Below are 144179 nucleotides of genomic sequence, written 5' to 3' on the forward strand. Positions count from 1 at the left end.
CTTAGCGCACGCCACTACACGCTGCCCTCGTGGCTGTCAATAAGGGGATCGGTGTCAGCGTGTGAGTAATTTACAGCGTTCTCGTGGCTTTTTGAGTACGCACCTGGAACGAAGCCTGTAAACGGAGCCCCCACTCTACCGCCTGACTCATTCTGCCCTCGTCGACTACGCCAGCCTCATTCCGCAGCACTTATCCGGATTTAAATGCCACGCCGCAGTACGACAGCTTCTTGCTTTCATTTATACTGCGAGTATAAATAAAGGCCGATCATCAGCAGTGTGGTGTGAGGTGTGCTTTTATCAAAACACCATATTGTGTCACCATTGTATTAACGTCTCCACTCTGAATTCACCTGTAATGCCGGCTGTTGATTTTCAAAATCCCATCTATATTACTCTGCATTGTAACTTTTATAAACCGTCCAGTTTCTTGCAGCTTTTATTCACTTTTTTCGCATTGCTTACTGTATGGATCTACTCCAAACTATATTAGATGTCAACATACAAGCAATATTGATACAGGTCTAAAGAAGGCAGGCTCTCAGTGCATGCTCTTTGCTGCACGTCGTCTTCCCTCCCTCACCTCCTGTTGCTTTCCTTTACTTTTAACTGTCAAAAGGCATGACTAAACTGTGTAGTTAACTGTTTTTGTGCTGTTGAAGGTTGTGTGAATGTGACGCATCAGTACGTGCCAAGCTCGGTATGCTTTGAGACCAGTTTTCCCGCCCACCATTTCTTCTGTGGTGGAAAAGTGGTCTTGAGTCACTCCGTCGGGAACTGATTATGCTCTGGCAAAGATCTGCAGCTTTCACAAAACCTGCACAACTTTTTCTTTTTTTTTTCTATTATACCACATACGAGTTACAAAATATGACTTTTTAACAATCTGTGGAAAGATCCCAGCTCCAGTGTGTTAAATTAGCTGTTGGCCTATCATTCAATTACACGGTGACCGGCCGCGCTAAATACACAAGCAAAGCAATCATCCGCCTGACAACATATATGCTACAAGTACAAGTAACAAGAAGCACAAATGGAAATGTTTTAAGGGAACCCCAAAAAGTGAGGAACCTAGCTGGGATGCGCTTGTTATTCAAAGTTTTATGACTTCTGGGTTGATGTTTGCTACTCGTCAGTAGCGTCAGATAGAACTATTTGTTTTTTTACTTTAACATCCTTATTGCGTGATTCCTAATAAGCCTTTTTTTTTTTTTTTTTTTCTTTTTCTTAGCTTGTCAGCTCAAATAATCGGACAAGAGACACAATTTGTTTGCAGATTGCCGCCATTAATAACATGCATTCTCTGCCTTTTCAAATTGGGGAGTATGTTTTCTTACTCCCCAATTTGAAATTTGCTAAGTTGCCGTGCATTGAACTCTCTCAGCCACCATACTATCCATCTTTCTAATGTAAGATACCTTTTAAAATGATCTGAGTGAAACATTTCTTTGTGTTTCACTGAGCGTCTGCCAAGGAGTTTTTTTTTTTTTTTTTTTATTAAAAAAGAAGCTTCTGCTGCAGTATGCAAGTCACGAACTTGGTATTTTGGATTTCCAGCAGCTGGCACACCTTGCCCACCCCCCCTTTCCCCAGGCAGGGAGAAGGTGGATGGGTGAGTGGAGGAAGGAGAGGGATCCTGTCCTGAAAAAAAAAACAAACAAAAAAAACAAAAACACACTCCTCGCTCTGGCTGTTTACATCTCTTTGGCACGTCTGTGGCTGTTTCCATGGCGACCGGAGTAAAGATAGTTGGAATGTCTCAGAGATACAGTGCGCCGAGCGGTGCTGATTGCTGGACGTGAGCTGAAGGATGAACACGGAACGCGGGAAGTGGGAGAGGACGCCGGCGGCTCGCCATTATCTCAGCCTGAACCCGTGGGAGAATTAAAGGCTGGCCGCTAGACGACTCCAGCTACTGTTTTTAGGCACCAGCTGCTTTGTTTGCCTTTTACTCTCACTGGGAAATGACATTTACAGCGTTAATGAGCTTGATGTAGGGTTGCAACACATCTGTGTTATTAGAGTGAATGATAGAGCGCCCTTTCCCATTAACTGACGTGCTGCACACTGCACTGAATGTCACAGTGTCAGTTATTGCAAGTCACGTACAAATCCCTCATGTTTCTCTTGCACCGCCTGAATCATGAAGTATGCGGCACTTATACACTCAGATACACAATTCTTGTTTCAGTTCTTGTCTCTAAATTCTTCCCCTCTGAAGCCTCAACTCCCAGGATCTGGTTTGCATCTGTTGCTATGGGAAACGAGACTCGCTGTAGAACAGATCCAGTCCTGGAATTTGCTCTTCTTTTACCAAATCAAACATTCTGACACGGCTCCTCGTGTCTCGTTTTCCCTTAAGATTTAAAAAAAAAAAAAAAAAAAAAAAAAAGCAAGGCAGTAATCTGAATCACGGGGGGCCAGTAGATTTCACGCAGCGAGGCAATGCAGAACTCAACAAAGAGATTTTAAGAAACTAGAGAAAGAAACTGCAGTCCTATAGCAGGATTGAACCACCCGACAACCATCCCAGATGGTTTGGGATATTTGCTGAACTTTATATGACTTAAAACTCAAAATATTTGTCTATTCATGAAATTTTAAATTCCACTAAACCTCTTGGGAAAGCTGGAAAAAATAAAAAGTGAAATCTGTAAAACAAAATGTTAACCAAGACCACATTGTCCCATTCTAGGGATTTCTGGGAGTTTTGTTTTTAATGCCATTTGAGGCCAACTTTCCTCTGAATTTTTTTCACACTAGAAAACTTTTAGACTAGGAAATAAGTTCACGTTGCATCAAGATATTAACTCCCAGGATCTGTTTTGCATTGGTTGTTACAGGAAATGAGACCACCCTAGCTGCAGAACAGATGCAGCTCTGGAATTTGATGTTCTTTTACTGAATTAAACATTCTGTCACGGCTCTGAGTGTCTTGTTTTCCCTGCAGATTAAAAAAAGAACAAAAGCGAAGACAGTAATTTAATTTCACAGCAGCTGGACTCAAGAAAGATATTTTGAATGCCGCAAACAATAAATGTATTACTAACCACAGCTGCAGACCTACAGTAGGATTGAACCACCCGACACAACTCCGAACAGGTGGTTTGGGATATTTGCTGGGCTGTAGATGACTTAAAGGGGAATTACCATTATTTACTACCTGGACCTTATTTCTGGCATAAAATATGATCGTTTACTCACCCATATAACTTTGGTGTCATTTGGAGTCGTTCGGACGATATTTAGATCTGCGCACACTACCGGTCAAAAGTTTTAGAACACCACACTTGAGGTGTACGAAAGAAAACTGTACTCACTGCCACCTTGACTTTCTTTGCAGTTTCCCTGTAGGAAAGACCTACATTTTTAAGTGTTGTGATGGTCTGTCTCTCTTCCATTGTTAATTGCCTTTTTCTCGCCATTTTTGTAGCAACACACTACTTTCTGCACTACAATACTGTTCACCTGATGCTCATGAGGGTCTGGTACCATAGTGTGTTCCAACACTGCTTTTATGCAGACAGAGGGGGTTGTAAGTAACCAAGAAAAGTTGGAACACCTATAGGAACTAGTAGCAGCAGCTTTCAAGCCTGATTCAACCTTCATTGCTGCAGAACAGCTTTAAATTGTTAACCCACCTCGTGTTCCCTGAAAGAGGCCTTTTTGTTTAATTCTGAAATGTACATTATTTTTCAGTTTTGGGTAACCAAATGTTTTTTTTAACCTCTGGCTGTTCAGTACTTACCTTTGTACCATTTCAAGCTATTCATTGGACTTGCACGACTTGAATTGCAATAAATAACTGGAAAACTTAGGGTGTACACTTGAACCGGTAGTGTATATCCATATAGTGGGAGGGAGTGACTGGGGCACCGAAACGCAGCCTCTAAATAATGCATATCTGCCGTGAAACTCATTCATTTCACCAATATTTTGTTATGATACGCTAGTGCTATTCCCCATTGAGCCCGGAGTTACCTGTTATCTATTTGCGGACGTGCAGCGGTTTGCTGTTCTTTGGCCAGCTGTTCCTCTCTCTGCCTCTGCATCTTCCTTTCAACGAGCTCCGTATACTCTGGCTCAAAACGGTAAGGACGTCCATCATAAACAAAGTCGTCGTCCACAACCTCAGAATGAGAAAAATATTCAGCCATGTCGCAAAAAACTAGCAGTAGCAAATTATGACATCATCCAGGTCAGAGGTTAGTAGGTCAATCTACAGACCCCGGATGATGATAACAGGTAACTCTGGACTCAACGGGAATAGCACTAGCGTATCATAACAAAGTATTGGTGAAATTAACGAGTTTCGCGGCAGATAATGCATTATTTAGAGGCTGCGTTTTGGTGCCCCATTCACTCCCACTACATATGCTAAATATAGTCTGAACGACTCCAAATGACACCAAAGTTATATGGGTGAGTAACTTTTATGTATTTTATGCCAGAAATGAAGTCCAGGTTGTAAAAAGTGGTAATTTCTCTTTAAACTCAAAATCTTTGTCTTTATCTCCCCTATTATTCATGAAAATTGAAATTTCACTAAACCTCTTGGGAAATAAAAAGTGAAATCTGTTAAATAAAATCTCAACCCTCCCAAAAGCAGCATTACCGTGGCAGTGAATCCATATTTGAGTTGTTGTATTTTTTTTCAGTAAACCCAAAATACCCATGAGGTAGGACACAGGTCAAATAAATCAAAAGAGGCCATGAGGTAAAAGATAAATAGTTTATGTGAATCTCTCACATATCATTTACCTTTACTCTATACACATTGTTTTGAACGTGATATACAGTATGTCACCTTATTTTTTTCTTTTACAATTTGACATAATGGTTTTCTCTTTTTTTTTTCAGCATGCACTTTAGAATGCCAACAAAAGGCTCCACGAATACAGACTTCAAACTAGAATCTTTTTTTTTTTTGTTTTCCTCACAGTAAAACATACAAAACATGAACTCGGGTCAAAAGCCGGACAGTTTTGAGGACACGATGGAGAAGCACAGCATCAGACTACCATGACTTTCACAGGTAAGAGCAATGTACTCAACAGTAAGACACAAAAATACATGTTCTGGATTCAAAAAAATAAACACCTGTTTGTTTTTTTTCTTCAAGTTACAACGTCATCCTAGAAATACACAAAGAACGGTACCCCTTTGTTAATTCAAAGAGTAAAGCAGCGTGTGTACTACACGAGGAGGATTGTGGGTACAGGGTGACACTTGAACAGCTAGCCAACGACTGCGCAGGCCGCAACCCGGCGTGGCGCGCAACTTGTGCCGCCTTCCGGTCGGGCCTCTCAGCTTTTGAGAGCTGCTTTTTTTTTTTTTTTTTTTTTTTTTTTTCGCTCGGTTTTCCTTCTTGTTTGAACGGGCTGCTGAAATCACAGTGTGGATCGGCGCTTTTTGTTTTTCGGGTGCTTATTGCAAATCCGATCTGATTGTTTGGGTACATGGGATTGCTACTGTGCAGATGTAGCCATTCTAGAAGTCCCGCTTTATAACTTGGTAAACTTCTGCTACACTTTTGCTCCGCTCCCACGTAGGGGAAAAGTTTGGAAGAATCAAGTTATGCAGTTTTTTTTTTTTTAGCCACCAGGAGTTATGAGGATTAGTCCGGCAAGAATAATTTGGTTTGTGAAAAGACAAACACCACTAACAGCACTTACGCAGGGTAGTTGCGCGTATGATGCACGGAGGGAGGGGGACTTCTACAACGGCGGCTGCGTCACAGGGGGGGAAACTCTGTCTTGTTCGTGTTTGTGCTCAGACTAACTGGAAGTTATCGAGTCCACTCACTGGCCTTCGCTGACCTGGTCTTTCAACCTGCAGATCTTACCCTGGAGTTTTAGGATACACACACACACACACACGTTTACACACACAGCAGAGCAATTAACCTACTGAAATTACCAAGGGAAATAAAAGCAGAGATGACCATAATGTCACATTTATTCAACTTAGCACATTTGTCTCTCTATACTGTATATACTTTATGTTGATTTTCATATATGAATACACTCCATTTTTAGAACACAAAGTGCCTCAAATGATACATCTTAACACTTATTGCGAGGAGGGATACCACAGCAAGGAAAGTGAACGAGTGTCACGGCGCAGCTTAGCAACTAGCCACCGTTACCTGGCGCGCCATCGAAAGACAGATGTGTGGACGGAGCCGCTTGGCCCAGATGTGCCGTCTTGTCATATTTACAGGAGCAGTGTCTTTACAGATAGTATCTTTTTAAGGACGTGTCCGGTTTGCTTTCCCTTTCTCTCCCCCCTTCCTCCACAGCGCGGGGAAACAAAAAGATAAAATCAAGTCCTCCGAGAATTCCGTTTGTTCGTCGAGTTCCCTCCCTGCTCGCTGAGCCATGAGCTGGGTGGCTGTCAGTCACTGGCCTTTGAGTGCGACCTCGTCCATATTGTCCAGTAGGAGTGGCCTTGTGGCTCCAAATAGCGTCTTCCGACAGCAATAGGTCCTCAAACTGATGACAGTCCTATCCCATCGTCATTCAAACAGGAAATGAATTGTCTAAATAAAATATAAACACATCTCTAAATATCAGAAATGCATCATCTGTCTGGATCTTTTCAGAAGTCCTTACTATGCACCCATGGCTATTTGAAAAAGCACAATGAGAACAGAACAAATCTATGGTCTCTATAAGCCAGAATTATAAAAGCTCTATCGTATACTGCAGTAGTTTGAGTGAGGGGTGATTCAATAACTTGGTGTACAGACAAAGGGAATTGTTTGCTCTTTCTTTCTTTCTTTTTTTTTTTAATTGTTTGACTTTTTGCAGAGCTACGTATGTGTAAGATGCATCTAGCTGTGAGCCAGTTGCTAAGCAACCTTCCGCTGCTGGTATAGACATAATGTAGGGATGGGTGAGGCACACTGCTGCATGACTGACTGTGTCTGCTGCCAACACCTGTTGGCGTGCAGAGGAAATTACGCTCGCCTGTCACGGTTAAAAAGAAAAGTTTTTTGTCAATTAGAAACGACGGCGCCTTTTAGCCGAACCAACAGGCTGCTAATCTGAGATTTGATGTGAATGTATCTGACCTGTTTTAGGGAATTCACGTCCAGCCTGCTCTGTTTAGGGACTTGAGAGTTATGAAGTGTTTTTATAAGAATAAGAAAAAGATATAGTGGAATTTTTAACATAATGTTTGGGGTGTGAATAATGCTAATTTCCAACCATGCCTGCAGGTGCAAGCTGCAAAATGCACAATTTCACCTTAATTATGATCTCATATGTGCGTCTTGGCATCAAGAATGCAAGTTTGATTATTGAATTACCCCACTGTGTCAATACTCACACATAAAATAAAAACACAAATTATGATTCATGCCCGAGAAGGTGCGAGGGTTCCACTCCCCAATCTGACCCTCACCCTCCTTCAGACAGTTACCTTTCCGCCATGGCGGTGCCTTCCCCCAAGCCATTAAGATAGAACGCTGCTCTCTGCTTGTGTGAAACCAGTAAAGACAACCTCTTTGCAGTTATCTGTGTGTGAACAACCAGAAACACAACAGCTTTGGTGGCGCTCCGTCGAAGAAAAAAATAAAAACATTAAAGTTGGGGGTGGGGGGGTGGGAAGAAGGTTAATCGGAAATTCAGCAGATGAGCAAAAAACCCACATGCAGAGAGAAACGAACACCCGGCTGGCATTCTGTGTTTTTAGTTTCCTTTGTGAATTGTTGGTGAAGCCAATGGCAAAATGAGACACAATGAGTGTACTCCCCGTCTAAACCCCAGCATAATAACATTAAATTAAAACTCCTATGTTGAATAAATCCTCGTCCCGGACTCTCCTTCCCTTATCGCGCTCCTTGCTTGCAGACGGATGTTACAGGATGATCCATGCACAAAACATGAGCAGGCCCAGACGTGGGTGAAGAGTGACAGACTGTACGTGTGCTTGTGTGAGCTGAAACAAACTAAGTCCTGTCCCCACACCCATCCCTCTCGTCTCCAACCCAAAAATAAAGCAGACAAAGTCACAGTTGTATGAAGTTAAAATGAAGTGACATCTCTCTTTCTTTTTTTTTTTCTCTTTTTTTGGAAGCACGTCTTTTTCAAGGTATCTAAATATAGCAACGTCTAATATCCCTGATTATTAATATGTTCTGTATTAAATGTTATGGCTGCTACTTCTGAAGCCACCAGTCAGAGTTCTTTTATTGCAAGTCTCGAAGTACGTCAATATCGAACTAAAGGGACCTCCAAGTGACACGGGAGAATTGACTAGTTAACTAAGCACACGAACGAAAGGAAAAGGGAGAAAATGAGAACTTGCTCAGGCTGCCCAAGCTATTAACATTAGTCTTAGCTACTATGTGAAGCACTTATCCACTAGTCACGATATCTAGAACAGAGTTCCGATATGATGCCATAACGGGGGAGGATGGGGGTGGTTTGAGCCAAAGTGGCGCGGGGGCCGGACGTCTCACAGGATGGAGGGGATAGGGGAGCGAGAGCGCCGCAGCGGGCAGGGTGATCCGTAGGGCGAGGTGACGGGAGACAACCTCAGGGCGTTACCAGCCATGCCAGTCATGCCCGCTATGTTGTTTAAGCTCCGGGATTTCTCATAGCCTTCAGATGAGGGGGGGCGACAAAAGGTGGTGGTGGTGGTGGAGGTGGTGGAGGTGGTGGTTGTGCAGGAACAGGACATGAACACACACAGGCAGGCAGGCAGGCACGCAGGCAGGCAGGCAGGCAACGATCCGAGTCCGAGCCAGCCGAGTGAACCGGGACAAGACAGGAGACAGGAGTGAGACAGAGCAACAGTAACATACTGTATGGTGAGAGTGCATGCACAGCACATTTTCTGACAGTGACACTAAGGCAGATTAAACTCAGGCAAATGTTTAGAACTGGAGCTGCTTTGGAGGAACCTCATTGGCTGAGTGGGTAGAGGAAAAGAACCACAGTTCTGACTTAAAATGAAACCCTTCAATAGCTGAAACTGGAATCGAAAGATTTAGGAATTAGTAATTTTGGATGCAGCTGACACCATTTCCCCCCAGTCAAATACACACACAAAAGCTTAATTTGAAAACAAGGTGTGCATGTACTTCCCAGAAAGTGAGTGGTAAAAACTGTCCATCAATCTTCTAGTTGTCAGACTGAGCCTAGCTATCTCCTGCTTGGCAAAAAGAATTGTCAACAAATCATTCAAATGTCTGAAAGGCAACCTTTTCTGGAAATTTAATTTAAAGAAAATCCAGTATCAGTGTTGGCTATTATATGTAACCCAATCAAAGTAGCCAGTGCAGACATGACTACAATGCTACCGGTGAGTATAACTAGAAAAATGGTATTTTAATTAATGGGGATGGAAGTTTTTTCATTCCCAGTGTGTATTCATGGATCTTAAAGGTGAAACTTAAGAGCACAGACTATTCCATTCAGGTCTTTGAGTTCCAGCGATAGCTAGATAGATTGAACTTATTGTTAACTTCATGAAATATATTCAAAAAATGTATAGTCTGCTGTACTACTGGTCGGTGAAAGTGAAAGTGAAAGCTTGCTAGCTGTAGCAAGCATCACATTTCACCAGTATGTTAGCATTTTCAACGAGTTTTTTTCATGACAGAAATTTAGAAAAAGAATGTCCCCAAGTCATGACACACACAAAACAAACAGCTGTTTGTGGTTCTGAAACGACAGTATTTAGAGAACCATCAGATACAGCTAGCTAGGCAAGCCAGTAACCAGTGTGCTCATGTCCCAACATAATATAAGCCATGGTTGTGAATGATAGAATGGAATGAAACTGCTTTCCGTCCACTCATTCAACCAATCAGATCGTCACAACCTCCACAGCAGCTCCGCCTCTGAGAAAAGGCCGCATGATTAAATAACAGTCTGTCAAAGTAGGCGTAGAAACCTATTAGTTAAATGGGAGAAGCTGTTTTTCTTAAGCTGTAAGGGTTGAAAAATAGAGTAATACAAAAGCAATCATTCACTTTATGGCATCATCATTAGTATTTTCTCTCACAGGAAACTGTTAGGAGTATAAATCTTGCTAATGTGCAACAAATGGTAATAGATTTTAAACTGTTCCCTCACACTGAGGTACAGCCTTCAAATATGTAAAAGTCATTCATTTCAAAGCTATCAGCATTCACATTAAGCATCAAATATTACAGATTGTTCATGCGTATATAAATCCATTGTGCTCATACTGATGATGATGATGAGGATGATTAAAAATACCTTTATTCAATCATCTGCACAGATTCACACTTTACCGCAGCTCTAGCTTCTAAAAATGCTGCATGTGATGAACACTGGCAAATTTTCATTCCGCTCAAAATAAACAAGCAAGCCAAAGCAGCCAGACTATTAATGGAGTGTGCCAATCGGCTGGCGTAAACACTGATGAGGAACAGCTAATGGAAATGTTGCCTCATTACCGTACTGCATACGCCACCACTTGTTCTGCTAAGCGGAAGGGTGTAAATTAAACCGGGTCTCTTTCTGAACCAGCCGAGTCGGCCCAACAAAGAGAAGCCTGGGTCTGTGCCAACAGGTAGCCAGGACTAGAAAGGATTCAATGTTTTATGCATTCGTTTTAGCGTGGCGGCGGCTGCAACCTCTACTTCCAGCTGAAGCAGAAGATATTGAGGCACAGCTGCTCTGCTGCCTATCAGTGAAAAAACAACACTAGCCAGGTGCCCTGCTGGGAGTGACGCCACCGTGATGTGCCCCTGTAGAAGATCCCGCATGTGGTTTTTAAGCCGTTGCTACACCAATTCAAAAACTAGCTTGTTTAAATCATGCCCGATTTCTTTGATTTATCCAATTTTTAATATTCCAACACTGAACCCTTTCACCCTGCGCTTATAACAGCACAGAAAAATCTTCAGTGGATTTCAGAATAAGTCACCACCAGTAAATTCTTGTGAAATTTGCCTGCTATAGAGTGCGAACAGTAGCACTAGGAGGCTAAGGAGCAATAACACTAAGAGCAGGGCGTTTCAATAGGATCCTAGAGAGGCAGTTAACTTCTGACAGAAGGCAATTAGCCAGGGCTTAAGGCTTTCACGTTACGGTGCAGATTAACACATCATTAATGTCTCGAGATGCCAGAGATAAAATAAAGGAATTAATCCAACAAACATGTTTAAGACCTTACATGGTGTAAGGAGACTGTAAATTAAAGTATTCCGCAGAGATGTGTTTGCACCCTTACCCTAACTCTTACCCAAATCAACAGGTACAAACTCATTTCCACTGCGTGAGGTGCTTCGGTGATACATTATCACGCATGACCTTTCCTGTCTTTGAAAACTCATGAACGGCAGCAACAAGGCTTTCAGGAGCTCTTTTCCAGGTGTGACCTTTCTATCAATGCACAACTGCGAGACTAAAGGCAACAACTGGCAGGCAAATCTGAGCACCAATCTGACACCAAGCAAAGGATAAGCTATTTAATGGCATTACTCATTGGAAACGCTGTATACTAATTCAATATGTGCGGTTAGCAAACTTTTTCAACATTTTCAACACTGTCCACTGAGAAACAAGAATAAGGTCTATGGAAGCTGTGTTCAGCTCATAAAATTTGTCAGATTGACTTCTTCATTATTCTAAAAATTTTAATTCACAGTGACGACTAGATATGAAATTGACTGTTTGCTAAACAGTCCCCCCATGCAACAACTGATTTTTGGGTTTGTCTGCTCTAACTTGCTAATGTTAGCATGACTAAGTAAGAAGTAACCTTCACAGGTTAACCCAGGATTACTTCCGAGGTCAAAAGCTAGCATATTATTAGCTAACAATATTAGTTTAGGTTGTGGGTAACAAAACTCCTACAAATCTATTGTACTAGGCACAATGTAACGAACATTCATGTCTCACGTCACCTAAAGATGATTTGTCATGGGCAATTAAATGCTAAAAGATAAAGGGCTGAACAAGCTTGGTATTTTAACTATGTCTATGTTAACATTACACATTTGAAGCCAGACCAAATACTCTGCTTACAAAACTGTTGTAGTAGAAAGTTGGTCTGAAGCCTGTCCGCTGGGAACTGATTATGCTCCAGCAAAGATCTGCTGAGCCAATCAAATCATTTGGGCGGATTTAATATGCTGATGGACAAAAGAGATGGACAAAAGAGTAACAGCAACGTAGTCATGCTAGTGATCCGAGTGCCGTTGGGCTGAATTTTTTTTTTCAAGAAACTGGCTGCCATCTGTTTTAACTGACAGCAAAATACCTTTAAAGGACGTACAGTTAAGGCATCTGGCAACTGAATGTTGTTAGTGGGGGCCTTTGGGTCCTATGGATTGAGGGGAGGGGCCTCTGTGGATCATCCCACAGATACTTGATCAGTTTGGGATCTAGTGAATTTGGAGGCCAGGTCAACACCTTGTGCTGTTATTATTTTTTTGAGTTGTTCCTAAAGCATTTTTGTGTGTGTGTCTGTGTCTGGCTACATCCTGTTGGGGATGGCTGCTGCCATCAAGGAGTGTCATTGCTATGGGGTGGGGGTGCCTGGTCTGGTCTAGGTGGGTGCTACATGTCTAAGTAACATCCACATGAATGCCAGGTCCAAAAGTTTCCCAGCAGAACACTGAATTGTCACAAGATGGTCAATGTCATTTACTTCTCCTGTCAGTGGTTTTAATGTTGTGACTGATAGGTGTATAATATATATATATATATATATATATATAGCAAACTCTACAACTTAGTCTGTGTCTCTCTATTTTTTGATGATGACAGCTGGAATCTCTAAGCAGTAGCATAGGCAGATCGGAAGCTCCTGTCTTGTGACATGAATGTGGTAGAACACTGGTCCACGATGCTAGTAAGTACTAACAAAGATGAATGAGAGTATCATATCATAGAATAGATCAAGTCTTAAAATCAGTTAATAATTGTTTGACAACTGAATAATAGTGGGGCTAAATACTATCCTAGGGACACAAGGACAATCCAGCTCCACTTTTCCATTTTCTTTCCATTTATTTGTAATGTTTTGTGTGACACAGCCATAGCAACTGTAACCAAAGGGGGGGATGGGGTTTAGCAAACGGTCGAAATAATGGGACTGATTTTTGGTTAGCAATTTAAGTAGCAGCACTTTTTACAGTGTCACAAATGAAGAAGTCAAAATGTTTATGAGTTGACAGGATCAAAACAAATTGACTACCTTAACGCTTTATATTTCATCTGATAGTGAAATATCAGAACTAACTACGGGTGTATCAGCACCTTAGAGGCAGATAATACACTGGTGTTTATCTGGGCACTGAAAATGGGCAATGGACCTGGCAACAGACAAAAAAGTGAGACGCCGGGTCAAAAATTTATTCAAGTGTTTCCAGGCAACAAGAACACATGAATAAATTGCGAAGAAGCAACAGTTCTGAGTCAGCTGCATGGAGACGTTTGCCCCTCAGAATTGCCGGGGACGGTGTGTCACTTCGGAGAGCGGCAACAGCGGCGCCACCAGGTTACGTTACCTGAGCTGACTAGGGCTGAACAAACAGCCTTCCCCCCTCCAGGGATGTTGGAGTCCCAGTCACTAAGCACACGGATCAGCTGATGAGGATTTTGACTGAAGTCTCCTTTTTATAGATGCCTTTTCTATCTTCTAAAATCTGAACAGCTCTGACTGTTTTTATTTAGACACTTAACGAAAGAAAAGAAGAAATCTAAACCACAGTGATGACTTAAACAGTGATCTGTATTAATACACAATATGGATATCTATGATATCTATGAATGATTCTAAAACAAGGATACTGCATGCTTTTTAAATTGCTTTAATGAAATGACTGACTGATGTAATAATTTTCTACTCTACATTCTCAGTTATATGTAATCACACTGAAAGCAGATTAAATTTTCACATGCAGTTACCTGTTTTTCGTATTCCTCCGTCTGCAGGGCAGGTGTAGTCGCTAGCAGCAAGCAAGAAACACGTCCCCCCGCTCCGGCGGTCCTGTTCTCGGGTGCTGGACCTCCGCATGGGGACCCTCTCCTCGGGAGACATAGTGAAGTCACTGCCTCCACTGCAGTCTGCTGACAGAACTGTGAGAAAAGAAGCAAAAATGTTCCTACCAGCCTTTTCACTGGTTCCACTAATACGTACGTGTATATGTCAGATTTCTTTGATTTATACTACTTATAATATTGTGACGATGTACCCTTAAACCCTGGTCGTATAACAGCACAATAAACATATAATACCATTAAAACTTCCGTGGTGGCATCAATAATTTCCAATTCTCAACTGAGATACTAAATAATTAGATAATATGATAGTTATAAATTGTTTTAATCATATGCCTTTCTCATAGCTACAGGTTGCCAGGCAACTAAAACTACTTTCCTGCAGTCTGACTTTTAACCTTGCGCAAATTTAAAAGTCTGTAACATCTCTCTGGTAATAGAGACCTTTCTTAAGTGTAACATTTCCATTATAAATTTGAGAACACATGTTTTTTTTTTCTATTCAGTTCAAGTTGGAGATGGGATTTATGGCTCTTTGAACGGAGTTGGATCTTGTAGATCCATTCCTATCAAAGAGCCATTCAAAAGACTGGCTCATTTTGATATTCACTTATTTATTTTTAAGTTGCCAGTCTGCAGGATGATGGGGTAAGATTTGGATCAGAATCATTCCAACTTGCTTATGGTGATGATAAGCACAGAGTGTGTACTCTGCTGCGCTTTTCAACTTGTACGTGTTCCCCTTCTTGTGTGTGCATCTGTGTGAAACACGGCCAAAAAAAAAAAAAACAGACTCACAACTGCTACTTGGTTCCTATCATTCGTTTTAAAGAGCTGGACAATAGATTCGATTCGTTTGTGAACATCACATGTCTAGTTCAGGCTGTGATCGTGTTTTTGTACATAAATAAAAGTCATCGTTTTGTGGATGCAGTGTTTCTGGGAAAAAAATACTACTTGAAAACTATTTGATTTCTCCTACTTTGTAACATAAATTTTCAAATAAAATAAAAACTACCCCATATTCTACTATGAGCAGGGAATGAATGTTAAACGTATGGGATTTAAATGATTAAAACAGCAGTTGTCTAATAATACTGATTCTGGTTCTGATGATCTTCACGCATTGTATTGTGCACCAGTCACAAGACTTGTGAAGCTGGCCATCTTTGAGTTAAATGTCATAGTTTGTAATGACAGTGTCTCTGAGGAACAAAGAATAGAAACTGACTCTCCAACAACAGTACATTTGTAGTGGAACATGGGCTCAGAAAGGAGACTGTAGACAGGGAATAGGGGCGTTTGATGTGACGGGAGAATTGCAGTCACGACAAACATCAAACACACCTTCCCACATAAAATGCCTGCCCAAATGTCACAAGCACCACTGTGCAGCACGGTGAGTTCAAAGGTCAGATGGTGTGTAGACCTCCAGTGGATGACAAAGATTCATTGTTTTCTTATGAGCCAGTGAAAGGTTTTACAGTAAATAGAGTTACTGCCTCTTGATTTTATGCCTTTGCCCACCTGTCCCGTAAAGATATATGTAGTGACTTTAATAAAACATATAAACTGTACTTATTTGGTATTTACTGATATAAATTCTGTGAAAGACAATCTGTCTTAATGTGGGGACTATTTTTATGGAGGAGTACAGAGGACTGATAGAGAGCTTTGTCACATGGAACGAAAATCATCTGAAGCTTAATATAAGCAAATGTCTCAGCATGAGGTCCCCTGTACTGGGTAACATGCAAGGACAAGAAATGAAAATGGAGGACACCTTTTTGTGAAATTTTGTTTCAATTAGCATATGAAATTGTTGCATATTTAAGTCCAAGAGAACATTTAATCAAATTTGAAGGAATGCCCTCAAGCCGGTCTTAAAACGGACGGACAGATAGTCAGCATTGGGGAATAAATATCTGTCTGTACCACAATTTGATGTCTACAGGACACTGAGAAAAGTAACTGTACACCCTCTATTGTAAATGACCTCTAAGGAAATGACATGACTAAACCAGATTGATTGTGTTTGTGCATTCTGTCAAGGCATGAATTATTCTATGCTTATTACATGTACGGATCTGAGACCTAATAAACACACAGACTACAAGGAACCCAGAGTGTGCACCTACCCTCAGGAACGTGTGCACTTGAATTCAAAGAAAGTCAGTATACAGGGGTCGGCACTAATTTACATCAATATCAGATGTGTCGGAGTAAATTACTGATATGGGCCTGGAGGGGAAAACAGCCACCTACGAGTGTGAGCAACAAATGAACAATCCCCACTGGAAGAAAGACTCTGACTTTTTCACACAGCCATGCTCTGGTCTCTTACATTTTGCATTATCACTGTGGCAACCACAGATGAAGGCTGCAAGGCAAAAGAGCCCAGTCTTTTGCGAGGCGCTGTTATGGTGATTGTGGGTCAAAAGGGGAAACCATTTCTAGTCCCAGGGGGTGATCTGTCAAATGGGCACTTTTCTTTACCTCAGATAAGGCCCCCTATGGATTCTCCTGACTGCCACTACATAAATAACACCCTTCGTGTGTAATCTGAGCAGAACTGCTGAAGTGAAGCTCCCCATAATTTTGTCCTCCATATGGCCTTGGCCTGACCATATGGTCTTACCTGAGCGGTTGCGTTCTAGTACCCTGCTCCCTTTGACGTGGCACAGGTCACCTTGAGTGCTGTTGCAGGTGGTGTTGAGATCAGCTTTGCAGTATGTAGGGGATCCTCCCTGCACCGTCTGGGGTATGTGTTTCTTCCTCTTCTTGGGCAGCTTCTGCTTTGCCATCGCCAGAGAGTAGTACATCCCAAAGTTATTGACAATAACAGGCACTGGCATGGCTATCGTCAGCACACCAGCTAAAGCACATAACGCGCCCACCACCATGCCTGACCAGGTCTCTGGATACATATCCCCATAGCCCAGTGTAGTCATGGTTACCACAGCCCACCAAAAGCCAATGGGGATGTTCTTGAACTTGGTGTGGAGGCTAGCAGTGGGGTCATTCGGTCTGGCGCCGATTCGTTCGGCATAGTATATCATGGTGGCAAAAATTAAAACTCCCAATGCCAGGAAGATGATGAGCAGCAGAAATTCATTGGTGCTGGCCCGTAACGTGTGGCCCAGCACCCTAAGCCCCACAAAATGACGTGTCAGCTTGAAGATACGCAGGATACGTACAAAACGCACCACCCTGAGGAAACCCAACACATCCTTGGCGGCCTTTGAAGAAAGGCCACTCAGCCCTACTTCCAAGTAGAAAGGCAGGATAGCCACGAAGTCGATGATGTTGAGAACGCTCTTAACAAACTCCAGCTTGACCGGGCAGAATGTCACTCGCACCAGGAACTCTATAGTGAACCAGAAGACACAGACGCCCTCCACATACGTGAGCGCAGGGTCAGTTTCAATCTCGTACTGCGGACCCGAGTCGGGCACGCTGCTGTTCCGGATCGACTCAGTCTTGTTGATGATTTTGTTGAATGCCTCATGAGTCTCCAAGCAGAAGGTGGTGATGGAGACCAGGATGAAGAACAAAGATGCAAAGGCAATAAACTAGAAAGGAGGAAAAGAGAAAATATACATTACTGTCAATCCATCGTTTACATTTAAGGTCATGTGAACCATGACGTCCAATACTTTGGTTGAGGATAGACACAACACCAGAATCAATCAATTCATTTGCTCTTGAGAAAGAGATTGAACCCAGACAGGTTTAATTAACTTGCATCAATTTGAATGGACTCCAGAGAGAGGAGCAGTGTATTAGCAAGAGCAACACATAAACACACACTTCCCTGTGTTCCTGGAGAGGTAACATGGAAACACAGATGCAGTCACAATTAATTTACTGTTGCTAATATGGTAGGCAGTTGGCAGTGAAGCAAAGAAGGGAAGCCGTGAACCAAGACTCTGGAATCAGTGGGGAATACGGAGAAAAAATAAAATAAAATTGTGTGTTTAATTCTTTTCCTGAATTCCATATTGGACATTTGTGTAAATATTGGTCTTTAGCATATTGCGTTATATCACACTCTCATGCAGTTGCATTGTGTGTAACACCTTCAAGTAGCAGGGATAGCTACTTAAACATGAAGAACTGCATAAATTAATAAAGAATTGTCTATGACTTTTAAAAAATTAACATAAAAGCAGAAGAAAACTTCTTTGGATAGTGTATGGATGTTATGGTACATTTGGAGGCTCAGATTGTTTTTTTGTTTCTTTTCTTGCTACAGCAGATAAAATGCATAAAACAAGTTTGTCATTTATTTTAAAGAACGTGAATGTTCCACACGGACTCAGTGGTATAATAAACTTAAAGCCCCAGTTGGGGATGAACCCCTATCATCTACCATAAGGTAGATCATGGGACACCTATAATTGTGTCTTTTATAATTGTTAGAATGAGTTCAATTCAATAGATTTCAGTGAAAAGTCTGCGCAGCACTTTCCAAAACATTCTGCATTTAAGATTTTCCAATTTAAAGAACAAATAAAAAGACAATTCAAATTATGGCCTTGGAGCATGAACAATTGACATCTGTCATTACTGATTTATAAAGCTTTATTTACCATTAATTATCGTGACATATAGCTTAGAAAAAAAATACCTGTCCTGGAACAAAGCTGCTAATGCTATATAGATCAGCGCTAGTCATTCCTAAGGATTCTTTTGTCTTCTCCACCACAGTGTTTTGTATTTTTGGGTCTCACGCAAAGAAATAGCACAGGTTTTACAGATGAAAGTGATTTCTGTCTGAACAGGAGTGTCCCAAGGCAAAGTCATAGAGACAGCGATAGCAACACCTCAATGGTTCTTGTGGGCTAATAGTGAAAGTAAAAGCATTTCCACAGGTACAATGCGAAGGGAACTCATGGGATTGGGACTGAGCAGCTGTGTAGCCTTAAGAAAACCACTAATCAGTGAGGCGAACCAGAAAAACTGGCTTCAGTTTTGTAGGGAGCATTAAGATTGGACTCTGGAGCAATGGAAGAAGGTCATGTGGTCTGATGAATCCAGATTTACCCTGTTCCAGAGTGATGGGGGCATCAGGGTAAGAAGAGAGGCAGATGAAGTGATGCACCCATCATGCCTAGTGTCTACTGAACAAGCCTGTGGGGGCAGTGTTATGATCTGGGGTTGCTGCAGTTGCTCAGGTCTAGGTTCAGCAACATTACGTGTCCAAAGAATGAGTTCAGCTGACTACCTGAATATACTGAATGACCAGGTTATTCCATTAATTATTAATGCCAGGATTCATGGGGCTCAAATTGTGAAAGAGTGGTTCAGGGAGTATGAGACATAATTTTCACACATGGATTGGCCACCACAGAGTCCAGACCTTAACCCCTTTTTTGAATCTTTTGGATGTGCTGGAGAAGACTCTCCCATCATTAATACAAGATCTTGGTGAAAAAGTAATGCAACACTGGATGGTGACATTGCAGAAGCTTACTGAAACAATGCCAAAGCGAATGTGTGTATAATCAAAGCTAAAGTCAGTCCAACAAAGTATTAGAGTGTGTGACCTTTTTTTTTTTTTTTTTTGGTGGCGACTTTTTTTGGCCAGGCAGCGTATATAGACACCAGCTTCAGGAGAGGTAATTGGAGAGACGAGGTGATGTCAGTGAATACTCTATTTGTTAAAATGTTCTCATCAACAAGGGAAAAGAAGAGCATGTGACAGCGAGCTCAGAGTCACTACCAAGCAAAATCCACAATCTTAGAGCAGCAACAGTACCATAGTATTAGATCCAAGACACATTTATAAGCAAATTCTATTTAAAAATTCATCATTTTAGACTCATCTTTGAAAAGCCAAACGATAGATGACAGCCAAATGATGAGTCATGACCAATTTTTATTCTGCGCTCAACAAATTTTTGGTCTCCTTTTGCAAGCCACCTGTCAGATACAGAGCTCACATCTTGATATTCCGCTGCCCTGGAAGAAAGCTCTGGGCTGGATTTGCAAACATCCAACGCTTTCTCCGAGAGCTAGACGAAGCAGATTTCCACACACACAGCCTACTATGCTCCTTCTCCACCTTCCTCCCACAGTCCATCCACCGGTGCGTTCTGCCTACTGAGCTCTAAAGAAGTCGTTTCACACTCTGGCTTGTTTTTGGATCGCATGACTCACGCGCTCTGAAAATATCATTGCCACTATTTGGGTCGCCCTCATCCTGAACTGTGTGCGTGCGCCGACTTTACGGCTTCTCTTTGTACATTATGCACGCGTCTTTATTGCACTGTAGGAGTGTGTTCGTCCTCTTTCGCTGAGATTGTTGTAAAGGCTCAGCTCAATGCAAATAAATAAAATAACGCAGCATCTCTCAGCACCAGTGGAACCAGTCAAGGATCTCACTGTTTTCATTTGATAAAATATATAGGCAGTATAAGACCTTCAGTGTACTGTATATGTATATATAATCTTTTGGACCTGGCATTCATGTGGATGTTACTTAGACATTTGGCACCCACCTAGACCAGACCAGGCACCCCCACCCCATAGCAATGACACAGGCACACACACAAAAACGCTTTAGGAACAACTCAAACAAACATGAAGAACAGCACAAGGTGTTGACCTGGCCTCCAAATTCACTAGATCCCAAACTGATCAAGTATCTGTGGGGTGATCCACAGAGGCCCCTCCCCTCAACCCATAGGACCCAGAAGCCCCCCCACTAAAAACATTCTGATGCCAGACACCACAGGACACCCTCAGAAGGCCCATGTCCATTCTCTGATGAGTCACAACTGTTTTGGAGGCACAAGGGAGACCTACACAATATTAGGAAGGCAGTCATAATGTTATGCCTGATTGCTGTATTTCTTTTGACTTGCATAAATGTGGCAAAAGACCAAAACCTCACCGTATCTCCCGGTACGGAATTTAAAAATTTTAAAAAGTTGTAGAGGCCCTCTAGTACTTTAGAACATGCAAACTCCTAATGCGACCACCCAGAGTTTCTCTCTCTATCTCACCTCACTCCTCTCTGTGTCTCTATCGCTGCCTTCCTCTTATCATGACACTGGCTGAACGAACAGCAGGGCTACCTGAGCTGTTTCCTTTCGGCTGCTTGGGTGCTGCGCCAACTAATGACAACTGCTGTCTCGTGCTGGGCTGTAATTTTGTTGCGCGAGGATATATCATTTACCTGGTGCACACCAGCCTACAACAGCGGAATCATGTCACATTATGGAATCTAGACATGAAACGCACATGTATCCACGGCGCACGAACATACTGGTGCACAAACTGATGTTCCTGTTTATACACACAGTCTCACAGGGTAATTTATGATAGGCATTAAAAATGCAGAGGTGCTAACCTACCATGTGATTGCAAATCGCACATGCTTCTCGACATCCTGATTTCCAGCACACACACTCTGCATGCTAAATGAGTCCTGGACTTCCATAAATTGCTCTTTGAAGGCAGCACAGGCAGGATGTGGCACAGACCGCACATCTCTGAACAATGTCAATTTAATTTAGCCCGAGGACAAGCCCTAATGTTTTCGTTACATTTAAGTCTTTAAGTATAAAATGTTCAGCCATCGGCGCAGCTGCCGAGGCTCCCGCTGCAGAGGTCAAACCTGCGACCTTCACGTCTGACTTGCAGCGCACGCTGTGCAGAGCCGCGTGTTTGCCGGTTTCCACCATAATCATTATAGAGGCTGATTTCACTGATTAGCCCAAGCTGATGGTACAGGAGAAGGCACAATCAACTGCATGAGAAGGGGTGAAATAGCTGGAAGATTGTGGTGGATGCTTGGGTAGATTAAGCTATTTATATATGTTTTTTCTCCTATACAGTTCACACTAATTCGGGAAAGTAAGGTGCAGACGGCCGTAACGCCTCCACCCTCAAAAGGAATCCTCCAGGAGCCCTTAAAACGAACAAAGCCCCTCTGCGATCATGCCTGATCTTCCAAGACATGCAAGAATTGATGCCCTGACACATGATGCGCAACGTAGAGCACAACAGCCACAAACCAAATGGACTACTTAGACCACGTTACTACCTTATACAAAGGTTAGCAACAAGCCACAGTCACACACAACTTACAAATTCAATGAAGCCAACATACAACAATCATAACAAATGTGGCATCTCACCATACAAAGTTACTGGCTTCACCCAGCTAGTAGCATCAAAAAGTTAGCCACCAAAATTGGTCCACCTTCCCCACAACACTAAAGGTCACACACACACAAAGCACCTGTAATTGCTGACGTTCACACATAATTCCTCCTGTCAGCTCACCCAAAATATCCCCATCTTAACAAAGAACACTGAAAAAACAAAGGTCAGCGATTGCTACCACATGCCATCACAAAATTAAGAGGTTCACGTTCCCAGTTAAACTGCTCCAGAACTCACATGGTTTCCTCTCTACCTAAGAGACTGAAATTCTAAATAACTACACCTCAGCTAGTCATATTTCCCAGGCACCAGGGGCTCCTCCAGGGTTATCAAAAAACAATAAAGTGGTGATTGTCACACTAACACCCGGAGGCTGTCTACTGTAGACAAGTTCTAAAACACACAAGTTTACCCCATGTGGCAAGACCAGCTTGGCCCTGCTAACTTCTAAGGAAAACCAACATCTACTGCAAGCTAAACTATGGATAATCCCCAATCAAACTTGAAGAAAAATTCTCCATCATTCAGTCTCCACAAAAAGATATCCCAGATGAGCCCCCAATTATCGTTATCTCACACTCTAGGGCCGCAACATAAGGTGGAGACACATGACGGAGTTACAAAAGGACTTATTTCATTAAAAAGGAAAAAAACAAAAATGCGTCAGGTACATCGATACTCAAAACCCTTTACAGTCACGTGACACATCTACACATTCATTCACACAAGCACACACTCACTTGCGTCCAACCCACGCTACCTACTGAGCCCCATCAGCCCCGATGGTGTCTTAGTCCTTGTTGCTGAGGAATGACTATAGGCAGAATGGCAGCGATGGCATATTTCAAAATAACTGTTCTATGCAAAGCACAACGCTCAAAACGATGACAGACTTCTTAAAAGGTTTCATCCATAAGCCCTGAGTATCTCTTTTAGCTGTACTGTACAAACAGAGTGATTTATTAGGACTTAACAGATTCAGTCAGCAATCCCGTCATCACCCCCCCACCCCCACCCCCCAAATGCTGATGGGACACGATTGCTGTCACAGCCCGGAAGCCGGGAGGCCTTCCTCATAATCACATCATTTTTCACAAGACACGTCTGCCACTCCCTGGAACTCAGCCTGTCCACGGCCAGGGGAAGAGATGCGAGCAAAATGCCAGATCACACAGCTTCAAGCGCACGATTTCCCTGTGAATTACATCCGCCGCTTTGGCCCCCGGAGCTGCCAAGACGCCGTTGTGGCGCATTGGAACGCGAATGGAAAACAAATTGCAACACACTGTACCATGATTATTCAGGAACTGTTGCTGACCTATTCCACAAACTCTGAACTCTGAACTTTGTCAACTCTTACTTCAAGAAGACAAGAATCTGTCAGCCTTCTCCTATGAGTGATCCAAAGGTCGCACATTGCATTCGCTGCAGTTCATATGCCTCCGCAGAGATCATGTTCATTTGCTACCATGGTCATGAAAGCACCTATTTTAGATTCAGCTGGCTCATATTGCTGCATTTCAGTAAACGCCTGAGCAGAGTGCACCGGTTTATGTCGACTGGATCGCGTATTTGCAAGGAAGGACGTTTGTGGCCTTATAGTGAGGAACAGCAGTCTGCTGCAGCCTTGTTGGTGAACGTGGTGGCTTCACATTAAAAGCCTTACTGTAATTTTCCTACGGCAAGCATAGCACGAACAGCAGAAACTCATCACAGAACAGACAGCGTGTTCTCAGTTCATGAAACTAAATTACATTTAAACTTAAATGGAACTTTATAGAGATCAACAACAGTGTCATATTTACTATATATAATAAAGTGCTATGAGTTTCATAATGGAAATTCTACTCTGCTCCGTTGGATTGTGGCTGAAGCATGCAGTAAATGTTGATGGTGTGTGCAGACGCCAGAGTGTGACTCTACAGCAGTGAACTGAAGAACTATGCATTGTGTATTGAGGAGTTGTGAACTGTCAAGGAGAGGAGATTACATTCAAATTAACCTGCCAAGCTGGAAAACTGAGTTGTCGTCTTGTTGTGACTAAGCCCTGCCAGAATTAATCTTTAAAATGAACCCCGGTAGTATTTGAAATAGTCTGCGGTAAATCCTCCAGCGCTCACTCGGAAAGCTAAAAACAGAACGAGCAGCACGGGTCACACATTTATTTATTTTTATATAAATCCCTTCATCTGTTGGCACAGCATCACCTAGGATGGGCAAAACCTTGGCATCCTCCCACTGAATTCCACCCCCCTCACACATACAAACACACAACCAACATCACTCTACTCAGGCTCTGTTTCAGAAACCGCCCTGCTGACTAGCCCAATCAGAGCGCTCGCCCCCCTACCCTCACCTCCTTGGGACCGCCGCCATCTGTTTGACAATATGAGTGAAAGCTGCGTGCTCCGATCCTAAAGCCTGAGAACACCATCTTTCTGTTGTGGTGTTTTGGTCCTGTAAAAAGCTTTCTGTGACATCATTGAGCTAGGGAGACCCCAGAGGGGCTAACATAGTCTTAAAGGATCTCAAACACACACACACACAGAGTAGCTACACACTGACATAATTAAACCTTTGAGGTTTGGGAGTTCGCGCTCGTACGAGCTTTGCCGCCTGTTTGTGGTTGATTGCCCGCTTATAATTTCAATTTGGATTTAGGGCTTTTCCTCTGTGTGCACACATGAAGTCTGCAGACGTGTTGAGCATCACGTCCACATGGATGCAGCCATCCCTGCGCAGCGTGGAGAGGCAGTGAACATGAAGCTGTTTGGAGGGTACAACCACCTTGTGCCACTTCACACGCACATTCTTCAGCCCCTTTTGAAGCATTTCGTGTTGATCCTTCTTTTCTTTTTTCTTTTCAAGCAAACAGGTGATTTCCATTTTTATCTACTTTTTAAATTCATCCTCCCTTCAGACCGATCATGGCTATAGGACCAAAATATTTGTTACTAACAAATTTGTAACTGCAACTGTGGACTGATTTAATATGCTTAGAAACGGATTAATAATTTGTTTTTACTATGGCGCATCAGCCAGTCATGTGCGCTTGATTTTCAACCGTTGAACGTGAACGCAACAAGACATTTATACGTGCAAAGCTTCATTAAATGCTATATTAATTATAGCCAGTGGCGTTCCTAACTATGCACAATGTCAAAAAGAATTAATTTATAATAAGCTTATAATAAGGTCAAAGAGTCGTCACCCAACTCCCACATTTTTGTAGCTTTTAGCTCTCTGTTTTGGCTTTTAGAGCTCCAGTTTAACCGTTTGGCTTACCAAGCTCGTCGGGTTTGTTTCCAGCAGAAAGCAGCTTAATGTATCCAGTGAAGATGTCTCTATAAACCCACTATAAACTGTCTGCAGACAAAGTTAACAACCAGAGTATACTGGAGAATTTAGTTGCTAAGAGATCCTTGAGAAAGAGGGATCTTTCTCAAGGAATCATGTATTTGTTGAATTGACAAAAATATGACTCGAGGTGAATTCTGATGTCTGTGTTCTCACTTTACGAGCTGATAATATGTCAGACAATATCAATCTCGACCTAGGCTGATGTAGCCAGTCACAGTTCTTATCAGAATACGTGTCTGGAACGCTCATAGACTGTATATAAATATGGACAATGCGTCCCCACTTCCTTGCATTGGTCAAAGTGACGCTACTTTCCAGGGGATACGGGCGGCGCCATCTTGCGACGTTGTAGCCAGAGGTATGGTCCGAGAGTGGAGCCAAGCGGAGCCGTGCCATCGATGACCTGCCCAGACTTCCGCCAGACTTACTCACGTTTTCATTTAATACTGCTCTACCTCCACCAATTACTAACAAATGCTGGATTATACACTTTACCTATTTATTTTTTTCTACTCTCACGGTCCTACGGGACTAGTTTATGCAGCATTTGGCAACTGGTGGTCATCATGAGGTCAAATCCTGTTTCATAGCATCAAATAACTAACTAAAACTGACACTTAAGCATGCATCAACGTTATATTAACCACCTAAAATGAGAGAAACTATCCAAAAATGATTTGATATGTATTTTAGTGTTTTAGTTTGGCCCAAGTCCACTAACATGGAGGAGGTGGAGCTTATGACCTATACTGCTGCATACTTCACCTTTGAGGAGCAGTTACATCGCTCATCTTTATTGAGTTTATGGTTTTAATTGATATAGAGAAAAAAACACCACTGCACGCAACTGGATAGCCTTGTAAACTAATTCAAATTCAACTCCACAGCAGTCAGATGACGTATATGACTACACCGCTGTTACTCTTCCGTCCATAACTGCATAAAGCCCGTCCTAATTACATGATTGGTCCAGCAGGGGCATAATCATTCCCAGTGGAGTGGTTACAGACGAACTTTCCCCTATAAAGAATTTGCATTATGTATATTTACTATACTTTACCAGAACACTAAATTAACCATAAATAATCCACTACATTATCCTTAACATCACTTTATAAACATGCAGAGCTGTGGATGTACACCTCAAAATCTATCCTCTCTCTCTGTTTTCGTCCCTCTCTCCCGCAGACACCGAGCTCCAGCTGGAAGCAGAGACCCCCGGGCAGAGACATCCCTCCGTCTGTTGCTCTGTGTCTGTCACTCAGTCGTGTTGTGTCTCTTCAAAGCGACTCCCCCTCCTCGCCTTCGCATCCCTACAACCCACGGCACTGACAACACACCAGGGAGAGACACTGATCACCAGCATAATGACAGGAGCATCTCTCTCTGTGTATCCATCCCTTTCTCCCGTACTCACTCTCTTCATGCTGCCTAGTAACCAGTGAACCGGTGCTTGTAAACAAAAATCAAACAGATTCCACGGCTTATTGTTTAGGAGTTTTGGCAACCTGTGATCGCGCCAGGTCAGGGGTTTTGGCAGCGAATGACGACAGGAATAAACAGTTTCCAGCTGCTATGCTAACTTTAGCTAAGTATTTTTCCCCGTCATAATACCATTATGCTCAGTGTCCCAAGCACAAAGAACAGCTGGATCAACACCCTTCTTCAACAGCTACGTCTCACATCATTTTTAGGTATCCATGCAGCATGCAGCCCAGTATGCTCGAATAAAAGGTTCGCTCATGCTAAACAAATCTGCAGCACATGGCTTACATCCAGTGGCAATATACAGAGGCGAAGCAAGATGAGCTGTGTCCTTTATAGGGCAAACAAACTAATTGTGTGGACAAGCAAGCCCATAAAAGAGACAGGAGCTTAACTAACCCTAACCCCTAACCCTAACACCGAATATCAGAGTCTTTGCCAAAATGTAAAATGTAACCAAGTAATTTGATGCCCAGTCTTATACCTACTATTTGCTAACAAGTTTGCCTCATCAGAGATACACCGATCAGGCATAACATTATGACCACTTTCCTAATATTGTGTAGGTCTCCCTTGTGCCTCCAAAACAGTTGTGACTCATCAGAGAATGGACATGGGCCTTCTGAGGGTGTCCTGTGGTGTCTGGCAACAGAATGTTGTTAGTGGGGGACTTTGGGTCCTCTGGGTTGAGGGGAGGGGCCTCTGTGGATCATCCCACAGATACTTGATCAGTTTTGGATCTCGTGAATTTGGAGGCCAGGTCAACACCTTATGCTGTTCTTCATGTTTTTTTTGAGTTGTTCTTAAACCGTTTCTGTGTGTGTCTGAGTCATGCTGCATCCTGCTGGGGATGGCTGTTGCCATCAAGGAGTGTCATTGCTATGGGGTGGGTGCCTGGTCTGGTCTAGGTGGGTGCTACATGTCTGAGTAACATCCACATGAATGCCAGGTCCAAACATTTCCCAGCAGAACACTGTATTGTCACAAGATGGTCAATGTTAAGTTTAAATGTTGTGGACAAATGCTCTCCACACAGGATGACAGTGGAATTTCTCAGACTGCCAAGCAAGTGACAACAATGCTACTACAACAATAACACGAGTGTGCTATTTTACTACTAGTAAACCTTTCCCTTGAAAGGGAACGTGTCCATCAACACGACATATAACAGTGTGCACTTGCACCCAACTACCGTGACCCTATCCTTAACCTAACCTGGCCACTAAACTGATGTCGTAACAACTTGGTGTATTGATTTGATATTTTGACAATAAGTCGTATGGATTGCAAATCATATACCTGTATGCAAACATGATATCATTTAGTACTTTCACACCTCGGGTTGTTGTTCCAAAACCGGGAGCATTTATCCCTCAGGTCGGCTCCTTTGGGCTGGTGTGAACACAGCAATCACACTCCGTTCCAGAGCAAGTGGACCGAGCTGCAATTGCAGTCACTCCCTGGAGCGGTTTGTTTGCAGCGTGAATACGTGTTACCCTTGGACCGACGCGACTGCCTTATAATTATACAACCATGCAGTTGACCTGATGCGTCTTTGGAAGAGTGCGCACTGTGGGCACCGCTGAGCACCTGACAGAGGCGTCTGGCAGCACACTGGTGCTTCTTCGGTGGGGTGTGGCAGCAGCAGAGCACCTTCTTTACACGTAACCCTTGTTTTCTACATGCTTGATCCAACTGAATATGGTGTTCACGTACAGAACACTGGTACATGAGCCACAGAGCAGCAATAAATGCCAGTGGCCACACTCGCTGGTGATCCTTAATTAGATTACTTTCTATTTTCCTGAAATCCAATTTGCCTGGCAAAATTATTACCAATCACAAAACAGTTTGCGAGGAAGTAATGTTGAGGACGTGTCAGAACTTTGCCATGTGAACAAGAACCGAACCAAGGTGTAGCCATATTGTATCAGTCCGTGAGTCAGAACAAAATATAGGTGGGAAAACAAGCTTTGTATTATAAATGACCTTTTTACAAAAACAGAATTAAGATACATTAATGTCCGAGGCCAACATCAAATCTGACCACCTCTTTCCAGATTGATTTAAACTTAATCAGACAAAAATATTTGCACTGGACAGGCAGATATTGTGTTTTCTTGCAAAATGTATATGGCTAAAGGAATCGGTAGCTTCTTGTTGTTATGACAGTATTACTACGTACAGTGTCTATGCATGCACTGTACAAATGCCAGGTCTCTTTCCTTCAGAAAATCAAACAAGAAACTGTCATTTGCATGTTTAGTTGCCCTAGTCCTAGCTCCACGTGTTTTTTTTTTGTTGTTTCAGACAAGAATCATCAGAACAAAGTGAATTATAGCTTTGTTTTTTTGAACATGCGAAACCCAGATGAAGACGTCCACTTGTTTGACCTTTGAATAAAGGGGCTGACAAGACCTTTTGTTTATGCTGTTTTTGACTCATAAAATATATATATATAAGTATTCTTGAAGGGCTTTAAACTTAAGTTCTGCAGGATTGCATAAAGCTTTTCTTCAGAGGGTGTGTTTCAGATAATGGACCTCCAAATAGGTCCCGTGGGGCTGGAGAATCTTTTGATGACTGCCTTCTTAAGAGCCCAGGCCATTAGCCGTACACACAGCCCGTATATCTGCTTAGTTTTTGCCGCGTGGCAAGCGAGCCAGCTTGTAGGAGGGGAACGGTGCATGCCGGGAAACAAGAAATGATTTCTGTATTTGCAAGATCTGTCACTTCAAACTCCCCATTCTAAAATTAAACAGTGGTTAAATCAACATTATGCAGTGTAGTTAGCTGAATGGCTCATTTAAAGACCATCGTAGCGCATACATAATTAAACCGCCGAGTAATTGATTTCCATCTCAGCTTTATTCTATAGAGACAGGGCTGGATGATATTTCTCTGATTAAATAAAGCAGGATAAAAATAAAACGGGTGCCTGGGAGGACAGTGATGTGTCCCAGGGAATATCAGAGACAGGAAGGAATAGGAGGTTACTAATGAATTGTCCTACATTACGATCAAGTCCCTAAACAAAAGCATGTTTTTGTCGTACACAGAGCTACACTTTCTTTTTTCTTAATCAGCTGCCTCCATGGTAACGGCACTTGCTCCTTTTTTTTTTTTTTTTGACGGATCAAGATGATGAATCACAAATATGAAGGGAGAGAGGGAAGAAAAATGGGAGGCGGAGGAGGCAGCAGAAGGGGGAGAATGATCGGTTGTGATCTTTGGCAGGAAAAAGGGTTTCCCCCTCTCTCTCTCTCTCTCTCTGTCTCTCTCTCTTTCACTCGCTCACTCACTCACTCACTCGCTCCCCTGAATATGATAAAAGATTGTTGTTGTTGTCTTTAGCGCAGACAGATGACAAAACAAGAGCAGGATTTGCTGTCAGTCACTGAGCTAAAAAAGACGGGTTTTAACAAATCGTTTTTGCCACTAATTGATAATCAGCAGCTGACAGAGGACGGGTGTGAGACGGGCGTCGCCAAAGACAGAACCTCGACTCCCAAACAAAAACACAGAAGCTTCCTCACATGGCAAGATGATGTGCTCACCACCCCCTCACTCACACACACTTCCTCCCCGTCCTCATTATACAGCTCACTGTGAAATGACAGCCAGCTCACTGGGGGAACCCTTCTAAACCCATAGCTTTTGGCAACCCAACCGCATGCCGAGGCTAAAAATAGCTCATCAAAAAAATTTCCAGGCATTCTAATTTGAATAATTCATTGTCACTTTAAGTCCGTGAAGTCAGCGTTGAAGGAGAGAAGAGGGTAGGGGGGAGTGGAGACAGACAAATCCTTGCCCGCCTTGGTCGGCTTCATTTATGCAGAGACTCTAAGGGTCAAGACGAGGCGGATTACTCCGTTCAGCAAGCTCAGATGCTAGACAGAGGACAAGGTAACGTTTCAGGCGTTAAAGGTTTTGGTTAACCTTTTATGAGTGCTGCTGCGCATAAGTAACCAATCAATTTCTGGAAGTATTTATGTGGTCTGTATGACAACAGCACACTTCAGAAATCTTTCAGCACGCTTCAGCAAGAATCCCAAAACCACATTGTTTAGCGCAACAGACAGCTCCCTCTAATAATTACGACCTTAATGAAAGAAGAAGTCAAGTGATACTGTTATGTTGTATAGAGACCCAAAGTAGGGAGGAGGCTGGGGTGGAAGGACGAGTCAACAAAACATTTGACTTGTTTCATTCATCTTCTATAACTTCTCGACGTGTGAAGGGTCGCAAGGGAGCTGGAGCCTATCCCAGCTGTCATCAGGCAAGAGGCGGGGTACACCCTGGACAGGTCTCCAGTCTATCAGAGGGCTAACACAGAGAGACAGACAACCATTCACACTCACATCCACAATTACGGCCAATCTAGAATCACCAATGAACCTAACCAGCATGTCTTTGGATGGTGGGAGGAAGCCGGAGTACCCGGAGAGAACCCACGCAGACACAGGGAGAACATGCAAACTCCAGTGTCGATCCCATTAGAGTACACCGGTGGAGCCCTCAGCTAAAATTTTTATTTTTTTTTTTTTACCAGCAAGACACTTAACAGCCATTTGACAAAATGACACTGAAACATCTTTCTTTCGGTAGGAAAAGCACGGTCTAATGACGGATCTGTCTTCAGCCGTCCACCTCTCAAAACTGTTCACCTCTGACCTATCTCTCCATTTGTCTCGGTGTGATGGATGGCAAGCCGTCGCCGCAGTGTTCCCAAATTATCCCACAATGTGTTCCAAGAGCACTGGCTTGTCAAAATCGAACATGGCACCTTTTGCAAAGGGCCTTGCAGGAAATGTAGGAAAGGCACTGTAGGATCAAGCGACTTTGGCATTTGAGCCAAATTTGGCCCAGCCTGATCTGTCTTACAGAAAGCCGTATTCATGTTTAGATGTTAAAAATGCAGCAGCAGTGTTAAAATACCTTTACCCATCCCATACACAAACAACATTTTGGACAACAGCGATGAGTACTATAGCAGTCTATTGTCTATCTGCTTCCTGTCCCAATCATTGTCTTGTGTCATTAAATTCAAAATATTCCTCGGTAGTTGTATCCTGTCAAAGCTGCCCCAAATAATGCCTGGTAGAAAACAAAGAATTTAAGACAAAGATAAAAGTGAGCAGCGGGCAGACAGCATGCGAGCGCTTATCGTAACATCACTCAAAAAGCTACAACAAAAGCTGCATTCAACCTCTCCAGTCAGACGAAAATACTCCCGCTTGAAGATCCCAGGGAGACTGTGATACTAAATATAACCAGCACGCCTCTCGCACTGCTTCTCTCTTTCATCTGCTCATCTGCCCATCAATATTTCAGCACTTTGCCTATGGCTCAGACAAACCATCGACTCGTGGAAGCTGATGATACGTGAACATGTCTGCAGTGTAGTGGCATGAATATTAGCGATGGCAGCTCTGATGTGCTTTGTAAGACTCACTGTATGAATAGCATATCACCATCACATAGCAGGTCTGAGTGTGGTGGTTTTTTCTATGGAGGTCCGAGAGTGACCAAAAAAACTAACAAACGCAAAGTCAAAATTAAAATATGTCCTCTCGTTTTTATGACATAAAATAAATTAAAACTTAATCTAACAAAAAACAACTGATATAATTCAAATATACACCGATCAGGCATAACATTATGACCACTTTCCTAATACTGTGTAGGTCTCCCCTGTGCCTCCAAAACAGTTCTGTTCTGTTCTCATTTATTTTATCAGCTGATTGATGATAATCAGAATCAGAATCACTTTATATTTCCTTTCCTTATTTCCTTATATTTCCTTCTTACACTGTTCTTTGAATGTCTGGTTACTTTATTTGATTTTGGGGATCCATGCATAGGAATGGCTGATGATTCTAAAAGTTTCAGACCTAATTTCGAAATTATAATGCAAAGGATCTTATGTAAATGAAACTGTCTGTTAATATTAAAACTTTACAAAATACGTGAAACTTTGACATAAACAGACATATTTCTTTCCCCAAGAAAATTGTCGCCACAGAAATCATCAGTAATCTTAATAGCCACGATAATACCATTACATATACTCATCCGTCCACTGAGGACACAGACTGCCCATGCTCTCAATAAAAGACGCAGTCCTTTGATTCTGCATTCTAATCCCAGCTCCAAACATCCTCGGAGACTAAATGTGACATTAATCACATTTCAAGGCTGGGGCCCAACTGAGACATGATAATCTGAAACAGAGGAGGATCAGAGAGACAAGGCTCGAATGGAAGACGAGTAGCCTCATTTGACTTAACAGCCTTGATGTTTCAGCAGCCCGTGACGCGTTTGATTCGGTGTGGCACAAAACACCCAAGGCCTGGCTGTCTCTTAAGTTGTGAAACCCCAGTTTGACAACAGGACTGTCTGTGGAACGAGGTGAAAGGAAGGCTGACGGGCAAGGTAGCTTTTGCTGAAAAGAGGCGTGAAGAAGTTTGGTTTAGGTGGTTTGTTTTTGTGGGCTGCATCAGTTCAGTTTATTTCTCTCCATAGAAATATTGACAAGTGGAATGTCCTGGTGTCAGGCTGTCACTGTGAAAACCAGATATCCACGGGGGATTGTTTCTGGCATTGAAGCCCTTCTCTCGCTACTTTCACTACCTTGTAACGGCAAAACAAATGAAAACAGTGCTGACGGATCATGGCAAACATGTCAAAAATGATGGGAAACAAGAGATATGTCAAAAACGAAAACAGGATGACACTATCATGGAAATGGATTCATATCTAGGCCCCATATGGTAAACAGTCAAGGTATTGATGGGCCTGTTGGGCTGAAGATGTGAGAAGTGTAGACTTGAGAGGATTTGCCCCAGACATACTTGAGAGAAAACTGAGGTAAAAAAAAAAAAACTATTTCTCAATACACACGAATATTTAAAAATGTCTAAAATCTCTTCTGACTCTCTTTGTTGGGTAAATCATGCTCAAACAGACACAGTGGTCACTGGGGACAGCGTACTATAAGCCATGTTTGGATTCAACTTGGCAAGCTTATGCTCAGTAAAGCTCTAAATACAGTTAAGCAAATTATAAATTCATGGCTCAGGTATGTTTACTACTACAAGTCTGTTTCAATCAAGTCAGTTCTTCAGAACAATACAGAACTTTAATTTACTTTGACACTCCAGAGAACTCGAATAGAAACTTGACTAACTTGAGACCTGGCTTGGGATGGTCTGAGACCTAACAAGGACTTTGTTAAACCGATCTCATACTCTGTTTGAACTTGAACTGTCTCCACTGACTTGAGCCTTGGCATAAGGCTCATAGGGATTTAGGTTGACTAACCTGAGACTTGACTTGGACCTAACTCATGACCAGACTGGGACGGGACTTAAGATAGGCACACGCCAAACCAACACCAAAGAACTCCCGCCAATGAAGGACACACCTTAAAACCTTCGCCAGCTGACACATGTGAAAGGAAATTGCTTTTCTGGAAAACCACAAGAGCTACAGTTTATTCATTCTAGCTGATTATGTCATTGTAAAAACATTTGCATAGTTGAACCAGCTGAAAAGCTGGAGACTGGGGTACAAATAGTGTCAAAGATGAGGGACACACCAGAAAACCTAGACGCTCACCAACACCCCCGCACCAGAAAATGGCCAACCATCTTAACTTAGACTTGTCTAAACTTACTTGATCTTGATCTTACTTGAACTTGTCTGGATTAACATGACACTTGACTCATGATACAATTGACTTGGACTTGTCAATTGATTTCAGACAAGATTTGGACTTGACTGACTTGGGTCTCAACTCGTATTTGATCTGAACTGATTTGAGACTGGACACATTTGTCTCAATTAACCTGATGCTTGACTTGTCCTCGTCTTGACTTTAAACTTGTCTCTTGTGAGACTTGAACTTGTTTCAACTGACTTTGGATTTGATTTAGTCTTGCCCAAAAAAATAATTTGATAACGTCAACAAAAGCTGCTATTCCATTAGAACTACAAGCAAAAATGCACTTATGGTCACAAACCATACAACAGTTTTGTCACATCCTATTTATTCCAAATTTTGACGTCTGTGTTGTTCAACATTATGGTCTTTTGGAAAAGAACACACTGCATGGTAGTGCATTAAAGCTTGGTAAAACACAGATTGGAGTGCTTCTTCCTCCTGTCATCCATTTGTAGATAAGTGGAGAGGAACATATGATTTGTGTGTGTGTGTCTGTAGTGCGCAAGTACGTGTTTGGGTGTGTGTATGTGTGTGTGTGTGTGTGTGTGTGTGTGTGTGTATTTGTCTCCTTGCTAGAGTGTAAAAATTGATGTCAGTATCTGGGCTTTTTTCTGTTGTGATTAAAAGCCTAGTTGGCAGGCATTTGCTCAGCCCTCCCAAGATTTCCTGAATACATGAATACATTATTGTCATTTAAAAGAAACAAACATGCAATTATATGGAGAGTAGGAATAAAGGAGAGCAACAAGGCAAGTAAAACTGCTATGCATACCTCCCCTTTGCGTGTGACCAAGTCCACACACATATACACACTACCTTCCGCCGACTCCCATAGCCCTTCCCTTCAAACCAAACCTGCTAACAACAACATGTACCTTCTGCGATAAACGAGTATATTAAATGTCACTTTGCTATTATTTGTGCTCCGACAAGCTTCCTGCTCCAGATTTCATCAGCTTAATTTAGCCAAAAGCTACACTGAAGTGGGTCACACACACAAATAGTTTGGCTGGCGGTGTCCAAAGCACAGCAGTCTGAGGAGAAAGTTCTCCTCCCTCCTCATGGTACAGGTGGAACCAAACTATTGATAAATCGAAACTGCAGATGGAAATTATCCCAGTTTGCCGTCCATCAAGTCAGCAAGGGAGAAGGTATTGTTCACCTACGGGCTCTAATAAATAAAATATTGGAGCGTGCCGTCTTGCATAGTGGTTCAAGGTCAAAGATGATGGCTCTGCAGTGGGCGTGCAGTTTCATTCAATTTTCAGTCTGGTCTCATGAATTTTAAAGAAATAACAGTTAAATAGCATTTACTGAGGAGGAAACCTGAGAGATATGCATTAGTCTAAAATGTGGATTTACATGCATGGGAGGAGGAAGCAGTGAAGGGCGGGCAGTGGAAGTAAGGAGGGAGGAGGTGAGGTAGGTTGTAGATGGGTATCACCAACTCTGATGACCTTGGTTTAGTTCTTGATTTATTCAAAAAGTGTAGTCAGACTCAATTCATATCAAATGACGCAGTGGAAAAATACCTCTGCCTGCAATTGGACAGTCCTTCAACCAATTAGAGCCATTTTATTGCTGACAAATTCAACTCTATGGCGCTCAGATGACGTATACAACTACATTGCTGTTACTCTTCTATCTATCACCGCATAAAGCCCACCCAAATGATTTGACTGGCCCAGCAAATCTTTGCCGGAGCATAATCTGTTCCCAACGGAGAAACTCTAGATCAATATTCTACCACTTAAGGCTTATGGGCGGGGAAAGTTGGTCTGGCTTCCAGACTACACTATTCAGTCTAATGCTATGTTCTTGTACGCCATTTTCTTTTTGGAATTAGTTGTTTTTCTGCTCTAACCTTTCAAGAGAAAAATCAAGATCACGACAATCTCAACTCAAGGTCCACTTCTGAACATGTCTTGGGGCCATTTCAACCATATCACATAATCCTTATCGCAGACACGGAACTGTGCCTGATAAAAAACTTTCCACGATTCCAAGCGGTTCCTTCCCGGTAATTGCTAAAATCACTGCTGATGAAACGATTTCCTCTCAAGGTCCATTTACACACTTGTCCCGGAGCTTTCAACAGCATATCACACAGTCCTCATCAGATGCTGTTTCCACAGTCATGAGTAAACTGAGCGATGTGTCATGCTGGACGAGACAAAGGTTTGCTCAACATCCGGGAAGTGACTTCATGGTTACGTGCTTATGTACTGCTATTGCTGCCTCTACAATTTCCCCATTGCGGGACTAATAAAGGTTTTTCTTATTCTTATTCTTATTCTATTGTGAAAGAATTGCACATGTATTTTCTTCTACTATCAATGAGATTTAGATTTGTTGAAACTTTAACCTATAAACCCCTAGAGTCAGTTTTGCAACAAAAGGCTTGAGTTGCATGCTTTAAAATCATAAAGGAGATATGATAAATTGAAATGATTTATGCTGAACCCTGGATCTCTCATTCGCTGGAGATAAACTCATTGCACTGTGTCTGCTCCATTCACCGATTCCCACAGCAGATCAGCATTATTCAACATCTTCAGGGCCGTGGCTCTCACCGAGAGACGAGGTAGGGAAAGCCACTGTTGCTATGGCGATGGGGAACGTGTAAGCGGCGGCTGAGGGGCGGCGTGACAAAAGACAAGGCCGGATCCGACGGCGCCCGCACCGATCAGCCCTGAGCTGAATGCTGATGTGTTTTGACAATACGACAATCTCGAACTTACGTTCTACCAGAGACCCGTACCTGGGACTCTTTACTTTCATTATGTCTGGCAGCACTCAGCTCTCATTGTTGGAACTAAACGCAGGAACTGTTTAGACATTTAAACTCTGAATACACCCTGATATGACAGCTTGCGCCAAAATAAAAGTCTGCTAAAATAAAAGTCATGGCATCTGATGTCCGTTGGCAATGCCTGCATGCTGTCTGCTTATTTGAAATTGTATATATGTTGATTTAGGGCTGCAACTGACACTTGTTTTCATTATGAAAGAATCCACTGCTGAGATTTCTGGACTTGCCAAGCCACTGCTGCAAAAAGGATTCAAATGATAAAATTCACATATGACAAGGTGACTAGACTAGACTAGAGGTCGCTTGTCATGAAATATAAACCATTTTCAGCTGTTGAAAAACACCTATATACCGTAATTTCTCTGCTAGTTGCACAAACCTAATGTGATTCCAGTCCCCTTCAGGGGTTTCAGTCCAGCTTATCCCGAATTCATACCTTGTGACAACTGCGGAGAGAGTAATCGAGCCTGGACTGGGCTCGGCAACAAGGTTTGGTCCAGATTATCTGGGAATGTGAGGTGTTTACAGATCCACTCTTAAACCTCCCAAACCACTTGCAGATTCACTCATAGGATTTAAACTGACGTAATCAGTAGTTTCACTATAATCGATGAGAGAAACGAGTTTACAAGGACACGAGGCAGTTGATGGTGTTGACAGGAAACATTCTAGCCTTCCAAGCTACACAAGGTAGCAGGCTTCATTTGGAAAATATTAAAACTGACAGTTTAAATGTCACCTCGAGTTCTTTACAGGGAGCACACTCCCTGTGTTGACTGAGGCTCTCAAAACACTTTCTAATCCAAAAGTATGGAGAGAAAAGAGAAAATTTCTTCTACTACTACTGCTTTGCATTACAGCCACCTACAAGAGTATGGCACAGTAGATTTAAGTCCCCGCACCGCAGACTCATTTTGTTGAGATTATTTTCAAAGTCTCTTATGTGTGCACATTTGAAATTGATGGAGAATATCTGTGAAGTTTCTCCTGTGTGTGTGAGAGGCAACCTGATGTCAGAATTAGGCAGCAGTTCAAAACTCCTGGAGTCTGAACTCAGCTTTAAGCAAGTGGGGGTGTCGAAGTCTGTCTTTATACATGAACATTATATACGCACAGCAAGCCATAATAAAACACTTTACTCTCTGTATATGACAGAAATGTTTTAAATTATCAGTTGCAAGTTGATTTAAAGGGCGGCACAGTGGCGAGGTGGTTAGCACTGAGGCCTCACAGCGAGGGTTCGAATCCATGGGCCGACTGGGCCTTTCTGTGTGGAGTTTGCATGTTCTCCCTGTGTCTGCGTGGGTTCTCTCCGGGTACTCCGGCTTCCTCCCACCGTCCAAAGACATGCTCATTAGGTTAATTGGTGATTCTAAATTGGCCGTAGGTGTGCGTGTGAGTGTGAATGGTTGTCTGTCTCTCTGTGTTAGCCCTGCGATGGACTGGCGACCTGTCCAGGGTAGGGTGACCAGATCCCAATTCGCCAGACGTGGGACAAAGACTACGTTTGTGTGGGACAATGTGGGACAATGTGAGATACCAATGCATCAAGGTAGTCTAAAAGAACTATGAGAAAAAATAAACATTTCTATTCTGCCCCTTTGCTTATGGCATTACTTTGCCATCTGATTGATTCAGTAGGACATAACAGCCTGCAAATAAAAACTTAACAAATATATTTTACAATATAAATATATATAAAAACTTGCTTAAATGCAAATTTCCCAAGTTCACAAGGTGAGCAACACGTTTTGTCTCGCATTGTCTGTGTCGTTTCACGTCGTATTCACCTCCGTGTGAAACGGAAAAATGACTCAAGCAAACTTCACAGCAAACTTTACCAGACTCGCCTTGCATTGGATAGATAGTTTCCCAGTCTTTATTATAGCTGCATTTCTTCTTCTCAGTCGTACGGGTTGTGCTTCCCTCCATGTCTCGCGCTGCATGCCGTTCTGATCTGATTCGCATTGTTTGTTGTTGGTGGGCGCGCCGTTAACCTGCGTCCGTGTCCCAGTTTGATTGACATGATCAAACAGCCCGCCCCGACCCCTGATGACAGCCCTCACTGCTTTCTCCAAACAGCTATTTGATAAATGCCAGATTGTAAAACATGCATTTCGAAACTGGAGTCTGACTGTCAATAACAATGTGGGACAACGTCTCAATTTGCGGGACGTGTGAAAAGTAATGAAAATGCGTGACTGTCCCGCACAAAGCGGGACATCTGGTCACCCTAGTCCAGGGTGTACCCTGCCTCTCGCCCGATGACAGCTGGGATAGGCCAGCAGACCCCCGCGACCCTTAACAGGAATAAGCGGTTACAGAAGATGAATGAAGTTGATTTAAAATCACAAGATAGTGATCATGTGAGCTAGGTTTTATCTTCTTGGCAGTACTTTCATTTTCATACTGGACTCAGGTAGTATTATATAATTTTACCTAAAGTCTGTGTCTTCTACAAATATCCCACCACTATCAATTCAGAAATCCACACTTGACACAATACAACTGCCATATTCATTTATACTCATAAAGCCTTGCCTCGTGATTTCCAGTAGCTGATTGATTCCGAACACCTGCCATCAAAACTGGCAGAGCTGCATTATTCCTGTTTCTCTGTGGCTTTCCCATGGGGTCAAAAAGATATTCCCCAAAATAGTCTTTTACCAATCAGTCTGATGAAACCACTCAGCATGACATCGGTTCTCATCGTGCTCCTCCATGTATCTGCTCCCAAATGGACTCCTCCTGCTCAAGTCTGATTGCAGGGCAGAGCTGGGTTCGTGTGTAACCTCTCTGCCCTTCCTCAGGCAAGCTGAAATTGCAGGTCCCCACTCTGCCATCGCGCACGGCAAGATGGACGGCCACGGGCGAACGGAGCGAGTCCAGCAGCTTGCCATATAGAGTAGCCCGGCCGGTGACATGTTCCCTTGTGGGATTTGCAGCTGACCGACTAAAGGTCAGGTAGAATGTAACACCGGCGGGCTATAGAGTGTCATGACGGGCTTGAGTTTCAATATCGATGCCTGGGTGAAAATAGTGGTCTGAACAACTTCCAACATTTGCGTGCAAAGGATTGTTTGATACGGTTCACTCCCTGACCAGCACACAGTAAACACCATTAAATTAGAATGCAGTTCAGGAGAATAAATAACTGAAGCGTATATTTTCACTCTCTTGATAATCGTCTGAAGAGGGCAGAAGCTGTCCCAGCGGTCACTGGGGCGGGGTACACCATGGACAGGTCACTAGGCAGACAACCTGCACACCTACAGCCACTTTAGTACTGTTCACAACTGACCTAACAAGCATGTCTTCAGACCGGGACAAAGCCAGAGCACCCAGAGAAAACCTCACTGCAAACTTCCACTGTGCTGCGCTACTGACAATATGTTAAATTACCACCGGGATTGGGACTTGACCACACAATTCATATAGTGGTATCCTTGGGCTGAAATTGACATTTCCAATCCACAAATGTGGAATTTTGAGTCAGTCCTAGTAGGCCAACTGCCAAAAAGGTGTATCTAAATTATACTGAGTGCCTCTACCCCTTATTGTAGTCATTTACAGGTGTGCTGCTTTTGTTGCTCCAAATGACACCAAAGTTATATTTTATGCCAGAAATAAGGTCCAGGTTGTAAAAAAAAAGGTAATTCCCCTTTACTATAGAAAGTCTGTTTGTGTCTCCCACACCTCAACAAACTTGCATACAGCTAACCACAGTCATGACTCCCAGCTCTGGTTTGACCGTCCTTTGCTTTGTATGCCCACCATCTATCCGGACCTCCTCCTCCAACTCTGATGCAGGTGTTTAATTACAGCCAGAGATTAGGCTGCCACAAAAACATAATGGGAAAGTGTTTTTAATTTAGATTTAGAGTTTAGATTTCAAGCCCCAAAGGTCATAGGTTCACCAGCAAGACGCTTATCTTGTCTTAATTGAGAAGTTCTACCTGCACAGTACACGCAACATCCAAACTCTGAATATAGCAAGTTAGCTAAGAACACACAGCATGTGAAAAAAGACAAATAGATAGTTATGGGAAGACAATTCCTCTTCTTTTGCGGAAAGTAAGACACAACCAGTGACCAACTTCATATCAACATTTCATCCAACTCCTGGTATGAAGAAGTAACAGTGTTTGTCAAGAGTCAGTATAACTCCCTAAACCTTTCAGTTTTGTGGAAAAAAAGAAATCTAAACACGACCACAGAACGTGGCAATGGTTCTTTCAGAGGTCTTAAGGGTCAATTTTGCTTACGTTTACATACTCAATACCTATATGTACAGTTATTTACCCATCAGCATGATCCAGCTTTTGATTGTTATCCACCATGAATCATGTTACACCTAAATTGGAATTTTATGTCTCTGACAAATGTTAAAGACCTGGACTGCTTCTCCGAGTCTCCCAGCCCTGACAACCTTAACAATGAATAAATTCATATTTGATGCATCTGTAGTCACACCTCTCACCTCTACAAGCTCCAGGGAGACACACATACATGCACACACACATAGTGGAAGCCTAGAAACCTGAATGTTAATGCAAAAGAAGGTCAAGGGAGTATTTTTTATTTTTTTTTATGCCTGTGCTGGCCTGGGATCTTGGCCTTGTGACTGATGAGTGTCCCCCGGCTAAATGTGAAACACCCCCTTTTCAATCTGACACACCTCGTTACCTGTGTCACAGGGAAATATAGCATTCAGTTGATCTCCAGCCATGGGACCTATGTGCAAAATAATTGGCCAAAAGATGAATTATTTATCTATCGTGGTGTGTTAAGGTCTTGTACTGACAATACATATAATTATTATAGGGTATGACACAAATTGGAGTTTTTCCACAGTTATTCACCAGTTAACCACCTTGCCTTGATCCAAGTTCTAAATCATGGTGATAAATATGTCTGTGAAGGTTCTCAGTCATCCAGGTCATGGTATATCCAACAAAGGTTCAAAAAAGGCAACTGGAGTTTTTTGAGAAGACGTTACACCACTCATCCGAGTAGCTTCTTCAGTTCTGAAACAGTTCAGTTTGAAACGTCTTCTCAAAAAAAACTCTACAAGTCCAGTTGCCTTTTTCGAACCTTTGTTGGATATCATGGTGATAAACTTTACAATTGTAATTGTAAAGATGGATAAAAATTACTATGTACGACATTCACTGAGCAATATCCTGAATATATTACCGTAATTTGGTAGCTAAACGTTGACAGCACTTATCAAAGGCTGTCACAAATCAAACCACCTCTAGAGAGTGACCTCCACTCGACAGTGATGGTAATGTGTAATATCAGTGGATGAAACAACCGGGAGGATTTGGAGAGCATTTATTCTTCAAAAAAGGATCAAAGCCTCACTCATGCCTGTCGCCTCTACAGTAAATCTATTTGTGGCTTACCTGCTGAATTATTCATACTAGATATGTATTCTGGTCCTGACTGATCACTTATGAAACAGTGTCATGGCGAAGCTCTCATCGGATTGTCGAGAGGTGAATTTCAGATACATCTGTGTATCTGTTGCCAGGTACAGCTGGGCATCTCCAGTTCAAAGGCTGTTCTAAAACCACCACAAGGCACACGGAACTGTTCAAAATGTATGATTGATATTTTGTTTGGTACTTTAACCACCCAGAAAGCTTACCCCGTGCACCAAGAACCATAAAAATGCTTATGCTCATCATAAATAACAATGCAACAAACTGCAGAAGCCAACGGCTCTGGATACTACGAAATCATTTGATAACGTCATTCTCTTCTCTTTAGGAAGTGGCACAAGCAGTGCACATCTAGTGTGCTCCTGCATGCATGCACACAGACTTGCACACATTCATTCATTCATTCATTCATTCATCTTCTGTGACCGCTTGTCCTGTGAAGGGTCGCGGAGGCACTGGAGCCTGTCCCAGCTGTCATCAGGCGAGAGGCGGGGTACACCCTGGACAGGTCTCCAGTCTATCACAGGGCTAACACAGAGAGACAGACAACCATTCACACTCACACCTACGGCCAATTTAGAATCACCAGTGAACTTAATGAGCATGTCTTTGGACGGTGGGAGGAAGCTGGAGTACCTGGAGAAACACATGCACACAAATGCACTTAATGTAAACCGGCATTAGAATCAAGTACTTACAAACACTCGCCAAAATCATCCCACACCAGCAGACATAAAATGTTTAAAAAAATGCCCAATTGGATGTGAGACTGCCCGATCTGGCAACACAGGAAGCTTTACTGTCATTCCAAATGAGGTACATGAAGGTGAACGAAACTACAAAAACCACCAAGGTCCAGTCACAGCACGATACATTAACAACAACAACAAAAAATGAAATAGCTGTAATAAACAAAAGGACATATCCTGATCAGGTATAACATTATGACCACCTGCCTAATATTATCCGGCAACAGAATGTCCTGAAATGCCCTCAGAACCACGCGTTTGCAAACAGTTCTGTGATTGGTCACAATTTTGCGGGAAAACTGGATTTCAGGAAACGAGAAAATAAAACCCCGTTGTGTGGTTCATGTGCTGGTGGTCTGTATATCACCAGCATGTTCAGTTTGATCAGTCATTTAGTGTATACGCCGAGAGGACCGATGCTGACACCAGACAACTGTGAAGGAGAAGACACTCTAGACTCTTCACCTGACAATTTGACAGTTTCTGAACAACAAGCAAGGTGTGAAAGCACCCTAAGGCTGCGTTCACACACAAGCAACAAGCTACAACGCATTTTCAATGGACGCTGACGACATGACCATATAGCACTTGAAAGGCTGGATGCGAAACATAACTGTTGGGATGGCTTCAACTTCTCCGTTGCTCCACTGATCCGTTGGCGTGTCAACCAATCATATGTGTTTGCATATAGTCAATGCTATTCCAAACAACCCAGTCAATGGGCAATGCTGACCGAATTGTACCTTTCGTCCCCCCATGGTGTGAACGCACAATATTTACATGCAAAAGTATCATTCTAGCTGATGGCATATTTGCAATTTGGTGCATTTTTAGACAAAAATCTCTTTCAAATTACTTGTTTTCTTATTGCTATTCTATTTTCTCTTATTCTTTTACTTTACCAAGAGGTAAACATTGTCCCTTGACTGGATGGTAACAGTCCATGATATATACCTACAACTTGAAAGACATGTCATGGCGGTGTGTTTGAATATTACTAGTTCCCAGAGGATGGACAAGCAGACCCTTTCTCCAGCAGAGTCTTTAAATCTTTAGATTTCTATGAAATTTCCTGAAGAGATCCATGGTCCCGAGAGGATGGATCCTAATGATATTGCAGATCTCTTTCATGTAACAGGCAAATTACCATCAAACTAGCATTTGTAGTCTCTAGAGGATGACCCCTTTCTATTTTGAACCATCAGTTAGAAGGAAAAATGTGTACAAGCTTTAGACTAGATATCTATTTTTGATCTAAATTTAGAACACCTCTCTACATTCACAATTGATCTATGCCTAGGTATCATGGCAGGATGCCAAAATGCTCTGTGGAATAAAATATATATTTAGTTCAATAATTACATTTCTGTCAGAAAGCTGATTAGATAAAAATCCCCAGGGAGAAAGAAAAGGAGTCAGCGATAAAGAGAGTGAGTGCAGGATGGAATAGCTACTGATGCTGAAAGGGAGTCATAAAGAATGGGAGAGCGAAGGGGGAAAAAAACAAGATAACAGAAATTATGAAAGAGGAGAGGAGGAAGACTGAGAAAGACAGGGAGAGATGATAATCAATGCGACTGCCGGCTGCGGCTCACATGCTACGATCCTGACCATCCATCGTCCAACCACTCCTCATTAAATAATACAGATAAGATGGAGAAGCTCACGTCGTGTACATCCATTTAGCCGAATCACAATCTATTGTAGAAAAAAAAATGTGCTTAATGATTCATGAAGCACATCCTATTACTATCAAGTCAACTTGCGAGGAAACCGTGAGACAAATGAGACCGCTGAACTGTGGCGGTGCTAAAGTTTTGGCTTTTATTAGGAGGAGGAATGAGGCTGGTTAACAGGTGAACTAAAGCCCACACGCCGTCTACATGCCAGGTCAAGGGCTTGGCTCAGATGTCTGACTTTCAATCTTCACAGTTGTGTGTTTAGAAGGTCAGAGGACAGCACCCCACCTCAAATATAAAATTTCTGACCAGACGGGCAACAGCTGTTCGGTTGTCTTTGAGATGTGGTTGGTTGTGATTGCTGGGTGTGCTGGTGTTAAAAACCACCATATCCACTGTGACATGTCAGGAGATCTGTGATGTATGACACCACTGGAGTGTTAGAAATCACTGATTCTCAATGAACAGGCTGCTACAGGTCCGTTCAGTATTGGCGACCAAGCTGCAAAACTAGCCTATATTTTTGCTGAGAATCCTGCTGGCAAACTATAAATGTGCGATAAATGAGCTTTTGCACCATCTAGAAGCATTAACTTTCTGTGCTCTCAAAGGTTGATATGATGTTGCACTTAATTTTAGCAATGCACACAACTGTTTTAGCCGATAGTACGTACTCATCACACTCAAACTGCCCTCTCTGCTTTGACAATGGCAGAAATCTCAGCTGCTTTCGCCTCTACACTTCAGCTGAAAGTTCTCCGCTCTGACACTTATAGCTTAATTACTCACTTGAATATAAACAAACTAACCAGCAAACTGAAATTGAAAACACTTTAATTACAATTACACTTCAGTTGATTTCAACTTGGTAGGCTGCGTGATGAAAGTACCTGCTAGGCTCCAGTGCATGTCAGTATTAATATACAAGCTAAACACATCATTAACGTGCGTCATCATCTGCGTCGCTATAGTTTGCAAACAATGAACTTAAGTCACTGCCCATGAAATAGAGGTACTTATGTGTATGGAAAAAATTGGACCTAAACAAAATGTGAACCTGCTTGTGGCAACTGAAAAGTTGCAACTTAGAATGCCAACTTTATGAAATAATTTTCTAGTATACGTACAGAAGTCCAAAGGCTATCTTTGGTTGCAAGACGCTACAACAGACATCAGTGAACCTCCTCCACAGTGCAGTGCGGGTCCACTATTTTGAAGCCGCTATCAAAAATACATAAATTCTTTCAAGTTGGTTATCTTTTACCTTGGACGGTCCAACAGGGTATGCCCGGTACTTCAACCTTTTTCAGTGCCAACAGCAAGCTGCTAACACTTCAAGCTGTTTTCAAGCTGTGCTTCAACTTCCACTGACACTTTAGTTTAAATCCTTCAACTTTCCTATTTCACATGCAAGCAAATAATAAACGGAGAATGTAACCGTTTTTAGCATACCACCTCTTTTGCAAAGGCGTGATTCAGTTTTTATGAGATATTAATGCAGTAATGGGTAAAGACACCACTTATTGCAGTGAGGTCAGTTGTGTTCACCTCAAGTTCAGGTTCTCTGCCAGAGGCCTGTGAGCTTAAGGCTTCTGTGCGGTATCTTAGCTAGCACTGCACTCTTCTGGAAAGAGATCTAATTGAGTCGCTCTCCTATCTCTGGAGGTCACAGCCCAAAGTGTTCTGATCACCACGGGGACCACTGTTGCCTTCACCTTCCACATCTTTCACTACTTCTCGTGTTCCTTCTTCCGATGTTCCTGTCACTCGGTGTTGCTACTTTTTCTTCCACCACTACAATGTCCAATTGGTTAGTCATCACCAGTTTGTCAGTCTGTATCTGGAAGTCCCACAGGATCTCAGCTCGAACATTCTCTACTCCCTTTGGAAGTGTCTCCCACTTTGTCCTTGGACCTTCAAGTCCATACTCTGCACAGATGAGTCCTGTACTCTATGCCAGTCAGGACTGTTTTGGGGCACAAGGGAGATCTACACAATATTACAATATTAGGCAGGTGGTCATAATGTTAAGCCTGATCGGTCTGTGAGTGTGTATATATAAATCCTACATAAATCTTAGACTAAACTGAGGAATTCTCACTTCCTTAGCGACTGACATTAACCTTTTCATGGAGATACTGTGCCAAACAGTCGACTGATATAGCTCCCAGACTACAGCAATTACAATAATGGGATTTCTTATTTCCAATATGAAGCTTACGTAATCAGGTTTGGAATTACAATAATCTGGATAAAGAGTGAGCAAATCTGCATCCATTTCACCACAATGTGAGTTCTCATCAAATTAGCGTGCTCACTCAACCTCGACATGCTGCCAGGCAACCTGCGCAGCACAAACTGACATTTGGGAGCAGCCGGCGTTCGGTGTGTTAGCGCTGTATCATGCAGACTGTCTGGCACGCACTTGTAGACAGACACACACACACGGCATCACAAGGACACACACACACACACAGAAACGCACATCCCTGGCCCCCCTCCCCGCTACACAAACACACGCTCCGTCTCCCACACGTAGGCAGTGAGCTGCTTTTGCTGAAACACAGAAGAGCAGCCCCCAGCGGATAGATATCAACGCGAGGCATTATGGGTGAGCCTATCTGGCGTTTCAGATCGAGTTAGGGCCAATTAGCCTGTAGGGAGTGAGAGGAGCCATCGCATAAGAAGCTGTTGAGAAGAAGAGCGCACATAGGAGTGAAGAAGCCCTGTGGCAGTGATTATAACAGAAACCACTCCACAACACTGCCATAAATACAAATCTTGCGCCTTTATCAGAAAAAAAAAAAGAAAAAAATGAAATGCATTAAATGTATTAACAATTTAATTTTCAGTCAGCATAGATTCTACCATGATTCTTGATTCGCACTCCTTCTAGGTTTCCGAATATCAGTGGCTCTGTTTACACGGACACTACTATTCTGCTAATGGAACTAAAATGCCTCATCTAACCAACCCAACAGGAACAGACTCCCTCAATCAACAATGATGATGTGAATCCTTCACAATGTGTTGAATGGCAAAACATTACAGCCTATTAAATAATGCAAAAGTGTGTGAAAGGATAAACAAAGCCGTAATCGAAGTGGGCAGCCACGCTGAAAACGTGGGGCGGTCTCGGTCACCTTCTTCTATTGAACGAATAAATCAACCTCGTCAATAAAGTTGGAGTAAAATTTCTTCTTCTGTTATATTTCCAGAAGATATGACGCTCCACAAAGGGTTAACCATCGTTGTGCATGTCAGAAATTATATCTTCTGACTAATGTTTTGTAATGTTATGACCACCTTCCTAATATTGTGCAGGTCTCCCTTGTGCCTCCAAAACAGTTGTGACTCATCAGAGAATGGACATGGGCCTTCTGAGGGTGTCCTGTGGTGTCTGGAAACAGAATGTTGTTAGTGGGGGGGCTTTGGGTCCTATGGGTTGAGGGTAGGGGCCTCTGTGGATCATCCCACAGATACTTGATCAGTTTGGGATCTAGTGAATTTGGAGGCCAGGTCAACACCTTGTGATGTTCTTCATGTTTTTTGAGTTGTAACTGTTCTACATCCAGCTACTGTTCTTGTCCATTTCTGACTAAGTTGCATCAAGAGTTGAGCATGACTCGAGTCTAATTTCTGTCCGCCTATAGCCTATCTCGCCAAATTTACAGCTCTGCATGTATGGGTTTCTCTTCACAAGTCCCAGAGAGCAAACGTCATCAAGTATAGCTTTGATTAGCAACAGAATCAACATGAGAGGTATTTGGTGACTGCAAAACACATATTACAAGAATCTAAAGTTCACATATCCAAATATGTAACTGGGCTACAACAAAAAAAAAACTGTAGTTTACGATAAATATATCTGTTGTTATTTATTCTGTTTCAGTTTATCCTATGAGAATTCATGAAACACTTCAGCAGACAGATGCAGCACTGGTCTACCCAGGCAGCAACAAGCCAACCAGCCTGCTTTCAATGTGGAGGGATCTACAAACACAGCGAGGTGGAGTTGATCTAAGCGGCAAGGCAGCGTGGTTTTAAACATCATTTGTTTTCCCTGAAGGTGACTGAGATAAGCTGCGCGGCAACGGAGGGCTGTGCGGAGGGAGACGGCAGCCCTGCAGATTGATGTTGTGTTAACATGAAATGAATTGCCAGAGGGAGGGAAACTGTATAGTGTTCGGAGGTATGATAAGAGATCAAGCAGAGATGGAAGCTGCGCGTGTGTGTCAGCACCTGTATGTGTGTGTGTGTGGGCACATCTATTGTTTGTGAATGAGCGGACGAATGAGAGGCATGCTGTCACGGTTTAATGGTACTATCTGACCTTACCTCAGCTTCATTTACGCGAAACACGAGAGAGGAAAAGTAGAAGCCTAGAGGCCGGAGTCAGGAAAAGAAAAAGAGATTCAGAAAGAGAATGGGAAAAGAAGCAAGTGTATTCTCACATTACCCAGACTCCATCTGGGATCCTGCTGCCTTTTTTTTTTTTTTTTTGTTCTGCCTTTGACTCCCTCTCCCTCTAATCTTTCTCCCTCTGTCTGTCTGCCTCTCTCCCTCCAGTGGGTCTGAGTATCACCTTCTATAATGAAAGCACACACTTCCCCAGCTCAGTCTCCCCAACTTCTAAATGAGGCCTGGGATCTGCCAAGGAAAGCATCGACATCCATCCCTCCCTCGACTCTGTAACGGGTTTGCGATTTCCAAATTCCCCACCGCCTCAAGGTCACTGCCGCCCATGGCCAGGGACGGAGGGGATCGAAGTCTGTGTGTACGTGGGTGGGTGTGTATGTGTGTGTGACAGGGTTATAATGACTGAGGGAATGCAAGACGGAGGAAGACAGACAGGCCTTAATTGGCTTTTACTCATCTATTCTCCTATTGAGCCATCCAGATCATGGAAAGCTTTGTACAAAGTTGTTAAAGACCAACTTCCAGCCACAAAACGTTTGTGGGTTGATAAAAAAAAACTAACTGCCAGTCACCCATAAGTTCAGCATGAAACATCTACTATAAATTCCCCCCCAAAAAGGTGGGTGTTACATGTCTAAGTAACATCCATATGAATGCCAGGTCCAAAAGTTTCCCAGCAGAGCATTGGATTGTCACAAGATGGTCAATGTTATTTACTTTTCCTGTCAGTGGTTTTAATGTTGTGGCTGATTGGTGTATCTATCTATCCTCCACTTAAACACCATGAAAGCCTGGTAAAAGTTCAATAGACTACTGTTACCTTTCAGCGTCTAGTCATGTGAAATAAAGATTGTATCGGTAGCGGTAGTTACAGTAGAAAAAGTAAATGAAACCACCCATAGTATTTGTAGCAGCAGTAGCAGGAACAGCAGTATATCCAGTGGTGTCAAAGGACTTTTTTTTTGTGATAGAAAGTGATTTTGCAACAGGTTCTATATCACCTCAAAACATGACAAATGACTGGAGACCAATGGGCTTCTTCATGTGTAAATGGTGACCAATGAGGCTGTCTGTTGGACTAGAATGGACGCCACGCTTCACTGGGCCCGGAGTCAAAAGCACCTCACACATCATCCACCTCCACCTCCCCTCAGTTTATTCACAGTGAGTTCTTTAAAGAGAAACCCGCAGGGACACTAAAGAAGGGAGCCTCTCTATTTGTGCTCACAGTGGCAGGTAAACAAAAGAAAACGGATTCCCCACTGACACCGAGAATCCAATGCTGTTTTAAATGAGTGACATTATTGTGTTGCCCTCTGACACTTGACCCAGAGGACGACTCAATCTCCTGAGGCAGGAAATCAGTCAGTGACTACACGGCTGTCCATAGCAACCGGGGGCTATGCAAGCAGCTACCATGGCTCACACATTTAAATGAAAGTTAAGGTTACACTTAAATGTTAATGAACAAAGTGTTATTTTATTCCCGGGAGAAGTGCTGCGGGTGGAATGCACGCAGGCTTTTTTTGTGGTCATTTAAATCGGCGCGCTCTGCTCAGCAGCAGCCGCTTAAGAACATTTCAAAACTCTCTATTCAGTTCCTCGTCAATTTGCACCCTACTGTACGTTCATTTAATTGAATTAACTGGACTTTGACACTTAAATGCTTTTTTTTGCGTCGCAGCAGGGCTCTGCAACTCGTGCTGGATTGCTGGACTCACATTTCCTGAATGACAATCACACCGGTCAAATAATTTCCTAAATCAAAACCTGCAAACCCAAAATTTAAAATGGGGTTGAGGCATGCTGTGACATGAGTCTTCTGAAGTCCGGTCGTTAACACAGGAGAAGGGCTAATACAGAGGACCTGGACCAAAAAAGCTGTATCACTAACTCAGTAACTTACCAGTTGGCTGTAACTTGTGGAACAGTGAGTATCTGAAGCTACTTATTTTTTTCCATACTGATGAAAATAGACACAGTGGACGGTAAATAAGGCAGTTGGTAGGAGTCAGGTACATGTGTTAAAAATCAATAAGGCCTGCAGTGAGCAAGGGCAACATTCTGGTCTGACCCTCCGAGGGTAATTTGAGGTGCTGGATACTGCAGAGATCCGTTAATGCTCATTACAATTACATTTTTATATTTAATATGTAATGCATTTTTTCCCCTCACTACATAGTTTTGCCAGTTTGGAATTTTCCTCCGTAGGCATTGGAGTTGCTGCATCTTATCGGATTAGTTTGGCATCTTGGAAAATACGCTTATCTGCTTGACTGCTGATAGTTTCACGTATAGCTACAAAGGGTTGTACAGACAAGTCGGCTTGTCAATGTCAGTCCTGTGCCGTGGCGCCCTGAGGATCATGTCAACTAGTCACGCTCCAGTGAGGAGCCCAGTTGATCATTGCAGCAAATGGTACTTCACTAAAGAGGAAGCCCATACTAACATGACAGTCCTGAAATGCAGCAAACGTACTACTGCAATGCACGCTCATCTGGAAAGGCATCTGCTAACGCTAGCAGAGGAACGGTCCAAATCCTCTCGACAGCAGTCAATTAACAACTTCACCAAACGCCCTGCGGTAACAAAGAGAAGCAGGCCGCACATCAACAATTTGTTGGCAAATTTCATTGTAGTAAATAGAGTCATTAGATCTTTAGCTGCTGTACACGGAGAAGGCTTCGGTGAACCATCACATTTATTTTCCCATCTCATCTTACAACACGCTATGGAGTACTATTAAATGCTGTTGATGGTGCTGAGCTGCAGCCTGTTTTGTACAGGCTATACATATATGGAGTGCACAGTATGTAGCACATGAACTGTCTGTTCTCAGCATATGTATTCCGGTTAAGAAACTAGATTTCATCGTTGCAAAGAATTACTTTCTACTGTGTTTTTATCAGTGACATCATTACGGACAAGCTGGTCTCAACTTGACTTTCTTCACATAATATTCGACTTTAAAAAATCAGAACTTGCGCGACAACTAATAGCTACGGGAGATACCTCAGCTTGGTATAAAGGCTGGAAGCAGGAGCAACTAGTAGCTCTTTAATAGGTTTTGAGTTGTAAACGCTACAAAGTAGAAAAAACTGTAACGTTACTATTACTCCCAGTCTCCAGGCTGCAGCATCAAGTCAGTTACTTCAAATGTCAAATCATTCCTTCCTGGTAACATGCTAGCCTGCATGCCACACCCACTTCCCAGCTGTCAAATGCTTTGTGGCTGAAAGCTGGTCTGGAACCGCTCTGTTGGGAACTGATTACGCACCGGGAAAGATCTGTCGGGCCAATCAAATTGTTCTGGTTTTACGCAGCAACATAGTCGTGCACGTAAAAGTGCTGTTGGGTTTTGTTCGCAACAAAACGGCTGCATTCGTCTTATGTCACATGCTTAGTTAATCATCGGTTGGATGATCTAGTTGCGTGCAGAGGTGTTGTTGTTGTTTGATGTTTTCTCTGTATCGGTTGAAACGCGCTACATAATGGTTTGTGATTTGTGTGAACCTAATCTTGAATGCAACCCACTGTTGTCGTTCAGCTGAAGTAAACTGCTATGGGATCGAAACTGGGGTGGAGTACCTGCAATTTCTGAGACAAAATGAAGAACATGTTTTGCCAGAGGCTCCTTATACACCACAGGGACTGAAGGCACTTTATATACACTATTGTGCAATGCTCACAGGCACTATTAGACAGGTGGGGAAGCCATGTTTCCTATGGTGGAGGATATTTATGTCCTTGTGTTTGGCGGAAAATGCCTAAGGGCCATGTGTGACAGGAGAAGATGAAGGAGACCTGCAAGAGATGGAGAGCCTGGCTCCCCAATCTGGCTAGCAAAATACTGGGCCCTCTGGTTCCAGTTGATTGGCTCGAGATGACTTGGCACTCCTAACAAAGCTATTTCCGTCTTTCAGGCTCGCTTACTTCATCCGGATGACAAATGACCAGGGCCTGACCTCCCGTGGCAGCCATTTTACACCTTAACTCAATTCATTAATGTTCTAAAAATACACGCATTCAAACAACAGCACATCTCCAGGGGTGTGAAGGTGGGAAAGCAGAAGAGCCACGTGAGCATAACAGCTTTGCTGCACAGCAAACACATGAAAAGAGAAAGGATTTCTGGATATACATGCAGAACTCATGCTGCGTGGAGCTAGAGCACACGGCCAAGCAGGCACTCTCACTGGGATCTCTGGGCGTTTTATGTGCCCGTGTGGTCGGGGAGGTAAGCGTAGCCATGCTGTCTCGTTAAAAAGAACAGAAGATCAGGCTCTGCCAGCAAGATCAATGCGAGGCAGACTTGGAGCAAGGCGGCCACACATCTCGTCTTACCCTGCTTGGTGAGGGGATATGTACTATTTCAGTGGGGATTATATGGGAGATACAGAAGGAAGGAAGGAAGGAAAGAAGAGAGAGCACAGACCAAGTGAATGTCTGCCAAAAGAATAGTTTACTAAAAGTTTACAGGGTAAGATGGATTACATTCAGGACACAAGATAACAACGTGCTCACAAGCACTTGCAAAATGAATTGTTTAAATTGCACTTAAGCATCTGCGCCTTCAAAGATTTACAATGCATCCTTACACAAATGCATCCACACTAGTCGTGCCAGCATCTGGACGTTAACAGACACTAGTCAAGCAAGTTTCTGATGGGCTACACCCACAGATGTTCCTATCCAAACATCAACTCCCCACAAGTCCGTAAAAGCTGACGAAGCTACTCGGATGAGTGGTGCAACTCTACAAGTCCGATTGCTTTTCTTTGACGTTTTTGGATATCCTTACACAAAATGACCATCATTAGCAGTGACTCACTGATTAGGTCATCAAGTGTCCATCTTTTTGGCACCAAGGATTCACCTCACACGTCTGCAGCTGACAGCGTTCAAAGCTTTCGGACCAAGGATTTGAGCCTAAAAGGCACGCTGAAACTGTAATCACACCAGTGGGAAAACTGGGCTAAAATTTTCCCACAGAGGCACCACGATCGCCCCCCTAAAGAATGACATTCTAAGGATAGTCGGCATCTAAGAATATCCTGCGTGCGGAAAAAGGTTGTGAATGTAGGCCAAAGTCAGTGAGACACAGATGCATAAAAAGAACACCAGGAGATGGCCCAGGTCCCCTGTGTGTCTGTGTTTTCCGCCCTAGTGTTCTTCCTGTTCCTGACTGATCACCCCTGCTTCCTCTACAGGTGAGGCTGCCTGCTCTGCTGCTCTCCCTGGTACCTGAGCTGGGAATACATGCTGACTAGAGAGCTGGATAGCAGAGCGAGTTCTGAGAAACAGATCCCAAGAGAATGTGTGGCTACAACAGGGCATTAAAGGGCAATTATGCACACAGTCATGAGTGAGACTAGAGGAAGTTAAAGAGATAGGACACTTGATTCCAGAACGAGAAAGGTCCTTTCTTCAACCAATCGTCCCACTGGCTTCCTTGTTGTATTTTTAATGATGATTTAATGATTTGCTTTTGCAGGTTTTAGTCCATTCATTTTGAATGGTGGCACATCATTAAAGTATTCTAAGAAATGTAGCAACTTAAAGGGGAACTACTATTTTTTCAACCTGGACCCTATTTCTGGAATAAAATACGATTGTTAACTCACCCATATAACTTTTGTGTCATTTGTAGTCAATCGGGAGATATTCAGATCTGTGTATATCCATATAGTGGGAGTGACTGGGGCACCGAAACGCAGTCTCTAAATAACGCATTATCTGCCGCGAAACTCGTTAATTTCACCAATATTTTGTTATCAATTTATTGTTCTAGATAATCAAAGCTATTTAGATGCAAATACTGAACAGCATATTTTTTGGTTCTTACTAAAAACTAGCAGGCTACTTAGTAGGCCAGACCTCTGTGATCTCACAAACTCCATGGCTCTCAGTCAGTGTCATCAGGTCAGCTAGCGGCTAGCTGATTAGCTCATCTTGACTCACCCTCGTTTTCCCTGCTGTCAGGGCATCACTGTTTTATGAATGAAACAACATGTCTGAGAAAGTGTGGATGACTCATCGGCAACACTGAAGGACAGGACCAGTCACGGCCAGAATGTGTCACTTGAGGCAAGAGGCCAGCTATTCACAGCTTTGGATCAAAATGCTGAATCAAAGATCACGCAGTGCAAACAAGCTCTGGATGCGTTTGTGCACATTTGTGGAGTGCAGATGTCTGTGAGCGTATGTGTGTGACTTAAAGGATCTGTTCTACTTTATAAAGGGTTTGAGGGAGGTTTATCCGAGATGACTTCCAATCTCAACGTTTGTCCTCATCCTCAAATTTTTTTCAAGAAGTTCTACATGCAGACTTCTTTAACTTGTATATGTTTAACATAAGTGATGCGTGATGCCATAAAATGCAAACATAAGGTGCTTTCACATCCATATATCGTTCTGATTCAGGGAGTACTTGATAAAATATTGTTACAATGTTACAAAACCCTAACCTTCACATGGCAATTGAGACAAAGTACTGACACACCATCAACACCATACGCTTGCAAGAAATAACCAACAAACTCAAACAGAGCATCAGTAGTGAGTGTGGCACTTGTATTTACTGCTGTACTGTCAATCAGTCCATAGCTAAGATGTGTTCAAACTGCAAACGAACGGCCCCAGAGAGTGATTGCAATTACGCTGTGACCGCCCTCTTTATCCAGACTCGGCTTGATTCATTTGGTCCAGAACAAAGTGTGATTGCTGTGTTCACATCAGCCCAAACGAACCAACCTGAGGGATAACCGCTCCAACGACCTAGGTGTGAAAGCACCCTAAGCACATAAAGTTCCGGAGCTTAGAATCAGCTCACAAAGTAAATGTTAGTTGATGTTAACTGTTTGTGCTTTTCAAGGTGTGGCTGTGGCTCAGTAGGTAGAGCTGGTTGTCCATGACACAGAGTGGTTAGCGGTTCCACCACTAAATTGACCACATGCCGAGTGCTGTGTAAATGTGTGTACTTCTAATGCGTCTTTGCGATTGTAAAGAACATTGAGTACCAATTGGTAGAAAAGCGCTATATAAATACAAGACCATTTGCCATGGCCATTACATTTCATAATGTACAGTTTGTTTTCATTAATAAGTACTTACGCTACAGTTTAATCTGAGGCAGGCCACTTAGCAATTTGTCTTGTGTCTCTGTGACATTAGGTTTGAATAGCTTTGTTTTCATCTGGCCACAAAAATCTCAATAAATGACATAAATAAATAACTCCATACCAGTTCTTTGTTCGTTGTTTCTTACTGCGATTATGGTACTTACTGTCAAAGGTCTTCCATTAGCCAGTTTTTTAGTTCATCAAGGTTTCTACCCTGTATGTCATCTGGAGCTGGTATTTCCTAGCGGCATCCCCATGCGGTGCTTAATACACTCATAAAGACAAGCAGAGGACATCCCAGAATGCTTAGAATGCATCCAGCATCCTCAATCCCTGACGAATTCATCAACCTCATCTCGACAGCGCACATTATTCCATCATTACGTGGCAACGGCTGCCTGTCCCACATAAAAATTGATCCCATTGACGGGTAATCATCTTAGGCCCATTGCTTTCTCTTTGTGACCATTCAACCTTTATTCTTGATTTACTGAGGGCACCGCGTCCCCGGAAACCAGAGAGAGGTAATAATAGATAGCGTCTTCCTTTTTGTTCTCCCCCAGCAGACTTGTGGTTGTCTATACATAAGGTGCTGCCAAACCAAGTGGAATCGTACAAGCTCTGCTGCTATTCAAAGCACTTAAACTTTAGACTTTCCACTTTAATCCCTATTGATTGAGGCCTCTTTTGTCCTACAGCTTTGAATGTTGCTTTTTACTCTGTGATTGCTGAACTACTGCTACGTATCCATGCTATCACCAATAAGATTGTTCTACTCTTGAGGGACTTGAGAGTCAGCCGTACCTGGCTCAATTGATGCTCTAGGCAGTTCTTACTGGTCAGTGAATTACTCATTGATTACCTAGCATCGTTTCTATTTGGTAGCGTCGTTTGACCTGTGGCACAGAATTGTCCGCTGCACAAACACAGACTTAACGCTGCCAATGTGGGATTAAACGCGGAATGACCCTGAATTCAATGGGAAGGCCAGAGGGTGAATTTAGAAGCTGCTGACGGATGAGGATTCCAGGAAAGGGATCAGAGCGAGGAAAGAAGTGTTATTTTGTAGTAGCACTCGGTACTTGGCAGAAGTACACAGTGGCTCAGATGTGGTTCAGATCCGAGCCCCGTGGCTCTCTGTCTCTGTCCCGGTGACAGGAACTTCTCATACCCCCGTCCTTTCTCAGTCTTAAACTCCAAACTTATGCTCTCCACGCTCCTTGAAATAGAAAATCGAACTGACCTCAGAGATAAGTCTCAGTCTTTGGTTTCAAAGTGAAATATCCGCTACTTGAATAAAAACGATACTTTAGGAAAGAATACAATATCCAGACAGGGTTCTGGGCATATTAAAGGATTCTAAGTAATCCAATTCCAAAGTTTGTTGGTTTTTACAGAAAGTAAATGTTGAAGGTCAGAAAGCCTTACATTGCATCCAGTAAAAAAGCGGGAGAATGTCCGACTGTTTAGAACTTTCAGAAGCAAAAATCTATCTTGTGAACAAAGATTTAATTGTAGCTTTACTCTTCAATGCGATATGAATAATTGAAAATGTCTCTCTTTGAGTACAAACGTTACGTCACAGTTACAGACATTAATCCCAAACTCAGAGAAAGTAAACTGCAAACACAGATCCAAATTTCCTGTCGACCTCTGAAACACAATCTCCGCTTGCTTTCCAACATGCCAGACAGGCTAATTGCAGCGTGCATCAAACAGTGATACGCTAATATCAAGTTGTGCCTTTACCTGTATCACATAACAACAGGTTTACTGGAACAGGTGAGTCACCAAAGGTCTTTTACACATTTCCGTTATACATAACAGAGCCATGAGTGTCATGACAGTAAAAGGCTGAGGGACTATTATTAAGAGAGAATCAGCATCAGGAGAACACAGGGCACGAAGGCGGGACAGCAGGTCATTGGAAATGTGTCCTCCTCCATAATCACCTCTATTTGGAGGGGTTAAAAGAAGGGCCCATAAAACATGACCTTTTCCGAGGCTCTAATCGCTCTCCTCGGGGCCAGGCAACTTCCATTCCCAACATGACAGTTTTACAAGTCCCTTCTGACACCATCGCCTGCGCTCAGGGACACTAAACACGCATAACTACAGACTCGCACAGCCAGGAGGAGGGGGGAAAAGAAGGGAGAAGGATGAAGGGCAAGAAGGCTGAGGGAGGAAGTCCTGGCGCATGGTCAAAGTCACTATCAGGAACATCAAGAGGAACAAAGAGAACAAGGCGTCGATTAGCATCAGCCGCGAGTTGGGTTTGATCTCCCATTAAATAAAAGAACAGCTTGCACCAAGACCAATTACCAAATACTGTAACCCTGAGCCATAACAAATCACATCAAATCTAATCAATTTTATTTAGGTAGCTTCTATAACAATACAAATTGTCTCAAGACGCTTTACAAAACCCTGAGCCTGGCAAGAAAAGACTACTTTTCAACAGTAGGAAACATTAAGCAGAACAAAGCTCATCTGCTTGAGGCTGGCCAGGTCGAAGCAGAAAAAGAGAGGAGGAGGAGGAGAGGAGCAAGATGATACATGCATCAGCCACACATACACACACATCTGACTAAATCGTACATGTAGCATCTAAACATGATACAAACAAGAGTACCAGATACTGCTCATGCATGTTGCATTACTCTCACTACCTGGTCAGCCTCAAGCAGATGGATCCCCCTCATATGAGGTGGGTTCTGCTCAAGGTTCTTACCCGTTAAAAAGTGTCTTATGACAATTTGTGTGGTATAGCTATAAGCTATGAACGCTGGGCAGGTTGATGAGTCGAGCATGCAGCTCCACAGATCATCTTAATGTATCTTTAATTTCTTTCTTTACAGTCAGAATGAAACTGATCATCACACTTGAAGTTGCACTGCGCATCTATGAATGTAATGTCTATGCAATCCAATATGGAATAGTGGTTAGAGAAGCAGCTTTGAGACCGGAGGGTTACACTTTCGCTATGTGAACTATGTAAATGAATGGATGGGTCAAATGCAGAGAAAGAATTACCCCATGTGGGATCAATACAGTGAAAATTGTTTGTCATTTAATTATTACATACTGTATGTAGTGAGAATTTAAATAAACACTGTTCTATGCAGGACACAGTCACATGTGACATGACTTTCTGGACATAAAATGTCATCACTTTGTCAGGATATGCCAATAGACATCCATACAAAATGATTTGTTGGGTAATAGCAAAAAAAAAAGTGTTTTCTGAGGTCACAGTGACACATTCTTATAATCCAAGAGCGAACAGGAAGTACCTTTTATCCACAGACACAGTAAGCATGCAGCAGTTTTATGTTACTTTTCACATTAAAAGGTATGCTAAAAGGTCATGAGTTTGCTCATTTGCCGTGAATGATTGCCACAAATGAGTGCCATGCCTTTATCATCACTGAATCATATAATAGTAAGGTCTCAGGTTGTACCCAGACATTTATTATTATTTTATTTGTTTGCAACAGTGTCCACCGACGAATGCCACAAATACCACGATAGAAATCACGTGAAGCGAGGGAAATGTGTTAAAATACACAAAAATAAAGGGCACTTCAGTGAATAAGAGATAAAGATGAAGCGCATCAGATCCAGGTGAAAAAGGAAAGTGCAATGCCCCAAGCCCTCTTGGGCCCTACTGGGTCCGTGGGTCCTCTTCCCCTACATTAGAGAGATGTTCTGATGCACACCTGCAGCATTCTCACTGTCCTCTTGCACTACTTTACTATAACCTTTTAGAACTACTCCCAGAATAGGTCCTTTATTAATAGTTCACCTCCACACACGTAGACTAACGCGAGTTTGGTCACATGTGTATATAAGGCCTAAAGGACGTTATGCCTGAAGGAAGACAACCTACTGCTTCATGACTTCGATACATCTGCTCTGACCTGCTGTGTTCAGACGGCAGCACAACTCATCAGTCAGCGGGATTGACAGCTTCGATAGCGGCACGAGTGGCCGCGTGACATTAAAACGTACGTTCCCTCTGAGGAACAGGGGTAATATCTATGGAAATTCAGGGGGATTTCTTCACACATGAACAAACACATTAATATGAAGTCTCACCTCGTACCTTGTACAGCCGCGAGCAAGGATGTAACTTTCACTGGGAAAGCCTGCACTGATAAGAAAGCTACGGTGCTGGGTCACTGAAGTAGCAGGGTAGGAAGCTGGTCAACCTCATGGAGAAAGTAAAGGCTATTTAAAGTAAGTTACAGCGCTCAGTGGTGTATGGTGTTGTAGCACCGACTGAACTATAAGTTCTTGAAAATGTTGGGCACAGTTGAGTGTGTGGGCTGCCGGGTGTTAGAGCGATGGGAGAAGCTTCCTGTTCTCACTTTCGCCTGAGTGATTTTACTGTATATGTCACGACCCACGAACAACTCCATAAAAAATATTATAGCGTCTGCTTTTTCTGGTATAAACAACTTACAAAAGAACAGGGGCTAGGAATTTAAAACCCATTTTCATAACAAGCAATTTGGCAACAGTATTGGTTATTGATTTTTATGTGTCAACCACATAGACTGTATAAAAATTGGATGTCATAACTGCTCCTCAAAAATGAAGCCAAAGCAAGTAGAGCTCCCCCTAGTGGCTGGCTACAGTATAGGTCATAAGCTCCACCCCCTCCATGTGAGCGGATGGGACTTGGGCCAAATTAAAACACTAAAGTATGTCAACTATTTCTTTTTCAAGGATGGTTTCTGTCATTTTAGATTAATACAAAAGCTGATGTATGTACAAGTGTCCATTTGATGCTATAGTAACAGGATGTGACAAGACCACTGTGTTAAATGCAAGTACTTAACTAATTTCGGTTAACAAGCAATTAGACAATGATGCTAATAAAATGTGTAAAAAAAAGTGTCTAAATGTTTATGGACTTTGGACAAGTCCAAACTTTGAGTACTTCCACAATCTGCATGTTGTGGTTGCTTTGAAATCTTGATTATTCCAGATTAAAGGAGTGTGACAACAACTGTGGTGACACCTCTTTCTGACGTCTGCAGAAGTCATGTCTGGGTGTGATATGTCAACGTGCAAACACAGGGGTACAATTCAAAGGGTACGATTTTTATTTTTAGATTTAAAGCTTTTAGTGTTTTCCCACAGAATCGTATTCTTGTCCGTGTGGAAACACCTCTGAGACAGCATTTTGACAATAACGAGACACTAAACCTGAGTCATACTTTGAGAGTTGGCACGGATGATGACTCACTCCACATACTCACTGAGAGGGAAACTCTGGGAAAGAACAAGGAAACATCAGGTATCAAAGAATTAAGAAAGAAAGAAAATCAATTGTCTCTGGTTTTAATGATTTTTAAATATAGACATTATATCAGTAGATAATGGACAAAACTTTTTCTAGTCATTCTGGATCTTTTACAACTTTTGCACACAATAAATTAGACAAACTGGGACAACAGGAGGGAGTCCTCTAAGGCATTCATAGTTTTGCAGTTGGTTGTACACAAGAATGTGCCGAGAAAAAAAACTGCTGAGGGCAACTTCTGACTTTCTCAGATGCTAATGTGGCAGGAAGACATCTGGTTATCTCACTTAACACACTTCTTTCCACCTCCCAAACTTTTTCCATTCTTCGAGATTTATTGTCTTTGACCCAACTGGCAGTAATTCAAATGACATCATGAATTTAGTTTAACTCTTGTGGAGCCTCAAAACCACACACAAGAAAAGAAAGTGCAGCAAACCAATACTGACCAATACACCTAAAGATGTGGTTTTTTTAAATCAGTAATGTAATAGTAACCTGTAATGTCAACTTCTTCTAAGAGTTTGGAGATTTTCACAGACCTGAGAAAAACAACAGACATAAATAAATTTTCAAAAAAACTACAGTTAAACCATCGCAAATACACTTGAGGACAAGTATGACTGATCTAACCATGCATCTACTGCTTCAGTCCAATGAATGTTTGTAAAAAGCTTCGAAAGATAATTTTCCAGCACATTACAGCGTCCGTTTTGCATCCTAAAATATATTTCCCCTATGGAATGAGTTTCTGATTGGATCTATTCAGACACGAGGGTACACTGACACTGACATTCAGTGTGGACCCTTAATTCTTATTTAAGGTACTGCGAGACATAGACGGCATAACCTATGCATGTAGCCTAGCCACGAGCCAGTTATACTTGTGCGCTCGTCAGTCTGGCTCGCTCTGTAACAACGCCACCCAAACGCTAGTTGCCGCTGTGTCTTACATTTCTGGAGAGGTGCACGTCAGGCTACAACATTAGGGTCGGCGTAGGTACTGGACTGACGTAGCTACAGAGTCAAATTGACGCAGAGGTATAAACTATGCATTACAACATTATAACTAAGTTTCTTGACGTTCTTAGCATGTACTTTTTGTCCACCGTGTCCTATTGGGAAAAATACCTGCTCACTAGTACTTTGCTGTCAAAAGATCCTAAATCTAACAGCTAGCTAATCTCTCAAAGTCATACAGCTCAAGGCTTATTGTAGAAAATACCACAGCTGCATGTAGCTGATGTAGTTTTATGTGCACTTCTATATTTTCTTCTTGAGGGAATCTCGTTAAATCTTCTTTGTATTGGAACAATCTTACACTTACAGTCAAAAAGTCTGCAGAATGTTTACTAAGTATAAAAAGTTGTATATCAAGGATCTCCGCAGCGTTGTTGATGAAAATGTAGCTTCTACGTACTGGATAACGTGTGTGTAGCATGTATTGTTGCTGCGGGCAGTGGAGTGACGTTAGTGCCATCATGTGATGGCGAGCATGGAGAGCCAGCGCGGCACAGATGGTGTCAAGGCAGGGATCCTCAAGTGTCACGGCCCTCCCGCCGTCTGCGTTCACAGACAGGGAGCAAGAGATCAAAAGGGGGAGCAGAGACGCTTCACACGAGGTTGACAAAAAAAAATGCACTAGCAAATACATTCGCGTTGTCAGGCTGATCTCAACAGAGATCAGTGATGCAAAATTGGCTGCAGTAAAGATTCCATTTTTGATTTGGACCTCACTTTTCTGCGTTCGGATTAAAAACCTAAACCAAGTTTTTGTTTTTGCAAAGCTGGTCAAACTCCAGACAACTAATGTCTGAAAGTGGAACATATTTGTGTCCTTCAGAGTTTAGACGAAATATAACCTGCTTGGAAATTTGAAATGCTGTCCATTAAAGGAGAAATGACACCAGCTTGAAAAATCAGAAAGCACCTGCAGAGCTGAACAGACCCAAGCCACCAGCTACTTTTCAGGAAGTACAAATCTATTCCTGCTTTTTTAGCTGCAACTGTCTGTAATGTTAGCCTGCATCTAGAAGGTTTTTATACAATTATTATGTGTCTCTGTTATTAAAATGCAACCTGTCTCCATTTTTGGAAGTTTACAGAGTTACACATTCACTGTAGAGGCTGCTTATTAATACTATGACTAAAATGCCGTGCTGTTGAGCTCAGTTACTTTTGAATAAAACTGACTCGCAGCTGATCATTTCTAGAACTGTTTCAATAGCATCAGTGTCACTGACTCATAGTGATACGGCTGTTTATCACGCTCTCTTTTACAAATTAGATTAGGTGGATGTCAGATTGTTTTACAAACTCACAGTGGGTTATTGTATTTCAAAATTTCCCAAGTGGTTCTTATCTCAGTGCAAGATTGGTCATTTTGGCACAACTCAATTTGTGAATGCTTTTTGGTGGCGGACATGAAAAATCTAAGCTCTAAGGGTTAAGCTTGGGAATTGTGTGGCAAAATTTAAGTTAATTTGCTTGTTTTGTTAGTTTTTTTGAGATGGCTCACTTCATTCACCCTATCAGCCCAAGCGTATGCACCGATCAGCCACAACATTAAAACCGCTGACAGGTGAAGTAAATAACATTGACCATCTTGGGACAATTCTGCTGGGAAAGTTTTGGACCTGGTATTCATGTGGATGTTACTTAGACATGTAGCACCCACCTAGACCAGACCAGGCAAGGGATTTTAGTGACACTTCTGTTGGATTTTTGCATGGACTTTGCTTGTTTAAATTAACCTGCCTTATCGTTGCAGTCCCCTTTGTTTCTTACAAATGAACTGTCTTTTTGTTTCCTTCTCCTACCTCCTCTTGTCTACATTTGGGTCCTACCACCCACGCAACACCCATCTGCTAATGAAGAAGATCAAATGTAGTTGAAAGCTTCATAAAAAGCTAGTAACAGGACCTCTGCTTAACCTTCCTATTGTCCTCAGGGTCAAATTTGACCCGAATGTTTCTATATCACATAATTTGAGATAAATGTGGTCTACTGCCAATGGATTCTGAAAAGAACTGTACACCATCTAGTAAGTAGCTGGAAAGAAGTTGGATAAAAATGCGCAACACAGAATTTGGTGATACATTTCAGTTTAGGCTGGGTCATTTTTTAACATAGAGGACAAAAGTTGCAGGATTGACGTTAATACAATATGATGGTTTATTGTGTTATATTAAATCTATTTTATTTAAGCCCTAATTGTAGAACAGTATCAGTCCAGGTATTAGTGATACCTCGGTAATGTATTGGACGGAAACCAAAATGTGTATCGGCCACCACAGACCCAGCACAAATGTTAACTCATCAAGATTGATACGAGAGAAAGCTAGACTGGATCTCATAGTATAATTATGAATTAGGGATATTTTTTATTTTTATGTTGAAAGGTTTCTTCCTGTCATTGTTACCGCATTGTGACATCATAATGACAACAAAATACACTTCCCAATTATGTCAATTATCGCCACAGGAAATGAGGGGGAAAAAAAGGAAACTGAGAGCCGGAACTTCCTGCGTGCAATCTAGCCAGCTGCTGAAAACTAAAAGAAGAAGGAGGTTAATAACAGAAGATAAAGATGGTGAAAGATTTGTTAGTGGTTGGCAAGCCACTTAAGTACACCACTGTGTGTGTGTGTGTGGTTGCCTGTGAAAAAGAGACCCTCTCCACAACCCCACTAGTCTCCTCCAGCACGCTGCTTAAGTGACTTCTAATGGGAAGAGAGTCATGGTTCGAGGCAGAGCTTGCCAGAGAATGAATAGCGTAATTGACTGTGTCTGAGGAGGGCGGGAATACGAGGGTGCTACAGAGGAGAGGGTTATATTTACATGCTGGGCTGTGAGCGCGAGCAGGCACGCCACGGCATTTAAATGTGACACTGCAGCCGGCGGTGAACCTGCAGATCTCACGCGGCGCCTGATTGTTTTTACTCCCATAAACGTTCGCCGCATAAACGGCGGAATGATGCGGCGCTGAATGACACACGCTTCGCATGTGGTGCCAACACATTAGGACGAGGGAGAACATGAGAAGGCCCGTATTGCTTATTTAGGCTAATGTTTTCAGCTAATGAATGAGGAGGAAAAGGTTTAGCGCCAGTTTGTGCGTTGCACAGTGTCACGTTTGAGTTGCAGCAAAGCATCCAGTGCTCCAGAAATAAATACCCTCAGCTGTCATATAGTGTTTCTCAGTTCCTCACAGGCTTTTCTAACTTTCAAGATGAATAAATATTTAATTTTTAATTTCATGAATACATAAACTGTAAATGGAATAATAAATTAAATTAAATCAATTTAATTCTTTAAATAAAACATTTTTTTATTATTACTATTACTTAGAGTAGAATTTAGTTTAGGATAAATAAAAAATCTTGTAACTTGATAGACTTTTTTAATTACTAAGGCCACCACAGTCAGTGAGACTTTGCTCTTAACGTGTTGAGGGTCTGGTAGAACTTGATGCTTAACTCTCAAACTCAAATACAAGGATAACATGTGAGAAGCACACAAGGAAGACCTTTTAATAAAAAGTCTATATCAATATCCTTGGTTTGTTGCATATGTTTTGGTGAAAACTGTATTCCAAATAATTTGAGGACGCGGCACACCACGTCAAGAATACATTCCACAACATTCTGCGGCGAAAAGATTTCATGCGAGCAGGCACGGCTGCGTGGCATTTAGAGTGCCGAGAGACTAAAATCTGTGATGAGGCTGCAGGGCCACCCAGTGTCATTCTGTTCATTTGCTACATTGCTTCATCCAGACCCAGGAAAGAGACACAGCTAGATCACTCTCCTCTAAGTATCAAACGCAGCAAGTGTGCAGGAGTTGCAGTGACTCAGCAGGTGCTGGAATAGCATGAGCGAAACATTTAGTGGATATGTTTTCGCAGGAAATCGGCGCTCGTGTTAGCAAATTTGGCTAAGTGTGTTCTACTTTCTACCTCTCGAGTTGGACCAACCGCGCCTGGCTTGCTAGCTTCCTCTTTCTCGGTGGAATTTCAGCCTTAATGCAGCCTACAGCATAATGGATCTTCTCAAAGCTTAATGTTAAGGAACAGATATACTAAATGGCTAATGGTGTACAATCAATGCTATGTGACGCCTCATGTCAGTAGTGTTCAGAGGCAAAGATGGTGAGAACAGATGCACAGTGTTTTTTATACCCTTACACAAAATTTGTACAGCTCCAGAAAGACTTTCGTCAGACCTTCTTTCTGTTACTTTTAGACCAAATCATGTCAAATTTGCATTTGTGAAAGAATTCTAGCTGTGTGAGCCCCGTGACCTGCGGCGGTCTGTGAAACACACTTTCATTTCTAAGCAGGAGCCGTCTAAATATTCCAGCGTCCTTGAGTCTTGCCTCAGTGACGGACACACGAGTAAGGCTCAGTCTTGCAGAAGTTCTGGCTTTTTGCTCCTGCAAGCTCAGACTGTAATCCTCCCAAAGTCATACTGTTTACCTCAACCCATTTCAGCATGTGGGTGAAAGTGATATCTGAGGTCATTCAGATAAAACTAGACACACAGTGACTTTGCTCTTTCTCTTTTTGCATCAGTCCTCCTTCCTGCCATCTCCCTCTCATGCTTTCTTGTCTCCTTTTCAGAGCTCATAAAATAGCATAGAGGCAGCCGGTATTTTAGGGCACTGCTTTAAAAAAAAAAAATTTAAAGAAATGTCCCCCTTTGTGTTGACTTTGCCCATGAAATATGCTCCAAATAACGGCGATACCCCTGGCTGATAGATCACCATGGCAACAAGAGAGACTATCACCTGAGGGAAACTTGAATTTCTGCACTGAAGTCAAAATTTAGAGTCATCATTTCTCAGACTGACCTTTACTATCACAATAATGCTAATTTGATATATTAATAATACTCCTTTATTGTGATTGTTGGCTGACTGCTTCACCATTCATTAATCAGCCTCCTTTTGACAGACATATTTGGGCCACCGTCTTACTTCGTCTCATTAAATAAAAATATACTGTTTCGAAGAAGATATCTTCCTCACTGTCAAAAGCTGAATCCAAATGTCCGTTTCCCACAGGCTGATGCACTCCCACACTTCAAACCTTTTTCATTCATATCAGGGCAAGTTCTCAACCATGTCACCCATATGAGGTTTTAACAGCATTAATGATATTCATTATATATCAGGGTCTGCTGCTTTACGCAGTATAAGATGTAGTGCTTGATATGCACAGTAAAACTTTCCTTCCCACGAGCATTAATACCATTAGTACTAATAGCATGCTCTCTCGCTCTTGGGAACCTATCTCTAATTTCTTCTCTCTTGCTATCCATGCATTTGTGTGCTACTACTGTATAGCATGTTATTAGCTGTGTGTTCCACTCTCCATCTTCTCTTGAGTGTCCCCAGCTTGGACCTGCATGTTTCTGGTCTGCGGCGCTGTATGTTTCTTATCTGCAAAGCTGAATATTTCTGATCTGTGAAATTGTGCGATTCTGATCCGTGAAATTGTGTGTTTCTTATCCGTGGATCTGTATGTTCCTGATCTGTGGAGCTGTATGTTTCTGATCTGTGGAGCTGTGGAGTTGTATGTTTCTGATCTGCGGAGTTGTATGTTTCTGATCTGCAGAGCTGAATATTTCTGATCTGTGAAATTGTGTGTTTCTTATCTGTGGATCTATATGTATTTGTGATCTGTGCAGCTGTATGTTTGTGATCTGTGAAGCTATATGTTTGTGATCTGTGGAGCTGTATGTTTCTGATCTGTGGAGCTGTATGTTTCTGATCTGTGGAGCTGTGGAGTTGTACGTTTCTGATCTGTGGAGTTGTATGTTTCTGATCTGTGGAGCTAAATGATCTGTGAAATTGTGTGTTTCTTATCTGTGGATCTGTATGTATTTGTGATCTCTGGAGCTGTATGTTTCTGATCGCTGGAGCTGTATGTTTCTGATCTGCATAGCTGAATATTTCTGATCTGTGAAATTGTATGTTTCTGATCTTGGGAGCTATATGTTACTGATCTGCAAAGCTGCATGCTAGTCATCTGTGGTCCCAGCCTCCTCAGCTTCACACACACTTTAATGGTTCCCTGCTCTTACTTATTCATATAACAGTAACTTTACAGGCACTCTGTATATCGACTTAACGTGTCAACAGTTAATATTTTAAATGCTAGCTCTATCCATTCTTTTTATATCTGTATCAGTCTCTCATGTAACATGCAATGTTATCTTGTACTCTTGTTTGTATAATGTTGAGATGCTGCATCTATGCTTTAATCAGATGTACAGTATGTATCATCTCCTCTCCTCTCTTCTTTCTCTTTTTCCCCCTCTTTACCTGGCTGGCCTCAAGCGGATGTGTCCCCCCATATGAGCTGGGTTCTGCTCAATGTTTGCTCCTGTTAAAAGGGAGTTTACCCTTGCCCCTGTGCCTTAGTGCTTACTCTGGGGGTTTCAGGCTCTGGATTCTGTAAAGCATATTGAGACAATTGCAATTGTTGACTGAAATTTTGCTGTATGCTAACAGTAAAACCTTGACTGAGGTGATTCACTATTAACTGGATGAAAACCAACAGTTGCCTGTCTAAAGGATTATATTTTTATGATCCTTGCATGTGTGTGGTGCATGCCGGCCTACATCAGTATGATATGATGCATCTGGACTTAAGCCTAGACTGTAGGTTGTTGCTGTCATTATTATTTTAAGCAGTAAACACATCAGATGTGGGAAGTCTTTGGCAAGTTTAGTTGCTGAAAGTAACTTATGCACTTGTAAGGTGTATTTGGAAAGATGTAGGCACTTGTGGACTCTCCTAGCTTGATCATCTGCAAGAACAGGGAAACCTGGATTCAGTCAAAGGTTTTCAAAATATAAAATCTGGAAACGTTTTAATATTTTATTTTAAGCTTTAGCTCAGGGTACTTTGGTGAAGAACTGCCTTACGTGTTGTCTTTCTCTTCAAGGGGGTTCACCACTGATTTTAAATTTCAGTTTTACTGGTAAGAAAGAATACTAGCGAGTCTGCTTGTGGGAATAGAAGAAAAATGAAGGTTTGCTGGCGTTGGCTTTGAGACTTGGGAATATTTTTCTTTGTAATAAACTTTTGATCCAAACTGGATAGTTCAAGTTTGAAAGACCTGACCATTTTCTAAACAGGCGGCTGTCTAGTTGGTAGTGTAGCATCCAAGGTTTTTGTAGCTTAAACCAAACTAAAAGCTGGGATACCTCTGCCTCTGCTTTATTGATTTGGAAAACATTTATTCATCTCTGGCAAACAATTATTGACGGTTGATCTAAACCCCATCGCTACCTCTGTACAGCAATCTAATTTTTTACAGATTTAAAACTCAGTAGTACTGTATAGACTGACATACACCCAATTACCCAGCTCTGATTAGCTTCATCAACATTGCATGAACTGCTTTGGCAAGGGCTTGAATGTAACGTCATTTATGTGTATTTTCTGCATGAAAACTTGCAACAGCACATTTACTGGTCTCCACAGGGTCAGGTACTAGATTTGCTCATCCAAATTTGTGTTGCCACAAACCTGTCCTTTTGCTTTACGTCTGCTTAATCCTGACGTGTGACTTATCGCAAGATACACTTTCCTACAGCTGTGTAAGGTGGAACACCAGTCAAGCTACACTAAATTGAATTGTGAAGCTAGCGGTGGATTAAACAGTCATTTAGCTGACTTACTACACTTCCCTTCTGACAGCCAGCAGCGGCGGTAATTTAAGATATATCACATGCCAAGAGGCATTAGCGGCTGGCTCACAGTGGCATGCATCTGCTCAGACGAGGACCCACACACAGTGGGAAAACATCCTCCCTCTGCACGGCAAAGCCCGAGAGGGATGCAGTCGTCCTTGGATAACAGCAGGCGTACTGCCGAGAGGCTGCGTTTCTTGCGCTCGAGCGGTGCTGAAGTCAAGCTCTTAAAATGGCTCCTCGGCCCGCAGGAGCAGGCGCTTGGTTACCCTCCACGCCGAGCCGATCCAATTGCCACAGAATTCAGGTTAACTGTCGCAGAACAGCCTTCAAGGAACAGGTGGGAGAGAGAGTTTCATGCGTGTGCGCGGCAAGAAACTCTAGGTTTCTAGTCACATTTTAAGCAGTTAGACAACCTTCCTATCTCAGGTAACTGCTTATTTGGAAAGCATCAATATAGTACATAAAGGATGCACTATGGAGGCTGAAGGGGACAGTATGTGATTATGCCGGGAAAAGTAAAATAAGCTGGAAATTATTGTGAACAGCTAATAAGACAAAAATAATAACTAATAACTTCCTCCAGACACAAAACCTTTGTGGGGGAAAGTTGGTGTGGAAACCCTCTGTTGGGAACCGATTATGTTCCAGCAAAGATCTGCAATACCAATCACATCATTTGGGCTGGCTCTATGAGGTGACGGACAGAAAAGTAAAAGCGACTAGTCATACACGTCATCTGAACGCCATGGAGTTTTATTTGTTTACAACAAAATGCCTCTGATTGGTTGTTGGACTATCCAATTGGTTGCAGTTTGTTTGTTTTACAATGCTGGATTAATGTCTACATGTGCACACATTTCCAGTAGTTGCGTGAATAACCACCAAATCACAATACTCAAGACACGATATAGTTTTACTATGTTATTACAGTACTATATTTTCATAGGACTCTTTACAAAGTCCATGTGTCATATCCATGTATCTCCTTCATCCATCCTTGTCCTTATGATTAAAACCTAGATATCCATGTTTTACCAACTTCCCCACGCACACTGACCATCAGCTCTCTTTATCAGAAAAATACTAGTTGACTGAAAAAGCAACTCCTAGCACTACAAATAACGTACGACATTGCCATGCAAAACATTGCAGAACTATGCTGTATCAATTATTTTTTACCCCCAACTTTAACTGTAGCCTGTAGATCCCCAAAACGCCATTTGACTGCTTCTAATTTTCCTGGATATTGCTGATGGGCGTATGTCCCAATGTAAAGTATCTGTGCATGTACTGCAGCCGCAGCAAGAAAAAAAATACCTATGCGCTTCTGAGGTTTGGTTAATCCTTTGGAAATTCACGATTTCATTAGCAGGTCATGTGTGCCTAGTCGGTTTCCAGGTGTTTTTCTAGGCAGAAAGGTGATTTACCAACCAATGAACCTTCCGCCAGGTGGGACCAATCAGTGAAGTGACTCGCAGCAGCTTGGATCTCTCTGTGGCACGCGGTTAGACGTCACTGGCTCAGACGGGGGGCATTTGTACCGTAAATGACTTTCAGAGTGTTATCGCTACACACAGATTAATTTTGGAGTCATTTATAGAAAGGGCCGGGGGTAATGTTCTCTTCCCAGCTTGGTTCTGTATAACACTGGAGATCTGTGAGTCAATGACAAAATTGCTGGCGTGGGAGTGAATCAGCTTTGTACTTTGACACGTGAAAAAAAAAAAAAAAATCCCATCATTTTAAGTTGCAAAATATTTACACTACAACTAAGGTACAGTACATTAAAAGAGCAGTTGTCATGCTGAAGTAATTCGGTCTACGTGTTTCTCCCACTCATGTTTTGAAATGAATGACTTTACTCGACACCCACTGGAGAGTGTTTCTCCAGCAAAGGCAGATATTAAGGATGATTTTCATTTTACTGACTAATATGAGTCATAACTGTACACAAACAGGGCAAGTGCGAGATAAAAGAACGCAATCACTATTTGGACGGTTCATTGTTGATACTACTATAATGACAGACCAAAGACAATTGAACGGTTCATACCTTTTTGTTGCTTTCCCACAAACTAACTCTCACATCATGTTATCCCCAACATTAATCCTAATTCATCCAAAAATAATACTAGCATGATTGTCAGATAACTGAATCAGTTGCTTTTAGGGTCTCATTCTGAGAGATTTAAAGGGGAATTAACGTTTTTTTACAACCTGGACCTTATTTCTGGCATAAAATACGATCAGCGCACCGAAACGCAGCCTCTAAATAACGCATTATCTGCCGCGAAACTCGTTCATTTCACCAATATTTTGTTATGATACACTAGGAGTTACCCGTTAATCATCATCCGTCGTCTGTAGATTGACCTACTAACTTCTGACCTAGACGATATCATGTCTGAGCGCCGCGCATTCCCGTTGGATCTAAATATCTTCCAAATGACTCCAAAAGACACCAAAGTTAAATGGGTGAGTAAACGACCATATTTTATGCCAGGAATAAGGTCCAGGTTGTAAAAAAACGGTAATTCCCCTTTAAGTCAGTGATTAGCTCTTGCTTTGCTGATTTGATCCTGAATTAGCCTCACCTTTTGATTCATTCATTCATTCTCTGTAACCACTCGCGGGGTACCCCCATGAACAGGTTGCCAGTCTATCAAAGGTACCTAAACCTTTTTTTTTTTCTCCAAAATTATGATACTGATTTCCTCACAAGAGCCTACACTCAGCACTGAGCAGGGGTTCAGATGAAGCGCAAGGTTTGACACTGTTGAGTAACGGATAACCGAGGGATAAAGGTTTCACCGGGATCTGTGCTCTGACATTCATTCAACCATCGCTTCAGTTGCACAGGTCTGCTGATATCAGCGGTGCTGGATTTTTGTGACACTTCCTCTGAGTTGACAAGTGCTGACTGCAGAGTCAGTTGTGAGCTGATGCAGCTCTGTGGGCAGCTGCTCAAAAATGACCGAAGGTGTTAAATTAACTAACCTGAAAATACTGCCATGCTGTTGATTCTTTTAATGATCATAAAAATGACAGGCTTGCAGCGGAATCCTTAAAACCCCGAATGTTAAAAAAATAAATAAGTCTTTCTGTGCAGAAAAATGTGCAAATGATTTCTTTATTCTGAGCGCGAGGTAATGCAAATCTGCCCTTGCAAGGAAACTTAAATGTTAAATGTAACCTGTGTGAAGGATGTCAGATACCAGAGGTTTAGAATTTTAACACCAAATATGGTAAAGACTTGATCGGTGTGCTGCTTCCAATCTGCCAAGATTAAAGAATCCCGGGGTAAAGACACCTGGGGCCAAATGATCAAGAAGAATTCAGTCTAATTGGATTTAACTGATATGAAATTCTCTGACTTCTGCAGCATGCTATGACATCAATCACGATGTTAATTGTGAAGGTGTATGATTTTCACTCTAAAATTAACAACCTATCACAAAAAATGAGCATTACAGACCCTCAATATATTTCCAAAGGCGTCACAGTCATTAAATATTCAACATCCTGTCCGTCTACCTGCCATTTAACTAGAACTGCAATGTTACCGGTCTTCCATTTGGCGCAAATGCTTGGTGTAATTTGTTGACACACATAATGTTTTCCATCTTCGACAATACCTCATCTCTCATTTGACGACCTGCAATTTCACTTCATTAATGGTGTATCAGTTATAAACCAATGTCAAAACATGGCAATTAGCAGTGCTGGCAATAACTGCTAATGTCATTTGTTTTGATAATATTACATGGAAACTGCAAAGGTTCAAGCACAGTTGGAGTAAAATGTCCAGGGGTATACAGTATACCCTGTTATAAAACTACCTTTGCAGCTGTACAGAAAACTTACAGCGTGGATTCTGACTTTCGTTAAGAACAGAGTCATTCCAGAATCCCAGTTAGTCTTCATGACCAGTAGCAACAATGGAATCATTCTAGAGTACTAGAACAATCACTGAGCAACGTTTACATGCTGAATTCATGGTTTTCAAAACCATGGAGACCATTTCAGGTGCTAAACTGAAACTTATCTGAAAATTATCACTTTTGAAGTCGTTTTGAACAACTGTATTTGGTATGCTGCTGAAAAGGTGTAGGAACTAGAGAGTTGCACAACAAAGGACTCAAGATGTCAGTATAGTCCTCTTTAGCAGGACATTTGTTTTTAACTTCCCTTCCCAGACATCCAAACAGTGTGAGGTACTCTAGGTCACTTTGAACGTTGGCTCTACCTTCTTACCTACCTCTGTGGCTGCTGCTAGGTACCGTAATGAGACAGAGTTATCACTACGCAAACATATACCTTGATCAACTGCTCAGAAGCGTGTTCTGTCTTTCCATAAATGCATCATTTGTCTTGTCATAAAGTGGACCCATACCATCTAGCATGCATTTGCCTTGAAAAGATACAGTATAAACAGAGAGCTAGCATGTTTTCTGAGAATGATAGGGAGTTTATGCTTCTGCGTCAATTTGATGCCATAGCTACGGCGACAGCCCAGACCCTATGCAGACCCTAACGCCATAGCTTGACATGCTCCTCCTCAGAAATGCAACTACGAGACGCGCCAACGCAAGAGCTGTGATTGGTCCGCTTGGTAGTAGCATGTTTCCACTTTACTATTTACGGCTGCTTCTTCATCTCCGCAGTTTTCAAATTTATTGTTTCGGATCAATAAAGATGGAACACATCAAGGAAAGGTTAACTGGGGATGATCGGAGATACAAACATTTGTATGGCTCGTCGAAAGTTTCAGTTGCCATTGTTGAAAATGAAGCAGGAAGCAGAAAGTGAAGCAGGAAGTTATACAAAAATGAATGGCCTGCAACGGCGTAGGCTAAGTGTGTAGGTTACGTGCATAGGATACCGCATCTATGTCCTGCAGAGGTATAAGCTCTTGTTTAAGAAAGTAGGTGAAACCCTTCCTGAAAAAACTGGGCTTGATTCTCTCTAAAGCCTATCCCACCATCTCTAAAGAGTTTGTCTGCCTTAAACATCATGGGAAGTTGTTGCAAACATACAGTGAGAGGAGAGCGAGCTCCTCAAGCGTGTGCCCTTTAACCTCTTCCTTCAGAGACGGGACTCTATCTTTGTACTGGCAAACCCCTCGTGGTTGTTACTGAAGAGCACATGCACTCGGGCGTGAATATCCTCTGTCTGCGAGCCGGGTGAAGAAGAGAGGATTTCAGAGGTCTGGGTGCAGAGGAGCCTGAATCCAGGAGAGAATTACTAATAGGATTGGTTCTGCCAGGTCTTTATCAGTGAACCATAAAAGACGACTCAGACTCCCACACTGCACCGCGGGGTTGGGGGGTCAGCTCGCTTTCACTTTAGTCTGTCCACAAAGCTGATCTAATCTATTAATCTGGCACTGAAGCAAAAGATGTCACCAGTCTTCAGACACAATTTTATGACATTTCAAACTTTTAAAATAACAATCTAGATCTTTTCAACTTCAACAAAACGTTCAAATGTCCTACTTTAAGTTGAAACTGAAGGCTGGGCTGCACTACAGACCCACATAAGTTTTTCCTGTCTTGGAAAACTTAACCGACACCCAATGAATGTACGTTAACCTTCTTTTTAGTTTAGTTTTGGTCTCCATTGACGTCTAGCAAAAATATCTGACTTACTCGCAGCTAAACGCTTCACCTTGTTCACAAACTGTGCTGTACGGTACTAGGGAGGTAGCGTACAATGACTTTTTCCTCAGCTTTTCCACTGCTGCTTGCTTAGGAAACCAAAACAGAGTACAAACAGAGTGCATGGGTCAAGAAAACTCGAAAAAAGCTAAAACGCTCCGAGCACAAAGGAACAGCAGACATGCTGATAAGAATCCGCAGGCTGACTATGAATGACCCCTTTTACATTACACATAGAAATATAACCTATTGTTAGTTTAAAAATATTCATTATAGCACCTTTAAAAAGGTAGATGACGGTCACAATATTTCCACAAAGCTGAAGAATTTATTTTGCTGAAAAACATAATAGATGTTTGGAGACAGATTTGTTGAAAGGTGCATGTTCATGACCTCCAAACGTACCAGGATTATCAGTATTTATTAAAAAAAAATACAAAGAAAGTTTTTATGGAACTCCTGTGGGTTGTCATAGCTGTACAGCCTAGTTTAAACCGGACGCTTTTAACTTGACCCTTAAATCATGCAGATGACGGGAGGATGCTCATCTGCTTGGATTTAAGATTTAAATATTTAAGCGTCATATTTAAATATTAATAACCTTTTGATCTGTTTACAGCAAGTGGAGAAAGTCACTCATCACCACTAATTCTTACAGAGATTTCTCCTTACATCTGAGTTCTTATTTTCCAGTGGTTTGTATTTTCATCAAATTTCTTCTTATTCTTAATATGTTTTAACAAAAAAAACTATCCATCATTTATTGAGGATGCTACAAAAACATATTCTGAAGCTCAACAGCTATCACTGTGCTTTTTTTGTGCCACAGGCCAGAGACAATGCATCGATCTTTTATAAAGTATAGTATATTTTTCTTCTCGCAGAGATGAACTCTTGGGAGGTTTCTGTTACTGACTGCAGTCGATATTAGGCTATCAGAGCGTGCATTACCATATGTCATCATCACCAACAAGAGCGATGTCTGACAACAATTAGGAATGTTACATTAACAGTATTAGAAATAGAAAAGTGGCAGTAGTGGTCTTGTTTCCCTCTGAGCCGGACTGACTATCAGTAGATAGCACAAGATAGCCATAGATAGAACTTATTTAATAAAAACTATTAAAGAGATCAATGATTACTGGAGCATTTTTTTAGATAAACTGTTAATTTAGACCTTATAACGTCATTAATCCTGATCCCTCGACTGCTCCCCAAGTGCCTTGCATGGCTTCCCCGTACTCCAAGTGAAGGTGGGTTAAATGCAGAGAGCAAACACCTTGCATATACTAGCATAGACTGTATATAAATATGGACTATGCATTCCCGCTTCCCTGCATTGGCCAAACTGACGCTAGTTTCCCAGGGAAAAGGGTAGCGCCATCTTGCAAGTTTGGAGCCAGGGTCTGCAAAGTAGTGGAGTCACGCAGAGCTGTGATATCAGTGACCTCACCACACTTCTGCCAGACTCACGCGTTTTCGTGTAATTAATACTGCGCTCTGCTCTACCTCTGTTTTTAATATCACTTATCTGAATACTAAATTTGTTCACTTCAATTTAATTCATATACATATCATATATGTCTGTTTTGTAATATGGTGTAATTTGTTGGAAGAATTTCAAAAACCTAACCTGTCCTTTGTTGTTTGCAGATTATTATAAAATTATTTTTAACATATGTAGAGTAGTGCTAGCCTGGTGTAGCCAGACTCCAGTCTTATCAGAATATGAGTCTGGCAACACTCCTTTTAGATTTCATTGTGGACCATGGTTCATCCAGTTACAATAACAAAATAGTGGATGGATAGTCCAACAACCAGTAAGCAAACTATGAAGTTTACTATCCATCAGTTTTTCACATAAACTCTAACAATTTAATTGGCCTGGCAGATCTTCCCCACAGTTATGTTGGGGCAGAAAGTTGCCAGGCTCCGAGGCTAGTGTAGTCCTAAATATTGTAAGATAAATTACAACTATAGTGTAAAGAAAGTATATGAATGCAGCTGTGTGATACACTGGTTAAACACTGGTAGGACTCATGTTCTCAATAGGTGCACCTGTCTCTCCATGTCTCACTTTGTCCACCCCTGCTCCTCGGTGTGTTGATTTGGCTCCACATATGGCTCCTCTAATTGAGCTGTGCTTGCTCAGATCCTTTTTAAAAGCTTTGTCTTTGAACCTCTGTAAATGATCAGTGGCAGAGCTGAAAGCCAGGGGTTGATCCAGCAGAGTAACCAGGCTCGCAATTAGCTTCAGCCAAAGTTACCAAGAAGACAGGGCCACGCGGTTCATTGCACTTCCTCACTTTATATGGACAGGAATAAACGAGGCATGTTACGGCTTTAAACGCAACAGAAGCCGTCAAAGAGGGTCAGCCTCCAACTAGTCACCGTTATTAAGAGATGACAGCTCTTTCTGTGCACATCACGCCCCTGACGCTGGCTTGCCCCCATGACATTTTCAGTTCACAGATTGGCCCTCGTCTGTGGTGCAGTTTCCACAATGGTTCTCAGGGATCAGGTTTTTTTAAGAATGGCTGAGCGATGTGCTGTCCTTCAAGAGCCTGCCGTGCTATAAATGTGACAGTCGGCAAATAAATAAGAGGCCGTTGAGCATAAACACCTCTCTGAAAGTGTGGCCTGACCTTTGCCTGTGAAGTCTGGAAGGCTCTTGGGCTGTGTTACTGCTAGATTTAAGTTTATCCAAGCAGTTGGGAAGGGTTTATTCAATACTTGCCGTGGCTGAAAGGGAAAAATGTACAGTGTGAAGCTACACAGCTTATTAGACTGTATCAGCCTTCAGTTGCTAAGTGACTGGATATAAAACCTGAGCTATTGGGTCAAAACGTTGCCACCTTTAGAATGTTACACTTTTATGAGCAAAGACTACTTTTTTTGCTTCATTGTGATAAAACATTTATGTATTTAATCATAATTTCTTACCAGCTTTCATAAGGATTTTCAAAACTGGAGTTGTGACTTTTTCATGGATTTCTTTGAAGGTTCAATCATAATGACTGCATCTTCCCACTTAATACTCTAACTATTTGTACCGCGATTCAACCAAAAACTGATTTTACTTATTTGCTGGCCAAAGACTGAGGTCAAAGGTAGGTTAGATTTAACTGAAAGTGACAATCTGTGGAGCAATTTATGGCCTTTGAGCACGATGTCTTAGCTTCACAGTCTGCAACGCTGTTTGATTTGCCCACTGCTTTTATCTACTGACTCCTGCAACAGCAAAATGCTTTTTTCCAGCAAAAACCTTTGATAAAAACATTACCTGCCCAGCACCCAACAGAAGACACAATTTACATGTGTCCCAATACATGACTATAAATTAATACTTCTATTTTTCCTCTATCTGCTGGACATATAAACAGGAAAACACTGTTTGTTGTGCTGTGCTTAAGTGACCAAAACAATTCAGGCATGTTTGTTGCAGGTTTTAAAGTGGCAATCTCGAAGATTTTCATTTACCTAAAAGTCTGATGACACTACTTGTTGCCAAATGAGATTTGAAAGATGGTGTCTGAGCCCATGTTGCACACACAGTATGTATGTATGTCTGTGGAGACAAAAATCACAAGCCACGCCCAGGTAGTGACTTCACAAGGCCAGAACACACCTGCAGTTACCACTTATTGCCATAGGTGTCGCCAGTGAGAACAAACTGACTATCTTTGAGATTGCCACTCAAAAAAAATTTATTAAATGCTAGATAAATAAATAAAAAGCTTTGGATACAAAATTCAAGATTCTTTATCGTACCAGACAGCTTTCAGTTTGTGACACTACATACACATTTCCTGCTTCAACACACTGTAGATAAAGTGTTTTAACTTTAACTAGATGTTTGACAGTTTATTCTTCTAGGACAACAATCTTAATTTTTCAATGTTTTTACTGTATTAAATGTTGGAAGGCTGTTTCATGAAAATTCTTCATCTCAGAGATGCTCATTGTTTTATCTGTTGGTTAGGCAGCGCCTCAGCCAAGCGGGGCACAGACTCAAGAAACACAAATCAGCCTGGAAGTCGGATTTATTAATTACCTTTTAATGCATGAGTCAAACGCTGCCAGAGGAAAGAACTTTCAGTAAATCCATTGTCCTTGGGAAGCGCTCAATCTTTTTAGAGTGAATGGATGAGCATTAATTATTCAGCATTAAGCCCAAACGAACGTCTGGCATCTCGAGGCCCAAGTCGGGCGGTCGATGGGCAGAGCGCAGAAGACGGAGGAGCACACCTTTAACATGCATGCCATGGCATTCATATATGCATGAAACATGACTTTTCTCTAACCAACTCCTAAGTGCACTTCAGAAGCATGTCCTTTACACTCCACATTTTTCAGAGTGGCCTGCTGAAATGGACATCAGAGCAGCTTCGTCTTCTCTTTGATCCGTTCCAGTTTGAGCAGCACCCCTCACAGTCGGTTTCTGTTCCCAAATGGACCAATGAAGCCCTTCCAGTTTGGCTAAAATTGAGTCATGTGCATTTTGTGAAAAGCCACCCACCACGTATTCCATTGTTGATGTGACTGTCACACCGACGACTCCTTTCTCACACATCTCCACTACATACGCACAACGCCTGAACGTTTCACATGATCCTAATGACTAACTGTTGTGCTGTTTCTGTTTTCCAGGCATGCACCTGTAAAATCTCAGCATGGACGTTCTAGGAATACAGTTAGTGGGTGGGAGGGGGTTAACAAATACAGCACTCTCGTGACGGCGAAGTGTTTTGTTCAATTAACATCTGTGGAAACCTTTAGAGGGACCGAGAGGAGTGCTGCTCTCGTGGAAAGTCAAACATGCACTTTTTTTTTCGTCTCATGCTTCAAAATGCTTCTTCATTCATAATCAAATGCATGTCATGCCGACTCCTGTCTAAAGCCACTGTATTTAAAAAAAAAACTTCTTTGACATCAGAAACACAAGCTGCTTTTTCATCAGTGGCAGAGATCTTCATAGACATTATTACCAACAATCCATCACTCTTTTCTCCATCAAGGTGCCATCACGTCAGCAAGGAAAAACACAGCAGTTTGAGTGTTGATAACTATCAGATATAGCGTGAAGCTCAAAGACTAATCTGTTAGATGTAAAACACACTGTTAAAATTATTCCAAGCCAAGAAAAACGTTATTCGTTTAAATCCGATTTCTAATTGCCTTATGAATATTTAACAAAGGCCTCACAAAGGCAAGGAATCCGTCACAGAGACCCAGTTTAAGGTCTCAGAGTAGTACCGCCATCACGTATGCCAAATCTGGCACTTTAATCTACTGCGTAATAATTTAAAAGTCTCTTTGCAAGGGAGAGGGAGTGAGTACGTTCTTCATTTCCGTGGAAAGCATGTGACTGTGTGCGAGAAAGGGTGAGACCGGCTGACAGACGGAGAGAGCAAAGCCTGACGGGATGCCGCATAGAGCGAGCAGCGACAACTCTGAGGCAAGGGGTCCGATCATGCATACTGAACGAGTGGCCTTCATTAACTATCCAACAGGCCTCTCTCTCTCTCTCTCTCTCTCTCTCTTCATTTGTATGCACACAGGCACATCCCTGCACTTTATCATATTTTTTGTTGGTGGTCGATGCTCACTGCATCACCATATCAATACAAATCTGCATTGCTAACCTTTTTTTTTTTTTCAATAATTCATAAAATAGTTTCAAAGCTGTTTTCCTTACTACTTCAAAAAATTAAATCTTTGATTGCATGCCAGGTGACCTTTTGTATTCAAAATGTCTCTTAAACATTTTGTATTTGACCACCAAATAAAACTGTCATTAATTGGTCCTTCAGTCCAACTCAACGTTTGGAGCACAATGTAAAGAAAGTCCCTCACGGTTGTTGGAGAAAACCTAAGAATTTCATCCCTTTGCCCAACAAATCATCTGTCCCAAATTTACAGAACTTCTGTCAAATGTTCCTGAGTTACTGCGTACACAAGAACGGGATGGAAAGATGCGTGGGCAACCTGAAATCATAAAAAGGATATAAAAGACAAGTTATTCTTGTTCTGGTATCAGCTAGGTTCCTCCTGGGTAAAGATCACCAAGCCAAATCATAGAACTCAGCAACTTCCGCAATGGATAAACAAGCAGCGAACACTATACTAAGGGATTAAGCTACTTCAGATGTGTCTTAAAGGATTATTCCAGTTTGTCACAATATAAATTTATTTTCACACTTTATTGGCAAAGTCAGTGGAGTCAATAAACACAAGTGGTTAGAAAATCAAGACAGGCCGAAACGAGAAAGCAATTTAGCTGTGAGGAAACTGAGCAAGGAAAGGATCAACCCCTCAGCTGATGTTCGTTTGAAGACAGACTATGTAGCCTTTGAGGCTACTGGATGTTTAATAACCACAAGTGACTACAAGGGCTAATTACAGGACACTGACGAATTAAATTTCCAATAATTCTCCAAGGTGCTCTTGAATTAAACTGACTGGTGGAAAAATAGAACAGGACCATGAGCAGAGAACACCAGACAAGTCTTCTGGTGGACTAAGATACATACAGAATAATTATTGTTTTACTATTCTGATAACAGCTTCAAACTGTTTATTTACCATCCTATATGTAACATAACTGTAGCACGTTTAGAGATGTGTTATGGTTAGGGAACAGAAGCTAACTTTAGCCACTATAGGCTAGTAGCCATCCCAGAAAAGGTTGTAGCAACAAAACCATACTGAAGATTGTGTTTTATTTCTCATAAATTTGTAAAGGTAACATTATGCTGCTCTTTATGTACACTGAAGCTGATACACTGATCAGGCATAACATTATGACCACCTGCCTAATATTGTGTAGGTCTCCCTTGTGCCTCCAAAACAGTTGGGACTCATCAGAGAATGGACATGGGCCTTCTGAGGGTGTCCTGTGGTGTCTGGCAACAGAATGTTGTTAGCGGGGGCCTTTGAGGGGAGGGGCCTCTGTGGATCATCCCACAGATACTTGATCAGTTTGGGATCTAGTGAATTTGGAGGCCAGGTCAACACCTTGTGCTGTTCTTCATGTTTTTTTTAGTTGTTCCTAAAGTGTTTTTGTGTGTGTACCTGTGTCGGGCTGCATCCTGCTGGGGATGACTGCTGCCTTCAAGGAGTGTCATTGCTATGGGATGGGGGTGCCTGGTCTGGTCTAGGTGGGTGCTAAGGTCTAAGTAACATCCACATGAATGCCAGGTTCAAAAGTTTCCCAGGAGAACATTGAACTGTCACAAGATGGTTGATGTTATTTACTTGTCCTGTCAGTGGTTTTAATGTTGTGGCTGTTTACAGTCTCACTTAGGGGACTAAGTCTATGATTCTTAAGATGGGGCTCAGTTGGTAAAGTGGTTTGTCCACAAACCAGAGGGTTTCTCGACATACTGTGTAAGTAGAGGTGATGTCACAGGTGTTATGTGCTAATAATTCTATAGTCAACAGAAAATCTAGTGAAGATGTCATGGTATTGAGTTTTGCATTGGTCACTCTGTGTCTTTCAGTTAATTGTACTTCCTGTCTTTGTCTGCTCCCTCCTCTGTGATTGGTTGCTCTGGTTCCCTGGTGTTTTCCTCTTTTTGGTTTGTGGATTATTTGGATTACCCTGCCTCACTGTGTAACCTTCATTGCAAGTCTCATTACACTGAACTTTATTATTTCATCCAGCCTTGCTTCCTAGTGTGTGTCCTGCATTTGGATGCTACCGTCCTTGCAACACATTTTGACACACTGCACAAATGACAAGCAGATAAAAACAGAGAGAAGAAGCAGAGGTCTCGCATTACACCGCTGACATAACCAAAGTCTTACTCATAATAACTTCCTTCCTAATTACCACAGCTGGGGGACTCCACTCCACTCCTGTACACTGGGCTATTATATTCAACCCAAGCAGCGCAGGATGATGATTGGCGGGACAGATTAACATGAATGGCAGCGGCTACAAACATGCCCAGCAGCGTGCCGTCACCGCCCACGCCCGGGCAGCCATTTACCCTGCTCTCCTACCCAGTGTCGAGTCTGCTGCTGTTTACACGTCAGACTGTATTTACTCAGCGAGGCCTTGCCGTCTGTTTGCAGCAGATCCGCCACATTTCCTGGCCTCTTACGACCCCAAACTCTGCACAATACGATTCAAAAAGACCTTCCGGTGAGGTGCATGTAGGCCGATGTAGCACCTGTAGCTCCGCTTAGACTGGGACAAGAAAAGAAAGTAACGCACAGTCAACGTCTGACAGCAATAAGAAAGGAGTTAAAGAGACATGCACACAAGGATCTTTTCAATCTGTTCAACAACCTTTTTTTTTTTCGCATCACCCCCTCAAAACTAACAAGCTAGCACGCAAGGGGTTACTGAGCAATAAGGGTTCACGGTCGAGCAGGTTTCTGAAATCAATCAGTTTCACGAACCGGATGGATCTCAATGAAAACAGGCTGTGGTGATGAGCAATGATGTTGCCATGACAACAGGCAGGCTGAGCGTGCAGCCTGGCTTTGGTATCTTGAGGCGTGCGTCAGGCGGCACCCAGACAGTTTGGGTTTTTAACCTCTTAAGTGGCAGAAAGCAAGCTGCAGTCTCAGATGGGATCATGAGAGGATGGGGTGGGGAGTGCGTGGGACGGTAGGTGAGGGTGAAGTGTGTTAGTGTGTGTGTGGGGTGGGGAGGGGAGGGGGGAGGGTATGGCGGTACTACAAAGTCAGGCATCAGTTAAACGTCTGCCTCAGAGTGCAGACGTGGGGAAAATAAAAAGGTTGTGGGTGTCATTTCTTCTTCTTTTATTTGTTACCATCCCAATCCAGCAATGGCCAACTACGGAGATATGAGAAGGACAAACAAACAGGTTAACACATAGGAGAACACATATATACACTCACACACAGACACACATAGGGTCATATATGCTCACTGGTATCCTTTTCAGAAACACAATCATAAACATAGAAAAAGCACCCAGAAATTCCCAGCGCTTGCCACAGTGTATCCCGTGGACCTGTGAACGCACCGACGGCCGCTCTTAAACAGACTGCGTGCAGATTAAAGAGGCAGCATCGAGCGTGAGGAGAGAACAGGATGGCTACAACAATAGAAACAGCGTGGGGAGCCTTGAGAAACACGCCTGCTACCGTGCTGACTGCTGGCACATGAATACTCGCGGACGGCTCGGTTAAAGGAACAGACCCGACTTTGGGGATTTGAGGCTTACCTGGAGAGGCAAACACATGACAGGCTTTCTGATAGCTGCAGACAGATGATTTGACACTGGGGTGTGCTCTGCCATCAGTCATTAGGCCGTTAATGAAGCCGTTACATGGAGCACTGTCTGATTACTGGGGATATAATTAGAGGACTGGCGGGCATGCTATGTCATGCTATTGGTGGGTAGTCCTACTGCTTCCAGAAATGAAGACCCTTTTCCTTCCAACAACTGTTGAGGGTGATTTTGCTTCTTGCCTTATGTAAACTAGTAAATTTATTAGCAATATGCTTTTTAAAATCCACCATTAGGCTATAGCAGCTCACCTGTGACTTTTGGTTTTAGTGATGACTGGTAAGTTGCTGGCCTATGGTAAAAGTTACACAGCTATCAGCACATTTGTGCTCTTTGAATTTGAATTGTAGTATTAGCATTAGAACTAATTATTTTTAATATTAAAAATTAGATGGGGGACCCTGTTGACCTAGCCTGGTGTAGTCACACTATTCTGATTATAATATGAGTCCGGTAACACTCCCTTTGGCTTTCATTATAGCATGGCAGATATTTGCAGCAGGATAGTCTGCTCCCAACGGAGTGGTTCCAGACCAACACAAATTTTGTGGACGGGGAGAATTCCGGTAGTCTCCAGGCTATTGGTGCCTTGAAGGGTCCCATGCATAGACTGTATATAAATATGGAAGCGCCCACACTTCCTTGCATTGACCAAACTGATGCCAGTTTATCGGAGATATGGGCAGCGCCATCTTGCAAGTTAGAAGCCAGAGTCAGTACGATCCGAGAGTGGAGTCATGCGGAGCCGTGTTATTGATGACCCATCCATGTCCTCCCCATTTGTAGTTCTCATATTTAAAAAAAAAAAAAAAAAAACTTCTACCTCTACTGGTCACTTTATATTTTTAACATAGTTTATAGTTGTATAAAACATTTTATTTCTAGTTACTTTCTATTTTTTATATAGTTTTTGTATTGTATGTTCAATGTATGTTACTGTTACTGGATGCTTGAATTTCCCTCGGGATCAATAAAGTATCTACCTGTCTATCTATCATCTATCACACTTCCTCCAAACTGACTTGCGTTTTCATTAAACAATACTGCGCTATCCTTTAAAAAAATAAATGAAAATAATTCTATTGTATTTTAGTGTCTTAGTTTTGCCCAAGTTCCATCCACTACCATGGAGGGAACAGAATTAGCAAACTGCTAAATCTTTAATCAGGGTTAAATCATTTAACATCTGTAATTTGTATTTATAACTTGCATTTTCTACCAGTTTTTCTGTGTTTGTCACATGAAGAGGTCAGGGCATAAAATCAGGTTAAAGTGACATACTCCTTTTAAAACAGGTGGCTATGAGAAACCTGTCGCTCAGGCAACCATGAACCATAACTTGTCCAATTTAAAGCCAGCCGTTTCATCTCGCACTCCCATATTTTTTTGTCCCTTTTAATCGTAATTAAGTGGGGTAGGATCATATTTGTTTGCCTTGATGGTGTTAATGTTTAAGAAGAATGAAGATTTACTGATACTCCGTTTTGGCACAGAACCAGGACCCAGAAAGTGGTCCTGCATGGGAGAAAATCACTCATGGCCATTACAGGATAAAGAACAAACATGATTTTTAAGTACTCTATAAATATAGACTCTAGAACAGGACATGTACTTTTTAGATGTGAACTGCTGTAAATCTGTGACTTAAACCATTCCCTTATGAACATTTGCACATAGAGGGGAATAACACAATTAAAAAAAGTTTTTTCAATAACAGATTTGGCTGTTGTACTTTGAGCTAATGCAAATACGGACCTTAGCACAAGTAACAGTAAGTGTGACAGAGTCAGATCCTTTTTTGGCAAATGGTGACTAATCACATGATGATAAATGTTCATGGGACATCCAGGACCCATTCATGTTATTTTTTATCGCCACTACACCACTAACCTTCATATTATGTCTGCTGTTAAAGAGCCTTTTACTGTTAATACTATCCCCCTGTGGTGTCGGGTGAAAGGTGAACTGGCTCTAATCCGCTCTATGGAGGATGATTTGACGTTACTCTCTCCTAACACCTTGTCAGCGGACAGATTAGTGCCCTGAAGAGGTTCATTCAGGCACACACAGAATTACATCCCACCACAAACATCGCACGAGTCGATATTGAAGTTTAAACAAAAAAAGCCTGACATCAGAGAAGAGCAGGGAATGGGATTCTCGCTCTGACGACAAAGGTCTGAAGGCAGCCACAGAAACAGATGCTCCTGAGCTGCACTGGTGACAGGGAAATGTTGTGTGACTTCATTCCTGCGCGTGCCTACTAGGCTAGCGTTGGCACAGGGAGACAGATGTATGCGTGCTGTAAACACGAACATTCAGCTCCATCAACTCTCTGGTGCCAGTAAAGCGCCGCTGAAACTAACTCAATATTTACCTCCGTTGCATCCCCGCTAGCTCCTCAGTCAGCGGGGTAATCGCCAAGAAACACTTCCAAGAAATCACCAATAAAGTCTGGCGGATGTGAACAAGGAAAAGCAGACTGACTGAAATGTGTCCTGGTCATTTAGAGTAAAGATTTACTGATGCTGTAAAACTAACTGTAACATTACACTGCAAAAAAATGGAAGTTAAAATAGCTTAAACCAAGGCAGAATATGCTGTTTTTTGTCTTTGAAGATAATAATTCCTACTAGGCAGAGATTATGTTTCGGCTTTTGACTTGTTTTAAGTGTGTTCCTAAATTATCTTAATGAGCTTTTATAACTTGTCATTGAGAAAAATCTTGTCAAGTCAAATGTTCCTGTTCAACTGGCAGATAATTGTGCTTATTTTACATAATATATTCCCAATTTTAAAACTTTTGTTTTTTTAAGCGAGTTTTTACAGTGTACCTCAATGTGACCTCAGTGTCACAGTGGCTTTGAGAAAGATATTAAGGTGTAATATCAAGCGCACCCTAATTATTGCGTGTCGGTATTCCTCTCACACATCGAGACAAATCCCTGTCCTCTTCCTCACTGAAAGTTTGCTGACGGATTGAAAGAGGAGGACAAGTGGCGCAGGGCAAGGTCAATGCCAATACCAATACCACACACACACAGGCCTGTCAACCCAAACACCTCCCCCTTTGGTTAAAAAATGTAAATGGCTGTCCAACTCTGCAATTGGACACCAGCAAAATAAATGAATATTAATTGAATCAACAGGCCAGAACCACATGTCGCTCGCTCAGATATCTGAAACATTGCATCGCAAAAGTTCTGGTACTGATTACAGTTTAAGACAAACAATAAAACGTTCTGTATATTGTTCCGTAATTAGATGACCTGAAGCCTGTGAAATAAAAAAATAAAAATACATACTGCATGAGCAAATGTGTAAGTTTGTCTTATCTCCTGCCATTATATAAACCAATGACACCGCTTCCTTTGTTCAAACATCAGCCTCATATAAAAGCCCATGTTTGCCCTGTTCACGCTGCACCTGTAGACACTGAAGAGGAGGCATGATGTAATCACAGCACATGAAACCAAAGCTGATTCTGTTCCTCTACTTTTAGCCGTTGGAGGTATAAACAAAGGTCTAGCACCTAAAAGGAGGTTTGGCTTGACTATAAAAGCTTGATTCATTTATGAACGGTTAAAATAATGGCGGGATACCCAAGAACTTAATCAGTAGGGCTTCTTCTTAGGCTATATGCCCGACTAACGCGGGAAAAACGCAGAGAAAATGCCTGACAGTATGCCTGATTGTTGTACGGTGCTGTGATAAACGTACAGCGGTAACAGTGGCTGTTCTTTGACCAAATAGGACTGTATGACCATTTGATTGGACATCCCCAATTTGACCAGAGCTGTTGCATTCTTGCTCCCTTGACTCTTTTCTTTCCACCTTAATAAAGATCCAACAGCTTAATGGATATAGCGTATAGATGTAAAAGGTGTTGTAGAGTTCAGTAGGCAATGATCACATCTGTTTGAATTAATGTCCATGAAGAATTTGCACAGAACCAAGACTCTGGATCTGGTCTTCTACCTTTTTTTTCCCCCGGGGAAATAGATCTGAAACGGCATTCGAACACGGTGGCCGCGCGGTGGTTAAAGGATCCGCTATGCCGCATAACTACAGGTTACACCGACGTGCGGTAGATCAGAGGTCTAATATTGGTCTCTGGATAGAATGCTTCTAGCTGATTTACTGAAGGATGCCTTCAGACCCTCAGAACAGCCCAAAGGGCAGTATTGATGTACTGTCAAGCAGCTGTCGGAGGGTTCTACGCAATGTGGGAAGTCTGCTACAAGACTCACTGGCGTTCTCACTGTTATCTGTGCTTATTTAATCCAGCGCACGTCCAGGTTACAGCACGAAGCTCTGCAGAATCCTCTAGTGTTTATTTGCTGACGTTTTCGACTCACCTGTTGGTCTGACTTAAGAGGCTCTAGATGCAATAAAAAAAAAAAAATCAACCTTACATAAATTCTATTTTGAAAACAGTGCATTTATTCCTTAATTTCATATATAATTGTGTAGCAAAAGCTGCTGCTGCTGCTGCACTGTCCTCTAGGGCTGAAGGCTACATGACCTCCCTCCACCACACCCCCGCATACGTGACGCCACAGCAGGCGCTTCGCCCCTGACAGCAGAGACTGAACGTCAGCAGCTGGTTGTGTCCTGTGTGACTGTGCGTTTAATTAACCTCCTCACATAAAAAAATCTGCATCGGTCTAGCCTGTAACGGCACCATTAGGTGTTTCTGTGTTGCTGTTTTTCCTTCATTTACATGACATCACAGCCGGCAGCTAGTATTCGACTCGTGCAAAGGCGTCAGACTGCCAATAAGGGAACGATTTGCTGCCCGTTACCCAGAACTCACCAGCAGCCTGAGGGCAAGCTTAACAGGGCGGCTGTTTTTCACTCGTATCTGAGGCAGCTGTTGCAGACGTGGCCTTCTCTCGCCTGCCAGGTGACACACTGAATGTGAACCATCCAAAAACTTCTCCTGATTTATGACAAGTGTTTGTGCGGTGCCATTTTAACAGATTGCCTTTTGCTGCTAAAGACTCAAGGAGTTACAGATTAGTCGACCGGGTTGCTAGACCTCAGCGTGCCTGCTTAAGTTGAAATATCATCCACGAGGTTTAAAAAGGAAAAAACAAAACAAAGATGCTACATGCAGCCTTGCCTCTAGGTTTGCATCTCCTCTATTCCCAGCACGAGGCCCTGCGCTATTTTCTGTCCGCCACATTGCTTTTGTGTTTGCATTGCTGGGATGAAATTCATTAAGGGACGCAGGGCGAGACTGAAACGGGCAACCGGAGCGGCGTGGACTGCTGAAATGACACTTCCAGAGTCGTGTCCCAATAAACAAAAACCTCGAGAGAGAGAGAGCTCACCGTGGAGCGTGGCACAGATAAAGGCTGGAGCAATCGGCACCGGAGCAACAAATGTAGGCTAGTGTGGCCGGGGTTTGGCACAGGCCTGCACACTTAAAATACACGGCTGCCATCAGTGTCTATCCTGAGTGTGTTAATGCCTTGTTTGCATGTGACAAAAGTGAGATAACTGTTCTCAAAGCAGCCGTCAAGGTAAGTGATTTCAGAGACAAAAATGATGGATTGGACAAAAACTAAATGATAAGCTGTAAGGAAATGAGCTCCAAGCAGAGCAAGACTTTTTTTTGAGGGGGACAACTTGAGTGACTCATACTCTTTGGTTTAAAATAACCTTTATGAGCTGCTGTGTGTTTCTGTGAACAAAAAAAAACAAGAAAAAACAACAACAAAAAAAAGATGAGGCATCAAGTGTGGGGTAAAGTAGGGGTTATTGCGTGTGTGGAGAGCCCCAGACGCAGCGGTGCGCCCTTACCCTCGCCGCCCTGGAGGAGTACGGATCCTCGAATAGATTCCAGATCCGCGGCTGCCACTTCCTCCACAGGCTGACATTCCCGTCGGCAGCCACGTCCTCGATGCCTAGCCTCTTCCCTATGTCGTCGTCCTCGTCCCCGTTGTCCACGTTGAGCTCGAACACGTCCAGAGCCTCCTCCGCGTCCCGGTGCTGCCGGTATGTCATCCAGCAGCAGGGCTCCACGTCCGTCTCATCGATGCCCCAGAAGGAGAGCTCCTCCTCGAACAGCGGTCCGCACACATCCGCCGGGCAGTGGAGCTTCCCGGTGCGGTAGTAGTTGAGCACGTAGGCGAAGACGCCCGGGTGGCGGTCGAAGAAGTACTCGTTGGTCCGCGCGTTGTACTCGATGAAGCCGGGGACTTGTTGCAGCTGATCCAGCACGGAGTCGATGTCCGAGTCGGAGGCGAGCAGGGCCAGTCGCGTCCCCGGCAGGGTCTTCAGGGTGGTCTTGTAGGTTTCGTGCCTGGTGCCCCCGACGTTGAGGATTATCCTCTCGTTGTCGTCAAACTTGCCCATCGCTCTGTATCAGACATGACTTGATGGAAAGCGGGGGGGAAGTTGGCGAGTGCAGTCCGGAGGTAACGGCGAGCCCGACGCGCACACACCCACAGTCCTGTTCAACAGAGCTCCACGGGGTTGGCCGCGGTGCGCAGCATCTCCGGTTTCACTTATCCGTTGCTTTCGTGTCTTTTTCGGGAGGCGAGGACGGTGTCCATCATTTGTCCCGGAAGATATTTCAGAGAGATCGCTCGGTTTGTATTCCACAATCAATCCGTGCTAGACAGCGAGCGCTGCTGCTGCTGCTGCGAGCTGATGAATGATCTCAACCGGTGGCTCCAAACAGACTGCGCTGCTGATACCGTTGCGCGTATTCCTGCGTCCCTGCCCTCCAAGACGCACGAGCGCTCGTCAGCGTCGGGGTCGCTGCTTTAAAAATGTGTAACGGAATACTTGCGAATCACCTCAAGAAGTGGCCAGTGTCGCTACTTAACACATCAGTGCATGTGAAAAGTTGCCACATCTTTTGAGCGATGGCCCCACTCCAGTGGCACCGCATCGTTCTTTGTTTTAGAAAATCACAAGTCTTCAGGGGAAATGATCAGCGCCCCTCTCCAGTGGTTCTGGCTCCATACAACACACTAGTGAAGATGACATTTACTCAATGAGGATGTGAAAATCACTAGTTTTAACTGGGAAACTACAGGAAAGGGTTTAAAATAGTAATTTCAGCTTTTGTCCTTCAACAGGTCAAACAGCCCAAGTCATTCTTTTTCCATCCTTGGTGGTAACTGGCATTACCAGTGCAGGAAAAAAATGGCAAGAGAGTGAAAACTGAGGTGAAGATACAAAGTCCAGACCATGGGGCCAATCTGCCCACTTGTTATCTGCTGAATGAGCCACTAAAGATGAAAGTATGCTCCATCAAGTTATTAGAAGTACTAGGATCCTAGTATAAACGGCATCGCAAACAGAAAAGTAGTAAATTGTGATATAGGCAAGTGGAGTCAAAGGTCTTGTGTTTAGATGACACAACCTTAACCAAAGGGTTTTTATTAAGTACTGGGAGGACTTTGGGATGGAGACAGTTAAAAGCTGGACGCGCCTCCTTTGCCGATGTCAAGTTTATGGTATAGTGCACACAGAAAAGAGCAAATAGTCCTTAATTATATTTGACCTAAAGTGTGTAACCAGTGTTCAAGTTCAGCCCTGAGTTTAATGAAGGCAGTGTAATTTAAGTTAAGGGACGAGGCTACACCTCATTTCCTGTTCATATTTCTCGCCCTTACCTGCAAAGGTGCCCGACCCCTCTCTCGCCTTGTTCGTCTCAGTTGTCAAAGCCCGACCCTCCACATACCTCTCTTTTCTGTGCTGCTTCTTCCTTCTTTCATGGCAAGAACCAGGGGGACGCGGAGGCAAAGCTTCCTGAGAAGCACCCCCACCTCGAGTCTCATTTCTTCAGCGTCTGAACACCATCTTCCATCTTTGCATTCGACCCCTCTCATCCTTCCATCTACTGTATTTCCTTCAGATCCTGTCATCCCATAAACATTAAGATGTGGTTATTGAACTAGTCTTTAAAGTCAGGTTAAATCATAAAAGACCCCTCAATAAAACAAGTTCTATAAGAGGAGGAAACTACAGGAATATTACCAAACTTTGAGTCATTTTATTTTTGCTTTATGTATGCATGTATACACTGATCAGCCATAACATTTAGACCACCTTCCTAATATTATGTAGGTCTACCTTTTGCCTCCAAAACAGTTGTGACTCATCAGAGAATGGACATAGTGGGGGCCTTTGGGTCCTATGGGTTGAGGGGAGGGGCCTCTGTGGATCATCCCACAGATACTTGATCAGTCTGGGAGGCCAGGTCAACACCTTGTGCTGTTTATGTTTTTTCAGTTGTTCCTAAAGCGTTTTTGTGTGCGTGTCTGTGTCAGGCTGATGCCATCAAAGAGTGTCATTGCTATGGGGTGGGGGTGCCTGATCTGGTCTAAGTGGGTGCTACATGTCTAAGTAACATCCACATGAATACCAGGTCCAAATGTTTTCCGGCGGAACATTGAATTGTCATACAATGGTCAATGTTATTTACGTTTCCTGTCAGTGGTTATAATGTTGTGGCTGATTGGCGTACATTAGCATCAAACTACATCTGGACCAGTGGTCTTTCCAGGCTCAGAGCCCCACGGAAATGTTACAACATGTAGCAGGGAGGAAGAGAAGACCCAAACGACACATGAAAAGGCAGAAACAAAAGAACTTTGAATGTGACTTACTAAAAAGAAAAGAAAAGTCGCTGCAGCGGTGAGCAGGGAACTCCAAAAACAAGAGTCCAGCAAAAGAAGCAATCCAAAGGAGAGATCAAGGCAAGGTAGAATGCCAAAAGAGTGAAGCAGCAAAGACACACAGACAAACTGACAAGAAACGAAGGGAGAGATATAAACAAATGCAGAACTAATTGGGAAACAAGACACAGGTGAAAATAATGAGGGGAGGAGCCTGAAGGAAAGACAGGCGAGTGTAGTCACAAGGGTGGGAAAAGACAGGAAGTAAAAGATTTACAAAATAAAACTACTAGGAAATACAAGGGGACCAAGGTAGAAATGAATGGTTACAAAATAAATACCATAAATGCCCACTTTACCCAGTAGTAGAAGCAGTAGCATAATAATAGTGCTAGCAGAAACTGAAGCAACAGTTGTAGTATTACTAGAAGTCACAGTAGATAAAAGTGGTAAAGGCAACAGTAGTACGCAAAGTAGTAGTACTGGAAAATCTAGGTAAAGTGGCATTAACCAAATATTTGATTTTATCCTCTAGTCTGTTAGCATTATGTCACTTACATAAGTCATTCATGGAGTGTTTATATCAGACGGCGTCCGTCAGACACAACCAGACACTTTCATTTCCAGCCCTGGTGCCCGTGCCACTGAATCTCAGCTGCCTTGAACTAGAACAGATCTGAACGGGGAAGCAGCTGTCAGCCAGAAGGCCCGTCATCTGACAGCCCACGAGACGGCGTACGAGAAGGAAAGAGTGACATCTTTAGGGAATCCAAGCACAGCTCAATCAACGAGGAGACATGGCACGCGATTTGCCTGTAATTACATGCGTCATTATCCCCTGATGGAAGTCTGTTTTGGAAAACCGCAACCTCGGAGTAACCTAATTACTCATTACTCGTCTTTAACGAATCTAGCGAGAAAGAAAGAAACTCTTGCTTTTAAATTCTGGGTTTAAAATGTGGAACGGACTCCAACCGCTTTTAAATGATCACGATTACTGAGCGTACTTGAGTCTAAACTTTATTGGCTCCTAAGCAAAATTAACAGAGGGAGACTAGCTAAAATTCTTACTCACTGTAGTTACTGGTCACCCATGTTTTCAACACACTGACATATATCAGAATCAGTAATATTTTCTTTCTTGTACAAAACATGTAAATTGAAAGAGAAGAGAAGAAAGAAAACTGAGGCGCTTGGTACTGGGTTGCATGAGAGACAAATGGTTTACATAAAGGCTATGGCTTGTTTACTTCCATTGTACTACACTGAAGGTGTTTTTTTTTTTTTTTTTATTTTGGCCTGTGTTTTTGCCAAATTAGCCATTAGTGACTCTTGTCCAGATCACCATCACTTGAATACGGTGGCAACGGAGAAGACTTAAAAACGTGACGATTGACAATGACTTCTGGAGTCTAAGAAATGGCCAAGTCACACAGACTCAGACAATTTTACAAGTACACTGAAATCCGTCATATATAAAGAAGATCCAGAACAAACAACTTATTTATTTATTTATTTCTTTTAGATGACAAAGAAGTACTCATTGCTTCATCATTCCTGGGGATCTCCAAAAGCTCACACGAGACCAGGAAGATGTAATTCTGGGATCTCAACTATACAACAAACCAGCTAAAAACAAGAGCAACTGGCCTTGTAGAGTTTCTTGAAGACCTTTCACTTCCCATCCAACTAGCTTCTTCAGACCGATGGAGAGTTGGTGATTAAACAGGAACAGCTGTGGGTCTTGCCCATCAGAACATAACAACCAGATACCTACCTGTGATTGGAGAAGACAGTGTGAACCTGTTTTCCATCCCCAGTGAATGAATGGCACTACAATGATCTATTATGGCCAGAGAGTCTAGTCTTGTGAACCGGGGTGAAACATTGGGAACTGTTGCAACTTTGTTCAGAGAGGGGTTTTCCAGTTTGATATGGATGGCTTCCTAACTACTCTTTCCAACCACCTGGCTAAAATGCATGTGTGGTTGTCCTCAGGTACAGGTGGACAGCTGAATCCTTGAGCTACTTGGATGAACGGTGTAGCGTCTTCAAGAAACCCTACAAGTCCAGTTGCCCTTGTTTCAGCTTGTTTTTTTGGATATACCGTGACCTAGATGACTGAGAACCTTCACAGACAAACTTTATATCTAAAAACCCTAAAGCAACTGCTGTTACATAACAGTGTTTAATATGCTACAACCATCAAAGTTTTTATAGTGTATGTAGTAGTTGGCCTGTTGGCCCCACTATAGAGAATTTGTACCCTACAGCATCATTACATTTCAGTGTAGTTTCAGGACATCGTCTGTTTCACAGATCACCAACAGAGGTCAATTGGGTCACATGAACTCTTTTAAAAAACGTTTAGTCTGATAACATGACTCATTTTCCATGATGTGCTTCCTATTTCAATTCAAAAGCAGCAGATTTTTGCTGGATTCTGAAATTGGGGTGTTCAGTCTGTTTAATGTTTTACTAATGGGGCCATTTATCACAGAGGATGGAAGTATCAGGGCCTAGTGTGGGTCAAGACAGTCCTTGCCTATAAACATCCATCCTTGCACTGAATGATACAGGACACAAACAGCATCCCAAGCTGGAGTCACCCCACTCCTCAGCCCCCTCCATCCCTGTAATATCTTCACTAAAAATAGAGCAGCCAGATTGCTGATCTTTATCTGGAGCTGGAGAGTAAAAAAACAAAAAGTCTATTGGAAAGCCAAGGTCCTTGGCCAGTCCATTTTCCCCAAGTGCAGCAATAGGATCAGTCCCAGATGGGGCTAGAGGCTAGACACATGACCATGGCTGGTATTACCAGTGTTAATGTTCAATGTCTTCTAGCAACAAAAATGAGAGAATGAAGAAAAGAAAGCTAATCAGGGCTACATTAAACTTGTTGTCCTGCATGCAAGGACATTAAAGGCATTCTGATTCTGATTCATCAGAATGAATTCTCCAGATTCATATTAAGAAGCTGGAATTTACATAAAATATACCAAGACAATTGGACTGAATCAATAGAATAACAGAAATGAACAATGGTCCTTAGAATAAAGACAACTTTTCAGAGGATTTAATTGGATGACAATGAACGCTCCTGAAATGTATTCCTTTCACCAAACTACAAAGGCACTGGTCTTGTCAGACACAGGAAGAGTTTTTCTGGCCTTTCAGTGTGAACTTTCAGTGCCGCGCTGTACAGACTGTCTGCTGGGTTTATATCTGATCAAGCACAATACCTCTGCCTCCCAGAACCTCTGACAACACAATCCTGCTGACGTTTGAAGACACCCAGGGACCAAAAGGACACTCCGTCTCTCCATCGGAAACCTAAAATAAAAACTCTGACTATTTCAAATGTCTCTTCAAATAATGCCAAGAACTGACAGCGGACACGTTGAGATCTTATTTTTTAGAGCGCTTTCTATACTTTCTCTGGAGAGAGATGGAGGGGATGCTACATGTTCCCAGTGATTCCAGAAAATAAACATTTCACTTCCGGTTGTGACCACCTTCACATCATAGGACTACAAATTGGTTTAAAGTGTACTCTAGCATGTTTAGTGATGCACCGTATATTAGGGACTCAAAAGATTCAAAATAAGTCAAAATAGGCTGACTTTTTGTTAGTGTACAATTCTTAAACTCAACACCATAGTTCTGTAACACCTTATGCAAAAACCTCAGAACATACACCAGCAAATCAAGATGGCAGTTGGTGTTAAGTTGTTGATTTAAAAGGACTTATCTCGTAAACAAAATAATGTTTCTATATCTCAGGCACAAGGCACAAATATGCTCATATGCTTTTGCTGCAAAGGCATTAGCTGAAAGGCAAACATCTATATCTATTTTTTAATTAGTGGCATTGGCCGGTGGGATAGCACAAGCAATAACTTAACACAGGTCTGACACACTATTAAGAGAATTAAAAGTGAACAGCAATGCCAATATCATTATAAAATAATGGATGATATGCTGCATTGTTCCCTGTGAGTCGCCGATGGCCACTGTAGACATTTTCAATCCCATGAAAAATAAAAAACTGTAAAAGACACGAACGCTATTACTGACAACACGAGGAACCTTCCAGTAACACAAACAGCACATGGCTTCATGAAAACATTTCTTGGTGCACGTTACCGCCACCTACGGTCAGTCAGTGGAATAGCATGGAATTATGGGCAAGATGGACCAATAAGTTCACAGTCCTGCAATAAATTCTACTTCATGAAGGTTCTAATATTTACTTTATGTTGAATTTGCTTGGCACACGAGTATATACTGTACAGATACCACAAATACTTCACATGCAAGTGTACTGGAACACCATATACACACAGAGATTTCTCTTAATTTTTCAGCATATTTCTAATTATTACAGTTGTAGCTTATTTTTACTCTGCTTTGATGGAAAATTCTCTTTTGATGTTAACTCCATGCAATGCTGCTGTGTCAACTTAAATTTGGAAAACTTGGAATCATACGTATCGTAAAAATCGTAACATAACGTGTTGTAAAGTAACGTACTGCATCGTATCGTATCGTAACGTAACGTATTGTAACGTATCGTATTGTAACATAACGTTAGATTATGAACGAAAGATTTATGGAAACTACACATGGTGATGTTTCCAGCATTCCTATACAGGAAATATCTAAATAGATTATCTATTATCTAAATATAGATTAGTTTATCCTCAGTGACCAATAAATTGTGATTGCTTTGTAAGTGCAAACTGGTGATTTTAATGTCCCATTTTGAACTGGGAAATGGTTGTGTAAGTCAATACAAGTAGAGAATGGTTCTCCAGTATCCCAATATGTGTTATTATTATATTTACGACCCTCAGACTGAGTTTGAGGTATAAAGCATGGGTCCATCCCTGAGGAAATTACGACCATGTTCTCGTAGTCTAATCAAAGAGAATGTAAATGGTGTCAATGAGCACAGAAACCACAGCTGAGAGTGCTTTAAACATTTCATCCCTAATGCATGCTGTAAAAACCTTTTATAAATGCTGGAACACCCCGATAATGCTTTTGGTTTGATTAGGAGTCCAGTGTCACCCTGAAAGAAACTGTGGAGGGAATTCTCTTGTTTGTTTTTTGCATACACTTTTAGCTCCATTCACAATTATGAGTACAATTAAAAAAAAGAAGAAGAAGAAAAAAAAGATCCTGCTAACCACGGGCCCTTGGAATGAATTAGGCAGGAATCCCAGTGGGAGAAGGCTGAGCTGATTAAATGTTGCTTTCCTAATTGAGAGAGCCAGGCTAATTTACGATGAATCCCAGATCCTTTTCCTGTGCTGCATGAGAGGAAGTCATTAATAAACTCTGCGTGTCTAATTAGAAGTTAGGATTAGAGGAGGTGTTTTATTCCACCAGAATACTTCAGAGAAGTTTCCAGAATACCTAGTTGTTGGATTGAATGGGGGAATCTCAGGACATTTAATATGTATTATGGTTTGATCTTTAATGCTCACTCTTTTTTAATGATTCTGAACTGTTTTTTAATAAATCCACACAGCAAATTTTACATATAAAATTTATAATGTCATACGTACTGTATAAGCGAGCCAGAGCCACCCAGTTAACACCGTCGACTTCTTTTACCGTGCTACTTTGTTGCGACTGTGTTCCAGTGGCGCCATCTGCAGGTTAAAGATGGTACTTCAGCACCTCATCCAGCTTGAATCCACCTCAGGGACACGACACAAACTAAAGGCTTGAAATCTGCTAGAGGGATTGTGATGACTGAAATGACAATGATTAAATTATATGGGATTTGTCTAAAAATACAAGCTGAAACAAGACAGCAAATTCCCTAGATCCTAAACTGATCTGTCAAGCCTCAGAATATCTGCTCATTCTTAGGGTTAAATTAGGTAATGAAAATCATCTTAAAGGGAAGTTAGGTCAGGTCTTTTATATAACCAGTCAGGGTGCCCTTTAGATCCAAGGTGACACACTCCAGGACTGGTCAAACATCATTTAGGGTGATAACTATGTGGAAAAGAAGTAGAATTAACAATTAGTACGCTCACATGTATTACAAGTAAACATGTTATCCTCCAGGTAGTAGAACACGTCTGTGCTACCTGCAGCACTCTAACAGAAACCAGGATGCTGTGTCCTTAACATTATTTGTTGGTAAAGTGACTGCAGACAGATAATCACAAACTACTACATCAAAACCAGGACAATGCTCAGAACTGGGATACTAGCGCTCATTTAGGAGTGCCCCGGGAGGCCACTGCAGTGAGTCAGCACGCACAAGTGGGATGCAGCTTGCAGTAAATGTACCTGAGCTTTTGCCACCGTGATGTCAGAACTTTAAAGGTTTTGCTTATTAAATGATGCCAGAAAGCCACGGCAGTGAGCCAGCATGCACAATGCCCTGCCTGCAAACAAAGCAGCCAGGTGAAACTCAGCCATCAGTAATTTTGTACAGCGCCTCGAGACAAATGTTATTGATACTGACACTGTAAATGAAATTAAAGTAAATCAAATTAAAATTCCAATAACTTTAAATTATAATTTAATTCTAAATTTAATTTAATTTAATTTAATTATAAATTTAATTTAAATTCTAATACTGAATTAAATTAAATTATTTACATTGGTTTATGTCCCACAGTGATGTGTCAAAAATGTTTTGGAAAGGTACTGTTGTAATTCTGCACATTTACTCAAGTACTGCACTGAAAGCTGACGCACAGCTCTATGGATCCTATTAATCTTTCCGTTTAAATGCTAAATGGCACCTCCACAGGTCAAACCGCATTCAGAAAGTTTAAAGTATAAAGTGAGCAATTACCTTGTGTACATGTTGGCACATTTGTATTGAAGTGCCTGAAAAAAAAATCTGCTTGCATGTTTCCCCCCTTTTATTTCTGTTCTTTTGATTCTATTCTTTTTTTTTTTTTAAATGTCTTTAATTTCATTGTTTATTTTTTTTTACATGTATTTTTATGTATTAAACTAAATGTCCTTACTGCCAAAGGGAAAACCGATTTCTACAAAGTGTTGTCCATTAATTAATATTAAGTGATGTAAAATAAGCGTCTGCATCCCCTCCCACTTTAAAGAGACTGACCTAATTCAGCAGAGGTCCAGACAATTAGTGAAATGAAAAATCACCTGAGTGTAGTTAATGAGTCCCATGTGACTGCAGTCTGTAGGGAAGGAAGCAACAATAAATTTCCAAGCCACTGAACATACGCTGAAACGGCTCACGTTGCTCTGTTTGCGCCTTGTCTGAAAATGAATTGTTGAAACGGGTTTGACAACTTAGAAAGTGGTCAGTGTTTGAATTCTTCCGACCCAGCAGCACTTGCTTATTGGTGTGCTTTTTAGGGAAGCTCACGTACGCCTCAAGTGTTGCGTTGATGTCGTTAAACTGCCTTGCAACAATCACATCATAAATATTCAATCCCTGTAACTCCTGTTTACACTTACCCTGTCTGCACTTCATGCACTTTATTCATTGTTATGTTTACATCCTCTATGCACGGTATGGAAAGTTTCAAACATTTATCGACCAGTTTTTCTACATATTGTGTATTGTTCTATAAAAGTGTCTTGTTTTCCATGTCATGCTCCTCACATGTGCCTTCAATTGACTCCCGGGGATAAATTAACTTTTCTGAATCTTTTGGCATCTGGGATGTTTAAGTATTGGAAACTAGTTATTTTACTGAATGTCCCTGAACGCAGCGTTCACTTAAATCTCAGCAGTGGTCTCATCAGTCAGAAAACCAACCGTGCTCTAAAATACAATTTAGCCTAAAATGAATATTTATTATATTATACTGGTTGAAAGACAACTATTGTTCAGAAGTCCAGAAGACCAACCATACTTTGTTTTTCCTCTGTTCATTTTATTTCCTAGTAAGGCGAGCTGAGTTCGTTCCTTCAGCCCCCACATGAAACATTCAACACAGATGTGAAACGACGTGCAAAAGACTATAAATACAAAACATTTACCTAAATATATTAAGGCAAAGATTGTGGTTTCCGGGTCGTGGCGACAATCTGAACGCGTAGCGTCAGAACTGAGGAGTAAAAAGAAAGAAAAAAATAACAAGTCTTCAGAAATAGAGTGATGTTTTGCAGAGTGGACAGTAGTATCACTACACAGTGTTACTACACAGCTCATGCCATTTTACAGGGCATTAGGCTGAGGGTAGAACTGCAGCCATTGGAAATTTTTACCACATTTGGACACGTCAGCATTTGGCCTACCGTCACATACAACAGCTGATTTAAGTTCAGTTGTGCAGTGACTGAATGTGGTTATGCACCCTGACAGTGGCTTAATGAATGAATGATGACAACAATGAAACCTCTAACAATCACAATTTCCAAATTAATATTAATAATAATAATGATAATAATAAAAGGCAAAGTGATAATAGGTTTCTAACAAACAGACACACTAATCTTAAATGAAAGTTATGTAACAGTGTAGAATAAGAGAATGACAGATCATGTGTTTCTGGCTGATCAAATGATTCAGTCATTTTCCTCTCCAATAAATAAATAAATTCACATCATGCAGTCAGTATGTGCTCACAATAAAATAAAATGAAATAAAACTAACGTGCACAACCATGTTATGATGTATGAACGACATGCCACAAGAGTTCTACGATATAGCTTTGTCATATTCTGCAGGCTATAAATAGCATCCAGCAGCAGCATTATCATCAGTTAGGATCTGGATCTAGAAGATAAGTTAAGATTAAAGTTAAAAAAAACACGAAAAACTGTAAATGTAATGTAAATAACTTCCCAGCAATGGTGCCTGCAATCCCACAATCAACCTGAGGGTGGCAGCACGTGGTCAAGCAGAGTTGAGATGCAACAGCCAAAGCTCAGCCTTTAAACTCTTAGCTCATATCATGTGGTATTTATCTCAGTAATAAAGTCAGCAGCAGACATTCTGACATGTCATAGCACGACGAGACGTGGAACTGGAACCAACAGGGCCTGCACCAGCCTGTGTTTGACAAGTCGTCCGTTGGAAGAGAAAGGCAAACGCACGCTGAATCAACGTCCTGGAGGACACACGTCTAGCCTCGGCATTCAAGCAGGTGCAATGTGAGACGCGTGGATCAGAAAGGTGGAGATTAGTGACTGACAACAGAATAGGGAAGAACGTTGTTCTTGAACAGGAGAGCTGGTGTATAAATAACGTGTGGGGTATGCACAAAATCATTCCCTACACGCGTGTTGGCGAGAATGTGTGCGTACTTCACGCCGCGTTCGCTCTCTGTGGGTGATGAAGTGGAGATGGAAAAGTGGTTGTTTACGCTTACTGTTTTTGTGCTGGTCTGTTTTTTAGCACAGTGAAGTTTTGGTGACTGTGCTCAGTAAGGGTCAACTACTCGCAAAAAGGTGGCTGCAGGACAATCTACGACAAGACGCTAACCTGGAGGCTCTTTGGAGAACATCTTCCTAAGACTTTACCCTGTGGTCTTCTAAGACACATACAGAATTAACATGTCATTTAGATCTGACTAAACATACTTTACCAGTCTCCGAGCTAAAACACACGAAGAGCCCTCACTGACCTAGTGCACTCCGTCCAGTACCAGTTTTTGCAGGTCTTTGTGACTGGAACACAAAAATAGAGCTGTGTGTGTTTACTATTTGCTTTCTTTATTAAATGAACGAGTGTTAGATGACTATGCCTTTTGGAATGAAAGCCTTTTGGATAATAAATATTCATACTAATCTGTCACATTTCTGTACAGTGCAGGAGTCCTGCTGCGAGTTCATTCAGGCCTGTTGCGTCGCCGGAGGCCGGAGGCAGAGCTCTCCGCTCCGGCCTTCTCAATGTTTGTCTCGCACAAGTCCTCTGGAGAGGGTAGGCGCTCAGAGTTCTCCGATGCTTCTTCCTCCCCTTCTGCTCCATCACCCTCCTCCTCCTCCTCCTCCTCCTCCTCCTCCTCCGCAGCCGCCCCCACGTCCTCTTCTTCTCCTGCCGCTTCTCCATCCGATTCTTCTGGTCTAAGCTCCTTCATGTCTTCGCCTTCTGCTTCGGCATCGTCTTTAACATCTGACAGCTTTTCGTAAACCTTTTCAGAAGCCTCCGATGTTTTTTCAGAGGGCTGCTTGTCGGCCGCCGCCGAGCTGTCGCTGGCCCCAAGGGACTCGATGAGGTCATCCAGATTACGCTCACAGGACGCCTCTGAAAGACAAGATATATTTTATTGATATAAATGCTTAAACAACACAGTAAAGATTAAAAAAGGTAGTTAAATCTAAAAATATAAGCATGATATGGACAAATTAAGGCATTAAGTCTGTACATAAGTGTTTCAAAATTAAGGCATATTACAGATAAATGGAATTCAGAGGGTAAACTCTGAACATCTGATAGCTTTTAGTTTGAAACAACCATACAGGAAGTATAGCCGTTTCATCCAGAACTCAGTGTAAGAAGGAAAAGGGCACATAATAGGACCATAATGCACGCTCTATACCATGTAACGCTCATGCGCTCTCATGAGGGATCTCAGGTTTTCGTCGTCGTCACAGCTATGCCTTTCCTCTGTGGGTTTCTCTGCACCAACCAATCTAATTATACTACAGTGTCAGGTTACCAAAGGCTTCGTCGAAAAACATTTTTTAATCAGACGCTGCTCACAGGTTGCAGAGATGTGACTCCAACCACATTTATGAGTGTAAAACCAGATGCAAAACACCTTTCACAGCCGTTTCACAGCATGGCTGCTCAAACTGAATTTCAAATTGTGGTTCATCGCAACAACGAAGCCACACAACCATGATTTGCAAGTCGTGACTGCGGGGTTAAGCGTGGCTCCGTTTTCAATCCCTTGCCATTTGCTTACAGTCTGAAATGTATCAACAGTTGTCGTGCAGTGCACGGAAATGCCAACATCAATAATAAAAGTCTACAGCGCCTGAGACTACTGTGTTTAACCTAAGTGAAGGAAAGGAAATATCTGAGGAACATGCCCCAGTGTGAACACAGTCAAAGGCAGTCCATCAGCCCACCGTTGATGTTCAGAGGTGGACAGTCCATTCCTCTCTTCTTCATCAGGTACCGGATGGTCTGGAGTTGAGACATGATCTCGTTCTTCTGATCTTGGGCCACCGACTTCACACTGTAGGGAAATGAGAACAGGAAACTACATGAAGGTGACGGCAAACTGATCTCAGAGGAGCTACACCCTGAGCATGTGTTAAAGAGATAGAAATGGTTTCACGTTATTAAAAACTGGGTATTCCACGGCCTTGTTCAGACCTGACATTAACGTGCATCCTCATTACCAAAGGAACATGGTCACAGACGGCCCAGACCATCTCAGAATGTGGTGTACGTGATCTGATGTCAAATGTATCCTCAGTGAGTCTTGGGTGTGGACACGTCTGTACTTAAAGCTTGTGAATGCCACAGGTCCAATGTGAAAAAGGAAACCTTTTCAACAGTAATTATTTTTGAGACAAAACAAATAATTAAATGGCACAGTTATTTTGGGGGCTTTGGTTGACGTAAGCATGAAGTACAACGTTGCCATGGAGCCCGTTGGTAAGCTGAACTTGAGTACTGATGTCTGCTATCTGGTCTGACGATGTGCTCATGTCCTCATACTTGTAAAACAGCTCTGATGCAACAGCACTCAATAGCACTTAACAGCAATGTACTACGCCTATACTCACAGAATCTAGGGCTACAATATATAACCACAGTGAATGTGGTAATGCACTTCCATGGTGGTTTGTCAACTGACAATAAACACAAAAAATGAATTAGCTGGCTGTTAATAAAGATGTTCCAATGTGATGCAGCCCAAGTAAAATAACTAGACATTTTAACCCTCGTGCTACCCTCTTGCATGATCTCTATCTGTCTGTCCACTCGCTTGGGGTCCCAGAGACCCCAAAGGTAGCACAAGGGTTAAACATTGCGTCTTAGCTTACTCACAGCTGGAAGACATTAAGGTGAAGAACAATCAGCCAAGTGAAAAGACACAGCAAGACACACCTATTCAATTGAACAGCATGTACTATGTGCTAGGAGCATGGTGCCAAGTCTCTCATCGAGCAGTATTTAGATCTGAACATGAGCCGTTTTTCCCCGTTCAGTTTGATGAATTAACCAAAAAAGTGGCATTGTGTGATCCCAACAATGGGTGCATGTGTCTCCGTGTAAAGCGTAAAGCATTTGTGTACTTTGTGTGACAAAAAGGCATCTGGAAATCCCTACCTGCGAAAATACATCTGTTTTTACTGTAATAATTTGTTGCCAATACAAGTTTGTAAAATTAGCTTTTAGCCAGCCCTGTTTGAGTCATACAGCAAGTATTGTATGACTATGAAACAGAAAATGCTTATAAATGTGATGATTCTCAGACAAAGTTAAAAGGAGTTATGTGCTTTCCAAGTAGATTTATGAATATTTATTTGTGTCTACCAGTAGATCTAAGTATGATTACTTATTACTTCAGTACTTGAGGGCAGCTGCTTTACTTCCCAAAAAATCAGATGAGAAAAAAGTCATTTTTCCAAAATCTCTGTTTCATACATTTTTTAGAAAAGCGTGGGAAAATGCACTTGAAGTCACCGTTTTTCGCAACACCCCACAAATTATACGGACTCGTATGGAAAACGGAATAACGCGCAGGTAAATCCATGCTGCGTGTCTGCTGAGAGGGAAGGGACCGAGCAAGGATCATGTTTCTGAACCAGACCTGTGTACACAAAGTTAGACATGCTTTGGTGAACGCCAGTGGGACCACAGCGTGTGCAAGCTCATGACTCACCAGTTAGTTAGCGGGTCCAGCTGGGTGAGGATGGAATTGAGCATCCTTTCTGTCTGCGCCAGCCTTTGTTCCAGTTCATTCAGCTGGTTCTCTGCACAAAAGCAAACATGTGCACAGGAGATAATTAAAAACTCTCTTACTCATGATATTCATATCCTATAAACGAGACAAAAAGCACGCGTTCAAAAACACGTGCATGTGGCACACACCTGCCTCCGCTGACTTTTTGGCCCCCTTTGCAAATTTGTCCTTTTGTGCCTTGTCATCTGCAGATTTGATCTGCGACAGGGGGGAAAAGCAAAGCAAGCATAATTATATTATTATTAAATTAAAGTTATAGAGTTGATTCATTTGGGGTTGCAGGTATGTTTAGTTACCTTCAAAAACTTGTAGGCTGCAAACACACCCACTCCGATGGCATAGAGAGGCATCAGTGTGAACACATAGCCCTTATTGCTGTTGGATTTGTACTTGTCACTCTTCAGCTCTTGCTCCATGCGTTTTTTAATCTGCTGCACGTTCTCAGGGTTCTGGTGTGGGCTGGGGGCATTGATGGGCTGGCCTCTAACTGCACCCGGGCCTGGACCTGCGGCACCAAACACAACATCATGAAAGAAGATAGAGGAGCCTACAGCTATGCCATATCGGCATTAGCTTCCCAAGAATGTCACAGTTGATATCACAGAACAGCAAAGTAAACTAAGGGATTTAGAGAAGGCAGGGGTCTGCAACACAAAGCGAGATTAGCGGGTTATAGACTGATCCTTTTCCACCTAGACAGGAAAGGAAGGGGGGAAGGGAGGAGATAAATTAGACACACCTGAGTGTTGGACTTTCCCAACACTCCTGTCACTGAGAGGCTATCTTCTAAACCCTCCAGGCTTCTCATACACCCTGCCTCCTTGCACACATCTCTCAGTCATCTACCTTTCCTCAACAAGAAGGGCCCTCACCTACATTTACACCCAGAAACACACTAAACTGAACTGAACTGTCAATTGCAGAGGAGATACAAACTTTTTTTTAAAGTTTAAGTTTGATAAAGTTTCTTTTTATTGTTACCCGTTAACTGTAGAGCTGGTTATTTTAATATTATAGCTCTGAGTTGATGTGAATTCCTGTTTAAGTATTGATCTTTGTGAGACTTTTTATATCGGGATCTAAGGACAATGACTAATGATTCATTTGTTTTCTATGTATGTTGATTATAATGTGGTCTAATTGGTTGTGTTTTCATTTTTATACCTGCCTTTTGTAGCACAGGTGTCCAGCAAACCAGGCTATCCTTACTCATTATTAATCCCGTAAGTCTTAAAATGACTGGTTGAATTTATTCCCATGTTAATTCCAGGTGTGAATAGGGAAATGGTTTCAAAAGGGCATCTAGAAATCCCTACCTGCGAAAATACATCTGTTTTTACTGTAATAATTTGTCGCCAATACAAGTTTGTAAAATTAGCTTTTATTAGCTCTATGCTATGATGCTGGAAGTAGTACTTGGATGATAAACTGTGGCTATGAAAGGATGTAGATACTCGTGCTGTTACATTCAAACCATGACTAGGACTGGTAACATGGGGCCAAACGTGCCAAGAAAGCACTGCCCACACCAACACTCCCCCAGCAGCAACCTTAAGTCCATTAAGACAAAAGGCAGATTCTGAGCCTGCAGCCTAAGCAGAAACGGAGATTGATCAGACCAGGGCGTTTCTGCCGCCTGTCTCTCACTATATTTCAGAGTGAACTCTGGACACCACTCTGGTAAAAATCCTTGCAGATCTTCAGTTTCAGAAATACTCAAGCCAGTCCTCTACTACTCTACTACCGATAACCATAAAAGGGTCTTGGTCTGAACATTGAGCGGATCCTGATGTGTAGCCGCAGGATTTGATGCAAAGCACTCCCACCACATGACTGGCTGAGTGGATAATTGCACGACAATGTGAAGATGGCTTTTGAGTGAGAGCTAAAACCTCTTCACGAAACTGAAGCAATCCCAACTGCTTTTGTTTTAAACACTCGAATATACAGTACTAGTTCTGGACACACATTCTCATTCAATGGTTCTTCTTTATTCTTATTATTTTCTACATTAATTAATACTGAGAATTGAGAATCAAGGCTACATGACGCTGCATCGTGCAGCTCACATCGTCTTTGTACAGCAAGGGCAGCTGCTTCTCACAATGCAAATGACAAAAGTAAGCGGCATTTCTATTGACTCCACCATCAGACTACACATAGAGTGGTGCAGGAAGGACACACTGTTAATAAATCACTCTCAGCAGCAGCAGCATCTCATAATCTGTCTCACTCATTTCACAGCGACAAACACATCAGATATGCTTTCAAATCTTCCCCATCATATTATGAAGAGATCATTAGTACAGATCATCTGTAATTTGTTTAATAGGCTTAGAGAGGAAAAAGCAGCACTTGGTTTGATGCAGCGGAAATCCCTGCTAATGGAAATATTAAAGAACTGTCATGTGAAAATAGGATTGGAGGAGGTTGTGAATCGGGATTACAAAAAAAATGACTAATCACGCAGCCCTGCCCCTAAGGCAGGATTAGATGTAAGGACATATGTTTGCCCAGCAAAGATGAGCGAACATGTGTTCTAATCCTTAAAAATCACATAGTTTGACTTTGACATTTAATAAACTGTTCTTACAAAAAAAAAGGGGGGAACGGGTTAAGGTAATCTGTAAGGGAGGAAAATCTATGAGGCCTAATTTCCACTTTATCTAAGTGCAATGGTTTTCTGTAAGTTCGGAGATGTGGTCAGTTGGTCTCATGTTACCATCCATGAGGCTTCTCTAAGTTTGACAACAGGCAACAGGTGACCCATAGCTGAAGGAGTGCACCTGGCAGACGGGAACAAACCCAAGACAGATGCGATCCTTCCTTTGCTAAGTACTGAGAATCTAAGAGTAAAATGTACAAGTAGAGCCCTGTTTGCACAGGATTACTCCTGTGCAAACAGGATTAAAAGATTCTAAAGCGAACTCTGTGTTGTACTTAAATATTTTGACATTTCCCCAGGTTATGTCTCTGCTACTTTCCTATTCCACGTACACTTTTTGACAGCAGATTCGGACTAATTATTAATAATAGAAAAATATACTTAAAACAAACAAAATAACATGGACTTCTGTGTTAGGAGAAATATGGTTGGTAATTAGTGTAATTTTGTCATTTTTACAAATTGGACATGGATGATTTGCACAGGATTAAGATCACCGACGACTTGCGCTATTATTATAAATTAACGGAGGTCCCTGGGTAACTACTATTACTATGTCTAAAAAACAAGTTGAAACAACAGCAACTAGACTTTTTGGGTTTCTTGAAGACGTTTCACCACTCGTCCAAGCAGCTTCTTCAATTCTAAAACACTGGTTGGGAGTTAAGATAGAAAAGAGCCTGAGTTCAATTTCTCGAGCCACACCCAGGCCTGACTACTGTTCTCAATCAAGAAATCCCTTAAATAGGACCTGCCTGACAAAGTGAAGTAGACCAAAAGATCCTCAAAAGCTGGACATCATGCCAAGACCCAGACAAATTCAGGAACAAATCAGAAAGAAAGTAACTGAGATCTATTAGTCTGGAAAAGGTTATAAAGCCATTTCTAAAGCTTTGGGACTCCAGCGAACCACAGTGAGAGCCATTATCCTTCCCAGGAGTGGCCAGCCGACCAAAATTACCCCAAGAGCACAGCGACAACCCATCTGAGAGGTCGCGAAAGATCTGCAGGCCTCACTTGCCTCAGTTCAAGGCAATGTTCATGGCGCCACCATAAAAAAGAGACTGGGCAAAAATGGCCTGCATGGCAGAGTTCCAAGACAAAAACCACTGCTGAGCAAGAAGAACATAAAGGCTCGTCTCAGTTTTGCCAGAAAGCATCTTAGAATAGAATAGAATAGAAAGCCTTTATTGTCATTATACACAGTACAATGAGATTTAAGCAGCTCCTTAAAAGTGAACCCAGCGCACTGATGATCCCCAAGACTTTTGGGAACATACTCTGGACTGATGAGACAAAAGTGTGTGTGTGTCCCATTAGATCTGGCGTAAAAGTAACCCCGCATTTCAAAAAAAGAACATCATACCAACAGTACAATATGGTGGTGGCAGTGTGATGGTCTGGGGCTGTTGCTGCTTCAGAACCTGGAGGACTTGCTGTGAAAAAGGAACCATGAATTCTACTGTCTACCAAAAAATCCTGAAGGAGAATGTCTGGCCATCTGTCCGTGACCTCAAGCTGAAGGGAACTTGGGTTCTGCAGCAGGACAATGATCCAAAACACACCAGCAAGTCCACCTCTGAATGGCTGAGGGAAAAACAAAATGAAGACTTTGGAGTGGCCTAGTCAAAGTCCTGACCTGAATCCTATCGAGATGCTGTGGCATGACCTTAAAAAGGCGGTCCATGCTTGATAACCCCGAAATATAACTGAATTACAACAATTCTGTAAAGATGAGTGGGCCAAAATTCCTCCACAGGGCTGTAAAAGACTCATTGCAAGTTATCGCAAACGCTTGATTGCGGTTGTTGCTGCTAAGGGTGGCCCAAACAGTTATTAGGTTTAGGGGGCAATCACTTTTTCACACAGGGCCATGTAGGTTTGGATTTTGTTCTCCTTTAATATTAAAAACGCTTATTTAAAAACTGCAACTTGTGTTAACCTTGACTAATATCTAAATGTGTCTGATGATCGTAAGTGTGACAAACGTGCAGGAAGGAGGCAAACACTTTTTCACACCACTGCACAGCACTGTCAGATATATGTATCTATGACAGATGTATGTTTATCTCGTTCCTCCTGCTGTTCTCTTCTCTCTCTCTTCTGTCTCTACCCGGCTGGCCTTAGGCAGATGGGTCCCTCCATATGAGCTGGGTTCTGCTCAAGGTTTCTTCCTGTTAAAAGGGAGTTTTTCCTTACCACCGTCGCCTTCAGGCTTGCTCTGGAGGGTTTCAGGCCGGGTTTTGTAAAGCGTCTTGAGGCGATTTGTATCGTTATTGATGCTATATAAATAAAACTGAATTGAATTAAGACGGCAGAGGAAGTTTTTGACTTGTCAGCCTGAGGGCCACAGGTAAAAACTGTCTTTAGGTCTGTTTCTGCCCTCAAGCCCTCAAGTTTGTTTATCTTCTCTTCAGAGGTTAGGGAAATAGTTTTTTTTTTTGCTCTGTTGGGGTATTGGGCGGTGGAGATGTCCTCCAGTGAAGGCAGAGTGCAGCCGATATTTAATTTCTGCCACTTTTGTCACCCTCTGCAGCTTCTTTTCGTCAGCAGCCGAACAGCCAGCGAACCACAGCGAGATGCAGCGTGATGGCACTCTCTCTGTGGCGGCACGGTAGAAGGACACCGAAGGCTTCGGCTTCGGTTCTTCTTCGCAAATCGCTGGTGGGCCTTCTTTAACTGTTGCAGAGGTGTTTGCAGTCCAGGTGGGGCCTTCTGAGATCTGCACCCCTACCAACTTATAGGTTCACACTGATGCGAACAGGGATGGGCTCTGCTCAGTGTCTCCCAATTATTTCCTAAGTTTTGTTGGCGTTGAGGAACACATTGTTTGCAGTACAAACAGCTTTAGGATCTCCTCTCTGACACAAATTAGTCCAACCATGGTGGGGACATCTGCAGACTTAGCGATGATGTTGGAAGGGTGGCTAAGAGTGCAGTCATGTATGTTTATAGCAGAGTGGGTCAACGAATAGCATCCTGACATATGAGTTGAGACTGGAGTATCTGGTCAATAATGGGTTGTTAAAGTACCATTCATTAGGAAAGAAAACATGATCAGGTATCTGGGCTTTAACAGACTCTAGTTCAGTACCAGGTGAGCTCCAAATGGACAACATAATTGGTCCAAAACAAGAAAGCATCACATGACAACGTCCAATGCTAATTTTCATTTGTAGATACTGACTTTAGCGTCCTATATGACTTGAATTATACAGTGTAACTATTATTTATGAATAGGGTGTATCTTCAATGCACTGGAATTAAATAGTAAAGTGGTAAAAATATATTTTAGTCGACTGTCATGACTTTTATTTTGGGAAAACTAGCCAGTGCACGCGACAGTTAATGGAGAGCGGCGACTGGTGAACTCGAGGCTAATAGCGCACAATGAACAGGAGGTGTATATTTGCCAAGACACAACAGAGACATGTCCTTTTACCTTTTCTGGCGTAACGGTTGTCTGATTTGGTTTCCTTGGCCGCGGTCCCGCCGCCGACGCCGAACAGCCGCGGCAGGACGACGAACGTCAACAGCACGGCCGTGAAAGCCAGGGCGACTTGTTGTGATGTCGACAACACCATCCTCCCGCGATGACACCGAATGCCCGCCGCAAACAAGCAACGGCAGCCGCTAAAAGATGGAGCTAAACGAGACGGGAGGCCGGAAAGAAACGTTACACTGGCAGAGCAGTGCGCAGCGAAACTATTAAAGCCAGGCTGTCCGGCCCAACAACTGCTTTGCTCCGCTGTCGCCCCGCTATGGTAACACAGGCACGACTTCCGGAAAGTGCATCTTCAGAATAAAAGCATTACGTTACCAGTATGCGATTTTATTTTTAATATACTCTGGCCTACCCAGAATATAACTTTAAAGAAAAATCTATATTAAAATAAATTAGAGTGGAAAGAGTTTGCTCAGTGAGGCTTTTCCAGAAACAGTGGAATTTATTAATCCTCTAACATGTGGCCGTGTGGTTGATCACACCCCTGCATTAATGCTGCAGCAATGTATGTAGCATAAAATATCAACACACCAGTGTAGATCTTGAGGGGCATGCATCTGCTTTCTCAGCAAAGTGAGCATTTGCTGCAAAGGTGTTGAAATGCAATGCATAAGTCTATTAACACATCCTGTTAAAACCGAAGTAATGAGAAACTGAATGAAATGGATAAATCGGAAATAGAGAGACACAATAATAATAATAATAATAGTAATAAACAGACAACAAAAAGCCACAAATCTACTGTGGCATACAAATTTGCTCATCCACTTAATGGATCAGTTAACAAAAGCTGGGACTGCAGGTCTGACTCTTTGCTAAATGTCACTTCACGGCTGTCCAAGAGGGCCTGCAATGAATGTTATTTTGCAAGTACTTGGGTTTGCTATATATATATATATATATATATATATATATATAGATAATGATGAGCTGAGATTATTAACTAAAAGAAATTATTCAATTTGAAAAAAATGCGATTTTATTTTGAAGGTTAGATACTTACACATCCGGAACATGTTCAACCTTTTTTTTTTTTCCAGTTGTAACTTCTTTATATGTAGAAACATACCAAGGATTTAGCGCGACTGCCCCCTACCGAAATAACAAAATACTTGCAATGCAAACATTTCACAGGCTCAACAAACTTTTTAAATAAGAATACATACATATTGTAATGGTACACATTGTGACTGTTTTAGGTGATGCAATGAGTGTTCAATGAGAGTCAAAGTGTCACTGTTGGGACTCGCCAACTGAAAGCAGATTTCATTCTAATCATAGTCTAAGCTTGATGATTTTTGTTAAACCTAACTATAGAAATAGGGCCTTGGATTAATTTGATTCGACAGTACTGTGATAAATCAGGTGAAGGGCCAAACAGAGCAGAAATATTGTGCAGGAATGACACCAGCCGACACCTTGGACGTGAACCTGGTCTTTATTTTTAGTTGAACTTTACATAAAGTATGTTACATCTGCTATGGTACCACAAAACACCACATGCACAGAAAAATGAACATTTTTAGGACCCGACCTGCAGAGAGCACTGCAGTGCTTGTGGCTTGTGCATCACTACTGTACAGCTGGGACTCTATCGCGTGGACACAATACAATACATACATGCACAGCGGGGAAAATAAATATTGAACACGTCACCATAAATATATTTCTAAAGGTACTACTGACATGAAACTTTCACCAGATGTTGGTAACAACCAATGCAACCCACACATGCAAATAAATCAAACCTTAGATGTCGATAAATTAAGTTACGTGTTAAAAAATGGAATGACACAGAAAAAGCAATCCTGCCCCTTGTCAGTGCAAATTAATATCAGCCGGTTCAGTTCCAACTGATGGCCTATAAAAAGGTGTCTCATTGCCAAGGTGTCACACAAGAAACATTTCATGATGGGTAAAACCCAAAAAACTCTCTCAACACCTTCGCAACCTTATTGCTTATTGCACTGATGGGGCCATAATCCACCATAAACCGGCCACGACCAGGTTTTTCTCGCAAGATTTCTGACAGAGGATTTAAGAGAATTATCAGAAGGGTTGTCCAAGAGCTAAGGACCACTTGTGGAGAGCTGCAGAAAGACCTGGAATAAGCAGGTACAATTGTTTCAAAGAAAACAATAAGTAACGCACTCAACAGCCATGGCCTGTATGATGCCATCTACCAGGATGATGAACATTTGAAGACTGTTTGTGTGGAAGAATGGGCCAAAATCACACCTGAGCAATGCATGCAACCAGTTTCTCCATACAGTAGGCATCTTGAAGCTGTTATTACCAACAAAGGCTTTTGTACGAAGTATTAAATACATTTAAGTGTGTTCAATACTTTTTCCCGTCATTCCATTTCTTTTAACTTATTGCCATCTAAGGTTTGGTTGTTTTTTTTTGTTTTTTTGCATGTGTTGGTTGCATGAGTTGCTACCGACATCTGGGGAAAATCAGTAGCACCTTTAGAAATATATTTAGTGAGAAAAATGGTGACGTGTTCAATACTTATTTTAACCGCTTTTGTTGTACTTCTTGCTGCAGAGCCAGCAAAAATAGAATCATGAATTATCAAATGTAATTCAGACGCAGTTTAGAGGAAGGCCTATTTTTACATATCAATTGGTCATTTACAAAGCTTCCGAAAACAACTTTCTGGTACTGTCTCTGTGATGACTGTAGAGCACATCTGAATACGTTTGTAAGAGTTAGATTTATGCACGGGTGGTAAGCGTGTAGCAATGACTTGTTTAATTTGCTTCTCTTTCTTCTTGAAATTGTTACTGCCAAATCATTATATTACTATGATGCATGATTGATTTTGTTGGCCGCCCTGATGGATGAATCAGATGAAGAGACTGATTTAGCTTGAGGGTGTCAGCGAAGGATAGAAGCACACAACTGCTTAATAATGCATCAGATGAAAGTTACTCAATTGTTCTTCATTAATAATCAATGCATGGACTATAGAATACAATGCACACCGTTAGTACATTTGTTGTTGAGCACTTACCAGCACTCAGGAGTGTGATGAAACTAGAAATGAACTGCTATTATTAACTGCTTCGTTGTTTGGTCAGTCTGTAGAGCAAGATAGAAGCACAACACTGACATGTTGTAACCATATAAAAGGCATTAAGGTGAAAATGCTAACCAACAACATTAACATTTCTTTGAAATTTTGTTGCGATTCCCTTTCATTTTAGCTATTTTTCTCAAAAAATCTGGTCCTTCAGCCACAAAATAATGTTGTGCTGTTCATGAGCTTACTGCAACCTTAATCTCCTGTCGATGTGGTTGTCGCTACTACTAAGAGACTCCTCTCAAATTACACTTAATAACTTGATCTAATTCTTTTAGGGATTTGAGTTTTTTCCAGTCACAAACACCCCACCAACTAGTTTGAAATTGTTCCAAACTTGTGATTGTTCTCTTAAGTTTGATTATATGCTGGTTACCATTGTCTCACTATGGGGTGCCGTTTGTAAGGTTGCACATGTTAAAATGCACATGTTAAAACATGTAATTTCTCCCACATTTACCTCCAAAAACATTAAAAAATTAGGTGTGAATTATTCAAAGTCACTTTTTTTTATCACATTTACTAAATGTTAATTGTTAAATCTTAATGTTAAATATAAATGTTGAATGTTAAGTCAAAATGTTAAACGTTAAATGTTAAATCTAAATGTTAAATGTTAAATATAATGTTAAATGTTAAATATAAATATAAATGTTTAATATAAATGTTCATTTAACATTTAATATTTTACAAGAACAGTAAATATGTAAAAATCCGTAAATATTGCTGTAAATGTGATATAAAAGTGACTTTACAAACGGCGCCCCATTGTCTCGCATTAAAATGATGGGCCAAACAAGGCTCTGAAATGGACAGAACATAAAGGAATCAAACATAACACTGCAGATGAACCAATAGTAACACCACTATAAACCAAAATATTCCTGTTCTTGCTTTGAATTCCCGAACCAAGGCAAACGTCTTTAACCAGGAAACAGTGTTTCAATGCAAAGACCAGTCTGTTTTCCTATATGCATCAAGCCTGCTCTGACGTCATCCACAGCATTTAAAATTTCAGGAGGACCTCGTATATGTAGAGTGCTTGAATGATCTTAAATCTTTTGGTGTAAAAATGATCCCCTTAGGGTAATCTCTGTATTGGCTGCCTGCTGTTTGATTTCTCAACTCAACCCATATAGGAAATCTCTGGTTAGAGCACTGTACAAATGAAAACAGATGTACTTGAGGAGTAGTAATGGGATCTAAATGGGAAGGAAGAGGATTGTGGATAACCAGAGAATGCACTTACAGCAAGTGAGCTATGAAAGCACTCAATAGCTAAGGGAGAAACTTGATATGTTGCTGTGCCAATCGATAACCCATAAACTTACACCAGAAGCATTCACATTCCCGCCATCCCACTAATGTCAGTCAGTGTCTGTTGCAGACTGGCATGATGGTCAATGTAACAACAGCTAGGAAGCATAAGAGTGACACTAGATTGCGTGGAGAAGGTGCCGTACTGTTTTCAGAGCTGGACTGAAGCCAGGGTGTGTTCTGAACCTTTTTTTTCCTGTGTTTGACTCACTGCAAAATATTAATTCATTCGTTATCTATTACCTCGTATCCTCTCTAGAGGGTCACAGGGGTTGTGGAGCTTATCCCAGCTGTCATTGGACGAGCGGAAGGGTACACCCTGGACAGATCAACAGGGCTAACACAGAGAGACAGACAACCATTCACACTCACACGTACACCTATGGCCACTTTAGAATAACCAGTTAACCTAACCAGGCGGGAGGTCTCCCACCTGGAGGATTGGTGCCGGGAGAACCGCCTCCTGCCAAACGTCAGCAAAACAAAGAAACTGATAGCAGGCAACAGCAGAGGGACCTGCATCCACTTAATATCAGTGGCTCCATGACAGGACCTGTCATGGACTCACCATCTGAACACCATGGTGAAGAAGGCCAGACAGCGTCTCTATCTCCTCAGACGCCTCAGAGACTTTAAGATCCCTCTCAAGGTGCTCAGGAACTTTTACACTTGCACCATTGAGAGCATCGTGTCTGGGTGCATCACCACCTGGATGGGAAACTGCACCAGGCAGGAGTTCCTGGCCCTCAAAAGAGTGGTCCGTTCAGTGGAGAGGACCATCAGAATGCCCCTTCCAAACCTGCAGGACATTTATGCAAAACGCACAGGTTAAGGGCCAAGAAGATCCTGGAACAGCCCAGCCACCCAGGACACTCTCTCTTCTCTCTACTGCCATCAAGCGGACGTTTCCATTTACATTCCAAGTGTACTGTTTAGAATATATTTTAACTAATTTTATTTTTCTCAGTGAAAATGTTCTGTTAAAATGTTCAAAGTAATGAATTAGAATGCATGCTCAAATGCAATGCAGTGGTCAAATGCATGCTAAAAAACCATACTTAAAAAAAAATAACTTTATTGTGCAGCGTGAACATGCCTGAGCTGAACGTGTTCTGACACAGTTCTTCCGAGAACATAGTTTGGCACATGACGCATAGCTGCAACTTTGACATCTCAAATATATCTGACATCCTGTTCCTCTTTAGTTTCCTGCGCCAGTTTAACAGACGTAAGTGCCTGTAACTAACACCAGCCCCTGTGCCATCGCTCGTAGCGTCTCATCCACTAAAGAATGGGGAGCACCGTGTTACTGTGCCTTGGGATAATGCCTTGGATTATGTCGTGTGTGTGCTCAGTCTCGCTGCCAGAAATCAGCGACGAGAACTTCATCAGTGAATGTGTGAGGGAACACAACAGAGCGCGGTCATCTGTCAGTCCACCTGCGAGCGACATGCTGTACATGGTAGGAAAAATATGGCATCTTTTTGATACCGCAAAGAAGTGACAGGAATGCTGTGGTAAATGACCTCGACAAAGGCTTGTTGAGGTTTTCAGGTATTGGTCTCTGAGATGTCTGCTTCTACGCTAAAGGGTGTTCAGAGCTACCAGTGAGTTTTAGAGGCAAATTATAGTGAAGCACATTTTTAAAAAGACGAGATCTTGGAGGAAACGGAGGGTAGAGGTTTAGCTGTATTACAACATTAAGCTGAGGTTATCCTTCTCATGTTCTACGTGAAGCATGACTTTCAAATAGGAGTTAGTTTAGTTTATTTGTCTTTAGCATTTGATGTCAAGTGAATTTTTCAAGGACGTTCCTCATCTGTGGTTTGTACGTTATAAACACTGTTATACACAATCAGCCACAACATTAGAACTTCCTTCCTAAGGGCGTCCTTTAGGTCCTATGGTTTGAGGACAGGGGCCTCAAGAACAAAGTAGGTGAGGAACTGTTGGCGTTTGTTTCTCAAATTCTTCTCTGGAGACCGATGACAAGGCCGAAATTGTGGACGTTGATGACACATTTATTTTGAAAATCTCAAACTGACTCACCTGGATTTGAAACATCTAGTTGGGCTGTCCTAGCTGCTAGAATGCAGGGAGCATTGTACCAACTCCATGTCCAGGGCTGCTGTAAGAGCCTTGTGCATGGCCTTGTCGTTAGATGTTCAAGTCAATTCTATGTTATGCCTTTCTGTGTTGGTGATCACAGTCCCTTTAAGTGCAAGGGTTCTGCTGTTGACAGGGAGCGGAATTGGGAGTTGTGTGTTAGCAAGAGCAAGAAAGAAAGAGGAAAAAATGGGTATCAAGGGCACAGTTCCGTTCTTTGCCATTAAAATATGTTTTCATGTAGAACCATGGTCTTTTTAAAATCTGGGTTAGCTGCGACTGTCAAAGACTGAATAAATGAAAGGTTACTTTCTGTGTGTACTCCAGACATGGGATGAGGGCTTGGCAATTACTGCAAGAGCGTGGGCAAGACACTGCGTGTTCGAACACAACATCTACCTCAAAGATGCTCGACGCGTGCACCCCAGCTTCTCTTCTGTAGGAGAAAACATATGGGTAGGCTACCCGCCATCAACATTTACAGCAGCAGGTGCCATACGGAGTTGGGTGGACGAAAAAAATGACTACAACTACCAAGACAGGTCTTGTACAAGCGTATGTGGCCACTTCACACAGGTATGTGCACATTTTCTGTTTTTGCTAAAGTGCTCATTCTGTCTTTCACACAAGGTTTCACACGCACATCTTTTTTTTGCCGTTGCAAGGTTGTGTGGGCAAGCAGCTACAAGGTTGGTTGCGCCGTTCAGCGGTGCCCCAACGGTATCAGTAAATTTACAGCTCGCGAGGGTGCCATTTTCGTATGCAACTACGCCACAGCGTAAGTTTAACTCTTTACACCTGTCACTCGGTTTGAAACTATGACAAGAGCCAAATTTTGAAAATGTGGGTTAGGTTAAAGGTTAGGCAAGGTTGCAGTCCTGGTTTCGTGAGAAACAAGAGGAAAACGATAACAGGAAGTGGTTTACCGTCATGTGAATCATTCACCATTCACACATGGTATTTTTGGTTTCTGTTTAAATTCCAATGTACTGATTAAACTAACCAGTACTGATGATGTGTATAGCTTTATACACCGTATCTTACTTGTCTGCATTAAAAGAAACCATTGCTGCCCAAAAACTATTCACAAGATGAGTGAAACGCAATGTTTGTACTGACTCAGTGCCACGTCTGTCTTGCTACAACTAACCCCCATTAGAGCACTAAATGTATTCAATCAAGTCCCAGAAAATAGTCCCACCTAAATATACTGTTGAGTAGGGCCAAGTGCCAGAAGAATCACAGAAAAATCAGAATGTATTGAGAGACAGTTTGTCAGTTTTTCACCAATGTGTCAAAAGTGTCACTAAAATTGCATGAAATCACAGAATGAATAACTACAATACAGGAAAGTGATTTATTTTAAAAGATCTTTTCTGTTTTAGTGGTAATATAGGTGGAAGACAGCCATATGAATCTCAAAGAGCAGCCTGCTTTGGGTGCAAAGGCTATTGTGAGGACAAGCTCTGCCGTGAGTATTGAGTTCCTTACTTTGATTCACCAAAATGAGTGTTTTCCAATAAGCCATATGCCATTTATTCTTTTTAACCTCTAGGAATTACTATTGATTGATTAAAAGCCAGGGATCACCATCAGCACTGTTACTGATGATGTCTCAATGTCTTTGCAGGTGACCAGGAACGGGATTCACAGAAAAGTAAGTGTGACGCCAATAACGCCAGAAACTAACACAATCTTATGTTTTAGCTTTAAGTAGTAGTACTGGTGTCCAACTATGGTGGTGAACAAGCATACTGTGTGTTTCCAGGCTACAACTGGGCACCAGACTGGGACCCTGCACGGAGCGGCTCCAACTATGCGACTATACTGATTGTCCGGCCCGTTGCCCTCATCTTCACCTTCATCACAGCGTACATCGTCCGCTACTTTTACCCTGATGTCTTCTGCTACGAATAGAGCTCCTGCTTGGACCTGAACAATATGGACTCTTATGAAAGATCAGTGAAGTTATTTTTTTGTCTATAGACAGCTTAGCAATGATGCACAAAAACTGCGTAAACTCTACGTATACGAAGACTACGAAACATGGCTCCACTGTTACGAACGTCACGCTGGATGAACATACCCTAGTTTCATCTAGGTCATTCTTTCCGTGATAATGTAAAAGTCATCTTTGTTGGGAAACATGTAGGGAATCCACATGACATTCGCCAAATCTCAACAACACAGGTGGTGACTGCAAAGTTAGCGTGACCCTTTACAGCTGCATCCACAACAAATAAAGCCATGCAACATGAAAGCTGCCGCAGACAGTGATTAACCTGGCAATGATTTAGCGTCTATCGACTAATTCTAAGGGTTATCTTGCCCAAAGCTTTCTTTGTTTAGTTTTGCTACCATCAACCATAATTACAGAACGTTTTTTTTTTTTTGTTGTTGTTTAAACAAAAAAAAGAAGCATCCAAATACTAGGGTTGGATAGGGCTAGGGCATCCAATGGCAAACGACTGGTCAATGCATCACCACGTCAGAGGTGTCGATTCGTATCACCAGCTTCCATTCAAATTGTTGTTGTTCTGTCTTCTAGTGTGAACACAAGCTCACTAGTGTGTCCTCAAGAGCTGGTGGAGACCAAAATAGAGCTAAGAGGAAAGCCATTATACAGGCAAATAGACACCTGTACATGAAAATGTCATTTTTGCTTGGCAACTAAACGTCTTATTTAACCCCTATTTTAGTTGAATGTGCATTATTTGCCTCAGTAACGCTGTCAGGGAGAAAGGCAAAAGGAACGACAGCAAACCTACAAAGATATCATCCTGACTGATAAAAAAAAAACTCTTTTATTTATACATTTATATTTCAGCAAACCTCCTCCTAAACATGCTTCTGTCTTAACAAAGAAGAAAAATACTATCTGTTCAAAATCTGCGAAGACACAGACAGAGGGAAAAGACATTACTGTTCACCTTTTAACGCACTTGGTCTCAAGATAAAACATTAACCGGGAGAATACCACAGGGAAATTCTTCAGCGGAAGAAATAGTTGAATAAATACATCAGTTGAGTTCATGACGGAATCATTAACCTTGATCCAAGCTCACACATACACAACTGTATGTCTGACGTCCTGTCTTCCTCTGTGCATATAGTCTTTACCACCATAGTACGTGGTGCATTACAGCAGCATCGGAGTCGGTGCATGGTTAGCTATTGCTTTTTGTTTTGTTCTTTTTCTTTTTGTTGGCGGTTCTGCTGCTGGCGGGAGGATTGGGGTTCACTGGAGGAGCTCCGAGTTTCTTGGTTTTGGCCTTTTTCACCTTTTCCTTGATGGCTTCGATGTCCAGCTTACTTTCTGTGGGGGCTGTGACACACGGACAATTAGAGGTTTAGTTTTGTTATTACAGCGTCACGGTTTAGCAATATGTGCTTCGTTCTTGTATGATTTTTTAATCTCTACCTTTAATCGTATTCTTCATTAGGGGCTTCTCTTTAGGAGGAATGAAGGCCTTGTTCCGCTCTTCCTGTTTCTTGGTCAGTGCTTCTGCTTGTTTGACCTGATAAAGAGGAACAATGACAGTCACACATTTCCCCATATCAATATGAGGAACCTGGAATTACACCACATTAAACTAGTATATTATAGTAAACTAGCTATTCAGTGAGACATGGGTTAAAATGTGTGTGAAGATATTTGGAGATGAATGCTTACCTTGATTTCCTCCATCTTCTTCCTTCTTTTCACACTTTCACGGAGGAAGAACTCTCCTGTGGAAAGCTCCTTGTCAACCTGCAAAGGAAGTTGACGTAGTTGAAATCCACATTAAATCTCCAGATTAGTCTTGACAAACAAGCTCAAAAGATTGAGAAACCTTCCTTCAGGTTAATCTATTTATCACTTTATTAGGTAAGCATGTGAACCAACTTTCAGGAAGTTGTGCAGAAAGTTATTTTCAGATAAACTCTTCCTGACCTTGCTGTCTGGCTGCGGAGGAGGGAACGGTGTGTACTCCCTCTTCACACTCTTCTTCTTGGGCTCCTTGCGCTTGGCCAGGTTCTTGTGGCGGAACTTGGGCAGGAAGCGCTCCCAGCTCTGCACCCGCAGGTCGGGGTCCTTGGACAGCTCCCTTTTGATCATCAGTGTCTGACGGTTGCAGCCACGAGAGAGTTTGGAAAGGGCCGGTGGTGGTGGGGTGGGTAGATGTAATGACAGAAGTGAAAAACACGATACTTTGGTGATGTTGTACATTCATGACATATGCATATCCTGCTGTAAAATACTAATGTATTACTTCTGGTTAACTCAATTCCTTTGATTTATTAGGGATAAAAAAAAAAATGTTATTGTTTACTGGGAGAGTTAAAGTTTGGTTGGAGGTTTGCATTTGTTTATTGTCAAAATCATGGACATCTTCCTCTGGAGACATGAAACCGTTAGGTCTGGAAACGCAAACTGCTTCCTTTTAAGGTATAAAAACAGCAATAACTGGCTATTCTTATATTGTATTGTTTTATGTTCCTTTCACATCAGTGCAACTTGCAGATTGCCTTCATGCCATCGCCAGAAGACCTAATTGCACCATTCATGTGCTGCAATAAGCTAAAAACAAACACCACTTCTTGCATGGCCATATAAAGTCCTGAATGTGACAGTGGGCTTTTTATGTTTCAGTGCCACAGGAAACGATTACCCTGCTGTAGCTTGGTAACACTCTTTATAGATTTCATTATTAGGCACTTATCTAACGATGAGAAAAAAATACCTCCGCATGCTGCGTCATAAAAATTGTAGACATAGTTGCACAGTAAAGCGGTTTGGTTTTGAGAAGGATTGCTCCACGAGAAGTGGTTAAGCGTTACAGTTTTGCGCAAAGAAACGTAGAGAAAAAAGCAGCAGCTCAGTGCTGTTTAAACTGAATTAGTTCTGCAGAGCATCTGTTGCTCTCTAATGCCCTCAGCTCCAGGATGCGCCAACCTTGGCGTGCAAACCCAGAGAATTTTTTTTTCGATCAGGAAATCAAGAACAAGGATGGAAAACATCTTCATCGGGCATGACTGCAATCTGGCCAAACACATCCAGAGCTCCTGCTTCTTAGTGAACAGAAAGCCTCCTAACATTGCTGTGCTTCAGTCATCAGTTTGAACGTACCTTGATGTTGTAGATGGGGTGGATGTTCTTCATCGTGTCCAGCACCACTTTACGGACCTGAACAACAGAAAAGGTGTTAAAAGAATTCTACTTCTGGTGTTTTTTTTGTGTGTGAATTGTTTTTCTGAGGAACCCATTTCAGTTAAGAATTAATAGCAAGCCAGACTCTATTTCAGAAATAATTAATTTATTTAATTATTTTAGTTGTTAAAAAAAGTTGATTATTGTTTGCTGCAGTGAGGATCCAGATTTCCTTCCTGGGCTCAGCATCCCTCTATCCATATTTAGTGGAGTCTAATTAAACCTGAAGGGAGTTTGTGTTGCACCCCAGCGTAGGCGGCCAACAACTCTCACACAAAGACTCAGAGATTTTTAGATATAAGCTGTTCTCTATATTGATGTTATGTACAAAAAAACCACATGTACTAGTCAGTGGTAGGTAGTCAGAATGGACACACTTTGACTTTATATTTACTACTGGGCTCCAGTGAAAAGAATTCAACCCTTGTGACACTCCTACCTCCTTTAGGCCATTGTAGGGTCCCAGGGCTGACACTGTGTTGCCCTGTACCATCACATAGCAGTTGGTCAACAACTCTAACGCCTGGAGAGAAGAGACAGGAGGGAAAAAAATAATTTATATCTGTCAAAAGATCTTTCACCGGTAAATACACACACTTATTTTGTTGCAGATAAGGTGCAACGCTGCCATCTAGAGTCATTTATTTAAAAATGCAAGTCCAGTAAACATATCCACCAAGCATGGCACCGAGGCTTGGTTCGTGATGTAGCTCAGAGTAATTAAATTACATACACAACCGTTCAGAAAGAACGCTTCATTCACCTAATGTCTGTTCTGACTGTAGACTTTGTTGATCTCTAGATATCAACCTTACACAGACTTTACATTAATATCAACTCTGTTGAGTTTGCTATGAACTCCATAGATGCTTTTTTTTCTTCTTTTTTTTTTTTTTTTTTTAAAGTTAAAGCCCAAACATGTGTGACCTGTCTCAATGGCAATAAAAAGAAAGTGATATCTGAGGTAACTACAGCTTCCTTCTGCATATGAAATCTGCTGGACTCTGGTGTGGGACTCACTTTCAGGGTGGAGCCCTTGGGTCCAATAAGCCGCTGCCTTCGCTTCACAAACCGCTCTCTGTTCCTCACCAGGGTCCCGATTTTGATGATGTCGCAGGCCATGTCGTCCTGTAATATCCGCACAGCCTGGAGAAAGCACGGCAATAAAATAGCATCAATCTATCTTTATCTCTCCACTGTTGACAGAAGTGACGACAGTTCCTCGAACCAATATTACCGGCTGCAACATATTGGTGGGAAACGGGCAAGCAGTAATCAACAGACCGGATCATTACCTGTTCAAACGGGACGCTCCTCGCCAGCAGTTTAATGAGATCTCTCGCTCTCAAGATGGCGTAGGGGTCAAATGTTTTCTTAGTGGTGCAGACTGTAATGCTGCCCTCTATCAGGTCCAGAGAGGCTTTGATGTGCTGAGAAATACATAATCAACATTACACATGATGCAACAAATAAAGTGCACAGTACAGGTCTAAATCACATTAAGCATCTGCTGCTTAATAATATAGATAGATGTAATATGAAAAGTTGCACATACAAAAGAAAAAGTCTGAACTGAATAAGAGACAAGATGCACAATGCCATCAAGAATCTACAAAAGTGGCTTTTTAAATTTACACTGGATGCAATAGTGTTTTATGCGTGACAAGCGGATATGGGGAACAGAAAATGTTGTCTTCCGTGTTCAGTGTGCTGTTCGTGTCCTGAACTTGGTATACACACCGACTCTCCTACAGCCTTCTCCACCAGCGGCCAGCACTCCTTCAGGTAGGCCTCTCTGTATTTGGGGAAGAGGGTGGCGAAGCTGCTCTCCTCCAGCAGGCCGCGGGGGTTGTCATCTTTCGTGAACCCCGGCTCCTTCCATCCATCGGGAACAGTCAGGAGTTCAGATTCATCCACTGCTGTACATGTGTATAAGAATTGCAACAACAAAAAAAAAAAATACATCTGTAAAGTTTCCATACCTGATAGCACCTTCTTATAGATGCCCATTTAATCACCATACGTCCACTTCACTTCCCACAGGTCTAAAGGTCTTTATTACTTTAGACAAACAGGTAGTAATAAGTCTGTGATGGTTCACAGTGATCCGGGCATGGTATATTCACAATGCAAACTAAAACAAGGGAAATATGGTATCGAGAATAATAAAGTCAAGTTGTAAAATAGCAACATGTGTCGAGATTATCTGAAAATAGCAAGTACGCTGCTACTTGGTGGGTATGTGGCAATTCAACAAATTTACAGTAAAATAAAAATAATCCCGTGTTTTCTCTTAATGTGACCTCAAAACGTAGAGGCCGAGGAAAAACGTATGTCTAAAAGCAATCACCTGTTTACAAGGCGAGAGCTCACTTGCTAGGCTAATGCTAAAACATGCGTCCCTCGCGACATGTCAACAAGTCGGTTAACTGAAAGGCTCAGCTCCGCTTCACGGTGGACGATTAGCTGTGTGTCCGTTAGTGGCCTACGACTCGTCCGCATCCATCACTTACCCTGGTTTTTTGTCTTTTTTGAATTTTTCCCTGTTTGCGAATCACTCACGCCGTCTTCTGTCGTGGAGGACGCCATTGTTGATTAAAGGCGGAAGTGACGCGCAGACACTCTTCTTCGTGGAACTTTGAGGTCTTCGGTTGGGTTTCGCATACGGCAGCGCAATACTGCCACCGCGACCAAAACATGTTTAATGAGCGTCTCGATACAGTTTTTCTTGAGGAGAAATGTGTAAATCTAAACATACAGAAAAACAACCGTGTAGTGGAGAAGATATAAATCCATTCTTTTACACACAGTAGCATGCTACACTATTGACCTATAATTCATAATTTCATGGTGCTCATACATCTAAAAAACAACTACTATTTATACATTTTCCTTCCTCACTCAAGATAGATAACCAAATAATAATAATCTCCATTAAAGCCTTAATACCTTTTGTAGACTCATACCATGTAAATTGTGTTCCAGGTTTTTTTGTATTGCTCATTTGCGTTAGACTGCTCCTGCATCACCTACTGAGTGATGATGTGGAAAATTGTTTCTAAGAATTCTTTCATTCATGTCTGGCTTTGTAGAGAAGATTCTTCAATGCCAACAGTAGCACCACACACACACACCCACAGATGGAATTCCAAATGCTTTATTGCTGCCGTAGCCGTTCATAGTATGCCATGATAGCTTTGGTTACACTCACTGACAGCACTGTTACTCCCAACACGCCTATTGATCCAGCCACGATGGAGATCATCGTCATGTGCTCTGTCCCTGAAAAGACATGGACACAGTTTATTTCATGATGGATGTACTGACAGTGCATTTATATACCCAACACAGAAATGCATCCTGAAACTGAATATGAGTTCAGTGACGGAAAGCATCAAGAAACGCTTCCCTTCATTTGAAATGACTAACAACATAATTTGAAACATGCTACAATAATTAAAATATAATGTTAAACATATATAGCTAAAGGGATGGTAGATTCTCTTTAAAATCAAGTGAACCGGAACTTTTTGAATTTGAGCAGATGCTCTGTTAATATAAACTCACAGTTTGATGGTTGGACTGACTTCCTTATGTTGACTACGAGAGGACCAGCAGATACAACACCTGCTCGTCTTCTTCCTCTATCCAGTTTACTTACTGACCTCTTGGTGCGTTCCTGGCTTGTACAATTCTGTAACAAAACAAGAGTGTGATCAGATCCACAATGTGGTGGTGTACCACATGGTAAAGCCGAATGGAAATGGGACCAATTGCAGACAAATACCGTAAAACAACTTGTCAATTTACCTTTGTACAATCTTCATCATGTCCACATATGTTGGTGAGGCAGTGAAAGAAGAGAGGCAACCCCTTAGGCATGGTGAACATCTGAACGGAAAATCTGCTTCTCTGTGCCAGGCCGTTAACAGAGAGCCAGTGGAATGTGTTGTCAACAGGACAGCTGGAGAAGAGAACACAATGCCTTCATCATTTAAGGCAACTAAAGTGGGATAAACATACTAAAACACCTCTAAATCACTTGAGTTTTGGATTACCACCTTACAGCACATCTCATTTACCCTTTTTGAAATATCCTTATGTCTGTAAGATCATAGAAGGACGTGAGACGTGCATTACACACATCTTTTTAATATTCATCATCCTTTACTGCTTGCTCCCCAAAACAATCAGATCACAACAGCTGCATTGCTGGATACAGTTGCAAGTATTTAGCAATTTAATTGACAAGGTGTGCACACAGTGGCCAGTCTTGCAAGGTCACATTTTAAAATACCTGTCCTGAAGAAGAACCCCCTGGACTGTATCCTGTGGGTCAGCGCTCTCAGTGGACCAGCATGAGTCCACCTGCAGTAGAACGTCTGAGGCAAAAGAGCTGTTGGTGTGCAGGTCCACCTGGAAGAACAGGGTGTCCTCGAGTCCCATTTCTATAGCATTCCTGTAGCTTTTGGTGTAAGACTCATCCTCAAACAGGGTCATGGTCAGACCCAGATGCAGCGATGAGTTAAACTCCACCAAGGAAACAGAGGAGAGCCTGCAACCCAAAACAAATGACTAAAACCATGTCTCACATGCTGTTCCTCCATGGCAAAACCATTTAATGCCCTGTATCCGTAATCTAATGCGACTTACCACTCCATGTCCACACTGACTTGAGCGTTGCGGATGTAATGGCGTGGGTAGACGCACTTCCAGACAACTTTTAGGTCACGCCGGGTGATGGTTTGTTCTTTGGTCAAGGTGACGATTAGAGTGTTTTGGTACTTTATGTGGGTTTGGTTAACCTAGATAATACACACACCTTTTACTCAACTCAAACATCATAATACAAATCACAAAACAAAACAAAACAAATAACAGCAAATTCAACGTCTACATTTTTATTATCCAACAGGTTGGAACACTAGGTCTGGATAAAAAGATTGCAATTAATGGCACAATCTTCTTACCTTAACGGGGAGTCTCTCTCAGAATTATTTGTAAAGAAATGTGGCAGTGCCTATTTGTATTGTACAGTGAGTTCTTCATTAGCGAGGTTTATTTCTACTTTCCTCCATACACAGAATCTATCAATCAGATAACTTTTGTGAAGCTTAAGTACACTCACTCACCTGCCTCTCTGTTCCGCATTCAGATGATTTTCGTGATGTGCGGAAGTAGTACAGGACGTCAGTGGCATTCATAATGCACCGGCCATCATTCAGCTTCAGCTCAATCTTGCCCCCGATGTGAGCAGTCAGGTAGGGTTTAGCTATCGTACCAGTCATCATTTTATCCAGACACTGGCTGAAAAGACCCCTCTCTGTTTGAAAACAAGGGTCAGAACAGGTCAACTGAGGTTCCTGAAACACCCAGAGCAAGCACTAAGGGAACAACAAACAAAGCATAACCAAATATTCTTAGTTTGACCTTTATTTTAAGTGTTTACCAATGACACATTTTGCATTAAGACTCTGACAAACATCAGCATCAATCTGTCAAAATGCAAGTATTCAATGAAACATTTGAATTTAATGGAGGTCACAGAACGTCGTAACTCTACCTTTGCACATTGGATGTGAAGCCACAGGATGCTTGATGGCAGGACTCACGTCATAGAAACCGTGCTGGCACACACAAGAATAGGAGCCCAGAGTGTTGATACACAGAGAATTACTTGGACACAGAGTTGGCTTGGAAGCACACAGGTCTGGACCTGACCAAATAAACAGCCAAAGCAAATAAAATCCCACAAGAAAGGAAGATTCTGAACTGACTAACTGTGTTACCAGAAAAAGCATTCTTGTATGCTTAGTTAAGACTGGAGCGAGTTTTGTACCATCACTTACCGTCCCAGTAAATGACCCCATCTTTAACAGTGATGTTGGTGGTATTCAGGGAGCTAATGTAGTCCAGCTGATCTTTAATAGACAGGGGCACGTCTTCTTTACCTTTGGAGGCATCAAAAGACATGAAGAGAATCTCTGTTTTGTCTGACTTGTCTGCTGGTTCAAAGTCGACCAGCTCGATGCGGGCTGGCTGATCAAAACCTTCCAACAACTCCTGCAGCTGAAGGAGACACACAAAGAAATAATGCTTCACCAGGAATATTGATGTCAGCATGCTAACACACTCACAATAATGATCCGTTACTTCGTTCAACAGGTGTAATGTTTACAAAGGTCAGAAGTTATTTAATTTCTATAAAAAATATCAACATGACTGGAATCACACTGAGATTGTGTTTATATCACAGACCAGTGCACAAATAGTATAATTTATGTTACCAATAGTTTATTTCTTTTTATGATGGCAGGTGACCGCAAGTCCCTGCTACTGATATGTCATTAACAGTTTAGATGTAATGAAGTTTAGACATGTTAGAGCTCCTGTGCTTGGTGTAAATCTTGAGGCCTGTGATTATTTGCTGGTTATTTTAACAAACGAAGCTAGAGGCTACACAAACGACTACAACTTCTAAGTCTCTGTGAATTAAATTTGTGCTCTCAGTCTAATGGTTGCCATGACTCCTACAGAATTTCTCATCAGTTACCGTCACATGAATATCCTGGTTATGGTTTTATAATGTTTGCACATGTATAAATCATGACCCCATTCCAGAAACTCTGATAAACCCATATCCTGGGTTTATCAGGATAAACATACCAAAACACGAGCAGGGAGTACAAAATAGGACTTAAATGTGGAACATAACAGAATCATCAACAGAGAGCTGAAATATTTTTCATTCCACTGTGTAATTCTTGAGGGCACTACATAGTGAATACATTTCCTCTCTGAATTCAAAAAGTCAGAAAATGCGTACTTTGTATTTCAGCAAACATCACACCCGATTTCAGGGGCATTCTGACAACATACACATTAGGATGACAGTTTGTTATGCTGTCTGTGGCTGCTGATCAATACATTGAACTTCTCCCACCTTATTTATGTAGATCTGTACTATTTCAGCTCTAGATTCTGATTCATTGTCTTGTAGATCCTCAGGCAGTGACCAGGGCACGACCATTGTAAGGCCCATTTCAAAATCCAACAGTATTTCTAGAGATGCCACAGAACGGAAAAACAACAGATTAGGATTATGATGAAAGATAATTAACATTCTTACTTGACTAATGGTACCTCAGACTGACCATCGTCCTCAGTATGTCCAGCAGCCCTTACATGGAGCTCTGAGGATGAATTGGCTGCTCGAAACCACAAATTAGAAGGTGCAGACTCCCATTGTCCGTCGCATTCCTCCCACACGTCAAGGAGATAGGTCTCCCCATTCTCTAGCCCCGCAAGGCGCAACTCTGTGTTGGACACACGGCTGCTCTGCACGGTGGGGCCATTCTCCATGGACAGCTCATATATAAAAGCTACAGCTAGCTGCTGTGAGATGCTGGGTGTCCACATGGCGGTGGAGTCATTGGAGCGGTAACTGAGACCAGACACACCACCGGGTTCTGGACACACATACAGCATGCACATCGGAAGCAAAGATAAATGAGTTACACAAAGACAGTAACATAAAAAGAGAAAACTACACAAAAGATGAAAAGCTGTACTAGAAATCATGCAGTATAATATCCATCATTTTAATATGGATTCCAAAATGGCAAACTGCAGCCATACTAAACTAAGCTACAAGGTCCTCATTTTAAAGAAATGTAATAAAGTAATCAAGTAAACTTTCTTGCAACAGTTCAGAGGGATATATTACAATTTTTACCCCACCTCGACAGCCTCAGGCTTAGCCTAACCATTTTCTTTATGATGAAGATGCTATAGACTTGAATTGTGTTCTTAAATTTAAATTAGTATGCACCATTATAGATTATATTTTCACCCAGACAATACAACAACTACAAACTTAATATTTTGCTTTACATTTGTATTTGTGACAGCTATGAGCATTTCTACCCCAAGTCTGTCTTTAAGGCAGCTCTGCTCCAAACTTGTTGATGTTTGGTGAATACTTAAAAAGAAGGAAATGCCTTAAAAGGCTAAAGGATGAAGGATGTTGAATGCATCATTATATCCTCACAGTTTGAGATATTTGGTTGAAACAAGAACAAGTGAACTTTCATTAGGTATGATAAGTTTGCAAAGGACAACTAGAGGGTTGAGTTGTGTTCAAAATTGAAGGGATGTACCCTCTTTTAACACAGATTGTCCTTATTTTTACAAGGTATCCCATTCTGTATTCTGTCTCAATGCAGCAACTGTTATTGTTACATTAAAGTTCAGAGGGAAGTACCGCCGTGACAGCAACTTAACTTGGACTACATTTCCTACCACCCCCTCATGTTGGATCTTTGTGTTACCTGTTTGTGCTGCGACTGTCTTGGCACTCATGAGCACACCGTCCCCACACAGAGCCTCCACTTTGGCCTGGTACTTGGTACATGGTTGTAGATTCTCGACAGTGTAGTTGGTGACGAGCGTAGTGCCCTGGAGCACCTCGTCATTGTAAACTCTGAACATGGAGATGGACGAGATGTTCCTCACCTCCCAGCTTAGGGTGTAGTTGTGAGGCGCAAATGCCATCTGACGCAAGGCCTCGATGGTGGAGTGAACTGAGGAGCAGAGAGGGGTGCATTACAGAGTTTTTGAAACTGTAGCAATACTACGGAGCTGCTCTAGTTTTGAGTTGCAGTAAATATAATAGATGAAAAGGAGCCATTATATCATAGTTTGTGAAAATATCTAAAGTGATACTTTCTCATAATGATGACAATTTACTCCCAGAGTATGCAAATTAAAGATTTCCTTATTCATGTTACTTTTGTGACAACAAGGTTGCTACATTTGTATTCTACAACCAAAACCTTGGACTCAAACTCAAACTCAACTTTGACCAGAATACATTTTGCTTTGGCAAAAGGTTGGCACCCTTTGACATAGCAACACTAAACTATGTTACACTTTGAAGGTACTACACATTTTAAGTGTTGTACCCTATGTGTCTCTGTCATTTTTGTGTGATGATGAGTAAAGCTGAAAGTGTACAGCGCTATGAAAAAGGGACTTCACCCAGGGACAATATGTAAGTATCTGCAAACCCCCCAAAAATAAAATGAAAAAAGCTATCACTGGTTTAGTTCAACTAGCGTGGTAATTACCTGAATTTCCTTCATTCAAGACCATCTTGCTGTAGCGGGACTCAATCCCTGCCTGACAAACAGTCTGCAGGCCAAACTTCACCCTGGTGCAGGGCTGCAGGTCAGACAAGCTGAACACAAAGTTGTCCTGCTTTTGCCACAATGCGACCTCCTTTATGACGTGGTCTGTGCCATTGAGGAAGAAGGCGGTGAGGAGGAAGAGGGAGTGCTTGCGGTTTAAAGGACAGTCCCAGGCCAAAGATATGCTGCTAGTGTTCCATGATATGACCTCAAAGTCCTTAGGAATGTCTGGGTCTGGTGGAAGAAAGAAATTAAAGAACTACAGCAACATTTTCATAGTTTGAAATTTTCCATTCAGGTAGTTGTGCAGGTTTTAGTCCATTAAATCCAGGTCCAAGCCAAGTGTACTGTACATTATTGTCAGCTGATTTTTTGCAACTAAATGGAAAAACGAATCAGTTCACCTTAATCACAAAGCAAATATTTAGCAAAAAATGTCTGTTCAAAACCTGGACTAGCTAATTTATCTACATTGTAATCCCAGAATAGTTACCACCACTATTGTAATTTAGGTGAATTTGTCCTTTTAAATGTAATTTGGCCAAATACCCAGACATCCATCATTCCCACTCCCCAGCTCATACCAGTAATAGTAGCGAGGCAGGTGAAGGACTGAGTGTCTGCAATCTCCACACAGGCCACATAGGGGCTGCAGGAGTCCAGAGCAGAGAAGCGGTAGTGGTTGAGGCTGGTAGTGTCCATGCTGTGTGTGTTGTAGGAGCCCAGTTCAATGTGGTACAGGGTCACAGAGTGAGTGTCGGTGACATCTGGCAGATTCTGCACCCAGGAGACCAGCAACATGGTGGGACTCCTAGACTCCAGTTTGATAGGGAGACGCGTAGAGTGTCCTAGGAGGAGAACAGAGATACAGACATTTATTCAAAGCTAAATTAAAACTTCAATGGCTAAACCTACTTTATTGCAGTTTTAGCTTTGCATTTTAGCATGAGGGTAGTGCTGGACTACAGGTCAGGTAGCGGTAGGCTCAGAATCATTCTCTGGAAATAATGAATATCAATTACAGTTTCAATGTCAACTAAAGTAGTGATTCTCACCTAATGCAAGGAAGAAGTCCTCATCCTGGTGGAAGAATAATGTGCCATTTTCACATGCAAACACCTCAGTGGGAGTCAGCAGCTCCAAGAAGCCCTGAAGAACAATCGGATCAATAAAGCTGTCAAACTATGCAGTGAGATGGACTGTATGTAAAAACTCAATATAAGAATCCATTCATTAACAAAGTTTGACGTTATACGTACCTTGGTAGCATTTGTTGGAAGTTTAACAGGTTTCTGTTTGCCTCGGATTTTAGTGAACTTTGTACCTTTGGGTGAGATGAACACATTTAATTATTTACTATATCATTTTTAGAGAGTCAAAGCATGACATTGAGATTAAAGCTATGATGCTTACGTGGGCTGATTGTTAAAGTCCATGCCTGAACCGAGCCCCCATATTGGAGTGTCAGCTTGTTTTCTACGCCAGGCGGCACTGTCAGGGTAGTAACCTTGCCCACCTTCCTGATGGACTTTAAGGACGTGACGTTGAGCCATATGGTTCCATTTTTCCTAAAAGATCAGAAAACAATACAACTCTAGTAGAATATATCATCTCCCAAAAATCTGCGTATTTAATATAACCTGCTAACATTCATTACCATTTTGCCAGTTGATCTCCTTATTTTGTGAAACATATGCGGAAAGGTGATACTTTGGTATAGCTGTTTTGTTTAGGTGTACTGTAAAGGATTGGGTCCTTAGTTCTGATAAAGGTGCATGTTTAAACTACAGCACACAGTGACTTCAGCCTGATCTTAGCACTATCCAGCACTTCTGAGATGAACCACAATGACAAATGTGAGCAAAGCCTCACCACTCAGGGAAAGAGAACTCTGCGTTCGAGTTCCAACACATGGTAGAAGTTCCTTCAAAAAGAGTCTGAGTCTTTTATATAGCTATACTTAGAAGTAAAGTGAACTTTATGACACATAAGTGTAATGTTAATGTAATGTTCCTGTATACACATACATTTTGAAACCAGATAACTTTGTGCCCCCACAAACTGGCATTCAACCCAAATTGTTAACCAATAGTTCCCCATTGAAGTAACTGGCTGGTAGCCATCTTTGTTTTGAGATGGAAAAGGACCAACTTTTTTCTTTTTCTTTTTTTTAATCATTCAGTCAGTGGACGTATTTTTCATTAAAAAAAAAAATTAAAAATGGTGAAAAAAAAATTGTCCTTAAGAAATCGAGAGATATTTGCAAAACAACGATGTTCTTAACCCTTAACCGTCAATTTAAACGGAAACAAAGAAAAAAAAAGAAATACATGGTCTCTGCTGCAATTGACAACACAATCAGATTGTTCTGGCTTTTTATATTCTGTGCCGAAATTGTCAATAAACCCCCGCGTGTCATAAAATATCTAAACTAAACTTTTACCAGTGGTCTAGATTTTAAGTAACACAAAACTGACATTTTGTGAACGGAATTTGGCCTGAGTTGCGCTTCACAGAGCAGCTACAAACGCACCTTACCTGGCGACATTACTTAACTCTTGAACGAGCTTTTAAAACATACATGTCTCCCTTGAGTTTACCTTTCCAGAGCATCCTCTTTGCTCATCCAACAGAGTGAGAAGGAAATGTCGTCGCAGCTTCCTGGTGGGAAAAAAAATCAACGGGAATATCTTAAAATATAAAAACAAATAATTTTCCCTGTAGCCTATGTAGCGGTGCGGCTATACTCACCTAACGATATGGTGTGAGGCACCAGTATGAAAAAGACAAACGAATAGTGTAAGGACTTCCTGAAAACATTAAATGCGGATTAATCCCCTGAATGTAAAGAAATTGTGAATTCTGAATGTGAATAATAATTTTCTTACATGTTCTTTGTAATTCCAGCAAACGCAAGTGTGTTTACTTAAGCGAGGGCCAGGTTAGCATAGACCGGCAGCTAATAAGTGGCAGGTGTGCGCTGCCATGACTCACCTGTTCAGATTCACCGAACTACTGTTGATTTGAAAAAATAGTTTCGTTCACTTCATTAGTTTTAATGTCTAATACTATACCAGTACCTATAGTTTTAGTTGCTATTAATCAATTAATCAAGTCAGTGTAAAGTATGTCATGTTGTGAGACTGTTTGATAGTGCAGTTCAGAGTTGACAAGATCGAAGTATACTTTTAAGTACAGAGTGTGCTCGCAATGCATTCTGGGATGCCTAGCTGCACCAGGTCCACACAAGTTACCTCCACTGATACAGTATGCTGTAAAGCTGTATATACAATGTGCAGCCATGGCCAGAAGTTTCGAGAATGACACAAATACTGTAGTACTATATTTCTTTCTTTTTATTTCTTTTTACTACAGGCTGCAGGTACAACAACACATTTCACTGTACATTGTACTATGTATAACTGTGCATGTGACAAATAAAAATCTATCTATCTATCTAAATATTAATTTTCACAAAATCTGCTGCCTCATTTTATGATTCTATGATTTTTATGAATTTGCATACTCCAGAATGTTATAAAGAGTGATCAGATGAATTGCAATTAATTGCAAAGGCCTTCTTTGTCATGAAAATGTATCCCAAAAAAATAATTTCCACTTCATTTCAACCCTGCCACAAAAGGACCAGATGACATAAAATCAGTGATTCTCAGCGCTGACGAGGAAAAGGCTGGAGATCGCTCTGTCATGCTGATTGAGTTATAATGACAGACTGGAAGCTTTCATAGGAGGGTGCTTGAAATTATTGTTCTTCCTCTGTTAACCATGGTTACCTGCAAGGAAACACGTGGCGTCATCATTGCTTTGCATAAAAAGGGCTTCACAGGCAACGATATAGCTGCTAGTAAGATTGCATCTAAATCAACCATCTATTGGATCATCAAGAACTTTAAGGAGAGAGGTTTAATTATTGTGACGATCACGGCACCACCAGTGCAGAGCTTGCTCAGGAATGGCAGCAGCCAGGTGTGAATGCATCTGCACGCACAGTGAGGCGAAGACTTTTGGAGGCTGCCACAGCCATGAATAAAGAATGGTACCAAAACATCCTACGAGAGCAACTTCTCCCAACCATCCAAGAACAGTTTGGTGACGAACAATGCTTTTTCCACCACGATGGAGCAACTTGCTATAATGCAAAAATGATAACTAGGTTAATCGAAATTTTGGGTCCATGGCCAAGAAACTTCCCAGACCTTAATCCCATTGAGAACTTGTGGTCAATCCTCAAGAGTCGGGTGGACAAACAAAAACCCACAAATTCTGACAAACTCCAAGCATTGATTATGCAAGAATGGGCAAGAATCAGTCAGGACGTGACCCAGAAGTTAATTGACAGCATGCCAGGGCGAATTGCAGAGGTCTTGAAAAAGAAGGGTCAACACTGCAAATATTGATTCTTTGCATAAACTTAATGTAATTCTCAATAAAAGCCTTTGACATTTATGAAATGCTTGTAATTATATTTCAGTATACCACAGTAACATCTGACAAAAAAGATCTAAAAACACTGAAGCAGTAAACTTTGTGAAAACCAATACTTGTGTCTCAAAACTTTTGGCCACGGCCGTATACTTGATAAAATGGACGGGGCAAGTAAACATCTGGGTAGGTCCATTACAACATATGTACCGACAACAACACGGATTGACAGATGCACATATTCCAATTGTAGTTTAATTACTAATAATACCGTCTTACAACAGCAAAAGAACAACAATAAATTCCTCAGTAAATTTAATTTAAGACTTTTGAATAATTTCACAAAATGTCCCTTCTTCTGGTGGAACTGAATTCAGTGCTTGTGAAGATAGCAGATACCTTAAATTAGACTGTAATACTCCATTTTAAAATTTTCAAAAGACAAAAAAATTGAAGTAGCGATGAAAGGATGAAAAATCATGTGTGGCATACACTAACTTGCCAGTTCTTTATGTGCACTAGTGAAAACAAAAGCATTCTAACATAACAGTCCTTCACTGAATCCCCCTTCATTACTACTCTAATTTTCAATTCAGTTCAACTCAATTTTATTTATATAGCATCAATAACAATACAAATCGTCTCAAGATGCTTTACAACATCCAGTCTGAAACCCGGAGAGCAAGCCTGAATGCGACAGTCACAAGGAAAAACTCCCTTTAAACAAGAAGAAACTTTGAGCAGAACCCAACATATATGGAGGGACTCATCTGCCTAAGGCCAGCCGGGTAGAGGCAAAAAAGAGAGGGAAGAGAGTGGGACGAGATAAACACACATCTGTCATAGATACATACATCTGACAACAAAGCATACGTGAAGAATCTGATGATGATACATATTTAGTTTATGATGAAACGGCGTCAACAAGGTGGTAATCCAATGGTTGTTAAATTGGACAGAATTAAACACTCAAGTGCTTATTTAGCTTAAAGGGACATGCATCTATACAACAGAATACTATTTAATAGTACTACAAACCACCGCCTCCAAAATGAAAACACAGTTGAAACCACAGCTCAGTTATTTGAAAAAGAATGCTGAATATCTTAACCTTCAAGAAGACAGAATTTGTTTTTGTACCTAAAGAACTTTCAAGTGTGCGCAGGTTTTACATTCTGTCTGACCCTCAGATCCTAAAGTATGGAGTTGCAGTTGCATGTTGTGTTGCAGAGGGCCTGTAGGTGGCAGTGCACATCTAAATACAAGTTCATTGACCTCTATCTGCAACCTCCACACAAGCCAATATATTTATTTTAATTAGTAACTGATAAACCTCAATGGTAAAGCAAAAACATGTTTTAAAGAAGAACCTAAACACCACATTTCCCTTCAAGAAGCCTGCTGCCTGATTTATCCCCATACTTTACCTTTTGTGTGTGACTGTGATTACATTAAGCAAAGCAAAGACGACTTGTCCTCAATTAGTGGTCCGGCATCACAGTGCCTGTATCCAGCTGTTCAGCGTCTACTGGATGGCACTCAGCAATCAGACAGAGCAGCTTTTGTCTGATAAATCTTAACAAGCGACCAGTCAAATTGAAGTCACAAGTATACACAGTCTGTGGAGAGTCTCAGGCCGAAGGCTTGTGAGGGCAGCAACTCTTCTCCCTCAGCTTGACTATAATTCAAGTCAAATCATGATCTAAAAAAGCTGGATCTGGGAAAGTACGAGAGGAATCTAACGCAATATGGAGAGCTGGCGGTGTTTGCTGCTGCTGTGCACACTAAGTTTAGTGCTTTCCTCCGGAGAGGTGACGAAAAATGATGATGACATCGACCTTGTCAGCCTTTTGAGAAATATCTTCCCCGGGCTGCTTGTGAGAGATGAGCCGTTCGTCATCGACCAAGACTTTGAGATAAACTCCCTCAAGGAGCTGGGACGCCCAAAGGACGTCGCAATCACACAGCAAGCCAAGGACAAACCAGTCAATCAGGAAACAAATGGCCCCCCCGGACCAGTGGTTTTAACCAAAGATGGCCAGATCAAGGGGATTACTGTGGATAAGGCCCATGTATTCTATGGGATACCATATGCAGACCCACCTGTAGGGGCTTACCGCTGGAAGCCACCCAGACCTGTGAGTCCTTGGTCGGGGGTTTACGATGCCTCCTATCCCAGGGCAGCATGCGTGCAGATCTGCAGTGGCCCTGTCACCGAGGAGTGTCCTCAGATAGTAAGTAACACAAGATTGTCTTATGTATTAGCATGCTGTTGTGATGTTTTATTTCCCGTTGTAATCTGCATGATGGCATTATAAGGTATTTTTATAGAGTGGCTTAAAGTCTTAAAGTCAAACATACTTTAGGTGCAGAATGCTAGTAGATTAGATTAGAATGTGAATGTTGAGCTAAACCATGGATGCATTGCAGGAACTGTATTCTGGACTCCAAGATGCAGTCCATTCATCCCAGTAAAATTGTACGCTAGTGCAGTCCACTGTCGAAAGTCATTTAATTCCACTTAGTGTAGCTCATGTCTTATGCACAGTCTTTCTCTCTGCAGAGCTATAGCTAGGATTTTACTCAGGCTATGAGTTCTCCCCATACACCAAAAAAAAAAAAAAAAAAAAAAAAGTCTACATAATAAAAGCAATATGTGAGAGGTTTAATGGTCTAAATACTGTTACACAACACTTCCAGGAATAACATTCTTGTAGGGAAATACTGAATGTTTTATGTATTCTCTTTTGGCCTAAAGCCACTTGAATTTAATTATGTGAAGACAAATACTACTGTAAACAGCCCATTAAATATGTATGAAATATGTATCATTTAAATTGTAAAATTGTGTGACTTCCCACTGGGGATAATAATAATAATACTAATAATAACAACTGGTGCAATTCTGGAGTCGACCACTGGCACAAAATTGCAGTTAAGTTGCGTTCATTACGTTCAGATTGTGACTGTGAACATCCGAGTTGGAAATGTGTCAGCCTTCCGGTGGCCAACTCAGAGATATTATAAAATTCTCTTAACCAACTCATTCTCAGTCAATCAAAAACTGATCTGCTTATTTAAAATAGACACTTTGTAGCTGGGTAACTATTATAATTATATAATAAAAAAAACATGACCTAGTTAAGGCTTATTAGATGGTGGATGCCAGTGGTGCTAATAAAATAGTGAAAGATTGTCTTGCATGTAGGCCAAGTTACCACTATGTAACAGTTAGCTAACTGCAAAATGTGATTTCAAAAAAAGCAATGGTTGCCTGGAGGCCTCTCATCTAAATTTTCTTTGTGGCTGAAAGTTGGCTGAAAGTGTCTGGAATCTCTCCGTTGGGAACTGGTTATGCTCCAGCAAATATCTGCTGGGCCAATCAAATCGCTTTATGTGATGATGGACAGAAGAGTAACACGAGTGTCATCATACATGTCATCTAGGCGTCACGGAGGTGAATTTGCTTACAACAGAATGGTTCTGATTGGTTGTACAACTATCCAATCATGTCCTGAGGTACTTTTTTTCGGGAGTAGTTGAAAAACGCTCCATAATGAAATCCAAATGGAGCCTTACCACTCCCATATTCTGATAAGTCTGGCTAAACCAAGCTGAAGCAATAGTGCATTACTGACCATTAAATCTATGAGGATGGGATAGCAGGCTAGCTGGATTTCTATTAGCAGGTAGCCAATCAGTTGTCCAGTCAAACCAGCATGTTGTGAGACGCCCCGAAGCCATTCTAAACCGAATGACCTGCCTCCTCGAATGTCTCCAAAAGGTCAGCGAGGACTGTCTCTACCTCAACATCTTTGTACCGTTGGATGTGAACTTCAGCTCACCCCTGCAGAGACCCCTGCCCGTCATGGTGTGGATCCATGGCGGGGATTTCATTGCTGGCACTGCCTCCAAGCCGCTGTATGATGGACGCTTTATCAGTAACTTCACCCACACTGTTGTCGTAAGCATGGAGTACCGACTGGGTAAGAAGTTTTTGTTAATATGGACCTGTTTGAAGATGTGTATCGGGATCTAATCTATGTATTTAACAGAATTTTGTCAGTAAATGACCTTTATTAAACTGTATTGTGAATGTAAAAATGAAACGTAGCAGTGGAGCTTGGGGTATAGGGAAGGCAACAAGCTGGAGTCTCGTGGAATCACTTACGGAGCGCTTATCACAGAGCGCATGTACTGTATGTGTGTCTGCTTGCGTGCGTAAGGGAGAGTGTGTGCCATTATTTTAAATGGATGAGCCTGTTTGTAATTACTCCGCCTTCCTGCGAGACTGAAAACAGAAGCAGTGATATGTGAACTCCAGGAAATGAATGCCTTGCCTGAGTCAATTATGTTCTGCTGATGATGTGAACTGATGCACGATTCAAGGTGCATTTGGGTTCCTCGTGTCGGGCAAAGATCCTCACACCTCAGCCGTGGGGAATTATGGGATCCTGGACCAGCAGGCAGCTCTTCTTTGGGTCCAGCAGAACATCGCCGTGTTTGGAGGGGATCCCAGCAAGGCAAGAAAGCATGCACACAAACCCACAACTTGGCTGGTTACGGTATCTGAAGACAAAGGCAGTCATTCAGTGCACTCCAGTATTTAAACTTCTAACACTTTATTTTGTTCTGTGGTCAGTATTCAAAATGGCCACAAACATAAGCGGGAATGCTGAAACATTCTTCCTAAATATAGTTTACAAAAAGAAGAAAAACTCAAATATGGCCACACTAGAGAACAAGGAAGCTCCTCAACAATCAAAACTTCTGCTTGTAAATGCCCCTTTGAACATAACCATATTATTCAATGCAGCCCTTTTTAAAAGATAGCTACTCGTGACTCTCCCACCTTCGCTAAAACCCCAGTTCCAGCTTAAGAAAAGCACTCACAAACCATAAAGCTGTGACCACTATGCTTCGCTTTTTCTTTTTGTGTACATGCTATGTTGTTTTTGTCTTCAGTCTTGATCTCACTACACCATAACTCATTATTCCACATAACTTTAGCAGACCAGATATATATTTTTGCAAAATTTAGCAGGGCTTTGGGTGTGGTTTTCATCAGAAAAATAAAGAATATAGTTGTCACAACCAGTGCTTGCCAGAAGGAGACGCAGCTCTTTAACGTTGTTGTTGGCTTATTCACCGCCACCCTCTCCAGTATTGTCACCCTTGCGTCACATTTTCTCCAGTTTAAGATGACTGTCTTTACTACCACTTTTTTTTGTAGTCCTTACCCGGTG

At 41.9% G+C, this 144179-nt stretch overlaps 6 protein-coding genes across 12 annotated transcripts in view; 2 read left to right on the plus strand and 4 right to left on the minus strand.

The window, feature by feature from the left end:
• Positions 1-7185: 7185 nt before the first annotated feature.
• On the minus strand, positions 7186-92270 carry kcnc2 (potassium voltage-gated channel, Shaw-related subfamily, member 2; the record flags this gene model as incomplete). 6 transcript variants are annotated; one of them, XM_084573269.1, is made up of 4 exons in its annotated part: positions 7186-7520; positions 13899-14069; positions 16630-17563; positions 91716-92270. In XM_084573269.1, the coding sequence occupies 4 exons, from the start codon at positions 92268-92270 to the stop codon at positions 7459-7461; spliced, it is 1722 nt and encodes a 573-aa protein (XP_084429395.1). The 6 variants fall into 6 exon arrangements, with proteins under 6 accessions (XP_084429395.1, XP_084429397.1, XP_084429394.1 ...); XM_084573268.1 differs by lacking the exon at positions 7186-7520 and adding an exon at positions 8464-8609 and having other exon boundaries at positions 13899-14060; XM_084573267.1 differs by lacking the exon at positions 7186-7520 and adding an exon at positions 8464-8609.
• Positions 92271-101780: 9510 nt separating this feature from the next.
• On the minus strand, positions 101781-113860 carry LOC311508283 (uncharacterized protein). The gene is made up of 6 exons (XM_084572993.1): positions 113538-113860; positions 107727-107935; positions 107559-107628; positions 107350-107440; positions 105581-105690; positions 101781-104750 (listed from the first exon to the last, which is right to left on the minus strand). The coding sequence occupies exons 1-6, from the start codon at positions 113677-113679 to the stop codon at positions 104335-104337; spliced, it is 1038 nt and encodes a 345-aa protein (XP_084429119.1). The 5' UTR covers positions 113680-113860; the 3' UTR covers positions 101781-104334.
• Positions 113861-119154: 5294 nt separating this feature from the next.
• On the plus strand, positions 119155-122752 carry glipr1a (GLI pathogenesis-related 1a). Its single transcript, XM_084573679.1, has 6 exons — positions 119155-119467; positions 120439-120687; positions 120777-120889; positions 121497-121582; positions 121742-121768; positions 121880-122752. Exons 1-6 carry the CDS (start codon positions 119297-119299, stop codon positions 122026-122028), a joined length of 795 nt encoding a protein of 264 aa, XP_084429805.1. The 5' UTR covers positions 119155-119296; the 3' UTR covers positions 122029-122752.
• A 134-nt stretch (positions 122753-122886) lies between these two features.
• Positions 122887-128167, minus strand: krr1 (KRR1 small subunit processome component homolog). Of its 2 annotated transcripts, none has more exons than XM_084573678.1 (10): positions 127816-128167; positions 127043-127218; positions 126598-126732; positions 126323-126448; positions 125742-125825; positions 125222-125278; positions 124046-124216; positions 123785-123862; positions 123533-123629; positions 122887-123436 (listed from the first exon to the last, which is right to left on the minus strand). In XM_084573678.1, the coding sequence occupies exons 1-10, from the start codon at positions 127889-127891 to the stop codon at positions 123279-123281; spliced, it is 1158 nt and encodes a 385-aa protein (XP_084429804.1). In that variant the 5' UTR covers positions 127892-128167; the 3' UTR covers positions 122887-123278. The 2 variants fall into 2 exon arrangements, with proteins under 2 accessions (XP_084429804.1, XP_084429803.1); XM_084573677.1 differs by having other exon boundaries at positions 127043-127221.
• A 184-nt stretch (positions 128168-128351) lies between these two features.
• On the minus strand, positions 128352-137297 carry LOC311508330 (uncharacterized protein). Its single transcript, XM_084573039.1, has 18 exons — positions 137242-137297; positions 137091-137151; positions 135904-136058; positions 135750-135814; positions 135546-135639; positions 135075-135338; positions 134431-134724; positions 133633-133884; positions 132457-132771; positions 132246-132364; positions 131152-131371; positions 130866-131018; positions 130435-130625; positions 129956-130107; positions 129600-129857; positions 129113-129266; positions 128870-128996; positions 128352-128584 (listed from the first exon to the last, which is right to left on the minus strand). The coding sequence occupies exons 2-18, from the start codon at positions 137114-137116 to the stop codon at positions 128460-128462; spliced, it is 2964 nt and encodes a 987-aa protein (XP_084429165.1). The 5' UTR covers positions 137117-137151; positions 137242-137297; the 3' UTR covers positions 128352-128459.
• A 3049-nt stretch (positions 137298-140346) lies between these two features.
• LOC311508562 (crystal protein) overlaps positions 140347-144179 on the plus strand; it is an 18759-nt gene continuing 14926 nt past the window's right edge. Inside the window, exons 1-3 of the mRNA XM_084573377.1 lie at positions 140347-141167; positions 142718-142919; positions 143323-143456. Of these exons, the coding sequence (XP_084429503.1) occupies positions 140682-141167; positions 142718-142919; positions 143323-143456 (822 nt within the window). The 5' untranslated portion in view covers positions 140347-140681. The remainder of the gene's footprint in view (positions 141168-142717; positions 142920-143322; positions 143457-144179) is intronic.

The sequence above is a fragment of the Chelon labrosus genome (assembly GCF_963514085.1).
Source record: "Chelon labrosus genome assembly, chromosome: 23".
In the NCBI taxonomy this organism is placed as follows: domain Eukaryota; kingdom Metazoa; phylum Chordata; class Actinopteri; order Mugiliformes; family Mugilidae; genus Chelon; species Chelon labrosus.

What these genes read in the sequence shown, in the direction of transcription:
- glipr1a (XM_084573679.1), top strand. Translation starts at nt 119,297, where the DNA reads ATGGGGAGCACCGTGTTACTGTGCCTTGGGATAATGCCTTGGATTATG. An exon ending in TATGTGGCCACTTCACACAG is followed by an intron (nt 120,688 to 120,776) that starts GTATGTGCACAT and finishes TGCCGTTGCAAG; the next exon opens with GTTGTGTGGGCAAGCAGCTA. An exon ending in GTATGCAACTACGCCACAGC is followed by an intron (nt 120,890 to 121,496) that starts GTAAGTTTAACT and finishes TTTCTGTTTTAG; the next exon opens with TGGTAATATAGGTGGAAGAC.
- krr1 (XM_084573677.1), bottom strand. Translation starts at nt 127,891, where the DNA reads ATGGCGTCCTCCACGACAGAAGACGGCGTGAGTGATTCGCAAACAGGG. An exon ending in AAAAAAGACAAAAAACCAGG is followed by an intron (nt 127,222 to 127,815) that starts GTAAGTGATGGA and finishes ACACATGTACAG; the next exon opens with CAGTGGATGAATCTGAACTC. An exon ending in AGAAGATGGAGGAAATCAAG is followed by an intron (nt 123,630 to 123,784) that starts GTAAGCATTCAT and finishes CCTCTTTATCAG; the next exon opens with GTCAAACAAGCAGAAGCACT.
- LOC311508283 (XM_084572993.1), bottom strand. Translation starts at nt 113,679, where the DNA reads ATGGTGTTGTCGACATCACAACAAGTCGCCCTGGCTTTCACGGCCGTG. An exon ending in CAACCGTTACGCCAGAAAAG is followed by an intron (nt 107,936 to 113,537) that starts GTAAAAGGACAT and finishes TTGGTGCCGCAG; the next exon opens with GTCCAGGCCCGGGTGCAGTT. An exon ending in TCCACCTCTGAACATCAACG is followed by an intron (nt 104,751 to 105,580) that starts GTGGGCTGATGG and finishes CTTGTCTTTCAG; the next exon opens with AGGCGTCCTGTGAGCGTAAT.
- LOC311508330 (XM_084573039.1), bottom strand. Translation starts at nt 137,116, where the DNA reads ATGAGCAAAGAGGATGCTCTGGAAAG. An exon ending in CTTGAATGAAGGAAATTCAG is followed by an intron (nt 133,885 to 134,430) that starts GTAATTACCACG and finishes TCTGCTCCTCAG; the next exon opens with TTCACTCCACCATCGAGGCC. An exon ending in ATGATGAAGATTGTACAAAG is followed by an intron (nt 128,997 to 129,112) that starts GTAAATTGACAA and finishes GTTTTGTTACAG; the next exon opens with AATTGTACAAGCCAGGAACG.